We start from the raw sequence: 144179 nt of genomic DNA on the forward strand, positions 1-144179 counted from the left end.
GGCAGTGGGTGGTGATAACTAGCTGCCTTTCCTCTAGTCTTATACTGCTAAATTAGGAACAGATAGCCTTCGAGTAGCTTTGTGCGAAATTCCAAAAACCACACCAAACCTACTTCTGTTGATCACAAATTTCCTGAGGTTTCATGAATCGAAAATTTAAAAAATAGCTAATTCAAAATCATGGTTTTGAAGTGATCTTTCAACAAGCCATTATTCTTTATAATTCTAAATATTAATGTTTAATTTTGTGTATAATCAAAACCATGATAATTTTTTATGTTTTTGTCCTTCTCTCTGAAGTGACCCAGCCCAGAGCAAGTTTGTATACTTATGATTCTAAAAATTGTGTGTCGATACCCGTGGCAGGCATACGACAGATAGCCAATTGTGTAACCTTGCGCTTAACAACAAATAAACATTTGATGTTTTTTATTAACAAGTAAAGAAAAACTTTTAATACTAAGGAAGTAAATATATGTATGAATAAAATTAATTCTTAAAAAAAAAAGCAAGCCAAAGCAGGGGGAAAAGGAGCGCTTACCTTCGTGGAAAATGATTTTGTTTTGTTTTTTGTTATGTGTTTTTAATTTCGCGCAAAGCTACACGAGAGCTATCTGCGCTAGCCGTCCCTAATTTAGCAGTATAAGACTAGAGGGAAGGCAGCTAGTTATCACCACCCACTGCCAACTCTTGGGCTACTCTTTTACCAACGCATAGTGGGATTGACCGTAAAATTTTAACGCCCCCACGGCTGAAAGGGCAGGCATGTTTGGTATGATGGGGGTTCGAATCCGCGACCCTCAGATTGTGAGTCGAACGCTTTAACCGACCTGGCCATGGCGGCCCGTGGAAAATGAAAAGCATAATTCTTTCTTTATTCAGCAAATCTACATGAATTTTTATAACTTCATAACTTCACACAATTTTGCCCTCCTGTGAAAAGCTCTGCGGACACCCATGCGTAGAGGATTTATAAGGTTATGGCCATTTCAACTATTCGTTGGTAAAAGAGTATCCCAAGAGTTGGCGGTGAATGATGTTGGCTAGCTGTTTCCTTTCAGTCTCTTAGAATTAAATTAGGGCAGACTAATGCCGATAGTCCTGTGTAACTTTGCGCGAATTTTAGAATAAAACAAACCATAACTCAGGTTTTCAAAACCTTATTTCCGATTATGATTATTTGTTAATGGTTTAGAAAATAGACATAAAGCCTTGTGAGGCTATAGATGTCTGGTCCAATTGAAGACAATTGTTAAGCTGAATCAAAAGCTTTTTTAACATTAAGAAATACTACAAATGAAGAATCGTCATAGTAAAATTCTGCTAAATTGTGTCAACTAATCAGATTAGGTGATCCACTCTTTTTTTTTTTTAATATTAGACAGAATATATGATCATAGAATTAAAGAAGTCAGGTGTAAATATGTTCTAAATGTTTCTAATACAGTTTAAAAGAGTTACAAGTTCATAACTATTTTGATCGGTTAATTTAGTTGTTGTTTGGTTCTTTTTTGTTTGTGTGTGTGTGTGGAAGTAAATATGACTATTTCTGTTTTCTAGGCGCAGCAGTAGTGTCCGGTTTTTTAGATAGTAGGTAAATAAATACCCTTTGTGAAGAATGGATGAAATAAGACACGGTAATTATAGAGAAGTAAGTCAGAAGCACTTTTGTTGATGTGATGATAAATGCCATGTTTATCTGGAGCATATCCCTCGCTGTTACAGCGGTAAATCTACGGATTTACAACACTAAGAAGAGGGGGATTCGATTCCTCTCGGTGGACTCAGCAGATAGCCTGATGTGGCTTTGCTATGAGAAAAAAAACACACACACACACATTATCTAAAGCCAAAATTTTAAATTTATTTCTTATGGAATTTGATTGCAGTTTTGATGCCGAAATCAGAAGTTAGGGAAACAAGTTCAGTATGTAGAGTGATTAGCTTGATATTTAGACTCGGTATGGCCAGGTGGTCAAGGCACTCGGCTCGTAAACCGCCGGTTCGAATCTTCGTCACAAGAAACATGCTCGCCGTTTCAGCCGTGGGGGCGTTATTATGTTACGGTCAATCTCACTATTCGTTGGTAAAAGAGTAGCCGAAGAGTTGGCGGTGGGTAGTGATGACTAGCTGCCTTCCATCTAGTCTTACACTGCTAAATTATGGATGGCTAACACAGATAGCCCTCGTGTAGGTTTGCGTGAACTTCAAAACAAAGTAGTGTAATTGTATTATGATCAGTTTCCGGATTTCATTACTTTTACTATTTATTTTTCTGACTTCATAGAAGTAAGTATAAAGAAACGCCATTTTTGTTGGATGTGAATTGCCGAGATGAATTTAGAGGAACTTAAATTATGCTTAATAGGGCAAGAAGGTATATATATTTGAATTCCATAAAAAAAAAGTGGATTCGATGATTTAAGGACTTCTGAAATGTGAACCATGGTATGGAGCAGGGGTCACCAAACTACGGCCCTCGAGGTCATTTTGTCCGGCCTGCCAGCAGCTAGCCGTTTGGAAATAAAAAGTGACATTTCATGAAATGTCCGACTGTGATGACAAAATAAATCACACCGATGATCGCTTTAAGCTGGCAAACACAAGACGTTATGATGAAAAGAAACAAGGCTGTCACGCGCATTTTTAACCAATAGGAAAATTCTTTCTTCGTCCCTGCTGCGTGTTTATTCATATCGAAGCACGTATCTATTTAGGCATTAGGATTTCGAAAACAAGTACACACTTAACCCTCGTCCTATCGACTCGTTATGTAAATTCCCCGGCCTAGGGTTACCGCTTCAGCAAGCTCATTTCTCTTAGTAGTCGGGTTATGCGCTTTTCGTAACTCGTTCTTAGGTAAGTGTTGTGGCAAACGTACGTTTCAATATATTTTGTTTGCGCATTCTTGGACCAGTACAATACTATTCAAACAGCGTTCTGTGTTTTTCATTTTCAGATCCTGTATTTTTTTCACCCATCGTTATGGCTGCATTTAAAAGAAGAAAAGTGGACTCTGAGTGTCGTGAAGAATGGGGAGAAAAGTACTTCTTTGTGGAAACCAGAAAGTTACTTGTGTGATATGAAAGTGTTGCCGTTTTGAAAGAGTACAATCTTCGGCGTCACTATGAAACAAAACATACAGTGTATTTGAAATTTTCAAGAAAGTTCCATTCTGAGAAATTTGAATCCATGAAACGTGTTTTTGAATCTCAAAAGAATCTCTTCACGAGAAAGTTTGCTGAAAATGAATCTGTCACTCATACAAGTTACAAAATAGTGCATAGGATGGCAGAGCGAGGAAAACCTTTAACTGACGGCAACTTCATCAAAGAGTGTATGATGGAAGCAGCAAATGAGCTGTGTCCTGAAAAAGCCAATTTCTTTGAAAGTATCAGCCTTTGAGCAACTTTGGTTGTACGGTGAGCAGAAGAACTTGGAGAGAACATCGCATTACAGATATGCCAAAAAGCTAGAAACTTCCCATGGTATTTTCTGGCACTGGATGAGTCTACTGATTTCTCGAGTACGTCACAACTTTTCGTGTTCATTCGTGGAGTTAATTTGGACTTTCAGATCACGGAAGAGTTAGCATCAGTTTGCAGCATGCACGGAAGAACAACTGGAGAAGATATTTGCATGGAAGTGCATAAAACTTTGCAAGACTATAACCTTCAGTTGAACCAGCTTAGAGGTGTAACAGTTGATGGAGGAAAAAAACATGGCTGGAGTAAAGAATGGTCTGGTGGAGCTGATCAGGAAACAGTTGGAAGATCTTCAACTCCCAAGCGCTCTGTTCATACACTGCATCATACACCAGCAAGCACTCTGTGGAAAAGACTTAGATATTTCTTGTGTACTGACACCTATCATTTCTGCAGTGAACTTCATTCGAGGTCATGCACTTAATCATTGCCAGTTCAAAGCGTTTCTTGAAGAAATTGATTCGGATTTCTGTGACTTGCCTTATCACACGGCAGTGAGGTGGCTCAGCTGCGGTAAAGTCTTGTCTCGTTTATATAAGCTGAGAAGAGAAATAGATATATTTCTTGTCGAGAAATATAGAGCCGATCCACTTCTGTCGGATCCAACCTGGTTGTCAAAGTTATTATTTTTGGTTGACATCACATCCTACATGAATGAATTGAACTTGAAACTTCAGGGGAAGAATAAACTTGTCTGTGATCTCTATAGAATCATTAAAGAATTTCGGAGAAAGCTGTCATTGTTTGAAGCACATTTGGAATGAGGAAATCTCTCTCATTTTCAGTGTTTCGATGAGTTTCATGCTGGAATCACAGAAGATGTCAATCTGGAGTTTCAGAAAAAGATTATTGGTGATTTAAATAAGCATTTTTAGAGATACTTTCGGATCTCGACAGAATCGAAAGTGACACTCTCCTTTTTCAGAATCTTTTGATTGTGTCATTTCTTTTACAGAGAGCTTCCGTTCTAGCTTATGAGTGTTGAACATAATGATCACGTGGCACGCGCTTCTCATTCCCCAAGTTATCTGGCCTCCTGTGAAAAAAGTTTGGTGACCCCTGGTATGTAATGATATCACATTTCAGTAAAGTTGTAAATTGAGGAAATGAATTTCTATTAATATTGGTACCAGAACTTTTGTATATAATAAATTACAATCAATGTCTCCTGAAATATATTTTGGTAGCTGTTAAGAACACGCTGTTTATTATTTACTCTGGATGAATGTAGGCTGGTTCTTTTTAAATTTCTGTGAAAACTAATCTAGGATTTAGCTAACAACTGATTGAATGAAGAAGAATGGCCTAATTGTAGCTTTTGCCGTGATGAAAAAGAGTCATTTGTTTGTATGTGAGGTCCTCGTGCACTAGCTGATATGTAGAAGAGTAAGATACGTGAGTCTCGTACCCAGTAGTTGTAACGGTGGAGAGTCATGTGTACAAGGTTCACATGCAATAACAGTGATGGAAAAACAGTCATGTGTATTAAGTATACGTACAATAGTCATGGTGGAGAAGAATCGGGTATATGAGACCCACTTGAGTAGCCTTGTCTTTTCGCCAATATGTACTTTACACAGAAATTGTAACTCCAAATGACTCTGTTGTACATACGTAAAGCGTACCTTTTCTGTAGTTATATTTTAATCATCGTTGTTTTACAGATGACTTCATGAGTTTTTGTTTTACCTACCAAACAAGGAGGCATAAGTTTGTAGAATTAACTGTGAAAGTACATTAGGAACGAATATTTATTGTTTGCAGATATCGCCACATGGAGGTGCTACATATGCTATATGTTGTTAGGCCGAGCCTTTCAAGTCAAATAAGTGTGGAAAAACAAGCCAGAAGAATAGGGTTAACATTGCAATGTAAAACAATGTAGAAACATCTACTTTTATACATCAACATTTTATTTGTGATATAAAGCAAACATCTATAAATACATCTGAATAATAAATTACATTATAATATATAATAATAATGATCTTTTCTAGATGCAAACAAGGAAATAAAAACATATATTTATATATATTCCGTAATTAATATCAAAGTTTCAAAAACATCCTTAGATGTGAGACAAACTATGATTATAACCGATATCACAGACGAAACAACGGCACTGTTACAAAGCCTGTCTAGACTCAGTGGTTAGAATACAAGGTACCAGATAATATAATGACGCTGTTACAAAGGCTGGCTACAGTCAAAGACTGAAATACAAGGTACCAGATGATATAATGACACTGTTACAAAGCCTGGTAATGTACAAAATTATCATTACTAGACAACGATAACATTATCATTAGCTCTGATAAGGCATTATTATTATAAATGCAATCTATTACTGTAATCAGAGGCAAAGTAACAACAAAATTAAACTCTGAAATCATAATAACTAATATACATAATACGGTAACAATAACTAATATACACAATACGGTAACAATAACTAATATATACAAAACAATAGAATAAATATAATATAAAGAATAATGCTATACAAAAATATTGCCTGTCATTAAAACAAATACTATACAAAATCCAAACATCAATTTAAAGTAACTTAAACTTGAGTGGATTAGATAGAAAAGAGAAAACAATTTAAAGAAAGCAGCTGTTAATTATTACAATATTAAATACATTTTTAAAACAGTTATCAAGATGTTATGGTTTAACTTCTATGGGTGAACTAGGTTTTTGTTAACTAACGACAGCATAACGTTATTTTATACACAAGTATTCGTTTCTGCTTCAGTAACAAGAAATAGAGACAAAACAAACATTAACAAAAATCTCTTCTAAACGTGCTGAAGAATCACTAGTGTTCAGCTTTGCCAAGTATATAAACTGTTTACCTTAAGATTAAGCAGCTATTTTTCCAATACCTGTTACTGACAGCTTGAAAAACATTGACTACTAGATTTGAAATTGAATCTTGAGAGGCTTACGTTAACGACATGGCACAAGAACAGAGTTGTAACAGTAGATAAACCACAATTAAAAACACAATAATACAAGACTTTCTGAAAATGAGTGAGCAAACATGTATAACTGAAACATTAAAATACAATAGTACCGTGTACACTTTCACAACCTCAACAGAATCACTTCTGAAACAACTGTATGATAGGGGTTCCCAATTTGGGGACCATAGGTAAGTGTCGGAAGGAGGAGGGGGCAAACAACTAAACAAAATACATAATACTATTCAGTATGCGGATTCATTGGGTGTGAGGCCTGAGTCAGGATGAGAACGTTCTTAGAGGTTCTTGTGCTGAGAAAATTTGGAAACCCAGTGAAACTTCTGGGGATGGGAGTTTGTGGTGGAATTAGAATAATTAATGAAAACTGATGAACTGAAAAGCTACCACATAATCGTACTTCCAGATAATATGAAATTGTAATGTCGAATTACAGAAGACAGAATGAGGACTTCAGTTTTACAAGTGGTAAAATTGCCTTTCTGGAATTTTTTGTACACTACTTGTACATCAACAACAGTATTTTATGCTACCTTAATAATTAACATACAAATTTATTATCCACCTCACTTGTGAAGCTGTTTCGTGAAACCGAACAGTGGTGGCGCTCCGGCACAAGCTATTATGTAGAGAATCCCAAGAAACAAGTTTAACTGGGCAGTTTGTGATGGTAGCTTTTTAATTTGTTTGTTTCGTAGTTGTCGCTGGAGCTTCAAAGCATAAGGAACAGTTATCAACGGAAGAAGCATCCACGTGCTGGACTGAATACCGAGAACAAACAAAATTGTATAAGGTAAGAACAAGAGACAGCTATATAACAATTCAGAACCAGCATATCCAAGAAAAATGGCTACAGTAATTATACCGGCCCTACTGTCGTTTTCTATGTCCCGAATGTTGTTGCTATGTAAGATTGCTTCAGTAGAAAAACCAAGGGGAAGAGAATACCACAAAAGGCTAAGGTCAAGAAATTTGGCTTGAGACAGAAATGTGAAGAATGTTATTAATGGACTAAACGTAACTAGAATTAATGCATCGCCCAGGGCTCTGTATTTCAGACAAACACCGCCAGTATAAATATAAGAACTAACCACGCCAAGTGCATAAAATACAAGAAGACCCACTTTAGCTGGGCACAAATATATTAAAATTACAACCCAAATACAGCTAAAAACATATGAAATGATAGCTAAATAGTAGACTTCATTCGCAGTTACCTTGTTGTCAACCAGTGTCCTGTCATCACTATACTTATTGTCAACTCCATTTATATAGTCGAAATAGGTGTTTAGGAGATTCCCTGAAAAATGTACAGAAAGACAGATCATGGTTGTGGCCAACAATACCATCACATTAAAACTCGTTGTAAGTTTATAGGCCAAAACGGTTCCAAGTGCAACGGATGTTAGAGATGCACTAAAGGACCATGGCCGTGAAGCCAAAACATAATCCCAAAACTTGGAGCGTGCTTGAGCCGCTTTTTTCGATATTTCTGCTGGTGACGTTTCGTTCTTACAGTCTTCACTGGTAAGACGCTTCAAATCAAAGGAGTCAGAAGTCTTCATACTGCAGAATTAGTCCTCTGTGACAACAAAAAAGACAAAATTAAGTACACTACTCAAATAAATTTTTAAGTTGCCATGTGCATAGCAATTAGTTTTAAGATATTTTATTTTCAACAGTTCGTATAATCATTAACTTAGACATCAACCAATTATTCTGTCCATTTAAATTATTATACGTTTTTGTTTCCTTAAATCTTGAAGTGGCGAAATATCGTCTCATTTTTATTTAACTGACAATTGCAATACATTAATTTTCTCAAATGTTTTTACATCTTAAAAACTAAATATTTAAATAGATAAACTGTATTTTATACGTTTAACTAAAATTTAATTTTTTTCTTATGTTACTTCACTTCAAACTAACAACTATACAATCTTAGGTTCATCCATATGGACAAATTACCTTTTTAAACTACGATTTTAAATGGCAAATAGTATGATTGAGAAGTTAGCTAATGATAAAATAAGTCACTAAAGGAATAACAGATAATTAAAATTGTATCTTTTTTAAGTTAAAGGGCTATTTCTTTCAAGATCTATTTAATACATATCCCCGAGTAACTCTATTTAGAAGTACACACGCGGACTCGTGTACACGAACTGCTTACACTGTAGTCAGGGTAACAAAAATATTACATAACACCTAGTTACTCCTACGCTTTTCGTAACTAACGCCACTATGTTACAATTCACTTACTTTTATAGCTCAAGATATAAGCGCCATCTATGATGTTAAAATGTCTTATGTTTTATGAAAAGGTTAAAAGAAATTACATCTTTTTTAAGGCAAAAAATTTCACAGCGTCCAAATTGTTACTTACATATATATACATCTAAAAATTGTCCTAGTAATCATTCTAATAATATTTCAATCATTGTTGTAACAATTAGATTTATTTTTGTTGGGGAGGCAGGATTTAGGCTTATTGTGTAATCGCTTTTAGGTTTAATACATTAAAAACTAAGAATAATATATAATTGTGGAAGACCTTAATATATATTAATAATGGAAGTACCATATTTGGTTTTTTATCATATACATATGGTAATAAATTAGAGTTTCGAGGTACATTTTATGTCAAATGTAATTAATACAAACAATATCGATATATAACATAGTCAACATAGAGACCAACCAATTGGTTTACCGAGCCTATGTTTGGACATTCATCCTTGTGAAAAGCATATACTAAAACATAATTTTCGTTCCTCGTGAAATAAATGACTTCCATATTAAATTAATATAATTGTCCTTTACTACTGCAGAGGCAACTCATTCCATAAGTTAACCATCCTCGTTAATAAAAAGCAAAACAATTAGTCTGTCTTTTTCCAAATGTTAAATTTGTGTCTTCTTGTCTTATCTTCAGAATGTAGCACAGATACATTAGAGACTTTTTCCTGTTTATATTCCATATGATCTTGTCATTTATATATAGATAAGCGAAACTGTATGATTGTTTGTTCGCTCCTTGCACACTATTTGACCAATTACCATCAAACTTGGCATAGTGAGCCCTACTGTTTTCCATAGATAACATGAAGGGACACAATTCCCACCAGGTTTGTTACAAAATAGTTTCTTCAGTAACCTAAAACTAATCTTCAGTTTATGTCTGTGTTACGCTCTTTTTAATAATACTCAACAAGATACACCGTCGTTTGGCAACAAAACTATCACGATATTGTTGTTAGGCCAATAATGTTACTTACGTCGACCGGGTAACGTGCATGTTAATTTGTGGTTTACTTTTATTTTCTTTCTTTTTAATAATTTCTTGTGATATAACAACAAACGGTTTAATTCAGAAATTTCTTCTTAAGTTAATTGTCAGTGTTCTTGTTACAACTGATGCTGTAAATCACCCAAACTGAATTCAGCGGCAGATTTAAGGTTCTGTGGGCCCAGGGGCTAATAACCTTCGTGGGCCCTACATCCCATGTAATTTTTCATAAAATAAGATAATCAATGGGCCTCCATTAAAACCACTGTCACTGGGGCTCAGTCTTCTCTAGCCCTGCCTAAATATGCCACTGACTTGAATTCCTAAGTTCTCTTAAACTACTAGAAATGCCAGAACACACTATGAAATTAAAGGTTGATTCACCAGTAATACTAGAAATAAATAATCTTATAATACCAAAATATTGTTATTTAATTAGATACTCAACGTTTCGCTTTACAGCTCTTTCAGGAGCGTCCATTAAAACATAAACCGAAATTCGGGAATGTTGTAAAGCCGTTAACCAAAAAAATAAGAAAATAATTCGAATAATTCCTGTATTTTAAGATAAACCATAACAATTTAGTAGCCCAAATGTTATTAAAAACATTTTAAATTTATCGCTATATACAGTAACCTCACACACGTGAAGTAAGAATGGATGACATAAACAGAATTTTTCCAACCTTCAATATTCTCAATCCAGTGTCAATGCACGTATTGAGTATTAGAAAAAGTAATGAAGTTGTTCCATGATGAATGCCCTTTTAACAGATTGTTCCCTTTTATAGTTCCTCACGTTTAGGTGATGATTTAATCCAAGTAACTATTCCTTTAATTTGATCAATAAAATTTCGTATTGGTGGAACTGAACATGAATCTATTATAGCAAGATTAAGTGAGTGACCGCGCAATGAGTGTACAAGGCCTTGTTTTGCATATCTCGAATTTGGTTTTGGACTCCATATCTTTTGCCAGCCATAGTGGATGATCCATCATTTCCTTGACCACGCAGTTAATTTACAAATAATCCAATATCAGTCAATATATTTATGATTGTACATACACTTGTTGTCCTCGCTCTCTGTAGCTTAACAAAGCTAATAAATTCATACTTAATTTCACACTTGTCATATACAAAGCAAAGACATATTGTTAAATGTTTCACATTGTGAGAAGACACTTCATCAGTAAGAACAGAGTAGAATCCAGTCGTTTTTACTTCACAGATAATTAGTATTTGAATTATACAATATCTATAATGTTGATGATGTCATTTTGTGACGGGAAGATAAATATGTATTTTATTTTATTTTGAAATGATACAAAAAATCTCTCAGTATTTCATTAGAAACAAGTCTTGTTTTCCTAAAAATAAAATGCTACTAACAATTTTATGGATAATATGTTTATTCTGAGTTATACGTAATTGAAGGGCACTGTCGGTAACAACATCAATTATACTGGATGGTGGATGTTCAATGCAAGCATTCAAAGCATCAGCAGTCTGCATAGTATCATGATTATAAACAAGCTTAGATTAGTTGCTTAAAGTATCATTAATGTTTTACCGAGTTGTTGTGAAAGTATTTGTTGACAAGTAATACTTTATCACGTCGACTATGCAACGGAAGAAAGGTAGCACAAGGACCACAAATAATGATATCCAACTTTGGGCTGTGTAATCACAGTCGGTACTTTTCAGGGCAAACGATTTAAAACTTGTGGTACACTCATGAGAAAGGGTAGTAGGAAATACACTGGGTGGAACCACATGATTATAAAGATAGGAATACTTTTCAGCATTTTATAGATTAGTAATAACGTGGCATATTTCACCAAGTAATTTTGTTTGTTTAAATAAGTTGCCAACATCAATGAATAGCTCAGTGACTACAGAAATACCATGACAAATCTCTGATGAATCAATGATCACTGTAATACAGTGCGATGGTTATGATCCGGGAAGAACGAGCTGTCAGTGTTTGAGACTGAAGCAAACCAGTTTGTGTATCCTCACTGTCACTACCATAATAATATAGCTGAATAGTAACAACCTCACAAGCTTCACATTTATCGCCAGTATTAGAGAAAGACTGAGATGACAACTAGGTTGTGTCGACAGTGGTGTCTGAAAACAAAAATATGTAGCAATTTTAAAGAGGTGACCAGTACGTTGCTTTAACATAATATTGTAGTTTATATGATACACAAAATGTATGGTGCAATTGTTGTTTTATTCATTAATATATGCATATAGACTAGTTATAATATCATGCATAGATATTCATGGAATATTAACCACAAACTTTGTAATGTAAAATATCAGACTCATATTACTTTTAAACAAGTGTGCTATGTACTGTTTATTTATTGTTGAAATTTATCGCCAACAAACCACGGGTACCTATTGTAATGAATCTGTACTACAAAACCAGAGAGTAGCAATACGCCTTTGAACTTCCAATTACAAAGTGCCAAAAGTAACCACAGCTTGCAACTATTTCTCGCCAAAAAACACTACTGCATTATCAGAAGAGTGTAGACTATGGAGAAAACGTTAAGTAATCTAAACAGGTACGCTATAACTATATAAGTGTTTAGAAATTTTAAAAAATAAGGAACATGTAGGGATGACAATTTTAAAAAAGTAAAGTAACAAGCTAGGGATGGATACATACACAGAGAGAAAGAAATCCCTTCTTAAGTAGTCAGATCTTTCCAAGAAAAACTTTTATTTAGAACTAAATATTGAATTCCTTTAAGTCGTGGCCCGGCATCGCCAGATGGTTCAGGCACTCGACTCGTAATTAAAGGGTCGCGGGTTCGAATCCCCGTCGCACCAAACATGCATGCCCTTCAGCCGTGGGGGCGCTATAATGTGTGGTTAATCCCACTATTCGTTGGTAAAAAGAGTAGCCCAAGATTTGGCGATTGGTGGTGATGACATCTACACACGCCCTCTACATTTCTACACTCAGTTACACAACCCCCTTCAAACATGTGATCAGCTATCGGTCAGTTACCTCTTTCTTTCTTTGTGAACCTGACAATGACCGAAGAAGGTCGAAACGTTGTTCTCTCCTCTAAATAAAAAATGTTCTCAGCCCAAACCAGCCGTTTTTACATATATAGTAATAGAATATTGTTTAGTTTGCTACGATCAGTATACTGTAAGCTTCGGAAGCTATAACTGTGATAAACGCTTATTTATCGAAAAATCTACAAATATTTGACCAGGAAAGTTTACAGATTTCGAACATTACAAACCGTTCAACTAAAGTGAATTACGCCTGTCAAGGCCAGGTGGTTATAGCGCTAGATTCGTAATCTGAAGGTTGCGGGTTCGAATCGCCATCGCACCAAACATGTTCGCCCTTTCAGCTGTGGGAACGTTAAAATGTGACGGACAATCCCACTATTCGTTGGTAAAATAGTAGCCCAAGAGTTGGCGGTGGGTGGTGATGACTAGTTGCCTTACCTCTAGTCTTACACTGCTAAATTAGGGACGGCTAGCGCAGATAGCACTCATATAGCTTTACGCGAAATTTAAAAACAAATAATCGAAGAATTAACTTCAGACATTAGTATTTCTACGAGGACATTAAACATTTTCATCAGTAAAAAGTCAGCTTGGAAGCGGTATGAGACCAGTGAAGAAAAAAAAAGAGCTAGCTTGCTCAAGCGAGATGTAACAATGTGAACTCAAAATTAATTTGTTCATCGTGAACCTGGAACATTGATAAAATATTCGGTTCTAGACCAGCATAGTTTGTAATTTTGTAAAACTCGTGTATATAAACCAATATTTGTAATAATAGTTTTTATAAATTGTATTGTTTGTGTTTTAAAATATATTTATGTAAGGAAAGAAGATTATGTGTATAAATCTTCTTGACAAATATCATAAATATCGAAATTCAATTATCTTTTAAATTAAAATTAAAATTTCCGACTAATTGAAATATTAATACCTAGTGTACGTAGCATAATAAATCGGAGACTCGTCCGAGATAAATTATAATACGTAACATTATCAGAAAGAATTGAGACTATAATGACCAGACATAGTATGCATCTTCCATTTTTCCTGTCCTGTGCTTACATATGATGCATTACTTGGTTTGTGGTAATCTCAATATTTTTACATTACAAAAATAGGTGAAAAATAAAACTGAAGTTGGGCTGGAACGCTGACTGAAAACTCGCTTAAAATAAACCACTTAACCATATTTTCATACGTTACTTCTAAATATACTAAATATTAATGCCAAAATAAAATTCAAGTTTCATAAAGCTTTTAAACTCGGTAATGCCTCTTTAAAATTAACAGTTTAAATAAAACTAGTAGTCTGTATAAATTCAAGCCTGAAAGTCTCTTAAAATCTATTTCTGTTGTGTTCACCAACGGTGAATAGTCATCGAAAATAAAAGCAAAGTTAATTAATCCTCACAAAAGCACTTAAAAGATCCCTACAGGAAGTCTCTTATTTAAAACAAAACGACATTCATCCATATCTAAATTTGTTAAAACGTAGTCTGCATAAAACGTATGGCTATTTTTAGCTGTTATCAAATTTCTGGCAAGAAAACAATCGTTTCTTAAACCGTGTTAAATTACTTTTATTATATTTGCAAGAGAACGCAGGTAAAAGCCAATTACGAATATACTTATAGCACATTCCAGTCGAGGAGGGAGTTGGCTAATTTATATTTGAAGACTTCATTGCGTTCAGACTAAAAAACGTTGAAAAATACAAAACATACAGTAACAAAGGAGGTAGTTTGTTTGTTTTTGAATTTCGTGAAAAGCAACTCGAGGGCTACCTTTGCTAGCCGTCCCTAATTTAGCAGTGTAAGACTAGAGGGAAGGCAGCTAGTCATCACCACCCACCGCCAACTCTTGGGCTACTCTTTTATCAACGAATAGTGGGATTGACCGTGACATTATAACGACCACCTGGCTGAAAGGGCGAACATGTTTGGCGCAACGGGGATTCGAACCCGCGACTCTCAGATTACGAATCGCACGCCATAACCAATCATGCCATGCCGGGCCGAAAGAGGGGTAGACGATATATAGTAGTATACACGTCATACCTTTAGTAAGTGGAGAGATTATTATGGTAAAAGCTGGTGTTGTTGTTGTTGTCTTGAATTAAGCTACCCAATGGGCTATCTGTGCTCTGCCCACCACGGGTATCGAAACCCGGGTTTTAGCGTCGTAAGTCCGCAGACATACCGCTTAGCCACTGGAGAGCGTGATAAAAAGCAACATAGAATCTAGACTGAACCTCGTGAAGACAATATGTACTCATGAGATCGAAATTTTGGTATAAATTATGAAATCGTAGAAAGTAGGATAAGCAGAAACATACAGACAGCTAAAAGGTAAGCAAGAAAAACAAAATTAAAAGATTGAGAAGAAAACAGGGGTTCGATTCCCTTCAGTGGACTCAGCAGATAGCCCGGTGTGGCTTTGCTATAAGAAAACACACACACACGCACTCTAGAAGAAACCTAAAGGCAAAGCAATATGAAATTAGTAAGAAATTAAAAGTGGAAGAAATAAGACTGAAGATAAAACAAACAAAAAACAACAAAAGTTACGCACGAATTTATTACATAAGCTACAAGACATAGATATAAAATTTAAAGAAGTGAAAAGAAGAAAATTTGATTGAGTCAAAATCAAAGAAGCTATTTGGAAATGTTTAAAGAAATAAAGGGGTTTGAGTATGCTCTATTAAAATTATTTTGAACATCACGTAACTTAGAAAAAATCATGTTAAAATCACAGTCGATGTATATTCATGGTGGAATAGGTTATAATAGAACTATATTTTAAAGCTGCTTGGCATTTTGTAGGTTCTATGATGCCAGCTAAAATTGATCATATTTTGGTGGCGCCTGTGTTGGGAGCTGTAAATAATGATAACATAAGGTTGTCTTGAGTTCATTATTTTATTTCGTTTACCAATCATGAGCTAACAACAAAGAAGTGGGTTTGATAATATTGTGATCTACAATGTGAAAATGTACACGTGACTAATGTTTTAATTATACAGTTTTGTCCATTTTTTTCCTGAAGGTGGTAGGCTCGGCATGGCCAGATGGTTAAGGCACTCGATTTGTAATCTGAGGTTTGCAGGTTCGAATTCTAGTTACACTAAACATGCTCGCCCTTTCATCCAGGGGCCGTTAAGGCGTTACGGTTAATCCCGCTATTTGGTGGTAAAAGAGTAGCCCAAGAGTTGGCGGTGGGAGTTGATGACTAGATGCCTTCCCTCTAGTTTTATACTGCTAAATTAGTGACGGCTAGTGCAGACAGCCCTCGTACAGCTTTAGGCGAAATTAAAAAAAAAGCAAACCAGCTGTAGATTTGGTTTGTTTTGAATTTCGCGCAAAGCTACACGAGGGCTATCTGCGCTAGCTGTCCCTAATGTAGTAGTATAAGACTAGCGGGAAGGCATCTAGTCCTCATCACCCACCGCCAGCTCTTTGGCTAATCGTTTACCAACGAACAGTGGGATTGACTGTCACGCTATAACGCCCCCATGGTTGAAAAGGCGAGCATATTTGGCGTGAGGGGAATTCGAATCCGCGACCCTCGGATTACGAGTCGAGTGCTTTAACCATCTGGCCATGCCAGGCTGTTTCTGAAGGTGGAGTTTCGAGAATGTATTAGATTACTGCCTTTAATCGTGGTCTACAACACTACTCACATGTCAAGTGACTTAGCGATGTAGTAAACATGACGAGCAACGTCTCTCTCAAGTAAGCTGTATGTTGCTCTTGAACTGTAGTCCAGCAGCGAATGCTATTGCAGCTGTCAATAACAGGTTTTGGCAAAGTAATTACCCAACGCTGAAATAAACAGTGTATATACTGAGCAAAGCTGAATATAATTACGACACTGATTCTTGAATAAACAAAGAACATTTAGAAGACATTTTGTTAATATTCGTTTCTCCTTAATCTCTGGTAATGAAACAGAAAAACAATACTTGTGTATAAAATAATATCGTGTCTTTCGTAAGAAACAACAAAACGCTCTCTTCCATATAACTTGAAAACTACAACACTTGGATAAGAAATTTATTTTAGAAAATGTATATAATATTATAAACAATTTTTATTTCTCATTACTTTCTATATAATCCAATCAAGTTCTAGTTTCTTATCGTGGATACATCGACCTTCTGTGATATTTGTTGTTATTACTGACAATATTTTTACATATATCGTTAACATTTATGTTATATCCATTACACCCTTCTTTATGTACATACTTGGGTATACGTTCTTGTTGCGTTGGTATATTACTATTGTAATTCTTGTCGATACTTCATTTCTTATTATGACAATATATACACCACATGGCCATAAGTATGTGGACACTCCTTGTAATTAGTGGGTTTCGGGTATTTCAGACCCACCCATTGCTAACAGGTGCATAAACTCAAACATACAGCCATGCAATCTCCATAGAAAAACACTGCCAGTAGAATGGGTCGTACTGAAGAGCTCAGTGGCATTCGACGTGGCACTGCCATAGGATGCCAACTTTCCAACACGTCAGTTCGTCAAATTTCTGCCCTGCTGGAGCTGCTCAAGCCAACTGTAAGTGCTGTTATTGTGAAGTGTAAACGTTTAGGAGCAACAACAGCTCATCCACGAAGCGGTAGGCCACACAATCTCACAGAACGAGACTGCCGAATGCTGAAGCACGTAAAAATCGCCTATCCACAGTTACAAAACCCACTACCGAGTTCCAAACCGCCTCTAAAGCAACGTCAGCACAAGAACTGTTTGTCGGGAGCTTCATGAAATGGGTTTCCATGGCCAAGAAGCCACACACAAGCCTAAGATCACCATGCGCAATGCCAAGTGTCAGCTGCAGTGGTGTAAAGCACATCACCATTGAACTCTGGAGCAGTAGAAACACATTCTCTGGAGTGGTGAATCATGCTTCACTATCTGGCAGTCTGATGGATGAATCTGGGTTTGGTAAATGCCAGGAGAATGCTACCTGCCTGAATGCATAGTGCCAACTGTAAAGTTTTGTGAAGGAGGAATAATGGTCTGGGGCTGTTTTTCATGTTTTGGGCTTGGCTCTTTAGTTCCAGTGAAAGGGAAATCTTAATGTTACAGTATACAATGACATTCTAGAAAATTGTGTGCTTCCAACTTTGTGGCAACAGTTTGGAAAAGACCCTTTTTGTTTCAGCATGACAATTCTTCCGTGCACAAAACGAGGTCCATAAAGACATGGTCTGTCGAGGTGGATGTGGAAGAACTTAACTAGCTTGCGCAGTGCCTTGACCTGAACCACAATGAACACCTTTGGGATGAACTGAAACGCCGACTGCAAGCCAGTCCTCCTCGCCCAACCTCATTAATGCTCTTGTGGCTGAATAGGAGCGAATCCCTGCAGCCATATTCCAAAATCTTGTGAAAAGCCTTCCCAAAAGAGTGGAGACTGTTATAGCAGCAAAGGGGGACCAACTCCATATTAATGCCAATGGTTTTGGAACGAGATGTTCAACAAGCACATAGTGGTGTGATGGTTGACTGTTCACATACTTTTGGCCATGTAATGTAGTAATTATAACAGCAGTACCTTTTCAGTGTTTACAAGTTTTAATGTTGTTTATTAGTCTTATTTTTTAACTTTATCAGGCTTTTGTAACGGTACCATTATATTACCTGGTGCTTTGTATTGTAGTCTTTGGATGTAGCCAAGCTTTGTAACAGTGCTATTGTTTCATCTGGTATATTATATTATAGTCTTTGACTGTAGTCAGGCTTAAAAACAGTGCCATTTTATTACACAGTAACTGGTATTACACTTTTTCGGGCCCAGCATGGTCAAGTGGGTTAAGGCGTTCTACTCGTAATCTGAGGGTTGCGGGTTAGCATCCCCATCGCACCAAACATGCTCTCCTTTCAGCTGTAGGAGTCTTATAATATGATGTTCAATCCCACTATTCGTTGGTAAAAGAGTAGCCTAAGAGTTGGTGATGACTAGCTGCCTCCCCTCTTGTCTTACACTGCTAAATTAGGAACAACTAGCGCAGATAGTCCTCGGGTAGCTTTGCGAGAAATTCAAAAACAAAACACTCTTTCGACATAGCCAGGCTTTGTAAAGGTGCCATTATTTTATCTGGTACTTTCTGTATAGTTCTAGACAAACAGTATGTTGTGTACGTTAAGTGGTATAGTTCTAGACAAACAGTATGTTGTGCATATGTTAATTGGTATAGTTCTAGACAAACAGTATGTTGTGTACGTTAAGTGGTATAGTTCTAGACAAACAGTATGTTGTGTATATGTTAAGTGGTATAGTTCTAGACAAACAGTATGCTGTGTATATGTTAAGTGGTATAGTTCTAGACAAACAGTATGTTGTGCATATGTTAATTGGTATAGTTCCTAGACAAACAGTATGTTGTGCATATGTTAATTGGTATAGTTCTAGACAAACAGTATGTTGTGGTATAGTTCCAGACAAACAGTTGTGTATATGTATAGTTCCAGACAAACATATGTTGGTACGTTTGGTATAGTTCCAGACAAACAGTATGTTGTGTATATGTTAATTGGTATAGTTCTAGACAAACAGTATGTTGTGCATATGTTAATTGGTATAGTTCCAGACAAACAGTATGTTGTGTATACGTTATGGTATAGTTCCAGACAAACAGTATGTTGTGTATATGTTAACTGGTATAGTTCCAGACAAACACAGTATGGTATAGTTCCAGACAAACAGTATGTTGTGTACGTTAATGGTATAGTTCCAGACAAACAGTATGTTGTGCATATGTTAATTGGTATAGTTCCTGACAAACAGTATGTTGTGCATATGTTAACTGGTATAGTTCCAGACAAACAGTATGTCAGGTACGTTATGGTATAGTTCCAGACAAACAGTATGTTGTGTATATGTTAATTGGTATAGTTCCAGACAAACAGTATGTTGTGCACGTTAAGTGGTATAGTTCCAGACAAACAGTATGTTGTGTATATGTTAATTGGTATAGTTCTAGACAAACAGTATGTTGTGCATATGTTAATTGGTATAGTTCTAGACAAACAGTATGTTGTGTACGTTAAGTGGTATAGTTCTAGACAAACAGTATGCTGTGTATATGTTAAGTGGTATAGTTCTAGACAAACAGTATGTTGTGTATATGTTAAGTGGTATAGTTCTAGACAAACAGTATGTTGTGTACGTTAAGTGGTATAGTTCTAGACAAACAGTATATTAAGTGGTATAATTCCAGACAAACAGTTTGTTGTGTATGTTAAATAGTACAGTTCCAGAAAAACAGTATAGTAAACAGTACAGTTTCAAAGAAACAATGTTGTGTATGTTAAATGATATAGTTTCAGACAAACAGTATGTTATGTGTATGTTAAGTGGTATAGTTTCAGACAACTAGTACAGCTCCAGACAAACAATATGTTCTTTGATAGATTGTTTAGGCAGAGTATTCATGATGATACTTTGTAGAATGGACGGCAACTGCCTGTTGTGGAGACACAAGTGTAGAGAACGACGTTTTGAAAGTCTTCCGCCTTTCATCTTCAGGTTAGTGTGTGTGTAGGTGCTGACGGTCTTTTACAGTATCCTGGTGGATTGTGGAGAATGTGTTGTGATTGGTTAGATTATCACTGTTTCTTATTGGAGGAGAGATTTTCTGTAGATTCACCAATGGCAGCCACAGGTTACTCACCTTTAATCTGGAATCTCTGTTAAGTGAAGGTTTAATGTTAATGTAAAATGATTCTTTGATTTTTCTTGTCTTCCAGAATTTGTCTGTGTCGGTGATTCTAGTTTTCTCCCAGTTTATACTGTGTCCAGTTGACGTGGCATGCTCTGCAATGGCTGAATTTTGTGTTTTCAAGAGCCTTGTATTATTGTTATGTTCTTTTTTTCTTGTCGCGAGTTTTCTTGCCGTTTCTCCAATGTATGTATTGGGAACAGGGAATTTCATAGATGACGTAGTTTGAGATTATCTTTGGTAGGTTAGTGTTTGTTTGCTACCAGGATGCACCTTAAGGTATTGCAGAATTTCCACTGGACTTCTGTGTTGAATAATTTGGCTATGCGTCTGAGTTTTTCACTGAAATGTTGTAGGTATGATAGATAAATGGTGGTGAGATCTTTTCTTTCTGTCATGGTCTTCAAGGAGTTCTTGATGAAGCAGGAGGTGTTGCTATTCTGTTTTAAATCAGAAACAGTGATAATCCAACCAATCACAACACATTCTCCACAGTCCACCAGGATACTATAAAAGACCATCAGCACCTACACACACACTGACTTGAAGATGAAAGGTGGAAGACTTTCGAAATGTTGTCCTCTACACTTGTATCTCCACAACAGGCAGTTGTCACCCAATTTGCAAAGTTTCATCAAAGAGTATGTTGTATACGTTAGGTAATACACTTTTGTGAACCAAAAAAGTAAAAAAGATTCAATAGGAGTTATGTTTTTTTCCAGATAATAAATGGTTAGTTAACACATTATTCTAACTATGACAATGTTCAATATTATATCACATATGCTTATTTTTCTAATATGAGGTTTATTTCTTAACAAAAATATAAAACTCTATAACTCAGTGCATTTAAAAAACTAACCTTTCTTCTTTTGGGCCAAACTGATGAATAGAGATCCACCTTTTGAAAAGGCTTGGGATATAAGAGTTTGTATTTGTGTCTTAATTTGTTTTTTTTAAGCTACTTGTTTTCCTAACACGAAGATAAGTTTTTTGCTCATGGAAATACTTCATGAGAATGAGACACATTCAGGTACAATAATTTAGAACACAAAGTATATTTTTGGTTTAAAAGTGACTACTAATTATAATTTTCTTAAAATTCCCTATACTTTCACTCTTGCCTTTTCAATGATACACATGTTCAATTGTTTGTTGAACAAATTAGAAACAATAATTTTTCCCACACATTCAAAGTTGAGCTATATATTTATTTTAATGTAAACTTGAACCTGTGGAACCTAATGAATTGTATTCAAAATACACTTATGAAAGTAAAAAAGTATATTTGACCAGGTGAGTTCATAAAATTTATAACACTGACCTGGATAAAATAAACTAGATAAAAATAATGAAAACAAACCTACAATTAATTAATTGTCCAATTAGGTCGTATTTCTAATAAATGTTACAGACTCTATTATTATATAAATTACTTGGGCTGTTTACAGTATTAGGGTGATGTTTGGGTTTGACCTGCTAAATATACCTACAATCATGTTTCTTATGAGAAAGTCAAACTAGGTCTCCACATTATAGTGAAGTTATGTTTGTATGGACAGTACGAAATTCACAATGTCCCATGGTCAGGATCTATGTATTACTTCCAGAGACTTCATTCACAGATACTGTTATTCACTGAAGCCATAACTGTGTGTTCCAGTCTTTTTTTCTTGTCTTGTTTTTATAAGTGTGTAATGTTAGTTGTATTTAACACTGGTAGGATTTATTAAAATCCTACAATGAAATGTAGTCATGATTTTCTGAGGACTGATTTACTAAGACCTCATAATGTTAGTCATACGTTTTTGTAAATGTAATGTACTAAGACTACACAGTGTAACAGTAATTTGTTGTACGTGTAATGTGTTGAATTCATACAGTGTAAGTCATTTGTACTGCTACACTTTATTTACTGCACAGCATTACAGAATCAGACTAGTCAACAGAATTTTTTTAGATTGATAAACTAAATTACAAGAAGTGTTACACATAGATTCTTGCGTGTAGCTAACATTAACAATATTTTAAATTTCAAATTCATACTAACATGTTGTAGTATAACACTTCACAGAATTAATACTAAAAGTATTTGTAAGCTCTATCACAAGTTGAAATTTCAAAAGAATGATATTTAACAAATTGTACCTAGTTTCAGTCAACAATTTTAAAATTTGACTTGCAGCTGAAGCACTGTTCTAAACATGAGTCATACCAGTAGAATACTTCTGTGTTTGAACACAAAAATTTTGTCTTCAAGCCAATTCATTAGCATCTTTAATATCACTAGATTTAATTAGGCATCAAAATATTTATAGTATTTATTTTACACTTTAATGTGAACTTGACCATTTCTACTTATAATACAACATTGAATTAGCTTTTACAAATGACAGACACTTTCAAAGAGGTTTCATTTATTATTCACAATTTGTCAGTTCTATAAAACAAAAATCTTTTAGGCTGTTGTAATAACATTACATAATACAATAAAAACCTTTTTTAAAAATAAAGTAAAATGGAAGGATTATTGTAATTTATTATAAATAAAATTATGTCATAACAAAACAAGAAGCTTGCAAGTAAAACACCATCATCCAAGCCTGTTTGTTGAAGGCATGATTCATCATGTGACGTGATAAATCTGTTACCTTACTCCACTTTTCATTAGTTCCTCTCAACTTAAGTCGTTCTACAAGAATCGTGACCAACTCTATGTTGTTCAACAGACACTTCTGCTTTAAGTTTCTTCATGTTGTGGCTTGTCTACAGGACTTCACAACTCTAGTCTGTATCCTCTAATGAAAGGAAGGCCAGTACCAACTCTTTTCTGGTACAAAACATAATCTTCTCCAAAGAAGTTCAGTAGAGTAATCTCTTCTTCAGTAATCCGAGTCTTAAAAAACTTCCAAGAAGCAACAGTATAGCCAATCAAACATACTGGATTACAGAGTAGGAGCTGTTAAAAAAAATAAATTATGTAATTTATTTCTTAAGTTGACTTTAGCATATTATTGTCTAAAATGATAAAAAAATTTTTTTTTTCAGGTACAACTGTGCACAAAAACTTACAAAACTAAAAACATTTGAAAATAAATTAAGTCTCAGTAGTGAATGTAACTTATTAGAAACTGCAGTCTTTAAAAAGAACCTACAATAAGAAAGGGTATTACCTTTATTTCTAACCACAAAATATGATTATTTAAATTATAACCCCACAGGAAAAAATAAAAAATTCCTTCAATTTATAAAGAAAGGAAAAAAACAGAGAAAAAAAAATCTAAAGAATGTTAGAACACCATACAACATGTACAACATGTCTAAAAATCTAAAGAATGTTAGAACACCATACAACATGTACACATGTCTAAAGAAAAATAATATAAACAGACCATTTAACACACTGAGTTATATTATGATAAATCAGAAAATATTACCTCAATTTGTGGGTGCAATATATTCTAAAACAAAAAAAGTCTAATTCACTGAAGACCAACCTATACAAAGAATCTTTCTTACACATAGTGGAAGATAAAACATTTATAAGAGGTTAAAATATAACAATGACCAGATCGTTAAAGTTACCTAAGACAGGTATTATAAATTGAAATCTGATGGAGAAAAAATTTAATATATCTATTTCTATAACAAAGATTATTCTGCACTTGTAGACTAATATATGGATTTAAGACTAAGTCAACCCAACTAACTTGGAGTAATTTACATTTCTATATAGATTGCTTACTTTGATCAGAGTCCAATTATTTGTCAACAAAATATATTAGAACTAAATTGCAAACAAGTCAATAGAAACTGGAAGATTACCTGTGTCCCAACTGACCACCAAAACCAACCAACATATGCTGGGTGACGAGTCAAGCAATAGACACCATGGGTGACCAAGATATGACCTTCTTCTCTGTGACTCTGTATAATATGGTTAAAATTGCTTCCAGCAGTCAGCATGGCCATTTTTCTCATTGTTTCACCACCAACACAGAGTAAGAATCCTGGTATACTTAGCCACCATACCTCTTTCATTTCTGAATAAAATAAGAACATTGGTATGGTTAATTACCAAATTGTTTTTGTATGTATCATTAAACCTTAAACCTCAAAAGCTTGCGGTAACAAACTATTAGAACATTTTACCAGAAAGTAAAAATGTAAGTATAGTTAGTTACTATCCTTTTTTGATAACATCTTAGCCACTAGTACAAAATAGAAATTCTGGGGTGTTTAGATTAAACCCCAGTTTTCCCATAATAACAAGATCCCATAGGATTAACAGAGATGGTTAAGTACTTTGTGTAAGAACTCCTGCTCCTTAGAACAATATGTTGTGAAGAGTAAGAGAAAACTAAATATAAAACTATTTGTGTATAACAAACAAAATATGGAAACATTTTCTGTGAAGTGTTTTTAGTATGTAACAACCAATTTGAAATATATTAACATATTCTCATACTAAATGGAATAAAAACTTTCTGAGTTTCCAATCTAATGTGATGTGCAGTTCACAATCCAAAAATCTGTAAATATAACCATCTTTACCCTGGCTATCCTCTTTGCTACAAGTCATATTTTTAAAGCATGATGATTTTCAAATGTGGATGGTGCCTATATTTGACTTCTTCTGGGACCTTCCAGTGTAAAGTTCTCCTATCTTATTATTGTAAAAGCATGAAAGTTTACTGTTTCAAAGAAGGGAATGTGTGTAGTTAATGGAAGTTGTAATTTCAGCAGAAACAAAAAGAAGATATTTTATAATCAGATACCTATTGTACTTGAGAGATACTTTCTGGAAGTAACCTTGGAACCTCCCTGAAACAGAACAAAAAAAGACACCTTGTATTTGAAAGTAGCCTACAAACACAGCAATCTATTTTAACTGAAGGAGGAACCTTTCTTGAAACAGTGTACAAGATAATTATCATAGATTTAGTTTACAAAAGTGACAAAACTTCATGACCTCATACACATGCACAGAACTATCTGTAGTTGTACTGTGCAAAAGTTTCCCAAAGTATTAACTGTGGTATAGAACAACATATACCAAGGATCAACACACAGAACATCATCCAAAAGGAATCTTGAAGTAAAGCTTCTGCACTTATCTTTGTATTTTCTTATTGTTCATATCCAATAGGTCCTCATCCTTGTATTTGTTTCCCACAGCTCATCATATGTTGTCATATTTTAGTGAAATTATTATTGCTTGCTAATTTTTATTGTCTATTATTTTTCATGTTTCATAATAAAAATTTGTGAAATCTCACTAAAATTATTTTTTAGAGCTATGATTTTACTCATTTCAATATTGTAAATATATATTAGAGATTTTAATACAATAATGAAGAAGTAAAAACTTACCTGGATAAAGATATCTCTCTATAAGAAACTCCATCCAACTCCCAACTGCTGCAATACCATATTCCCTGCTATGGTTGATAAGAAAAGAGTCAAGACTCAGAGATTTAGGGTTAATGACTGCAGTTGTCAAATATTCAGAATAGTGAAAGACACAAAGAATACTGATGTAAATTCCAAACACTTTCCAAGATGAATCTGATAAAACTGCACAAACCAAACCTATTCCCAAACCTTGTCCTAGCATGCCAGCTCTCCATGCAACCTGAATGTAAACAAAACACATTTACCTGTAAAAACTTTGGATTAAAAAAACAAGAAGAAAAATTAGCATATAATTGTATGAAACTTTTCATAACCTTCAAAAAAATGTTTCTCTTACAAACATGTTTAAAGAATCACTTCTGTAAGTTCATCTTTTAAAACATGAGATCTGTCATTCTTCTCCATGTAAAGACTACAAAGTACACCATGGGCCAAATGCCTACATCTGACTGCATACAATTTTAACTGAAAATAAGTGGATTAGAATGGGCTTTATATAGGGAATATGCTTTGCTGGTGCGTGTCTTAACTGGGATTTTTTTGCATGTAATAGAGAAACATTTTACTTGTTAACCCAAAGTTGTACAGTCCATGTTGACAAGCATAAAAATATCATGAACTAGGTAACTGTGTTCTAGCTGCAAAATAATGGAAGTTTTATTTTCAGGTGTATAGAAAACAATCAGTCTTTCATGTTTGAAGAGTTATTGATAGTTTCCTTCAAACATTTAACAGGAAGTTGTTAATCAACTGATACATATCAATTCCCTGTTTACAGAATTACATAATAAATGTTCATTTGTATACAATCAACAGCTGATAGAAGGTCAATGTAATGATAAATAGTGGCAGTATCTGAATGCATTTATTTCTTAGTAAAAATAAAAGGACCACTACTTTACTTGAAACAAAAGGGATCATAACTAACATTACAGGGGGTCCTTACAAGACCTCACAAAACTCATTTTACATGTAGTACTTTCAAACATCAGTGTGATGGTTTCCATCAAAGTAGAGAAAAAGGTAGGGATTTGGCAAAGAAAGAAATTAAGATACTGAAAAATGGTTATGGAGAACAGCTGGTTAATCATGTTACAACTAAGTGCAAGGATTTTTTACTTCCACCACTGAAGGTGGATAAAAATTATGTTTTTGTCACTATGTGTATTTTGTCAGCAAGGTTTTCAAAACAGATGAATGGACAACAGTTGGTATACATTTGGAATAAGACCCAACTTTTTTTTTTTATTTTTGAGAGTCAAGGTAATAAAAATCCAAAAACTCCCAATGATAAGCAAGGTGAACAATTTGGTATTTGTGTGTCCAAAGGAAAAGGTCCATTGTTCAAAAACAAAGAGATCTGGAGTCAGGGCTCCCTTGCTTTGAAAAGTATGAGAGTACTGTGGAATTGTCCAAGTGAAGCATTAGCACCTTCCTTTGCAATAATTTGAGACCTTGAGTCATAATTCATTGAACTGTAAAAGTTCTAACAGATTGATGTAAAGGTAGGCTTCCTATATCGCCCAAAGTTCCTTGAATTCCATATTTTCAACACAAACATCCCAGTTCTGAAGAGAAAAATCTGTAAACAGATGTATTTCTGGCAGTGGAGGAGGTAGAGGCAAACCTACTGTTGTGTTGTCCCTTTTCAACTACCAGCTGAGATCCAGCAAACTAGAATCAAATGGTCTCACTGGACAACCCAATGCATCCGTGTAAATGTTTCACTGGTTCTGTAACTACTACTGAAGAGCCCTTGTGTGACTCTGACCTAAAGGCATGAATGATTCTAAGAATGTCAACAACCCTAAAAAAAATAGAACTGAAGGTGCTGGTGGAGAAGGAGACAACTGTATTTGAAGAACTGCCCATCGCTTGGCCTGAAGAAATAAAGGAGAAGGTTGGGCTCAACTTTGTTTGGAATTGAAAACCACCTCTAAATGACTGATCCTTTTTGATAAGAAAACCAGCTTTTATGGTTTCTGAAATGAGTACAAGTATGCAGTTCTGCAATATGGTGGAAAGTGGTGAGAAGAAGTCAGATGTCCATGTAAAGGTGTGTTTGTCTGCTGAGGGAGTGATGTGTGAAAAACTATCTGGCAAAAAACATATGGAACAGATGTGAAGCCAAATGGTAGAGCACAAAACTCAAAAACCTGAATTACTCAGATCAAGTTCAATCACTTTTCAAGGACTTTCTAAACACTCTTATAATACTTTTGAGCCCTTTTTAAAGTTAAAATCTACATCTAAATAAAGTGAATTCCAATGATATTTTATACAATTCCTATTTACTTCTTCAGCATATGAATGTAGACTGAGAAGAAAAGAATAACTTTTTATTCTACTCAATTCCACAACATACATAAAAGTTACATATATTGATATACTCTGCTAATATATTTTCAAATACATTTGCAAAAATGGCCCCTTTACAAGCATTTTCAAGACCTTGAAATTGAGAATGGAATTTATTTCACCTTTTGTGGACTCAGCAATCAGAATATAAAAGTAGGCATCTACGATGTCAAATTTTGGCATCCATATAAACAGTAAAATATGACACTTCATTGTAAACTAAAGAGGCTAGAAGAAGCAACTGAGATGAGAAAGGCTGATAACCAGTTGGCAATCAACCATCTTTCTCAGCACAACATAGAGATGAGAATGAAAATCTTTGAGAAAGGAGGTGATGTACTCTTTGACCTCTTTGTGCTGATGAACCTGGATGACTTTGCTCGATGGTTGGAAGTAAGACAGTCTTTATGGAGTGGAAAGTCAACCAGTATGAGAGACAGAAGAGGAGGAGACAAATTGAATAACCTATTGATCAGTGGTGAATGTCTCCCATACTGACACAAACCATCTAAAACAAGACCTATGAGATCTGGCCACATAAAGCAGTCCTAGATGTTGAAATCTGTTTCACCTTGAAGGAAGATCCCCACTGGTAAGATCAAAATTGTCCTTGTGTTCCAATGGATCATCACATTGAAGCAGGAGGTCTGATATATGAAGTAAACCATCCTGAAGTAAACCAAGATACCAGTGTAAAAGTTGAAAAGAGAGAGAAGACAAAAGTGGAAATCAGTATCAATAACTGAATAAAATACTCTGAAATTTGAACAGGGAATATGTGATAGGCCTCAGATAACAGCTGCAGAAGATGATTAAAAAATGCAAGAACTTTGTAAGTGACAGATGAATTCTGGAAAACAAGACTGATTAAGATAAACAGTAGCATCCTGTCTAGAGTTTAAATAGGGGTTTTCCAGGTGATGGAAAGTCAAGGCATGCTGATCCAATAAATGAGGAGGACATGGCATGACAGCACCCTCCCTCATTGATCTGCAAACCTTGCATGACCAGCAATGTCTGACAAAGGTGGAAGAAGCAGGTAATCTGATGAACTTGTTTATTCCAATATAAGAGGTAAAGATTAATAAGCCACAGAAGAAGTACTCAAAACATTAAAAACATGGTAAACTAGTTGTAAAAAAGGATATGTGGGAGACAGAATGTCCATCCAAAGATCATGAGTAGCTGACTGAGTAAAAGAAAATGCTGGACAAATAATCTAACTTCTCAGCAGTCCACTCTTAATCTCCTACACACTCAGCCTCAGAGCCATCAGAAACAAAAACATCAGAACACGTGCAAGATTCTACCTCTCTATGTATGAGGAACTGCATGTCCTCCACAAAAGGTGGTACCCCATGCCTGGGTAACTTTACATCTGTGAAGTGACAGAGGAGAGGCATCAAGTGACTTTGTGTGTGAGACATGAATGTGAACATACCAATGCTTTAATCATATTTTATTTTGGCCAAACAGAAACAGAAAATAAAACTTTTACCAAGAAAACTAGTCCACTGTAGGTTCTGAAAACTTTCTTCAAACGTTAACTCGGCTATTTATTCAAAACCATATAATTAAGCGATGGTCAATAGTAGGTAGTGTGAAATAAAGTTAAGCATATATTTTCAGTGTACTTTACAGGTTCTTTGTTGTCCTTAAAATGTTATGTTATGGACAAGCCACCATGAATGGCTTGGTTCATTACATAGTGGAGTGGGACTAGCTACTGTGAATGGCTTGGTGCATTACATAGTGGAGTGGGACTAGCCACCACGAATGGCTTGGTTCATTACATAGTGGAGTGGGACTAGCCACCATGAATGGCTTGGTTCATTACATAGTGGAGTGGGACTAGCTACTGTGAATGGCTTGGTGCATTACATAGTGGAGTGGGACTAGCCACCATGAATGGCTTGGTTCATTACATAGTGGAGTGGGACTAGCCACCATGAATGGCTTGGTTCATTACATAGTGGAGTGGGACTAGCCACCACGAATGGCTTGGTTCATTACATAGTGGAGTGGGATTAGGCACCATGAATGGCTTGGTTCATTACATAGTGAAGTGGAGTGCTTGGTTCATTACATAGTGGAGTGGGACAAGGCACCATGAATGGCTTGGTTCATTACATAGTGGAGTGGGACATTATGGCTTGGTTCATAGTGGAGTGGGACTAGCCACCACCTAATGGCTTGGTTCATTACATAGTGGAGTGGGACTAGCAACCACGAATGGCTTGGTTCATTACATAGTGGAGTGGGACTAGCCACCATGAATGGCTTGGTTCATTACATAGTGAAGTGGGACTAGCCACCACGAATGGCTTGGTTCATTACATAGTGGAGTTGGACTAGCCACCATGAATGGCTTGGTTCATTACATAGTGGAGTGGAACTAGCTACTGTGAATGGCTTGGTTCATTACATAGTGGAGTGGGACTAGCCACCATGAATGGCTTGGTTCATTACATAGTGGAGTGCTCTTTGCTATACTTCCAGTAATTCCTCAGTCCTACTTCCCATAAAGGGCAGCATCCTCTCAGTCTTATACCAGTGAGATTACACCATCCCAACTGGAAAGTCTTCAAATCAACCTCCAGTCTGGGACAGGGAGACAAAGGTTCCCTCTATGCTCTATTAAAAAAAAAATGGTAGAGAGGAATTAGCATGGGAGAGAATGCCAGTGAAGTGCTTGGACCACATGAAAAACATTACTTCTGCATAAGGTTCCACACTACAATGGATTACCATGACTACAGACAGCAGGCACTCTCTAGGTGCAGAATGGCCTGGAAGGGAAATATATAGATAATGTGGAAGCAGTCAATCAGAAATGCCATACAGTGGGCTGGCATATTCTTAGCTCTGTCTGTTATCACCTCATTGAGAGGTTTCCTGAGGCAACACTGGCAATTTAATGGGTTGCATTGTCTCCAATACACACACACACACACACATATATATGTATAAATTTAGAATAAAATGTGTATGATATTGGAAAGAACAAAAAGAAGCAGAAAATAAACAAGTTTCTATCACTAAAAGTCAGAGAATGACAAATGGAGGGAGACAAAACCTACAGCAGTGAAAGTTCCTTGTGGCAGATGGTACAAATGTGTTGGGGATTATTCATATCTCCACCTGAAAGTTCGTATACAAGGAACATCAACACCTAGAGACAAGAGAAGCTGTGAGATGACAGAATGTGATAGGAGGAGACATGTAAAATAAGAAAAGAGTCAATGCTCAGAGAAGAACAGACTAGCCAGATGAGGTTTATAACTCAAGTGGAAAAAGTGGAAGGATATAAGTTAAGAAAGGAAAAGAATTCTATGACAAGAAAACAATAAATGACATTGGCAAGTACTCTGAAAAGGGGCAAAGAAAATTTGTGATGATGAGAAAACCCACTTGTAGAGAAAATTATATATTTAAAAACAGGTGGTATGGGTGGAGGACCTCTTCTCATACCAGCCATTTTTAAATATTTGGAGCAATGGAAGTGGAATATCAATGAATAGACAGTATAAACCATAGATGATGATCTGAGTTAGATTTATCATATGGGGAAAAAAAGGGAAGGATGAATGAAAAAACATTCAATTTTGGGGAAGAAAAGTGGTCAGGGAAAGATTAGCTAGACTCTGTGGTAAATAATTTGATAGGATGCCAAGACAAAAATAAAAGTGACAACTTTTGCAAGCAAGAGGGAGGGAAATATGACTGAAGTATAGAAAAGGAGGATAAATCACATCAGACAAAGAACTTTCTCTGCCAGAACTATAAATCCTGGAATTTGATAGCAAAAGAGTTGAAGCAAGAATGGAAATGTAGTAGAAAAGATTTTAATGATAGAACTCCCATAGTGAGAGCAAATCTAATGAAAACACTAGAGGATGAAGGAACCACTCAGTGGGATGGACCAAGCCTAGACAAGCTAGGCAATCCATCAACAGGGTCAAAGCTTCCAAAATATAACAGACTGACAACTGAATGTTGTGGTCATTGGACCAACAGATAGTCTAGAGCCAGAAAAACAAAGGTCCCATAAGTGAGTGAATCATTTTCCATAAATGGAAGAAACAACAGAGAAGATATCTGAATAGATCATGGTAAGAAGACTAAACAGATGAAATAAAAGCTGTAGGTAAGCTTATGGAGCAGCCATTATCTCTTAAATATAAAGAAACCTCTGCTTTAGAGACTAAATGTTGGAAATGAATTAGAAATGCTCCCCAACAAGATGTGTTCAGTTGCATAAAGTAATACAATATGCCATCCATGTTCTGACCATAATGAGCCCACAGACTGACTCCTTACCTCATAGGGCTTCAATCAGACACAAGATTGGATAAGGTAGGGGAAGAGAGATGTCAAGGGTTGTGTGATCAAATCAGTACCAAATGCTTAAGGGGAAAGAAGTCAGCAGATCTCTGGATTAGCAGACCAAACAAATTACTTAATGCATTATAGAGGGGTACATTTAAGAGGAATGAGAGATTGATGAGAATCTCCAAAAGAGATAAATTTGCTCATACAGTAAATTAAGGATACATGAAAGCCTTGGTATTAAAATATTCATATCTCAATAGCATAAAGAAGTAGGCTAAACCTGTTTCATGAATGAAGTGAAAAAGATTCCCAAGTGAATGAGATACATGGTAAAGGTTGGGATTGACTTAAAGAGAACTGAACTAGCAACCTCAAATGAGACAACTCCCAAAGAAGAGGATTTCAACAAAGGAAGCCAAGTGGAGATAAAATGTTCAGCATATTGAAAAATTGTTTGAGAATGTAACCTCCAAATAAAATTCCACTGACCTAATGAAAATAGATTAGGCCACAGCCAACTTGAAGGGAAAACTAAAATCAAAAGTTTCCACTATTGCAGATATATCAAACGAAATGAAGCAGACCAATTGAGAATTGGAAAAAGTGCCTTAGATCTTGAACTGAGTCATCCACCATCATGGAGAGTATATGCCAAATGTCAAGAAATTCATCCAATGGGAACTGAGAAAGACCAACATGTGATCAAGTGGGGACAGACTGAAGTCTAGCAACAACCTCGCCCTTTGGAAATGACAGAAAGACACCCCAAAAGTGGGGTTGAGTAATTATCCCATGGCATTTGAAACAGATGAGGCAGAAAGTAGAAGAATGAGATAAAACCCCAACAAAATACCCGTGGAACTCAATTGGCTGCAGCAAAAGAAGTTCAGCAGTGAATAAAGCAGAGCTCTCATAGGATCTAAACCAAGGGATAGCTACAAAATCAAACTGCTTCCAATGCACATGATGGCCAGCCCACAAAGAGAATAAAGAATAGGCAAGAGGAGGAACCCCACAAGGCCATACATCAAGAAAAATGTGGTAAGGACTCCTGGTTAGAAAAGTAAGAAACTTACATGAGTGAAGATGTTTGCTGATGAGCTGCATTAGCTTAAGATGCAAAAGCATAAGATATGTGCAAGTTATCCTAATAAGGCTGATACAGTTGTGAATGTAATGCCTATAAAAGAAAGTAAACATGACAATTAATGAATATGTTGAGAAAGAGAGAAAACAAGTAAATGAAAAGACATAGCAAGAGAATCAACTGACAGAGACTCAAGACATCCAAAGATGCAGCATAATATAACTGGAGAAGGAGAAACTGAAAGATGCAATTCAAACAGTGAAGGACAAAGGTGGGACTACCTGATCCTCATTGGGAAGAGGGAACTAAACTAAAAAGCACACATGAAAACAACAGTGGTGAAATATGCTACTGAATAGGGTAGGCTCAGTTGAAGCAACAGAAGCAAAAGGTTAGGAATCCTGGAGTTGAGACTAGACCAGAACCAAACACGTACTGCACAATGGGGATAATAACACTGTCTGTCAATTCTCCAGTTACTGTGGTTATATTTAATGGCTCCTGTGAAGGAGTGTTAAAAAATCTCAAGAGATGTCAGAAATGTGGGTCCATGAATGTACAATTCAGTTGATCCATGTAACTGATGTTGTGTTGGTTTTTCTTTATTATGGTTAGAAATACTATGAGCAATGGTGCATGAGATTAATAAAAACAAGGAGGAGTACTGGACAAAACCAGTATGTTAAACATTGGGAACTAGTGTCCCAAAATTACAAATTTTGTTGAAAGGAAATCAAAGTGAAGATAATTTGAAACAAGGTTCTAACTGGAAAATTACAAATTTGGTATTGTTCTTTCATATAAATAAGAGAATTAGGGAAAGAAAAAACACTAAAAGTTTAAAATGATAAACATAAAAATTCCAGAAATTCCTATGAAAAACATGTCTTAAGACAAGCAATACAGAGGAAAGAATGAGCCTTTGTTCAAATTCTAGTACTTGTGGGGATTACTACACATGTAGGATGTGTCACCCTCAATTTGTGGAGGGCTGCAGTCCAGTGATGATTACATCACAAACTAGTGCAATACACGCCAAGATGTCTAGGGTGGATGCATTGCACAAGGCTTGTGGCACGTGCTGAAAATCTTTGTAGCAGTGTGCAAGGTAATAGCTGTTTGTTATACAGAGTGATGAGTAGTGTTTTTGTGGGGAAAAAAAACAACAGAAGTTGAAAGGGATCTCAGTGAAATATTTAAGGCTGTTAAGGAAATTGAGAGTGCACAATCTTTTTCATACTTAATGGTGAGGAAGGCAAGATAAAAATATAAATTTTTGGGGTGGATGTAATCCTTAGCTAAAAGAGTTCAATTTTTCTTGCAGCTCAAAATTGAAAACTATAAGGTACTTGAATGTTGTCCCAGTACACATCATTCAGTCATGATGTAATGCTTATAAAAAACTATGAAGCATGATAATAAATAAAGCTGCCTCTGGAATGGGATGTCTTTGGATGTGGTAGAAGCAGTACATGAGAGGAAAGGCTTGTTAAATATTTGAATGGCTGGCCTTGAGTTTTGTATAAACAGTTAAGTTGATGGGACATCTTAGATGGATGAACAATCTCTTGTGCTTAAATGCTAAATTAAACCATAAAACAAAACAATATATTTTTCATATAACTTTCAATAAGTACAATACTTGAAGATACTGATAACTGCAAAATAGAGGTACAGACAATTCACATTTTTAATTTGATCATATTATCTTTACCCATATCATACTAATTATCCATCATAAAATTTAATTTACACATTTCTAAATACTTGACAGCTTAATGGGTAACATAGGGCTTCCTTAAATTCTGACTAATACAACTTTGAAGTCTGAGACCACTGGTTTAGTACCATGTTCATTTATAATTCTTTTTGTAAGTTACTTCTGACTTTCACCATTTTTAATTTTAATTACAAATATCCAGACAGAACTTTTTTATTTAATAATAAACATGAACATTAACAGGATCATACACGTGGTCAGTCATATGTACAATTTTGTTTTTAAAGCATATTTTTATAAATGCAAAATGAAATCTTTATGTCAGTAAAGAATTAAAAAGTTCATCCTATCCCAAGAAATTATAATCTACCCTTCAAGAAACATGAAACTATTTAAATGTAACATATTACACTCATTCAGGCTCTAACAACTCACATTATATTAATAGGATAAATACTGTTATCAAATAACAAAGGTCTAGATCTAGTTTTTTTGTTACCTTTTACTTAATGTATTACACTGTTTTCCTCTAATGTTTAATTTACTGTTACCAACCTAGTTAGACATCAGAAAGACTTCCAACAGATAGCTCTTGATACTGTCTAACAGATAAAATTTATTCACAATAACAAGCAAGAAAACTGAAGATTATTAGCTTACAGACATCACTCCTTCACTCAACAAAACCAACCAATCAACCAATGCATCAAAAACAAACTAAGTCTTAAAAATTAAAGAACAAACAAGTAAAAACTACAAGGTGCCACATGAGAGGCTTGTTAAGAAAAGGTTTTACAATTGTTTACTTTTGCTGATGATATTAAAGTCTTAAGTACTGCTAGCTTTGGGGATGGCAATGCTGCTTTACAAAAGGTTTAGTTGTTGAACAGGTAACAGATAGGATCTAACCTGTATAAAAGACATTATGTGTCACATCATGCTTGATTTCTCAAAAAAGGAAGAATCATAAGCCAAAATACATTTATCCAGATAGAATAGTTTGGTTACTGCCTTCCAATTATGATTTTAGTGATAAAGGTGCAAGAGGATCATGAGAGGGAAGTTTGCCATGCAACCTTGTAAGTGTTGTGAATGTTGATATAATAAGCCTAAAGTAAAGATGTAGTGTGGGATCTCCTAGTCTAGAGCTAAATGCATAAAATTTATCATGAAATTAAACATATTGATTCAATTTTAAACTTAAATTGTTTCTGTATTAAGCTATTTTCTGTTTTATCACCAATGTTTTTAATCAAAACAAACCTATTTAATCAACAGAGACTCTAAGAAATTAACGATTATTTTTTCCAGTTTTGCTGTTTATATATTTCACTTTGTATTTTGAGTACATAGACTAACAATATTAGGTTATTGTTTTATTGCTAAGCAACATGACATAAAACCATTATTGGAACACAGTGTTACAAAAACACACTGGCTTTTCTATGTATTAGAAGTTGTTAATCTAATTGATTTTTACCAATAATTATTCTATGAATACACCATGAATTCATTTCATGAAAGATCTTAATTTTGATTGACTCACAAAGGAATTTACCAAAGTGTGACTGCTACTAGAATGATACTTGGGATTGAAAGGTTATAATAAGAGGGGAGATTAAGATCTTTGAAGTTGTTTTCACTTAAAAAAAAAAAAAAAGATACAGATAGGATGTGATTACAGTATTTAGGATTATTAAGGAATTCAACACTGTTGATACATTGTCTTTTTTCATATTTAATGGTATAACTAGAGGATTGAAATATTTTGGTAGGGTAGGTGTTATTTTCTGCTAAGACAGCTTTATTTTTCTAACATGGTGATTTGCTTTTGAATGGGTTGTCTTCAGATGTGGTGGATGTGGTTTATGAGATGGCTTGATAAATATTTAAATGATAACAGCTGGTCTTACTTATTAGTTGTTGTTTTTTTAAGATAAGTTTAACAGACGAACTAGCCTTGATAAGCCAACAAGCTATGTTATGCAACATAAAATATTATCATTCAATCAGTTTCATAATTTAAAAGCTACACTTTGTAGTTTTCTTTGATTAGGTACCACATGTGAAATTTATTTGTGTGTTGGGTACTCAGCAAATTCTTGAAAATGCTAAGTAGTGGACAAAAACTGGCTTAATGGTAGACAACAGAGCAAGAACAACATAAAAGGCCATATTTCAAATTTAGAAGAATGAGGTTACTAAAGCCATCTGATTTGTGTTGAGAAAATCAGATTATTAAGGCTGTCAGAGATCAGAGTTCTTTCTTGTTGGTTACATATTTAAAATTAGTTTCTTGGACAAAATTATTTTTAATTTTTTATAATGATACTAAGAATACATATATTTTTTTCTAATCAAAGTTCTTTCAGTGCTAAAACATTTTTCTTGATGTTAACTTTCCTTAGAAACCTGGGTATCACATGCAAATTAAATAACAGCTCATGCAACATCATAATTAACATATACTACATACGTCGTAAGATGTAAACAAAAAAATGCAATAGTTATCTATACGTAATAAAATTAAAGATAACCTTGTGATAGTAGTGTGAAACTAGGATAGCGGGAGCCAGCATCTCCGTTTGTCCCCATGCTTTACATTTACAGAGAAATTACGCTATAGTATTAATTTTCCAATTAAATGGAATTACCTAAAATAATTATTTCATTTCTTTCTGTCATTTCACTGTACTATATGTCATCAAGTTCAAAAATAAATAATCAAACTTAAATTCACTTTCAAAATGAACTTTGACGGTAATCATTTTTATATTATAAATACCTTGTAAGCATATCCACGTGGTTTATAAATTGAGTAAAGGAAAATCTGAACACAGACTGAATGAATAAGTAAGAGCAAAAGCCAGTAATCTTCTATGATATATTTAAACGTTTGTCCAAAAATTCTAGTAAGAGGTATAAAAATTAAGGATAACGAAACACAAAAACAGTAGAGACTAATTCTTCCGTTCGTGGTCAGCGCCATCTTAGATGTTAGTAAACTATACTCTCGATGGAAAAATTTTAATTTATACGTAGGATTTATTATTTTGTTTAAAAATTATCATATATAAACCCAAATTATTATTGTATAGTCAATTAGTGAAACCTCAAGTTTTATTTTTTAACATTTGGTTTTAAAGTTTTTCCAACTGAAGCTTAAGGATCTTTCTTGCTTCCAGAGTACAAATTAAATCTGTAGATGGGTCTAAACGTCACAAGCGGGTGAAAAGATTGAGTCGGTGACTAAAAGTGTGGAGGATAGTGATTGAATTCCGGTACGTAAGAAAGGAAGAAATCGACAAGTTACCGTGGACTTCGTTATGACTGTTTGTGTTAATTGGTAAGATTATAGTAGCTAGGCCATGTCATTACTATCGCAAATGGTAATAGATATAACTTTTTATGTTTCCTGCCAACATCGTAGACACGAAATGAAGGAAGGGAAAGCACATGTATGTATGTGCCACCGACTCTAAAGCTCTAAGTAAAGGCTAAAAGTGTGAAGTTGGTATTTAAGATGAAATTTATTCTGAGTGCTTACGAAAAACAATATAAACTAAATGCGTTATTTTATAATGTGAGATATTTATAAATTCTAACTTGTATATAGGCACTAATGTAACATAACGTCATAAGTTTATGTCGTAAAGTGCGTTGCTGAGATACTAAGTAATTTGTAAATAAAAGTTAAAAGTAGTTTGGAAAGAAAAAGTTAAAATCACTTAAGAAATCCATAAAATACTCAAGGTCTGAAATATAGAGTTCACTTACAATGGATATAAGCAGAAAAGTAATAAATGTAAACACACAAACATTGACGATATAATTTTTGTGAAATACATATGAACATAAATAAAACGCACAACTTCTGATGGTTATATATTATTATTTTTTTAATATTAAACGAAATGCAGTAATGTATTTAAACCATAATACAGTTGTATATTATAAGACTTGAAAAGAAAATTAATTCATCATCGATTACATATTGGAAATGTCAGTCAAGTGTAAGATAAAGTAACTTGTTCTGATTTAAACTTTAGCATGTGAATGTATGCTGTATTTTTCTGTGTGATTTTTGTATCTTCTGAAATAACATAAGCTATTGTGATAAGCTTAGTTGCACATGGATTCTTTTTGCTTAAATATCTTAGTTCTGAAGTTTTATTTAGTCCAAAAGTAATCAGAACACTGCCAGGTTTTCCTGTTTGTTGTAGAGAGAACAAGAAGAAACATTACGATAAATGTTAAGATACTAGGGAAGTAGTAAAAATGGTATTTATTTTCTTCACTTTTGTTTCTTAGCTCAAAGATGTAGGTGTAAATATGTAAAAAATGCTTTATAGTTTTGAATATTATTTAAATGACTGCAAATTCTAATACATCGTGGAATGACTTATAATTATTATGTTAGACTGGTCACTTCACAGTTTTCTAGTAATTTACTTTTTCTTTTCTGATAGACTGAAAGATAATTAATACTATTAAGTGATTCATTAAAATCATAGCCAAGTGAGAAGAAACAGAAGGCTGTTGTTAATGGACTGGTGTTACAAATGGTGTGGTTCAGGTATGAGAGTTGCTCTTCCTACTTATTTTAATAACGTAATGGGGAGGTAGTTGAGAAACTATATTAGCTAAGGTCTGGTTGGCCTAATGTGCATACTTTGGCTTTACAGAGAGACTTGAATTTGCTGGTTGTTTTTGAACAAATATGCCAGGTTATTTTAAACTAGCTGGAGCACCCATCACTTGGGTGTAAATTGTGTAAATTCAAGAAAGGTTTTTTTATAAATTACATGCACAGTTTAGATGGGAGTGTTCTTGGTGATGTAGTAGACCTTAGAAGTTTTGGTTGATAAAACTCAGTGCCCATTCAAGTGATGCAACTGACAGAACTTTAGACTTAGAAATATTGATTACAGGTCTGCAAAACCATGACTTTATTGTGCAAGCCACTAGTTAACCCTCATTTGGAATATTAAATACAGTTTTGTTCTTATTTTAGAAAATTATTAGAGAGAACTTGGGTTAATAAGATGATTCTGTGGATGAATGATTTGTTTTATGAGGATAGGTGAGATCTTTCAACTTGTTTTCTCTTGAGAAGGAATAGGAATGATCTGATTTTAATGAAAATCAGTAAAGATTGGTACATAATTTATTTTATGCTGGATTCTGAAACAATAAGATATATTTAAGATTTATGAAGACACGATTGTCTGAAGCAACTTGCAATAACATGGTAAAAATCTAACACAAATTGAACTCAAGAGTGATATAACATATAATTGAAGGACAACAAAGGACTGTTGGTCCATCTAGATTATCCTATCTAATAAAATAAAACACTCAAAATGAGTGCCTAGTACTTAAATGTTTATCAAACATTTCTTTAAACCTCCTAAAATTTATTGCAAACACCACATGTGAAGATAATCCATTCCAAAAGCCTACTACTCTGTTGAAAGAATAAAGATGTTTTAGCTGAAAATGACTCCAACCTCACCAAAATTTGTATACCTCTTGTAATACCATTCTTACTATTAAGCATGGTAAACGATGATGTTATTGGCACTGTAGGACCTCCAAATAATCTGAAACACCTCAGTAAAATCACATATAACATTTCTTTTTCAAGAGAAAACTATTTCAAATATTCTTACTTGTCCTTATGACAACCTTTCTATCCTAGCTATCATCCTAGCAGTCCACGTTTGAACTCTTTTCAAAAGTTTGATGTTCTTTTTGAGGAAAGAAGCCTTGGATTAAACACAGTACTTTAAATGTGGTCCAATTGGTGACCAAAACAATGACATTATAACCATATAATTAACAATCGTTTTAATAGCATATGCTAGACAACGTTTAGTTTAAACACAAAAGGTCAGTAACCCTATTGTCACAGGTTAAAGGCCATGTCATTGCATTTGATGACATGCATTCAAAATTAATTTGAATAACTATTAATGAATCTGTGTTTATAAACGTGGTATCAAATTGTAGTATTATACACTAGTTAATTTCTTAATTTAAAAGTAAGTATTAAAAAATAACCTAAACATTAATTTTTGTATGTTTTGGTATTTTGAATACAGCAGTGATTCATATTAGATGTTTGTGATGTCAAAGTGTAAAATCTATAGTTTTATGCAAATTAGGAACTCAAACTACGAATACTGATAAGCTTGAATATAAAATAATAACCTTCTGTCTTTTCTATTTGCTGAGATATTGCTCGTGTACTGAAACGAACACAGTGGCCTTGCTCACATCTTACCATTTTTAGAAATGCTCCCTTTTATACACTTCTGTCTGTGATGTGAATAACCAATCGAAAGATCAATGTCCCCTTACTGGCTTTTTCAGCCATTTTCAAGCATCTTGTCAATATTTTCTTCTTTCAAAACAAGACTTCAAAAACGTTGGTTGTGTCTTTAGTCTATTCTAAAATTCATATATTTTTTAAGACTCAATTACAACTTAGTTACTAAGCTTGATAAGTATAGTGGAATTAGTATAGTGGAATTCTGTGGTGTGTATATATATAGTTTTGGTTATTTGTAATGTAAATATAAAACCTAAAAATCTTATTTCATATTTTCCAATTTTAAATGGTTTGGCAACTTGCAGTGAGGAGCAAATAATTACAAAGTTTTTCATAACTAGAAAATATTATTGTTTGCTATACTTGTTTATTTACTGTGCTATGTCTTAATAAAAATAAGTTTAATAACTTGTTTATAAATAGTAACTCCTATGAATATATAATGTATCATAACTGGAAAGTGACTGTATTTTACTGGAAAGGTCAGTTTTATATTCTTGGATACAGTAAGTAACATGAGTGCACAAGTGCCCTCTCATTGTAACTTCTGTGATGTTAGCTAGCAGTGTCCAAAAGGTTAATGTATACACATGTATAAATGTGTAATGTTATGACATTTAAGTTACATTTAAGACTAAGCATTTGTGTTTTTGAGTTATAGTATGTAGTCATTATTTTCTAATTTGCTATGGTGGTTATGAAATCAGTGAAATACATACAGATATTTTGATTCAGTAGTGGAAATAACAGATAAAATATAAAGTTTTTTCTTTAAAAACATTTGATAATTATCTGCATGTTATAAAGATTTCACATGTGAAATTTCAAAATTTCTGGTGCATAAGTGTATTGTTTAATCTTAAAATGAAAATTATATATTGGACAGTCAGTCAACATCCTGAAATAAACTATTTATGAAAAAAAATCTTTAATCAAAAAATCTAATAATAATCCAAAATTTGATATTTTGTGTCAGTAAACCTTGTAATGTTTACTTATAACCTGCAAAATTTTGTAAACATATGTTTATATTATCCAAAATCTTAGTACAATAACTTTCATGGTTATGAACTGGGTGGATTCAACCCAACTTGTAATAGAAGGGTTAGTGTTATTTATTTAGGCTTTTCAGCTCATTCTTTTTACTGTTGTCCTCCTTAGATCTGTATTTAATATTGTAGATACAACCTAAAATCTCATTTGTCCTGTCACTAGTAACAACACACTACTTGGATGGCACAAGAAACTGATCAACCATTATGCCAGATCCTTTTTGTAATATTGTTAAGTACTCCCAACAAAACTATACTTATAATTGAAATTATAACATCACACATGCATTACCTTGCCATCTGCCATTTATTCATTTAACTTGCCAAGTAATCCAAATCCTTTTATAAAGGAGCAATTTCATGAGGGTTCATGAAATGCATTTACTAGTGGAAATTTTTCCCTTACTGATTACTTATGTGTTTTATGTTGCATGTTATTGGTTGATTAAAAGGGGTGTAGAATTGGTGTACTTGGGTTTTCAAAAAGCTTTTGATGATATGCTATACATAAGATTAGGTATGAAAAGCCTATTGAGGAGGGTTGCTGAAAGACAAATTTGATTAGGCACTGACTGGATGAGAGAAAGGAAAACTTTGTTATTAATGGAGAATAGTGAAACTGTATCCTTGTTACTTGCAAAATGTCTTAAGAGTTAGTGCTGAGGGCTTTGATTTTTCGTATTCATGTCGATATTCGTGGAAACCTAATTAACCCTTTCATGTTGCATCATGGGTCAAAGGCCACGTGTTTGTTGATTTGCATTCACAATTTTATTGAACTACTATTTTCCGAATTTATATCAATAAATTTGTAATCAAATTGTAGATTGTAATTCAAACTTTAATATTATACATGATTTAATTTCTTACTTTAAAAGTAAATATTAAAAGAACACAGCTGAATATATATTTTAGTGAGCTGTGGTATGTTGAATGCAGCACTGTTTAAAATTTAGATGTTTGCATTTTGAAAATAATTTTATATTATTGTACAAATTATGAACTCGAATTACCAATATTGAAAAGCTGGAATATAAAATCAGAACTTCAGATATGTGAAAAACAATCAACAGCTTAGAATGTTCCCTTAGTGGTTTTTCTCAGCCATTTTAATCTGTGAAAAGGCTATCACATTTCTTTGAACCAAGATTTCAAGAAGGTAGGTTGTGTTTTTCATGTGCTGGACGTTTCATGTTTTTTAAACCTAAGTACAGCTTAGTTTTGAAGCTTAATAAAATTATAGTGGAATTCTGTGGTATCATTATAGTTATTTGAGTTTTTGGTTATTAAACTGTATAAAACTTAAAAAAAATTTGTTTGATATCCTTCACGTGCAAAATTATAAAAGGCTTAGCAACCTATGTCCAGCAGCAACTGAGTTCAAAGGTCGTAGCTAGAAGAGATAATTATTTGTTTTACTTTTTATTTATTGTTCTATATTTTAAGAGAAATGAGTTTCATAACTTATTTCTAAATAGTAATAATCTATACACATATATAATGTTTAATAACTGAAATGTTATTGAATATTACAAAATACTGTAACACAGCTAAGGCAGGGAAGACTAAACGTCAGTTTTATACTATTGGATACAGTAACACTGTGTCAGTGCAAATTATGATAGCTAGGCAAGACTGGAAGGTTAATAAAATAAATAAATAAATGAATATATAACATTATGAGGCTTAAGCTACTTAGACTAAACATTTAAAATTTTCATATTATAATATGTAGTCCTTCTAGGACAAAAAAAGCATAATTTATATTTATTTTCTAATTTTTTTATGATGGTTACAAAGTTGGTAAATTGACAGACCTTGTGTAATTAGGGTACAGAAAATAACAAAATTTAAAGTTTTACTTAAAAAGAAATATTTGAAATGTAATTAGGAGGTTTTTGAGATTACACAAATATTTGAGATTTTTGGGACAAAGAAGAGTTTTTTCTCAGTGTGAAATCACTTTGCATTTGGACTGGTGACCAAACAGATACTATTTTCACAAACAAGTCTATGGGAAAATAGTTCATCAAAGTATCTAATTTTTTGTGCACAAAAAAACTTTACTATAAGTCTACTAAATTTTGTGAAAATGCACATGCTGTACCAAAAGTTTTATAGTGCAGATACTTAATGTGTGCAGATGTGTAGATGAACTTGTGTATGATATACTGAGCCTGTTGCAAAAGGGTTAATTAACTATTAATGTATACTGATATTAAACTCTTAGGTTTATGGCTACATAAACAATGTTGGTATGTGACAGAATGACTTCAAGCAGCAATTAAATTTGAAAATATATTTGGCAATTGATCATTAATTCTAGGAAGTGAAAGAAAATGCATTTGGTTTATTTGGTGGATAAATTGCTCAATCCATTGAAGCAGTGCTATATTTCTAGTTTTAAAGCTAACAGAATTTTAATGTATTTATAGATGTTAATCTTAAGACAAAAGAAATAATTATCTATCTCTAGAGATACAACTTATGCTTCACTTGGAATACTATGTACAGTTTTAGTCTTATCTCTGGAAGAATATTAACTTATTGTAAGTGGTTTGGAAGAAGATTACTAAAATGATACCTGGGATGGAAGGGTTGTCTACAGGAACAAATGAAAAACTTTTAGCTTATTTTATCTTGGGGAAAAGAAAGGTGATGTTATTGAAGAAAATTATGTTTGTTTTTTTAAGGTGAGGGACATCTTTGATGGACATTCATCATTATGTAAATGTTTTACATATCGTAGCTAAATATACTGATTAATTTTCTGTTTGTTTATGGTTATATATTGGCAGTTTTCGAGAATGAAAGAACATTCCACAACTCACCAGAACATTTTGACTTATCTGTGTAGGATCTTTTTTTCTGTATTTGTGATTTTATTGTCAAAACTTTACAATGATCTGTTTAAGCGATGTATATTTTGTTTCATTTTCAAAGATAACAAAGGTCCACTTAAGTACTCATTTATTCCATCCCATTTTTGACTGTCAACCAACCTGTTCCAAGCTGCATGTAAACTACTTTTTTTATCCATCTCTCATCTATAAAATATTCATCCAATATAGCAATTTTTCCACATCTAAATAAGAACTAATTTCCTGTGCCAACCACCATTTGAAAGTAAGTGCTACCTCAGTTAAAATTATGATATTTTATATTCCAAACTTATTTGTCTTGGTGTTGAATATTTGTTGTATGAAAATTTATCTTTCTTTAGGAATCCAAAACACTGGAAATCTGAAACCTCAATCATGTCCCTCCAAAACACCTCTCTCTCTTCCCATATGCAAACTCTTGCAAATGTAGAATAATTATGATAGTTCTCTCCTGAACTATTTCTACAATTCCACACCCTTTTTTAAGTAAGATGTCCAGAATAGAACACAGAAATCTAGATTAGGTTTAACCAGCAAATGAACTGATAACCCTAGTTAGTGTAATGTTCTGTGTGTTGTATTACTTGCAAATGTATATTGTTGCAGGATTATATTGAAAACACAAAATAGATGTAGAGGTATCCTAGGTGTAGACAAACAGATTTAGTGATGCCTGTGGCTATGGATGTAGTGGTGCCCTTGGTGTGTATAAAGTATGGATGTAGTAATGCCCTTGGTGTAGATAAAGTGGCTGTAATGATGCCTGTGGTTATGGATGTAGTGATGCCCTTGGTGTGGATAAAGAGTGGCTGTAGTGATGCCTGTGGTTATGGATGTAGTGATGCCCTTGGTGTGGATAAAGAGTGGCTGTAGTGATGCCTGTGGTTATGGATGTAGTGATGTCTGTGGTTATGGATGTAGTGATGCCCTTGGTGTGGATAAAGAGTGGCTGTAGTGATGCCCGTGGTTATGGATGTAGTGACGTCCTTGGTGTGGATAAAGAGTGGCTGTAGTGATGTCCGTGGTTATGGATGTAGTGACGTCCCTGGTGTGGATAAAGAGTGGCTGTAGTGATGTCCGTGGTTATGGATGTGGTGGCGTCCCTGGTGTGGATAAAGAGTGGCTGCAGTGATGCCCGTGGTTATGGATGTAGTGGTGTCCCTGGTGTGGATAAAGAGTGGCTGTAGTGATGCCCTGTTGTTATGGATGTAGTGATGCCCGTTGTTATGGATGTAGTGACGTCCCTGGTGTGGATAAAGAGTGGCTGTAGTGATGCCCGTGGTTATGGATGTAGTGATGCCCTTGGTGTGGATAAAGAGTGGCTGTAGTGATGCCCTGTGGTTATGGATGTAGTGATGTCCGTGGTTATGGATGTAGTGACGCCCCTGGTGTGGATAAAGAGTGGCTGTAGTGACGCCCTGTGGTTATGGATGTAGTGGTGCCCTTGGTGTGGATAAAGAGTGGCTGTAGTGATGTCTGTGGTTATGGATGTAGTGATGCCCTTGGTGTGGATAAAGAGTGGCTGTAGTGATGTCTGTGGTTATGGATGTGGTGGTGCCCTTGGTGTGGATAAAGAGTGGCTGTAGTGATGCCTGTGGTTATGGATGTAGTGGTGCCCTTGGTGTGGATAAAGAGTGGCTGTAGTGATGCCTGTTGTTATGGATGTAGTGATGTCCCTGGTGTGGATAAAGAGTGGCTGTAGTGATGCCTGTTGTTATGGATGTAGTGACGCCCTGGTGTGGATAAAGAGTGGCTGTAGTGATGCCCGTGGTTATGGATGTAGTGGTGCCCTTGGTGTGGATAAAGAGTGGCTGTAATGATGCCCTTGGTGTGGATAAAGAGTGGCTGTAGTGATGCCCTTGGTGTGGATAAAGAGTGGCTGTAGTGATGCCTGTGGTTATGGATGTAGTGGCGTCCTTGGTGTGGATAAAGTGGCTGTAGTGATGTCCGTGGTTATGGATGTAGTGATGTCCCTTGGTGTGGATAAAGAGTGGCTGTAGTGACGTCCCTGGTGTGGATAAAAGTGGAGTGATGCTTGTGGTTATGGATGTAGTGATGCCCTTGGTGTGGATAAAGAGTGGCTGTAGTGATGCCTGTGGTTATGGATGTAGTGATGCCCTTGGTGTGGATAAAGAGTGGCTGTAGTGATGCCTGTGGTTATGGATGTAGTGGTGCCCTTGGTGTGGATAAAGAGTGGCTGTAGTGATGCCTGTGGTTATGGATGTAGTGATGCCCTTGGTGTGGATAAAGAGTGGCTGTAGTGATGCCTGTGGTTATGGATGTAGTGGGTCCCTGGTGTGGATAAAGAGTGGCTGTAGTGATGCCTGTGGTTATGGATGTAGTGATGCCCTTGGTGTGGATAAAGAGTGGCTGTAGTGATGCCCTTGGTGTGGATAAAGAGTGGCTGTAGTGATGCCTGTGGTTATGGATGTAGTGATGCCCTTGGTGTGGATAAAGATGGCTGTAGTGATGCCTGTGGTTATGGATGTAGTGGTGCCCTTGGTGTGGATAAAGAGTGGCTGTAGTGATGCCTGTGGTTATGGATGTAGTGATGCCCTTGGTGTGGATAAAGAGTGGCTGTAGTGATGCCTGTTGTTATGGATGTAGTGATGCCCTTGGTGTGGATAAAGAGTGGCTGTAGTGATGCCTGTTGTTATGGATGTAGTGATGCCCTTGGTGTGGATAAAGAGTGGCTGTAGTAATGCCCTTGGTGTGGATAAAGAGTGGCTGTAGAGATGCCTGTGGTTATGGATGTTGTGGTGCACTTAGTGTGAATAAAGAGTGGCTGTAGAGATGCCTGTGGTTATGGATGTTGTGGTGCACTTAGTGTGGATATAGGAAGTGACTGAAGTGATATTAAGAACAAGAAACAAATTATATTTTTGGATGAGTTCTGAAAATTCTAATTATTTTGGAATGAAAGATTGGGTGAAAGATAAAACAATTACAGGGAAATTCTTACATGTATAGTGAAGTTAGTATGGACATTACAACCAAAGTCTTAATGAAAATCTGTAAATAATACATTTTTAGAACAGCTTAAGCTTTCTATACTGGGAAAACTGAAGGTGTTTTTTAAACATTAAAACTTGTTAGAACCATTATTTTGGAATTTTCTATTTTCCTGACTGCTAAGATGACTTGAATATTAGAGGTAATAATTGTAAACTATAGAAACACAAACCAAGGATTGTTCTTTGTTGGTTATTTCCTCCTTTAAAATTGTTAACTAGTAAAATGCTTTACTTACAGATGTGGCTTTAGTTGGATAATATTTGTTTGAATTTGTTAAGATTAGCTGAGTTAGTACTGTCTCATGAGCCTTTTCATACAGTTTCATATCTCCTTGTTTATGTTTGTTTGAATAACTAAAATCTGTTGAGTAAACAGAATGAAAATAACTTAAAATGTTATGAATTTCTATATGAAAGTCATTTAGGCCAAGATCCAAATACTGAAAACTGTATAATAACTATTGATTCTACAACTACAATACAATATTCAACAAGTAACAGAAGACCATTTGGCTGCTAAGATTATCCCATCTATCCAATGTCCATATGTAAACAAGAAATTTGAAGTAGGGTGCAGTGATTAAACAATTGGATTATCAGCTTTGTGAGATTGGTTTGAAACTGAGGGGAGAGAGATTTATGCACACCTGGAAACTGTGTTTTGGAAATTTTTATGAATATTTGTAATTATAAAAAGTTTGAGATGGCAACTAAGCAAAGTCTTTGAAATTGAGTTTATTTTGGTTTTTTATATCAAATAAAATGAATCATATTGCTACATCTCATTTGTATTACTAAGTCAGAAAGTTTTAATGTGGCTCTTAGGGAGTGCATTAATAAGAAACATGAAGAGCTAATTCTGTTTGCATGCCAATAGAAACAGGTTTGTTAATGCTGTATAATTCAGGCTTAATTCCATGATATTGAAGTTTCTTTATTAAGTAGATGTTTTAACACTTGATATATGGAAAACCAGGTATGAAAGATTTGTTAGATCTTGTTTGCATAGTTGTGGAAATGCTTCAAGACTTCAAAAGCATTATGGTCATTAGTGAAATGTTACTACCATTTTTAACTATAGCTAAGTAGCTTACAGAACTTTTTTGTTTCCTTCAAGTACAAATGTTTAGCTCATAGTTCTATCACTTCTTGAACAATTTGAGATCTAATTACAGTATTGGACTTGGGAGGTCTAACCCATTTGATGTGTTTGACCACACCCAAGGTCTCGTAAATTAATTTTTTCTAATTCTTGTTTGCATAGTTGTGGAAATGCTTCAAGACTTCAAAAGCATTATGGTCATTAGTGAAATGTTACTACCATTTTTAACAACAGCTAAGTAGCTTACAGAACTTTTTTGTTTTCCTTCAAGTACAAATGTTTAGCTCATAGTTCTATCACTTCTTGAACAATTTGAGATCTAATTACAGTATTGGACTTGGGAGGTCTAACCCATTTGATGTGTTTGACCACACCCAAGGTCTCGTAAATTAATTTTTTCTAATTCTGCTTGAAAGAGTTTCAGTTTGAGGGTAAGTTGGTAGAGAACCTGATAAATAATGAAATTGAATTGGTGTACTTGTCACCACCTTTGTTATTTCTGGCACATGGAAATATAGTTAAAATGGGGAACAAATGTTTCATAGATTAAATTACTCTAATCATGCCTAAAGATAATTCAAGTGCCATAGTTATTAATTCTCCTCTTATTTTTTTTACATAGTCAGTATCAATCACACAGTACTGTACCTTTGGTATTCAAATGCCTCATCGCATGTCGTCAAATAATATTTTTCTTTCTCAGAAGAAATTTTCTAAAAGAACCATGAATTAATGAATTAAATAAGTTATACATTGAACATTGATACCTGTCATGTATGCTTTGCTTTATCAATGTCTTTACGGACTTAATTTTATTAGCTTTGATACAAATATGCTTGGGTAGAATACGTGTATGCATTTGTGCCGACTGTAGTATTTGTGTAGTACCGGTGATATGCCACGTGTTCCCTTGAAAACATTAAAAATTTGATTAACAAGAAAGTTCTGTTCATGTTGTCTTTTTTTGGACGTGTGCCATGTCCTTCAGTGGAAGTTTGGAACTTGAAACAAATGTCCTGTTTCAGTTACTACACTGGTGTAAATGTTCAACTTGATATGGTAGCTGTATTCTACACATTTTATACAATTGGTAAATTGTTTTAAACTTAAATATTTAAAACAGAACTGTATTATTTTAGTGAGGTCTGATATTGTTGAATTGTGGTTTCTAAAGTACTTGAGTGGTAATTATTGACAAATGAATGATGTAGGTAAGCTATAAACTTTAGATATAGTTGTTTTCAGATATCTTTAATTGTAGAAAACCAGTTCATTGTTATGACTAAATAAACAAAATTTGTAATTGTTTATGAATTAATGTTCTGTTTTCAGTATCAAACTAGATATTATTGATATATTATCATGCTACATTTAAGCTTTTGTTTTAAATAGGAAGCTTAGAATTTTATTGAATAAAATGGTATATGGTATTGATTTTTTGTTTTTTTCAGGGGAAATAACTTGCTTTATTAATAACTTTGCTGTATAATAACAGCTGCATAATTCTTTCTTTGTAAATTGATTGAAGATACAATACTGACTTGTTAACTTGAATAGCCTTCTAAGTAATATGATACTTTCACAAACACTCTTCTAGCTTTTTTATTAAGGAGAAATTTTTAATTATAAATTAAAGATATCCAGATAATATTGATAACACTACATAAAAACCTTGAGACATGATGACAACATGAACATCTAGCACATGACAACACACTGAAACAAAACAGGGACACTTCGTTAACATGATGCGTGTGTTTTTGAAGAATGCTTTGTTCAGTCTTGCTCGTATAATTGTATGCATGTCCATCTGATTAAACAAGTGTTATTTTTAATACCATATCTTGTCATTTACTGCATAGAAATACCATTATAGTATAATATTTTGATACTAAAATTAATGATCATGAAACTATCAACAAGCAATTAAACTGTAAAAAACTTTTATATGAAAAAGGTTTAGGGAAATGAGAAGGAATAGAAACTAGCCAAACACGTACATATGAATATTGATCTGTAGTTTTCTCATTTAGATTTTTCTATCAGTTATAATCTCTCAGTAGAGATATTACTATCTTTAACAGGCCTGGTCCTTAAAGCACTCAACTTGCAATTTGTGGGTTGCAGAACCAAACCTTTCTTCCCCAAACATGTTTACTCTTTCAACTATGAAAGTATTTTAATGTAATGGTCAATACCACTGTTCATTGGCAGAAGAGTGGACCAAGAGTTGACAGTGGGTGGTGTTGACTAGCTGCCTTCCCTATAGTGGATCACTACTTAGTTAGGACAGCTAAGCAGATAGCCTCTTGTAGCATTGCACAAAATTCAAAACAAACACAAGAAAAAGTAAAAATGTAAGACTAAAAATATGCATCAGTAGTTTATTATTTAACACTAAAATATCATAAACCAACTTTCTCAGGACTTTATTCACATTTTCAAGTTTCATTCCAAGTTATGCAGAACCTTTAAGATACCAGGAAATGAAATTGAAGCAGAAGTAGGGAGAACGTGAGATAAGTGCTAGGAAGAAATTCTGTTGTTCATGTGTACAGGGTGTTCAAAAAGTCACTGTGCACTTATATATTTATTAGCATACAAAACTGCACGGTGACTTTCCAAACACCCTGTAGAATAAGCGTTAGAAAAATTGACAAAATGAAATACCTCACTTCTGATGTTCCAAAGAAAATCTCCAGAAAATCTTTTATAAGTTTGTTCAAAGGTTAGTGATTATTTATCATTGTGCAGTTAGTTTGCAAAGTTTGGTTAGAATGTCACCAACTGGCAGTAAGTATGGTGTGGTTATAATTCCACTGTATGTCCATGTTAGTATGGCGTGGTTCAAATTCCACGTGTGGTGTGTATTCTACGAGTGTTTGGTTGTTACCACCACTTAGCAGTTTTAGTTATTAAACATAACTTGAAATTTTGGTTATGTTATTTACCTGTAAAATACTTATTAAAGTTTTTATCATGCCGGTTTATATATTAGTTAAATAACATAGATGTGTATACTGAACGCTACTGGGTTCATTGTTAGATCTCACTTGCGTGATATATTGTTGTAAAATCCTGATTGTGTGTTTGCGAGAGTCGTATCCTTAAGTGAAACCATGTGTTTATAACTAATTACTGAGCCATGTGTTGACGGATTGCCGTTTCCAAACCGAAGTTACTAGATCTTTATCAACAGTGCTATGAAACATGTACCTGTAAACACGCTACTTTGACGTTTCTTGATTGTAATGGTATGTAAAGTGAAACGATATTTCTATTCCATGGCACAATGTTATAACCAGCCAACCATAAAATTGATTTTAAATAATCGCACTCGGCAAAAAACAACTCATCTACTCTGCCCATACTTGGAACACGGGAATTTGCTTGTACAATAATTTTAAAGTACTGCCTGTGCTGGTGCATGTCTCACGCGCTGCTCTCGAAGTGTACGTATTTATGTCTTGCATCCCTTACAAACACATCAAAGTGTAGACCGTTTTTTCTCTGGATATATTTAATATAACAATTCCAACAAATTAAAACAATTGTTGTGAAAACGAAGAAATAAATGTTTTTAAAGTATTCATAACATAAATTGAGATTGACTTGTAGATAATTTATTCGATTTTGAACTTAAATTTATTATTGGTTAAAAGTATTATAGATTGTTTTCAATCTAAACCGTTTAACTCTGTTAAGTTAGTTATACTAAAGTGAAGATGTTTTTTTCAACTTTGCCCCATGTTATGCAGTATTTCTCTGACTGTTTAGCTAGGATAAAATGTGTGTCAAGTTTTTAGTTACAATAACCTCGAAGCCCTTGGCCTGTGCTAGATATTTGTTTGCCTTAGGTTGTGACGTCAGCTTGTAATTTATTTCATGTAAACACTTAACTTTCAGTGTACGACTCATGTGATGTCGAGAGGGTATTTGCTAATTTATACATGGAAACTGAGACCAAAACTAAAAAATTGTGCATGGGTAGTGTTTTATCAAAATTCATTGCCACCAACTCTCCTAGGATTTTTATTTTTTATTTTTCCGACGTGGAAATTAGTTTGAAATAAGTGTTTACTGCCAGTGTATAAATTGTGTTTTGTTTATAAGTGTTGTTTTTTCGAGTGTATACAAAGATCGTTCTAACGTTTGTGGTCAACGTTACTTTTGTGGAAACCAGTTAGTTCTGTCTGTGTAAAACTAGGCCAAATGTATAGAAAAGACAGAAGGTTATGATATGAATGCATATAAAAAAGTTGATTCTGACAAAAATGGAATAAACCTTTTTGTATACATTAAACTTTAACAACACCATCATCGGTTTTAAAGCACTTTGCTGGTTTGCTACTCATAATGAGGCTATCTTGTCGTTGTGATGAACCCTTGTTTAACAAATGAGCAGATAAAATGTAGAAATAGTTGATTATGAACTTTGAGGTCAGTAGAGTATTGTATACTGTTCGGTAAGTTTGTATGGTTGGAACTACAACGTTTCAGAACTTGTAATAATATTTTCGGGTTTCTTTTAAGCGTTAATAATTTTTGTATATGTTTATGCTCGTTAGTAAGACTTTCGAATTAACGAGTGTTTATTAATAGTATTTTATTTTTGATAATGGAGTTCTATCAACATAAGACAAGTATTCGTCTTTTGGCCTATTTTATATGAAATAAGTATCGAGAATTACAATGTAGGCTTTGTGAATGACCTAGGGGATGTTTTAGAACATTGACAGGTCAACCATTGTTTTTATTGTGATAACGTCGTTAACACTGGTACCAAACAATAATGTTAGCACACTGTACCAGATTGTTTGTGTGTAATATTGATGAGTGGATTTTATAGTCCTGTAAATAGTTTTTTCACCGAACTGTTAAACTAGCGAACGCCCTTTGGAACAACTCAAAGTAAATTTCCAACAAATGGTGATGGTATAAATAAAGCAAGTGTAGTCGACTCTTGCCAATCCCTTGGATCATGCAGTGTAACTGTCCAGTTGGCCGTTTACGGCCTTATTTTGTCACTTCGTGTGTTATTTCGATAAAGAAAAGTGCATTGTGTTTGTTTTTAAGCAAAGAAGACTGCTTGCAGTGCAATGTTGGGGAAAATTCGATGCAGTGGGTGGCACCCAGGACAACAGAAATCTAAGGTGCGTTAAGTAGTTGCGGAAATGTTTTTCCCGCTGGATGCCACCGTTCCTGCTCGTATTTCTCAGTGCAAGAAAAGATCGCTACCGAAATGGGCGCTTTTTGACAATTGTCGTTTCTATAGGAAGTGTCAAGGTGGAGACATTTAAATGAGTTTATTCGACATGATACAATAAAATCATGCATGTGTATAATACCAAAACGAATAAAAAATAAACATCCGAGGTCTGTTCAAAAAATACGCGGACTGTTTGAATTGCGCGGCTCCAGTTGGTTCCAGTGGAATCCGCTTGGTGTCGCTATGTTCGCACAGATCAACTGAATACGACGCCATTTTCCGATTGCAGATATCTTCATTTGTGTATTAGCCACGCGGTTTTAAGTGAAGTGCGATTTTTTCATTTGGCGGATTTCAAAATGAATGAGTTGAAGGAGCAACGACTTGCTGTGAAATTTTGTGTTAAACTTGGAAAATTTGCGACTGAAACTTTTGCTATGCTTAACGGCTTACGGTGATGTTGCTATGAATCATACGGCATGTTTCAAGTGGCATGAACGTTTTAAGGATGGTCGACAGTCCATTGAAGATGATGAGCGTCCTGGACGTCCTTCCACGTCAACTGACGACCCACACGTCGACAAAATCAACACTCTGGTGCGGGCAAATCGACGTCTGATTGTCAGGGAGCTTGCTGAAGAGTGTGGGATATCAGTTTGATCTTGTTACGAGATTTTGACCGAAAAAATGAAAATGCACCGCGTTGCTGCGAAATTTGCGCCTCAGAACTCGTGAGTTTTTAGCCAAACACTCGATCACTGTTCTTCCCCACCCCCCTACTCACCTGACCTTGTTCCTTACGATTTTTTCTTGTTCCCCAAACTCAAAAGACCCTTGAAAGGAAGAAGATTTGAGACGATTCCCGAGATTAAGGCAAATGCGACGAAGGAGCTGGAGGACATTACAAAAGAAGCGTACCAGGACTGTTTCAACAAGTGGAAACACCGTTGGGATAAGTGTGTGCGTTGGGGAGGAGAGTACCTTGAAGGGGTCCCAGACCTGTAACTTCTAAATAGAGTACATTTTGTTTTATGACGTCAGTCCGCGTATTTTTTGAACAACCCTCGTATACTCAAACATGTTCCTCTTCTTACGCCTTTTCCCCGTTCATGCTTCTATCTTCAAAATATCTTTTCAATCAATCTAAGGAGGGAAATCTATCTTTTTGTGTGATATTATCTCACAAAAAAAATAAATAAATTTTGTTCTTAAGCTTTTTCCTTCTCAGATTGGTAGCTCAGCACGTACGAAGACTATCGTTATCGATATTGAATTAGATATGAAAGTTTAGGAAATGCAAATAAATGAATAATTTTCCTTTAAGGTACTGTTGAAAATAATTATTTTTTACACGTACACACGCGAAACTGCTGTATGTATAAATGAAATTAACTGGTAAAAATGATTTCTGTTAAATATAATTTGTATAGTTTATATTATAGTAAACGCAATGAATGTTAAGAAATGGTCTTGTTTGTTAACCTACCCCACAATAGTAGTCGTTACAAACTTAGTCTTAAAATATGTACACCAATGGGGCATATACTAGAAATATTACAAATATTAGAAAGAACTATATACGCGCGTGTGTGTGTGTGTTTATTTAAATTCACATACGCTTTTTTCGTTTGTACGTAGTAAATATTTTATTTCATACACATTTCACCAGGGTTAACTGGTATCATTATGTGAGATAAAAGAACTGAGGCTAATTTGCAGAATTTCTTATATCCTGGTGGCTGGTCCAGTCGGCAAACATATAGGACGAGCACGGCCTGTGATGGGAATTCGAACACGCGACACATTGCCAGTCTAGCATCTTAACCGCCAGGCCATAATAAATTCATAATGAATAAAAATAATGTTCGTTAGTTTAACCACTTTTAGCGGCAAACAAACTTGAATTTAGTTAATAAAGTGATGTAAATAGCTGAACATTTTTTCTGGACCAACGAAACACTGGTTGGTTTAAAGCTAATAAAAACGGTCTTCCTTACCAGGGGTATCGTGTAATTACCAACAATCAACTAAATTGTATAAAATTAGCTTTTGAAAAGTAATTTTGTTTTTATATATTTAATTAAATTTTAGTATAAACAGGTAGTATAACCCACAATTGTAAAGTATATATCGAACGTTCATGTTCGTCGTTTAAATGAAAATAGGTTTACAGGTAGGGTTTTGGATGATTCCATTTTTCTAAATACCCTCTCATGAGGCCGTGGGTGGGTTTAGGGTTGACATGTTTCTTTACCAGGTTATTGCTTATGATAGTTATATATATATAGTTTTATATGTCGTGAAGTTTGGTTATTTTTTTCAATTAAACTAATATTTTGTCACTTTTAAAAATATTTTTCTAATAAAATGTGCGATTAACATAATTTGAAAAATCTTTGAATTCTCCTTAAAAATGACAGTTTCGGAAACATCTACGCATGCGCCAATTCGGTGCTGATTCAAGGTAAACGTGTGTTTGTGTTTTTATAAAATATTGTTCATGAACTAGCACGTGCTCTATATGTAAATAAGTCTTCAATATAGTTAAAATTTATAACCGTTTATAGAATTCACTTAAACGTACTGATATTTCATAACTTTTTTAAAAATTCAGAAACGTAAATTTCGAAGAGTAGTGAGTAGATGAACTGTTTATGATTATTGAGTGTAGTCTCTGATATTTACGTTTGGGAAACTTCGGTGTTTGAGAGCGTGCATCACGTGCAGTGGGAAGGAGGCAGGATACATCGCTGTTTTAAATGTACAACAGTAATCTGAACAATGTTGCACATAAACGTAGTTCAACGTGTTTAAGGAACACAAGGTAAATGTTGGTTACTTTTAAATGTACAAGCTAATTGTGTATGTACATGGGAAGGGAGATTTTAGAAGTTAAGAGACTAGACCATACACACCGTAGTAGACAAATATGTGGTACTGTAAGACGTGACAGACCGGCACTAAAACCTGTATGGTACATGTATAGTAGGCATGTTGTCTGACAATTTCTATAGCTTATGTACCGTGGGAACCCGTAGAGAGACCAGTGTGAGAACACGTCACGAGTCGGTTGTGTCAGTATTTTCTGTCTTCTCAGGATGGTACAAAGTTGCAAGGAGAGTCACGTGGGATGAAACTCGTGAATTGTTTATTACTCTAGAATGTGTAGAAACCTCGTGCCTTGAGCTTTTATATAACTGTCCACGTTATTAAAAGTTTCTTCGTGTTGATTATTACATAAAAGTAAAGTAACTTAAAATATTTGGAAACAAACATCAAAGTTTGTTGGAGAACTAAGTTTGGCGTGAGGTATTTATATTGTAATGTGTGTCGTGGTACGGCCTAATTTCCATGTGTGTTCTATTTGAAGATTGCCCTAATATTTGGCCTATACTAAAGAAAACTAAAGCACAGTACGTTAAGAACAATGCATCATGTGTATACAGCGAAATTTAAATACACTGGCAGTTTAATAACGTATATTATAAAACAATACTGGTGAAACAAAAGTAGAGAAACCAATGTTACACTAATTCAATAGTGTTTAGTGTATTGAATTGTGGATGCTAAGTATCGTGGTTAGCACTCTTTACCTCGGTTTTATTTTTATTGCATTCCACACGTTCGACTGTGAGTGTGTTACAAGAGTGACATTCAAAGTTCACTATTTGATTAGAATAGTCCACAAGTTGGCGGTCCATCACTTACAAATTAGGGACTGCTGTCGTAGGCATTCTTCAAGTAACTTTGGTTGAAATTCAATAAACAGTTGTAATAAAAGATGAATAATAATAAGGCATAGCCCACAAATATAACAATATTACTAAACAAAGAAAAATATATAATGGTGGTACGATACATTAAAGCGTCAGGAACATTAAACTGGTATGGTGTAGTAACACCAGCGTAGTGCATGAATATGTGAACAACGTTATAATATGATTGATTTATTAGCCAGTAGTATTTTCTAGGACATAAAATCATGTACTAGTATTTAGGGTATTTTCGTGCGATAGTCAATGTAATGAGGCGATGAGAGAATGTTACCCTCTGCGCTCATCAGCAGAGGTGATCGGATGTTGCCATCACAATAGCCACACAGTTTAGATAATCGATTTCCGTTTATTGTGTGTTGGAATTGTGTAGTTAGAGAAAAACAAATAGGAACTGGAATTGTCGTCTCTTTGTATAATGAGTCAAATATTATTATTGTGTTGAATCAGTGGAGTGTGTAAGTAATAAAGTTATACCGTATTGATTGAAACAAGCTTTGAAAATACATAAAATATTCTCGCACAGTAATGAATAGAAATCTAACTCTAAAATGCTTTGCATTACCTGCAATGTTCAATATCAGATATAATAAAATACTACATATATAAGGCTTGAAATTAGTTGTTTTTGTTTTTATAGAATGAAAAACGCAGACTTTTCCCACTTAATTTAGTGACTAATAACGATTGTTACCCTTCATGGTTTGCGCTTTCTTTTTCTTATTTCGATCTAAAATTAAAAAAAAAACAAAAAAAAGACCGAACACGGCGCTTTAATACGAAATTTCTTAATTACAAAATCCTTCGCCGTCCACTGTCATGTTTAATACAAAAACTACACAGTGTTGTGTTTGGTGAGTCTGAAACATGTAGAACAAGTTGAAAATTTAACGATAAAAAATATAGTGAGTCATACATTACTTTGGTCATAACGTGGCTGGCAGAACTAGGGTACAGAGCCGTTGGTGTAACGGTTCCGATGGCGTCTATCACGTTCTGTTCCTGCGAGCTATTGGCTCGGCAGTTGCTCGTATGAGTCACTTAGCAGACGAACTTTTCGAGCTGGGATTGTCCTGTGGTTAAAGTGGGAACACCTTTGCCACCTGAAGGTTTATACGGTAAATAATAATCTTAATAAGAGCATTGTTATTAACAACTCTTGCATCTGAACAAAGAACTAAATATTTTAACACGCTTCCCATGTTGCAGGGATAAGTTTTTTTTTTAATGTAATTAAAAGTGTTTATTACAATTTCGTAATTTGATATATTTATTCTTTGTGGTATCTGTTGTATTAGGAGGACTTGGTAGGAACTATATCATTAAGTAAACAACAGCAAAACTAGATGGCGAAATCAAAGTTGATATGACATGCGACGTTTAACACAGTCATCAGGCGACAAAAATGCTAGATGGTGAAACTGTTATTGATATGAGAAGACGTTTCGCTTGTGTTATCCTGTCGTCTTCAGACGACAGAAATACTAAGTAGCGAAGTTACCTATTATTGATATTGCACAAGACGTTTCGCCTGTGTTAAATTGTCTTCATGTGACAAAAGTACTAGGTGATGAAGATGTTATTGTTCTGATACACAACGTTTCGCCAGGGTTAAGATGTCGTTACCAGGCAACAAAAGTGTAAGAAAAACGCTGAAGTGTTTGTTGCATGTTTCATAAACGATTGATATGGATAACGTTTCAACTCGGTGCGCGTGCTGAATGTTACGACCCCGCCCACGTAGTGAGTGGGGCGACGACTAAAGATTGACATTTGATACTTTCACCAGTAAAACGATTGATGATCTGTACTTTGTGTGTATATATACATACACACCATTCTACATATGTAGAATGTAACTTAGAACAGGCTAAGTGAGCGTTTTTATACTCAGTGGTAAGTTATGCAGGGTTATGTAAATAACTCATGAGAAAGTTTTCAAGGGGAACATACCAGTTTGTTACACTTGATAACATGCTAATAACTGGGCAGAGTAATAAATAATTTATGATTATAGAAGTTGATGTCTACAGTTTATTCTTTAAAGTTCGCACTACTGCTAGTGGTTTTAAGTTAGCGGATAGATTCAGTGAAACCCCGTTACGCGTACTGAAGCGAATAACTAGCTATATTCCTTAAGTCAGAGATGAACCATGTCACGTGCTAGGAGTGAAAGACCGCTCCTCATGAAAGTAAAATATCTAAATATTGATAAGGTAAACTATTTCTGGCTCTATTTAACTTTGATCCAAATATTAATTGACTTCAACAAGATTTTTAACTGAATTAATATTAAACAGTGTAGGCCTAACGAGGCCTAGTAATTAACGTGCGGACTGTTCGCCACTAATTACAACTTCATAACAAAAAAAGAAATCACACTTCACATTGTTTTTAAGGCATTATTTAACATAAAAAACGTTGCTATATTTAAATAACGGAGCAGTCAGTGTGCTCATGGTACTTCTAGTAAAACATTATCTACCTTCTTGGAGAGATTCTGTGAATGAGGTCATCGCCTGTATATGTGGACTCATTTACTCTTTGCTCATGTTTAATAATATGTTTAGAAATAAGCCATATTTTACAAATATTTATTTGTAAAATTCACATAATCGCGGAGGGCATTCAAGTATTCTTGGTTGTAGAATGAAGTATTCATAGAATATTGTCTCCAGGTTTTACTTCTTGTTTATTATTTCCGGGAGGGAAGCAATATTTGTTTTATATTAATTTATTGTTCCAACAGCGACATTGTGGAGTTATTATGTTCAGTCTTGGGATCCTTACCTTTTGAAAGGACATTTGAATTGTTGGAAAGGGTTCAGAGGGCTTTTAGGATGATATGTGGATGAAAAGGTTGTCATAAAAATAGGTTAATATATCTCAATTATTTTCTCTCTTGACCAAACTCAGGACCTGACTGAGGTGGTTAATTGGATTAAGGAAATGATTATATTAATTCCCCAGGTCCTTTCATATTTAATTTTAAGAACAGTAAGATTAATGGTCACAAATATAAATGTTGTCAGGGTGTGAGTCGTCCCAGCTAAGTAATCTTTGTTTTTCTAACAGAATGGTTGACCTTAAGAACAGTTTGCTTTCAGATCTGGTAGATACAGTTAATTTAAGGGAAGCTTAAAAATTATTTGATTGGTAAGGTCTCACTTTGACTTCAGTGTTTAATTTAGTCCATGGGGCAATATAGATAGATCAAAGGTCCCTTGTTGTTCTTTAGTGTTATAAGTGTGATATAAAACGTCATGTTTTAAGTACAAACAAGTTAATATTATTGACCATATGAACTGTAATTGTACAACTAACGAGTTTTTTCAAGATACTTTTGAAACATTGACCACAACAAAATTACTTGTAATTTACGTTTATCAGCAAACATACTTAAATATTGTCCTTTAATTATTCACTGAAGGTTCTTCATTAAACTCGAATGTATATTCCTTTGGGTATAAACATCTAAATACATTAGATCGTTTCATAAGTTGATATTTCGTATTTTGTTCAGAGACAGAAAAGAAAATATTGTTTGGTGTCCCACAAAAGTTCCATCTTCCCCATTATGACTTTGCAAACTACGTACAACAATGAATATTTCTACATGACAGAAAATGTGATTTGCGATAAAGAGCGAACTAGAAAAATACTTCATTTACAATTTTTTGCCGATTTGTGAATTAGGATGTTGACAGTAAGCTATTATGGAGGAAGTGCTGGGAGTCACGCGCACAACAGAACGTAAGAAACTAAAGATTTGTATACACATAATTAGACTTCAAGGTTGGATCACAACTAAATTTGATTGGTGTGAGTTGTGCGGTGTGTAACTACACTTCAAAATACGAAGATATAATGATCATCATAGTTTGTTGTTTTACGGGAGAATGCTACTTGCCCTGAAGGTTTTGTGTTGACTTTCGCGCAAAGCTACACGAGAACTATCTGCGCTAGCCATCCCAAATTTTGCAGTGTAAAACTAGAGGGAAGGCAGCTAGTCATCACCACCCACCGCCAACTCTTGGGCTACTCTTTTATCAACGAATAGTGGGATTGATCACCATTTATAACGTCCCTACAGCTGAAAGGGGAGCATGTTTGGTATGACGGGGATTCGAACCCACGACCCTCAGATTACGACTCGAGTGCCTTAACTACCTGGCCATTACGGGCATTGCCATGAAATGTATACATAATTTATAGAAATGTTTTTTGTAATTATCACGTCATGTATTTATGTACTAATGACATTTTCAGGCATTACTAAATTATCACGTTGTCGGTTTATCTGATGTTGGAACCAAAACGTTAGGGAAGGCAACTGTTCCCCCTTGCTGCCACGCCAAATCCCGATTATTGTAGGATCAGTAAGATGGCTAATTACATAACTGTCGAGAAAACGAAATTGCGGAAAGAAAAATTTTATAAAATGGTAAATTAAATCATTACAGGACTAGCCTGAAGGCTTATAACGTTAAAATCGGGTTTAGATACCTGAGGTGAGCACAACACAGATAGCCCATTGTGTAGCTTTGTTATTAAGCACAAACAAATAAATGTGGAGGTTGTATGTATGTTACATTAAATTGATTTTGGAGTATCTGTACGTCGTTATAGTCCATGTAGCGACATCCGGTCGTGCATCGTAACATAGTCCAGCAGCGTTGTTTCCTTTATAAAAGGCTCTATAGGTAAGCTGTTATATTTAAATGCATCTCTTTTGTTCTGCTTGGTTTCCATGATCCATTTAGTGTTAAAGGACGATAGTTTCCCATAGCAACAGTGCGAACGCAGTGAAATCCGAGAACTTGACCAGTACGTCTTCGTGATTAGCATGAATACTTGTTTTATTTTACAGCTGCTCGAGGTATGCGATAGATGAACCGATATGCCGTGGAGACTGCGTGTGTAAACGTGACTCGTCGCTTTTCTAAACGACGATCCTTTGTTATTAGGTTAGTACTATTGTATGAGGCATGTTGTAAGTTTTTTCAGCCGATCTTTATGCTCGTGAAATCTCGCATTTTACAAAACGCCGCATACCGTGGCTGGAGTACGACTTGTTACAAGTCTTGTTATAAGCAGTATTAGTATCTAAAGATGATTCACATTCCTTTGTTTCCCAATGGCACCAAGTGTAAGGGATATATCCGTCTTAGAAATTCTAAAGTCTTTATGATCTGAGGATATGAATATTTTACATTCGAAAGGATTGTTGTACACCTTTCCTTAAAGGGATCAGTTCTATTATTAAAACAAATGATAATGTACTAGTCATTCTGTTTTGCCTCTAATGTAAAATTTCGGGGGTCGATCCCTCTAGTGGACGAAACACATACAGGCGAGTGGGCCCGGCATGGCTAGAAGGGTTAAGGTGTTCGACTCGTAATTTGAGGGTCGCGGGTTCGAATCCCTCTCGCACCAAACATTCTCGTCCTTTCAGTCGTGGGAGCGTTATAATGTGTCGGTCAATCCCACTATTCGTTTGTAAAAGAGTAGCCCAAGAGTCGGAGTGAGTGTTAATGATTAGTCGCCTTCCCTCTAGTCTTACACTGCTAAATTAGGGACGGCTAGCGCAGATAGCCCTTGAGTAGCTTTGTGCGAAATTCAAAACAAACCAAATCATACAGACGAGTGTTTAGTAAACCACACACATGTAACATAATGTGAAGTTAATTAATTACACAGTTCTACATTTGTAACAATCCTTTTATAACGAATTAGCAACGCTGTTTTGTAATATTTTAGTTGCATATCTTGTTCTCCTGTCAACTGTTTGAGTCACAACCAGTCTCTACCAATAGTAGATGTCTATATATTAGCTGTATCCTAGTCAGATATAGAGTGGGTACCACTGACCAGAGTTTATTTTTATTATATTCTTAAGATTGCAGGGTTATCTTTAGATTAGTGTTTTCGTTGTTATACTAAGGTTTTTCAGGGTTTTTGTACAAAATTAGAATACTCAATAATGTACGATTTACTTTTGTGATGTTTGTAGGCTTATTAAGATATACGGGTTATAAATTGAATTTCTGTAGAAAATTACGTTTCCTTGTATAAATAATTTATCAGTATCGCGAAGCCTTTCAACGCCTTACCCTCGGGGGCTTTATAAAGCCCCCATGTTCCTACGTCATTGAACTTGTTTAGAAATAAGAAACAAAAAGCCAATGCACTCTCTCAGAATGTCTCAAGCACAACAGAGCTTTTTGCTGAAGTTGTGGGTACCATTTTTCGCTTATCCTAAATTTCTTTATGATTTCATGATGTAAAAGCCCTGAAAAGAGTATTTATTGCCTTTTCTTAAAACCTTGCATGTGGTTTCGTGTGGGAGACGACAGTATCAAATCGTTGTCTTATTTCTTCAGACTAACATATCAGCATCTTTGAAAACAGATGTCGTGGAGGCCTGATCTATTTTTTGATTCATAACTTCCGCTGCGTCAGGGGAGTTAAGGTGTGAATTCTAGTCTCTTGCAGGGAAACTAATGAATCAAAAATAGACTAGGTCTCTAAGCTGTCTTCATATAAATTCGCAAATAAATAACTAGTTAGTTTACCGAATAATAAGGAATAATTAATTGTCTCATATTTTCCAAACATCTAAGGTAACCTTAGATAATGATGAATTACAAAAATTTCTGTTTGCAGCTAACTGTTATTAAAACAACGTATCCATAAAATAACCAATTGCTCTCAAAAGCTGGTAGTTTGTCGGATGATGTACATTCTGGTTAACAAACAGACATATGAAAAGGGCAGTGGGAGTGTTTAGCTAATTTATTTATGTGTTATACTAATTCATTTTCCCTTAAATAACAACTGCTTTAACCGATTTAAACCTGAATTTAACTTTAATTATTCTTTATCTTTCTGATGTAGTACTCTTTTTAGCCGATAGGAGTTCTTGTTTACAGAAAAAATGTGCGCTTTTTGTTTGTTAAAAATGATTGAATCATATACACACAGAATGACTAAGAGATGTTTAATGTAATTAAAAATGTTAAATACATTTCAGCCAATTTTTTTAATAACTTCAACCTAAATTTTAATTTTAACTTTAATAGTGTTGATGGTAAAAGTTATAATAGTGTTAAATATTAATACCCTTGTTCTCGTTGGTTTTCAAGTGCCTAGAATCACTCAAGATAAATACAAGAGAAATTTTGAATAACAATATAGACAGGAAATATAGATTCCTTGGTTTATTTTACGATTTTATTGGAATTAAATGTAAAAGCACAAAAACAACCACGTGGTAAAGAAGCAAAACAAAGGGACCTCCTACACATTAGTAGTTAGTGTGCTTTTTGAGATTGTTGGTGTGTTACAAGAGTGAGAGTCAAATCATCCTTTTAATCAAAGAAGCTAAAGAGTTGGTAGCTGTACGTGTTCTAAGGTATCAGTTGAAAATTACTGAGTACTAGTACATATATCTATTGTGCAGCTTTACACAGTATCCTCTCCTTCCAGAATAAAACTAACAATAACAAAAGTAACAAATTAAATTCAAACGTATTCTAGGAAGCCATTGATATATCAAACCTATTTAATATTGATAGCCTTGTATAAATGTCTAGGAGCTCATTTCTGCAGTGCTTAGTAGTCAAAAAAGTCGTAGAGCACACACTGAAGTCAGTTTTGTCATTACAGTTGACGTCATAACGATATTCAGCTATGATGACATTGCGATAGCATCTACAAACTACGGTGTAAGGGTCTGTAAAGACAAATCTTGAACAAATCTGCGAAGGTAACTTGGTCCATGTTAGTCTACAATAACGTTGCGATAGCAGTTCCAAGATTTGGTACAACGGTTTTTAAAAACGAGAAAAATCCTGACCTCTTCCTTAATCATAAATTAGCCGTCATGAGTATAGTATGGACAATTTGTATCACTGCCGTAACTCTAGCTGCAAAGGGTCTTGATGGGCTTGTGTAGTCAGCAAGAAGTCTTGTATTTGGTTTGTTGTTCTCTTTTGGAATCCCCATATCTTCATGTTGTCCCAGTCTCACTTTCAAGCATGAAAAACATTTTGGTTCACAATTATGTGTTGATACTCCAGTTTGTAGCATACTGAAGCTGGATTGCAGTTGCATTCTAATTGCTGAGAATATGGAACACAAGATCTAAAAGCGAAGCAAAAAAAATGTATAGCTCATTTTATTCGACAAATATCCATTTAACTGGAAACGTTTTGTAATTCACGTGACAAACAGCGATAAATCACCAGAAAAGAACACTCAAATCATTACTTGAAACTCAAGCCTCCTGCTTCTTACATACCTCATAGTTTGGGATAGAAAACCGTACTGAGTATGTCTAGAAAATGGTGACTTCTAGCAAAGTTTGAATATGAGAGGCCGATAATATACCATTAAAATAATGTTGGAAACTCGTCACATTATTACTGTTCATGTTATATGCTTTTACAGTGTAATGTACCAGAAGATTATCGAGTGTTAAAATATAATTTAATGATGCACTCTGATCGTTGTGTATTTTATTCTTGGACGAGAAAGATGTGAATGCCTTGATGTTTTAAACCAAAACTTTGTTCAACTCCATATCTTAAGGCACGTTTGTAACTGAATTGCTCAGTACAATCCCCACGTTGTTTCGTATAGTATGTTTAACATTTCTCAGGAGATAAGGTTTCATTTTGTTTTATTTTGACACGTGATGGTGTCCAGCTTCAACGCGGTGTCGTTGATAACGGCCTTTTTTTTTTGTAAATTTTTACTATCTAAGAAGAAATGCTGTCTTTTAAAACTCTCTGACTCCAAACGGATGGCAAACAGCCAATTTTGTCAGTTAGTTACTGAAGCTACATGTATTATTTATTTATAAAAACACTGGAGAACCAACAATACTGCTGTGATCTAATCAACAACGCATAGGCGTGAGGTTGCGGACAGACATATACGTTCCAAACTGAGAAGGTGTCGGAATATAAAATAAATAAGCAAATTTAATTGTGGTAAATAAATTAACATAGTGATTAAAAACAACAACAAGATCTTTGCTCGACCTTTAAATTGTAGACATGAATATTCCTTTCGTGTTTATGTGTTTGGTTTGGGTGAATTTTAGTGGTCACGTCATTTAGGGTATGACTATTATCAGTGTGACTTGTTTTCCTTACTGCCTTGTTAGTTAACTTCAAATTGTAACAGATAAGGAGACTTCGATCCTCGGAGAGCAAAGCTGTAAAATGCAGATGTGTTTTTTATCTGGCTTATTGGGGAACAGAGACCTTATTATAAAATATCATAACCTCATTCATTACATAAATTTTAAATGGTCGCTTTCAGTACACTACTGTAATAAAGTGCTTGGAGTTGCACAGGCTTTAGCGCAGATATCTCTTGTGCAGCTTTGCACGAAATTCAAAACAAACCAATACACAGGTTTAAGGTTTGTGTGGGTAGGAAATGTGTGTGTTTTTTTTTTTTGGCAAAGATGCATCAGGCTATCTGCTGTGTCCACCAAGGAGAATTGAACCCCTGATTTTAGCATTGTAAATCCAAAGACTTACTGCTGTCCCATTTGGGGGTGATAGGAAATAACTTATTCAATTCGTACATCTACTTTCTTTGGGCCCGTAAAGTTTATGAAATGAAAACTGTAGCTGTAAAAGAGTAGCAAAATCTATCGTTTGCATGAAATCGTGTATGGTAACTTGATAAAATAATATTTTGTATTTTTATATAAATAAACATGAAACGGCTTGGTGATTGTGTGTGATGTTTTTAAAAATCATCTCGGACTTTGTCAAAAATGTTAACACGGGAAATTACACAAACCTCGTGTAACTAGAAACCGAAAAACTGTTAACAGCCTAGTCCTTGCCCGTAATTTGAAATTTAACTTTTTATTTGCTTTAAATCTGTTGAACTGTTCTATAACATTTGTAAACATATTGACATAGATATTGTTTTAGAACTAATTTCATCTACTATTTTTGGTGATAGACGTAAAACAAAATAGCAAAAATAAAATTATACATCCAATAAATCTTTAATCATTCACTTCATCAAATTTATTATACAATAGACTACTTCATACCTGGATTTATATAAGAATCCATAACATTTTAATACCTACTAGTTTTAGGTTTTAGTATTACTTTAAAAATTTTCGACTCGTTTTTCAAGAATGAATGGAACATAGAACGTCTGTTCAGATCTGTGCAGACCATATACTTTTGAGATTTTTGTGGCAGGATAGCATGTGTTACAAGAATGAGGAAGTCTAGCAGTCCTATTACATTTGTCATTTGAGGTTACTGACACTGTGGTATTTGATGTCTGTATCATAAAACAATGTCTGGGATAAGTTCTTGGGCCTCTGGTACAAACAACCACAAAATGGGACGTCTGTTTATCATACATAAATCATGAAACTTTTCAAGTGATGTGATCAAATTGCAAATTTACAAATTGATGAAGCTTTAAAATAATACATTGTGACAGGTGCGTAATTTTTTCATGGGGGAGCACTAAAAGCAACTAATTATCAGCTAAAGTTTTGATTCATTAAAATTTACTGAAATTTAATCTGTATTATATTAAAGTAACTTTACCAACAGTGTTGTTTGTTTTTTATTTATATACATTCCTTGCCAGAAGAAATTCACTGAACTACCAATGTTTTTTAAGTTATGATAATATTCCATGTGCAGTTTAAATTTTGTAAAAATACAGACACGTTTTGATTTTTTTATTATCATAGTTTGTAAAGGAAGAGCCATGATGTTTTTAACTAATTTAAATGGTTAGACACATCATGGTAACCCATGATGTAACCTGTGAATCAGGTTTAAGATGCATCTGTGAGTCTGGAGTTTTTAGGTTTGAGGTGCATCTGAAGATTTAGCCTTCAGCTTTAAGGTGCTTCTGTGGAGGCCTGGCATGGCCAGGTGGTTGGGGAGCTTGACTTGTAATCTAAGGGTTGTGAGTCTGAATCCTTACCACACTGAATATACTTGCTATTTCAGCTATAGGGGCCATTATAATGTGATGGTCATTCTCACTATTTGTTGGTGAGAGAGTAGTGTTGACTAGCTACTTTCCCTCTAGTCTTACACTGCTAATTTAGAGATGGCTTAGTGCAGATATCCCTCATGCAGCTTTGCATGAAATTCAAAAACAAACAAACAGGATCTGTGGACCTGGAACCATCAGATTTATATTTAGCACTGAAGAACTATAAAGTTGGGTGATAATTTCATGTTATGCAGTTGTTATTGGCTGTCACGTCACAGTTGTTTTAACAGGGAATATAAAAGAGCACCACACACTTGTAATACAAATAATGAAAGCATTAATATATTAGAATTTGAAGCTTTATTTGTTATTTTGTTGCTGATTGTTGGTTAGTTGAAGGTTAAGTTAGTGTGCCATTACAAGTTTATAAGATCTGTAATCCTTTGTGAAAAGTAAGAGTGAATCTCAATATCTTTGACAAATGGTATATTATAGCTTAGCAAAAATGTACAGTATTTTTTCACTGTTCACTGTTATGTTTGATGTACTGCTGATTTATGGTCAGTGTTATGAAGTAGTATTTATTTCCATCACCACAAGTTCATTATGGTTGGTACAATAGTCTTGTGAACATTTGTAAGGAGAAACCCACATCACCACAAGTTCATTATGGTTGGTACAATAGTCTTGTGAACATTTGTAAGGAGAAACCCATGGAACACAAAATTATCTAAACTATTTGACAGATTAGTATACACTATTATTATCAAGTGTAGAAACCAGGTGTCAAAAGTACATAAATGTTTAGTCCAAATAGCTAAAGGTTTAACATTAGTCGGTAATCTTTCAAAATTTACAAAGAAATTGGTATATTTGATTTTATCAGGAGTGATAGTTAAACTATGTGACAGTTTTTCTCAGGTTTAATTAAAATATGATGAGAGGTTATATTTGATTTCATATGGGTTCTCGGTAAATATGGTTGTGGGGTACATGTCGCTTTTTAGTTTATGTATTTTCTTTAATTGAATTAGTTTACACTGTAATAATTGTTTCTTGTTCAGAGTCTCAGTGGTTTGTTTTAAATATAGGTAACCCAAGTGACTAATATGTTTTAATACTGAGAGAGATTGAAGACAAATGACTCGAATAATTCTATTTTTAAAAATTATTTTAGGGTAACATGGTAGTGCTTGCTGAACGTTAGGTTGATAATCAAATGCAAAAAATAAATGAAAAGCTTAGCATTCTTTTAGAAATTCATTGTATAATAAATTCTATTACAGTTATATATATGTTTTTTTAACATTCCTGTATAGTTTTAATGTGTAGGAAGATTGAAGAATAATATTGGAACTTTATTATGTAAAAAAAAGAACAAAGCTTCAAGTTGTCAATGTGTAGAATGAAGAATAATAATGGAACGTTATTATGTAAGAAAAGAACAGAGTTTCAAGCAGTCATTGTGTACTTTTACAGATGAATAAGAGATTTATAATATGACAAATGTTTTCAAAAGTTGTGGTGGAACTTCAATTTTAAATGGGGGCTAGGATTTAGACAGGAATGTAATAACAAATATATTACTGTCTCTTTCTGCATTGTAGTAAATGTTAAAGGTACTTACTTCATTAGTTACATCTGGTTTCAGTAAGGTTAAATCTATACTTTCACTGATGTAATTAAAACCTGTATCTTTTACATGAGATTAATCTAATTTTTATCTCCAAAGCTTTACATACTGTGACAGAAAAAACTTTGACTTATCACAGATTCAAATGAAACACCACTCTAAGAAACAACAAATAAAGGAAGCATCAGGTTTTAAATAAAATTTATGATTTTAAACCCTGACAAAATGTTTTAGATGTTAAGTGTGTAGCATTCAAAGGTAACTAACTCATTTGTTCAAAACCTGTGTTAGTAACAAATAGTATGAGGAAACTAACTCATTTGTTCAAAACATGTATTAGTAACAAATAGTATGAGGTAACTAACTCATTTGTTCAAAACATGTATTAGTAACAAATAGTATGAGGTAACTAACTCATTTGTTCAAAACATGTTTTAGTAACAAATAGTATGAGGTAACTAACTCATTTGTTCAAAACATGTATTAGTAACAAATAGTATGAGGTAACTAACTCATTTGTTCAAAACCTGTGTTAGTAACAAATAGTATGAGGTAACTAACTCATTTGTTCAAAACCTGTGTTAGTAACAAATAGTATGAGGTAACTAACTCATTTGTTCAAAACCTGTGTTAGTAACAAATAGTATGAGGTAACTAACTCATTTGTTCAAAACTTGTGTTAGTAACAAATAGTATGAGGTAACTAACTCATTTGTTCAAAACCTGTGTTGGTAACAAATAGTATGAGGTAACTAACTCATTTGTTCAAAACCTGTGTTAGTAACAAATAGTATGAGGTAACTAACTCATTTGTTCAAAACCTGTATTAGTAACAAATAGTATGAGGTAACTAACTCATTTGTTCAAAACCTGTGTTAGTAACAAATAGTATGAGGTAACTAACTCATTTGTTCAAAACCTGTATTAGTAACAAATAGTATGAGGTAACTAACTCATTTGTTCAAAACCTGTATTAGTAACAAATAGTATGAGGTAACTAACTCATTTGTTCAAAACCTGTATTAGTAACAAATAGTATGAGGTAACTAACTCATTTGTTCAAAACCTGTATTAGTAACAAATAGTATGAGGTAACTAACTCATTTGTTCAAAACCTGTATTAGTAACAAATAGTATGAGGTAACTAACTCATTTGTTCAAAACCTGTGTTGGTAACAAATAGTATGAGGTAACTAACTCATTTGTTCAAAACATGTATTAGTAACAAATAGTATGAGGTAACTAACTCATTTGTTCAAAACATGTATTAGTAACAAATAGTATGAGGTAACTAACTCATTTGTTCAAAACCTGTGTTGGTAACAAATAGTATGAGGTAACTAACTCATTTGTTCAAAACATGTATTAGTAACAAATAGTATGAGGTAACTAACTCATTTGTTCAAAACATGTATTAGTAACAAATAGTATGAGGTAACTAACTCATTTGTTCAAAACCTGTATTAGTAACAAATAGTATGAGGCAACTAACTCATTTGTTCAAAACCTGTATTAGTAACAAATAGTATGAGACACAATTAAACAAAAACTTGTCACTATTATTCACAATACCCTACTAATTAAGCTATTACGTTTGTTTAAAGTTTAATCATTAAAATATATGATAATTTAGGATATTTTTACGGTATATTAGTAATCATGTTAGAAAGTTTGACTTTGTTTTTTGTACAACCACCTCTAAAATATACGAGTACTTAACGTGAAATACAGACTTACATTTGTATGTATAATATGATAGGAACATTAGCATCCTTAAAAGATAGGTTATTCAGTACAAAATGTGTAATGGCTCTAAGAGCTCAGTGTAGTTTTAGACTGAGATAAAACATAGTTATAACAATGTGAAAACTGTATTGTGGTTTGTCTGACATATTTCTTGTAGTCTTAATGTCTAAGTTAGATTGTCAAGAATAAATATAAGTTGTGATGAATAGAACTTTTTATAGGAGATAAAATCAGACTAGAACACTGATATGAAATATTTTCTATACAAGATAGGATTAGTTTAGAAAATGTATTTAAACAGTATAATATACATGGAACAAGTTCAGAGTAGGTGCATAGTCTGAATATAATTTTCAGTAGAATAATTCTATATAGTGAGCTGTCATTACTTTTTGATTCCAGTTTAATGTTAACATATTATCAAGTCATATGACTGGACTCTGACCATGGCCATACCTACACCAGCCTTGAGCCTGTATGAGTTCCTTTCTGAAGCAGAGCTGTCACAGTATTACAGTCTTCTCAAGAATGACCTGAAAGTGACCACTGTAGCTCAGCTAAAGTATGTGGAGGACGGCGATCTCACACAGTTGGGAATGAGTAAACCTGAGCAGCGACGACTACGCAAGTATTTCCAGAAGGTTTACCCTCAGACCTACCTCAGAAAGTTTAAAAATGTGTGTATTTACTGTCTGATAATTGTTCTTATGCTGAGCTTCAGGTTAAAGGTTGTTACTTTTATAGATTAATTTTTTAGGAGAACTTTTTTTTCCAGTTGGCATCTTTGTAGAAATAAATACTTTAACAAAATATTAGGGTTTAAAGTTTCTTGTATGTATGAGAGAAATATTTCCAGAATCTGAAGCCTTGAGAAATACAGTATGTTAGCTTGGCTTAGTAAACACTTTCACATAGTAGGACTTTTTTTGTAAGAAAGCATTTTTGATAGCTAGGTATGTTAAACTGCAGATGTGGTAAATTATAGTTTATTTAGTGTTATTTAAAACTAGCTGTAGTACCTGTCCTGGATGGAAGCTATGTAAATTCATAATTAATGAAAGGTTATCTCAGGATATGAAAATTTGCTTCTTTTAGATGTAATTGTAGAAAATGCACACAAAACTGCAAAACTCAAAATGTGAAACTGTAAATTTGTCTGTTCTCTGCATGGACCCAACAAACTTTCATGCCAGATTTGGTGAAGTCCATAAAAAGGGACAAAGTAGTGGTAAAAAGTACCCATAACAATTACAAATTGCAAAATTGAAAATTTGTATGCATCTCCCACGTGGACCTAACGAATCTCAATACCAAATATTGGGGAAGATCCATCCACGTTTTGCAGAGTAATTACATGGACAGGCAATAGACAGTGCTATTATATTTATATAGATTAGGATATGGGTTTTGCACTGTGTGTTAAGTGTTTATTTTTAGAACACATAAACACCAATGTGGATGTTTACATTTCAAATTTTTACTTCCAAAATTAAACTAATTCACAGCTTAGCAATGTAATGGTGAATAATCTTTATTATAAAGTCTTTAATTAAGAGGGTCTCAACTTACTTTGATTAAATAATTCTTTACAGTATAACATTTCTTGAAATATTGCTTTTCTTGGTTTTTTTCCAGATGATCCTTCCAAAGTCAAAAGATAACATAGATCGCAGCTCAATTGTATTTTTAGACTCTGTTGCAGACAGGAACCCTGTTCGTGTACCCAGCAAACATATTATCCCTGCAGACAGTATTATAATAAACAAAGAACTAGGGATTGGTGAATTTGGTGTTGTTCAGCAAGGTGTTTGGACCAATGAGGATGGAGAAAGGGTTAGTGCTAATCTTACAAAGTATTAATTTACAGATTCCCATGTGGTTGAATAAAGTAATGAACTGAATTTAGTGAATGTGATAACTAATTTTATATGTAAGTGTTTTATATAAACATACTGTTTAATTCCATATTTTATGTAGTTATAAATAAAATTCACAAGTGCTATGTTTAAGTAAAAAATTTTTAACCTCAATCATTTTTCTTTATGACAGATTCAAGTGGCAATTAAGTGCCTCAGTAAAGACAGGATGCAGAACAATCCAATGGAGTTTCTAAAGGAGGCTGCAATCATGCACACTATTGACAATGAACACATTGTACGGTTGTATGGAGTTGTCTTGGACACAACTTCGTTAATGTTGGTCAGTTGCATTATTATAATAGCCATTAATCCAGTGATGGTACTCTGTTACAGAGATTATTAAGCTCTTATTCACTAAGTTTATAACAAACATAAACAAAATAAAGATTTCTTAGTCAAAGTTTAATCTGGTAGAGGTTAAACCTTTCACTTTTATCCAAATATCGAAACAATGTTTGTGATTTCCATTAACCATTTTTGAAATTTCTATAAATAGAATACATGTGTTTAACTTCTGATAATAATAATAATAAATTTAAAAACCAAATATCATTTAACAAACTGGAAAGAAATTAATTAAAAATTAAATTTGGACTAAATAAGTACAGCATACCAGGTTAATTATTCAGTTTAAAGGTAATGACACTGAAAATCTATTTTAAGGATATTGGAATGGACATCTGTTTTAAAGGTAACAGGACTGGACATGTAGTTTCAAGTTAACAGAACTAAATATCTGGTTTAAATATAATGAGGCGGTAGTTTAAAGTTTAAGGGGGTCTGGACATGCAGTTTGAAGATAATGGGACTGGACATGTATTTTATAGGTAGGTGGACTAGACATCTAGCTTATCAAACTATTTGTTGTAACTGGTAATAGGTAAAACCAGCATTGTGAGTTTTACTTGGGAACTCGAGACTGGCATGTACATTTGAGGAAGCCAATACTATTAATAAAGATGTACAATTTGTATCTAGTGTTTGTAGGTTGGAGGCTATCATAAGTAAAGTAGAGGCAATAGATAAAGAGAAGGATAGACTGTGGGAAATGGTAGCAGGATGAGCTAAACTTTTACATGTAAGGGATACATCAGTTAACAATGACTTTCAGGTAGTTAGAAAGAATAATATTAGAGTAAGAAGTAGTGAATTTAGTTATAATGATCCTATTATGCTGAACAACTTGTTTCAGCCTTTGGCTTGTATAGTTGAAGAACTGTTAGAGAGAAGGAAAACAACAGGATTAGAGATGGATGTGAATAATAGGGAGGTTATATTTATAGGTGGCTCCTTAATAAGACATGGATAGAATAGTCTGTGGGGTAAATAGGGAGAAAAGAATTAGATTATGCTACCTGGATGTATGGGTGGAAGATATAACTTCTGATGTGCATATAAGGGGCTAATGATGTAGGAAAAGTTGGTCAGAATAGCTAATTCATACCTACAGGGGGCTGATAAAGGCTTTTAAAGAAAAAGGCTCTTACTTAATTGTGTCAGGGATACTGTTGAGAATTAATTGTGGGAATGAAATTATGAGTAGGTCACTAGGATTAAATGCTAGGCTTAGGTTAATATGTAAGAATAAGTAGATAAGGGCTATTAACTCAGCTGTAAGATAAGGTTTAAACTAGTACTAGCTAATGGTGAGGGTGTGAATAAACTAAATGCAAAAAATTATATATGATGTAGAGAAGTTTATCGTAGGAAATGAGTACAGAAGTAATTCTAAGAATAGGCTTAATTGTTACTATTTAATGTTAGAACTATAAGGAATAAAATGACTATGGTACTGGCAGAAATGAATGATTTTGATATAATGGGAATAGCCAAAACATGGTTAAATGTAGATGATTTTGATGACAGAAATTTTGTTGAAATACATGGTTATAGGTTATTTAATAGAGAGAGAGTAGTAAAGAGAGAGGGAGAAGTGGCTTTATATGTAAAGTGTAAGTTACATCATGTTGAAGTTGAGGATATTAAAGATAATAACAAGGACATTAAATTCATTTGAATTTCTTTTAGCAGGTATAAAAGATTCATAAAAAAGCAAGAGCAATTTAAAACCTTCCCCAGAGGGGAAGGAAAAAGTTGTTATTCTCATGTTTTCTGTTGAACTCTTAGGCTGGATAAATTGGCCCACCTTTTTTGTTTAATATCTTTAAAATAGCTGGTCAAATAACATTTAAAATATTTAACAAAGTTTACTTAAGGAATCTTGTATCTTTATTGTATCTATGGTCATGAATTAATACGTTGGAACCTTGTTAATTTGTATATAGTTTATCCATATCTCAGTTTCATGGACAAACCTTCCATGAAAGATGTCATATTTTTTCTCACTCATAATTTTTTTGTCAACACCAAATTTAATTGAATCATAAAAAAAAAAAAGGGAACAAAAGTGGTGAATATGCACAAGTTTTGGACAAAGACAAACTTGTAGAAGATGGTTACTTGTCCTGGTCTACCTGTCACGCATCTGTCTAGTCACCACTTCCAAGGTTTCCAGCCATTGCAGTACCACTTGTACTGTTTCATGATTATACATCCTCTGAAAATCATCATAAAATCTATCTAATAACTAAATCCTGGCCCTGGCACCTATCATAGTATTGGACCAGACACTATTTGCTGTAGGTAAGCATATTCATTGGGAACCAATCATATCTGTGTGGAAAGGACACCTTCCTTGTTTTGATGGGTACAGACTGAAGTCACAATTCTAGGGAAAGCACCCACTTTTGCTTTCTTCTGTGGGGGGAGTGTGGGTTGAGAAGAAATCAACTCTTCCTGTGTCTGCAGACAAATGCTCAGGTACAAGTTAATAATTCAGGACTGAATATGAAGGTATTGAATGGAGCTCCTATAGTGAATGTGCTCACACCTAGAAAATCTAGAACATTTGAATAGTATACTAAATATGTAATATTGGCTTATTTGGTGAACTAAGCCCATAATGTTAAGAAAGTTGATCCTGTTTATGGGGTGGAAATATCAAGAACAGTCTCAAACAGTGCACCAGAAAAGCATGTGGGAAAGAAGTCTGCAGGTTGGTTCATCAAGGGATAGCAGTTCCAGGACACTGGCAGAGTTTTCTTTATTTAGACAAAAATAAGACATAACTATTTATGTATGTGGGAGATGAGATTGCAACCTTGGATGTAGCTGGTGTGGAGTTTGTGTCTGCGTACAATGAAGATAATTTTTGTTAAACAACTACACATAAACTAGGCCTTGCACCATTCAGTCATGAGGGTGCTGCTCCATGGTACAGGTAAAGGACATAGAAATAGTGATGATCAGAACTGTTGACATAGATTTTGTGTTCTAGCCATATCCTTCATCCCCAAACTGAATGTTGAACTTTTGATAGACTTTGGTGTTGGGAAATATTTCATGTACATGTCAGCTGATTTACTGGGGTTGGTGTAATGTCAAGCATTACTCCTGTTTAATGGTCTGAGATACAGCACCAGTATTTTACAGAAAGGGAAAGAAAACTGCCTTTGACAAGTGAAGTTTACCCAGTGGTGACAATTTATTTTTGTAAGTTATCTACAATATCTCAACAAATTGCATCTAAGGATACAGCATTGAGAGATGGATTTTGCTTCTGTGTAGCCAAACATGCCCTTTTACACAGGTGAATGTTTACTTGCATATCATGTTTGAAGAACTAACTGAAGTTCTTGTAGTCTATTAATTTTCATGCAATAAAAATATAAACATGTGTATGTATGTAAAGCTTCATACATCAATATTTTATGAGTGTAATAATGACATAATCTACCAAACAATAAATCATAAGTTCTTTTCCAGTAATACATAATATGTGAAGTTTTATTACAAGTGAATTCAAATAAGTGAAATTTTTACTAGTCAAGGTCCATTCTGTATAAGTTAGAAACTCAAATGCAATCTTAAGTCTGCTGAAGCGTCCAATACCTTGAATATATTGAATAAACTATTTTAAAAATTCCAACCTGAAATATTGATCTTATAAAGATGAGATGCATTCTATTGAACAGACAAATATATCATTAACAGTATGAAAATAAGGTCTTTATAGCAAGATCGTAAATATCTCTTGATTGCATGTGAATCTCTATACAGAAAAGTACCAGTGTACTAAATTTTATGTTTTTTTTATCTAGATTTGAACATTTCTGTGCTTATCTGCTGAACTGAAAGGTTTTATTGAGAATTTGTTAAGAGACCACCAGATGATACTGAAGAAATTAATAACAAACATTACAATAATATTAAGATTTTAGCTGTTAATGAAGTCATAATTATGGGTGGTTTTAGTTTCAGGCATATGAATTGGGAAATGCTAGAGTCAAATCATTAGGGAGAAAGGTTACTGCAAACTGTTCAAGATGGATTTCTTCACCAATTAGTCAAGCAACGTACTAGAAATAATGCTGTTTTAGATTTGTTCTCAACTTCTAATATAGAAATGGTTGAGAGGGTGGGTACTGGGGAAACATTTGAATGCAACTGATCATTGCTGTGTATTTTGTTTGATGTTTTACTGCATATGAAGATAAGGAATAATATTTTATTTTAATTTCAAAAAAACAAATTTTTAAGGGATGCAATAAGAATTGCTTGTTATGAATTGGGTTATTTGGAGACAATGAGCAAATGTGTAAACATTTTAAAGATATATTTTTAAATATTCAAGACAAACATATTTCTTAGAGAAAGAAAAGGGCAGCTGCAAGTATAAAACTGGGTTGACGCGGAGGGTGCAAGAAATAGTTAAATAAAAGCATTACAAATTTAAGAAATTTAAATTGACTGGTGTGAATTAGAACCTTAAGTGGGATGTATGGTTGAAAAATATAAAGATTAACAGTAAGGATTTTTTTAAGTACATTAAGGTTAAACATAATGTTAGGATAGGGATAGAACCCTCGAGGAATGTTAAGGGAAGGCTTGTATCTGATGATTATGAAATGGCTTGGATATTAAATTCTACCTTTTATTCAGTTTTTTGTAATTGAAGGTTTAAGCAATATTCTACATCTTCAACAGTTTATAGATTCAAAACAAGGTTAAGCATTTATAGATTGAAACAAGGTTAAACAATGCAACTGCATTAATTCTGAACTGGTTAAGAAAAACTCAAGTTTAAAGAATGACGAGGCTTCTGTGTCAGGTAATAATTTCCCAAGGATTTTGAAGGGAGGATAAAGCTTGGATATGTGAGCATTTTGCTACTGTTTTCATTAGTCCTTCAATAGTGGGTAGATATCAAAGATTGGAAGTCACTAGTTAACTGCTATTTTCAAGGAAGGTTATAAAAATTGTCCCAGTGATTATATGCCTGTTATTCGTACATGAGTTGTGGGAAAAGTTTTAGAAAGTCTGATAAAAGATACATTACAAAGTCATTTAACAAAGTTTATAATTTTATTGGATAGTCAACATGGTTTTACTGAGAGAAAGGTCATGCTATACAAATCTTTAAAAATGTTTTGAAAATGTTACTGCTCCATACGTAGATGAGGGTAAAGGTGTTGATTTAGTGTATCGGTATGTTTAGAAAGCATTTGTCAAAGTGGCATGTAAGACTTATTAAAAAATTATCTATAGAGATATTGGAGATAATTTAGTTAATCTGATAAAAGAATGAATGGATGAAGAAAGCAGAAGGACTTTATAAAAGGAATTTAGCCAAACTGGATGAATGTCACAAGTGGGGTACTTCAGGGCTCAGTGTTTGGACCATTGCTATTTTTGTTTACTTTAATGACATACGTGAAGGAATTTGTTCATGGCATCAAGATCTTTTGTGTTGCTATATGTGAAGAGGATGCTGCTGATTTACAAAAGGATTTAGATCATTTAGTGAGTTAGCAAATAAATGGTAGATGGGTTTTAATTACAATAAATGCAAGATAATTCATGTGGGTTATCATAATTTGAATTATAAATGTAACTTGGATGGGAATATCCTTAACAGTGTGCTGTTGCTCATGGTAAGGAAAATAGGATTTTAGGTTTTAGGAAATATTGAATACAAGTCTAAAAGTTATACTTTCATTGTATAGATCACTGGTTAGGCCACATTTGGAGTATTGTGTTTGGTATTTGGAAGGACATTGAACTGTTGGAAAGGGTTAAAAGAACAGTTACTAAAATGGTACCTGGGATTGAAAGGTTGTCATATTAAGAGGGATTAAGGTCCTTAAAATGGTTATCTCTTTAAAAAAAAAGTTAGAGGGGATATGATTGAAGCATTTAAAGTTGTATAGTGTTGATGCATTATCTTTTTTTATATTTAACAGTGAGAACAGTGTTATTATGGGACACAAATATAAATTTTGGTAGGGTAGAAGTCATCTTTTGCTAGGTTGTTTGTTTTTTTCTAACAGGTTGGTTGACTTTTTGAATAGGTTGTCTTTGGGTGTTGTGGGGAGGGCAATAAATAAAAGTGATTTTAAGAGAAAACTTTAGCTATTTTAGTTATAGGGCTGGACCTAAGACACTGTTGTTTTAGTTATAGGGCTGGACCTAAGATACTGTTATTTTAGTTATAGGGCTAGACCTAAGATAATGTTATTATAGTTATAGGGCTAGACCTAAGATAATGCTATTTTAGTTATAGGGCTGGACCTAAGATACTGTTATCTTAGTTATAGGGCTGGACCTAAGATACTGTTATCTTAGTTATAGGGCTGGACCTAAGATACTGTTATCTTAGTTATAGGGCTGGACCTAAGATACTGTTATCTTAGTTATAGGGCTGGACCTAAGATACTGTTATCTTAGTTATAGGGCTGGACCTAAGATACTGTTATCTTAGTTATAGGACTGGACCTAAGATAATGTTATCTTAGTTATAGGGCTGGACCTAAGATACTGTTATCTTAGTTATAGGGCTGGACCTAAGATACTGTTATCTTAGTTATAGGGCTGGACCTAAGATACTGTTATCTTAGTTATAGGGCTGGACCTAAGATAATGCTATTGTAGTTTATAGGGCTGGACCTAAGATAATGCTATTGTAGTTATAGGGCTGGACCTAAGATAATGTTATTTTAGTTATAGGGCTGGACCTAAGATAATGCAATTTTAGTTATAGGGCTGGATCTAAGATAATGTTATTTTAGTTATAGGGCTGGACCTAAGATAATGCAATTTTAGTTATAGGGCTGGTCCTAAGATACTGTTTTTGTTTGTGGTCTCTAAATATACGTCATGAATGTGTAGGAAGAAAAAAGTGTTGGAGTCCTTTTAATGTAGCCAGCATCAATGTGTGGGATCAAAAGGAAAGTATTGGGGTAGCGTGTATCGTTACTAGCATGAATGTGCAACTAGATAATTTAAATTATTGTGTTAGTATATAGTAAATCAAAGAATAGTTTGCAAAGAAATGATTGAAATAAAACTGTTTGAGGAAGAATTTTAGAAATTGTATATAACTGCTGATTTAAGCTTGTAAAATTGAATGTGATATATTTTTGGATTGTATTAGTATATATATTTTAGAATATTACTGAAAGGGGTAAAAGATGTTCAAAGTAGTAGTGAATCAAGGTAGGTTTAATAGTGTGTTGAAGAACTAGACTTTGGCTTGAACTTTAAAATCATGCAGAGATAGACTTGGATTGTTAATTACTGATGAAATTATAAATGTCATCTATTTAAAAACAAGTAGCAGTATAATATTTAGTATTAACTGTTAGAACAGGAACAAATAACTATAAAAGTGGAAGAATTACCTTAAAGATTTTTTTAAGATAAGGAAATTTTTAAGTATGAAGTTGATAAGTACAGTATATATATGTACATATATATTTTTTTACTTAGGTAACAGAACTTGCACCATTACGTTCCTTGCTGGAATGCCTAAAGGAGCCAGATTTGAGGTCTAATTTTCCAGTAATCTCATTATGTGATTTCACCTATCAGATCTGTGACGGTATGCAGTATTTGGAAAGCAAACGTCTTATTCACAGAGACTTAGCAGCACGGAACATTCTAGTTTTTGCTAAAAACAAAGTATGTTTTTTTATTATATCAGAGCTTAATAATAGAAAACTTGTTTAGAAGAGCTTACACAGAATCTTTCACAACTTTTTTAGCCTTAGTTTTTATACCAGGTAATTGCTTGCTTTTTTTATGATACTCATTAGATGTTAATTTATGTTCAGTTAACCTCTTTAATTGTATTTCAGTGAAATCTAAATTTTATGAATAATAAAATGAAAATTAAGACTTTGGCGTGTTTCAAAATCACAGTGTTACTTATGTGAGAACATACCAGTAAATTATTTGGATAAAGCATCTGAAGTCAAATATGTATATGTACTTCAGTATAGATAATATACAGCAGTTGTCAATTTGGTTTTTTGCTCTCTACTTGTTTTTAGAAGATCATTATGTGGAATATATTTGTGATGAACTGTATAGTATAAAATGTATAATTTAAACATTTTTGTTGACAGTTCTACACTAGGCTATAGAGAATGTACAAGTATGGAATCCTCTATGTATCTTCAGAGACTACATGTATTGGAATATATTCATTTTTAGCTGAATCCTTTATCAAATTCATATTTCTGAAGATCAGTGATCTTTGTTTTCTAATGAGAACCATAATCTAAGGAAACACATTTTTTTCTTTTTTTCTAAACCAAATCATATGTTTATGTATTAGTTTTTCTCATTTGTTTTTATGTTTTCAGGTTAAAATCAGTGACTTTGGTTTGTCTCGAGCTTTGGGGGTAGGAAAGGATTATTATCAAACAAATTTCAATGTCAACCTTAAGCTCCCAATTGCATGGTATGTGTGTGTGTGTGTGTGTGTGCACTTTCTTTGGGAAATAATAAAATAACAGTTTCATGATAAACTTTGTAAGAAGCCTCTTTTGTGTTGATTTAACAAAATATAATTAATTTGTACTTAAATTTTGTTGAATGGGGAGGGTATTAATAATATTATTTGTTCACAAAATTCTTTAATAAAATTGTGCACAATTTTAAAAATTGCATCTGTTATATTTTTATCTGAGCAGAAACTTCAAAATTAAGGCCCTACCATTATGATTAAAAAGTTTTATGTAAAAAAACAATGTCAAGTTGGAAAAGTAGTTTGCAGTAAGGCAATTATAAAAATTCTTGGAGTTAAAATTCTCATTAAGTTTAATACAGTGCTGTTTTTATGAGCAGTGCTTAAATTTTATACAGTAGCAGTTTATTTTTTTATCATTAATTATGCCATAAGATAAAATTAATTATTAGTTCTTTTTTAATTTTTTATATGAAATAATGTAAAGAGGTAAACCTTCAGATGGTGCACCAAATGCAGACTTTCAGGTGGCACAAAACAGTGACAAACACACAGATAGTGCACAACAGTGTTGAACTGCCAGGTAGCACATGCTACTAGTAGCATAATTTTGTTAATACATTCTTATTTCAGTGTCAAAAAGTAATGTGAAATGTTAATTAATGTGGCTAATTCTTAGACATGTCAGACACCCATTTAGTATATGAACATATTTTTTGGATAATGCTTGTTGGTATTTTTAACTTGGAATTGTTTTACTTAGAAAAAATTAAATTTTGTTTTTATTAGATATGAACTGTGCCACTTATTTCTTGCTTTTTAGCAAATGTGGTGCAACTGCACAGATTATTAATGCTTAGTGTTTGACTAGATACACCTGATTAGATGTATAAACTGTTTACAGTTTTTGTTTTCCTTTGTTAGGTGTGCACCTGAGTGTATAAACTACTTGAGGTTTACATCTGCAAGTGATGTCTGGGCATATGGTGTGACTTTGTGGGAAATATTTAGCTATGGTTTTCAACCCTGGGCTGCTTTAACTGGACAGCAGGTTGGCTATTTAAGTTACACTCAGTACCCAATAATTTATACATTCTACAATAGAACAGTTGGTATCTAAAATACAGAATGGATAACATAATCTTATTGAGTAAATTTTTAGTCTAATAGAGGACAAAATAATTTTCTCATGATAAATAATGTTGTGTTCTATCAGATTCTGGAGGCAATCGATGAGCCCAGCTATCAACGACTTGAACAACCTGATTGTTGTCCTAAAGAATATTACTCCTTGATGTTGAAATGTTGGCAACACGATGCCAACAAAAGACCAAAGTTTTCTGATATTCTTCAGTTGTTACCTGAGGTAAGTGGTATTAGTCTTTCATACTGAAACATGGGCAAAATAAAAAGTGTAAAATTGATATTAAATATCTATAACATCTGACAGTTACCACCTCAATAAACAGCAACAAAACACCGACTATTACTGCCTCGATAAACAGCAACAAAACACCGACTATTACCGCCTCGATAAACAGCAACAAAACACCGACTATTACCTACTCGATAAACAGCAACAAAACACCGACTATTACCGCCTCGATAAACAGCAACAAAACACCGACTATTACCGCTCGATAAACAGCAACAAAACACCGACTATTACCGCCTCGATAAACAGCAACAAAACACCGACTATTACCGCCTCGATAAACAGCAACAAAACACCGACTATTACCGCCTCGATAAACAGCAACAAAACACCGACTATTACCGCTCGATAAACAGCAACAAAACACCGACTATTACCGCTCGATAAACAGCAACAAAACACCGACTATTACCGCCTCGATAAACAGCAACAAAACACCGACTATTACCGTACTCGATAAACAGCAACAAAACACCGACTATTACCGCCTCGATAAACAGCAACAAAACACCGACTATTACCGCCTCGATAAACAGCAACAAAACACCGACTATTACCGCCTCGATAAACAGCAACAAAACACCGACTATTACCGCCTCGATAAACAGCAACAAAACACCGACTATTACCGCCTCGATAAACAGCAACAAAACACCGACTATTACCGCCTCGATAAACAGCAACAAAACACCGACTATTACCGCCTCGATAAACAGCAACAAAACACCGACTATTACCGCTCGATAAACAGCAACAAAACACCGACTATTACCGCCTCGATAAACAGCAACAAAACACCGACTATTACCGCTCGATAAACAGCAACAAAACACCGACTATTACCGCCTCGATAAACAGCAACAAAACACCGACTATTACCGCTTCGATAAACAGCAACAAAACACCGACTATTACCGCCTCGATAAACAGCAACAAAACACCGACTATTACCGCTTCGATAAACAGCAACAAAACACCGACTATTACTGTCTCGATAAACAGCAACAAAACACCCACTATTACTGCTTTGATAAACAGCAACAAAACACCGACTATTACCGCCTCGATAAACAGCAACAAAACACTGACCATTGCCATTTCTCAGAGTGGTACCGTAACATGTAGTCATTGTAATCTGTCTGGGCAGTGGTACTGTAACACATGAATCTGAAGTAGAACATCAAGTATTAGTAGTAATGCACAGTGTTAGAATAAAGAAGATAGCATGCAGTGCCAAAATCAAAATGAAAATTAAACACTTTTGTCTAAACAGCCAGTGGGGGGGGAAGCAAATCAATTAATGACGTATTTTTGTGTTGCAATGTGGGATACAAATAAAAAATTAAATAAATGAACTGTGTGTACACTTTATTCAGTTTGCATGGTATGTACAATGCTCACAGTGAGCATATCTTGGAGCCTCTGAAGTGAGCTAAAACTGCATTCACCTTCTTTCTGTGGCTGACCTAGCTGAAAGTATCTGTAACAAGTAAATGAAAATTGTACAAAGTAAAGTAGGACAAACTTGTTTCATGGAACAGTGAGTAACTTTTGTCAGATTGTGCAACAGTAAGCAACACACCAGGTTGAACTTAGAACATTATCTCAACCATATTAATAGTATGTTTCATATTGGAATTAAGAGAAAAAATTTTTTGTAGCTCTAAAATATGTCTGTATATGGATGGTTAAGATTTACAAACTACACCACAATTTATTTGGTGAAGCTTTTTAGCTGCGACTTACAATAAAAATATCTCTAGAAGTGTCAAGAATGTGTGCATGTGTGAGTAAGGATGAGAGACATTGATAAATTTGTTACTACAGGCTCGGCATGGCCAGGTGGTTAAGGCACTCGACTCGTAATTTGAGGGTCACGGGTTTGAATTCCCGTCACACCAAACATGCTCGTCCTTTCTGCCATGGGGACATTATATTATAATGTTATGGTTAATCCCTCTATTCACTTGTAAAAGAGTAGCCCAAGAGTTTGCAGTGAGTGGTAGTGATTGGCTGCCTTCACTCTAGTCTTACACTGCTAAATCAGGGACGACAAGTGCAGATAACCCTTGAATAGCTTTGCAGGAAATTCTAAAACAGACAAACAAACATTTTTACTCCATTTTGTTGGTTTGATAAAGGTTGTTAACAGTGACATCTGAGGGAAAGTTGAAGAAAGTGTGTAATATGTCAGTTGCACTATATCTGCCATATCCGATTCTAATGAGTGGGTCACTTGTTCTATAATATATACTTTATATAAACTGCTGTAGTTTTGATTTCTGTGGTTATTTTCATTCTAGATTTTTAGTTTTAAAGTAGAACTTTTAACATGTATAATTAACACTGTGTTAGTATAGTAGCTTGAATCCTGCCATCTACTGGTATATAGATAAAATGTTTTTAAGGATATGGATTTGAGTGAACTTTTATGTAGCATGGCTATTTCAGAAAAAAACTTTTATTGACTTACAGAATATGATTTGTTTTTATTTTAGTGCAAACCTGAGCAGCTGCAGACAGTGAAAGATTCCAGTGACACTTCTATAACACCTAAGCCTAAAAAAGATTGGCTTCATTATAAAGTTGGAGATGTAATTACTGTTTTAGACAAAAAGTAAGAACTATTTAATTATTCAAGCAATTTGGAAAAATATCCTATATAAAAAAGCTTCATCACAAATAAGTAAAACATAATTAAATTATATAATTACACACTTTGGAAATGCTGCAAAGGATTATCTCATAAAGTTATAATTAGATTGTTTAGCTACAGTAGTAACTAGCTGTTATCTTTGTTTTCTTGTACCTTATTCTTTTCAGAAACACTCCTCTCCAGTAAGAGCTTTAACTTCAAAAACTCCATGTATATATGTGGAACTAAAATATGTTTATACCAACAGGCCATTATCTGATTGTCCAAATCTCTGGAGAGGCGTTCTCAACAGTGGTAAAACTGGACTTTTCAATCCTGCTAACACTGTCACTTACCTGGGTCAGAACTTGCCTACTAACAGGCCAAATTTCTCACGTACAGGTAGCAAGGCTGGTCTTTATTCCAGTAAACGAAGGTAGGCATCAAATTTGCAATCTTTCTCTCAGTTAATGAGTGTCTTCAATGAACATTTAAATTTCTTCAATTTAAAATTTATTTTGTCAACTATGCTGTCCTACTATTACTGCCAGTAACTACTTAAAACTTGAGTTTCTGCCATTCTGTGGTGCTTATTTTTCTGGGGCTACTTGTGGTTGTTGTGTATTTTCATTTTTAACCTAATTGTTTTAATTGTTTGTTTAATTTCCCACCTGCATTGTTAGTATGATAGAACTGTTTAATTTTTCCACTTGCATTATTTCTTTCACAGGATTCAGTTTTCTATTGGCCTAACCTCAACATTGTTTCTTTCACAGAATTTAGTTTTCTATTGGTCTAACCTCAACATTGTTTCTTTCACAGGATTTAGTTTTCTATTGGCCTAACCTCAACATTGTTTCTTTCACAGGATTTAGTTTTCTATTGGCCTAACCTCAACATTGTTTCTTTCACAGGATTTAGTTTTCTATTGGCCTAACCTCAACATTGTTTCTTTCACAGAATTTAGTTTTCTATTGGCCTAACCTCAACATTGTTTCTTTCACAGGATTTAGTTTTCTATTGGCCTAACCTCAACATTGTTTCTTTCACAGGATTTAGTTTTCTATTGGCCTAACCTCAACACTGTTTCTTTCATAGGACTGTTTTAATTTTTCCACTTGACCTAACTTCTGTAGTGTTTTTATGACAGAAGGTTTTGATTTTCCAATTGGGCTAACCTCTTGTATGAAATGCTATACTTTTACAAAAATGGAAGTAATAAATTTTTGGATGCTTTAAAACATGAGTGGTTAATTTTTTGACATATAAGATAATAAATAAGCAATTGATAGTATGTAAGTTTACTAATTATTGTAAATAGAGGTTGAAAATAAAATTACAACAAAAGTGATGCCAGTACTTTCTTTAATATTCTGATTAAAAAAAAGATATATCCTATTATATGTAACATGAACCTATGTGGATGAAAACAAGTATCATTATACATCTTTTAGGAAAAGGTTTGGTGTCTGTTCTATTATTGTTTTGGTCATTTTACTATATTATTATAACGAATCAAATCTGTTCATTGTTCTTGCTGCAAGTGACAGTACCAGTTAGTCCCTCTGTTGTTTTGCAATGTGACAGGAATAGTTTCTGAAGGTGTTTTTTGTAAACAGATACCTGCAAGGTTAATAGGGTAACTGAATTTAACATAACATAGTAAGTTTTGTACAGTAACAAATACGACTTAAACTTTCCTGTTAGTAATTAATACACCAAGATTTTTTATGTATTCCTATTCACAAAAATCATTTGTAATTTTTGTAAATGCAGTGCTTGGCTCAACACAGGAATACAGTTTATCACTTCCTGGTGAGCTTAGCAGCGATAAAATAACACACACACATTAGGCCTATAAGGCATTATAAAATCTGTACCATATGATACATGTAGCTACATCTAAAATTTCAAGTAATACTGTTACAGGTAGTTTTGATACATAAAAAGTTAAACTACATGTAGAGACATTTAAAGACAACAGGAAGTACTTGCACTGGAAAAGCTAAGTGTCATTGCAACAAAGAACCCGAGTTGTGCCTCCTTCCCATCTTTTGCTGTAAAGCGTATGAGAAGTGTTTCCAAAATAGTACTACCATGGACCTCACAAGTAAAGCAGATAAGGTTTTTTTTCCTTACTGACCGTGATTCTTACAACCCAGGTCTTTCTGATTTTAAAAACAATGAAACACGTTGTCTTCAGTGGGTTTTTTCTCTTAGTGGAACATGGATGTCCTTGCCACATCCCCTCGAGGAGCCTACCAGAGAAGGCTCTGTACTTTCAGTTTATCTCCTTTTGGATGTAACCATCCCCACACATGTTTACTGTGTGTAGTGAACCATGAAGGGGAGGAAAAGATCCTGATGGTTGAGAGGTCCAACTCTAATGCACCACTTTATTCAAATGGGATTAAAGGGGCTTGCTGGCTCTCCCAGGTCAGTAAAGAAGATTCACTCTGGAAACACCTTCACCACAACTTGCCAAACTCATCTTGAAATCAAAGGCCATTGGAGATATACCCATTGAAGTTACTCTCCATGGAACTTTGAATTCTTTAAGAGGAGTTACAGTTGAGAGGGATTTATAGAATATTACTTTGCTGGAGACCCTTGCTGGTTTCTCCAGTCAAGGAATTTCTGTGGTGCACCAAATCTCCACTCACAAAGACAGAATTATGATACCAAGTAATGTTCTGTTACTGACATTTACATGCTTCTGCCACAGTCAAAGCATGGAGTGGTGGCACTGCTGGTTGATCAGCATGTGCACCTACCCTATCTTTGCCACTCTATACACCTATGGAGGCTGTAGACATGTGTTTCTTTGGTTTGTACCATCGCTATTTGTTCTCTCTATCTAGCTCCTAAAGAGACTTTTGATCAGTCAGACCTTGATGTTCTTATTGAGCAGTTACTGTCTCCCTTTTTAACCTGGGGGATTTTAATGGACATAATCTCCTCTGAAGTGGTCCTGATATTGATGGGAGGGGTTGTTCCATAGAGTGTATGCTCTAAGATTACAACCTTTCTCTCTTCGATACTGGTTCTAATACTTATTTTCATGCACCTAGTCAATCTCTTACTACTATTGATCTCTGTATCTGCTCCTCTTCATTTTTCTCTACTTTTCTTGCATGGTTGACAGTAACCCACACATCAGCTATCATTTTCTTATTTTGAGAGAGAATGGCCATGGTTGATGCCACCTACCCAATGGAAGTTGGACCAGGTCAGACATCAAAGCCAGAAGGAATCTTGGATTAAATACACTTATAGCATCTTTTCTACCACCAGTTCCAAAGTCATGTGGGACAAGATTTGAAAGGTCAGTGGATAGTATACTTCTGACCTCATTTGATCTTGCTCTCTGATGTCCAGAGCATTTCTGATACTCTTGATGAAAGCTTGCATATAGCACTTCTGCTTCATCTCCCACCTTCTTAGCCATATAGGCTAAGATATAGATATATCTTAGATATAGGCAGAGCGATCGTCTCTTTCCTTTCAGGCTAATCGTCCACATGACTATAATTGCCCATTTACTCTGGTAGAAATTAAGCTTGCTCTGTATCTCAGGATGGCTGGTATGGGTATTAACACTTACTAATAGAGCAGAAAACTTTTTTTTTTTTTTTTTTTTGTTACTGGGTAAAGAATATAACTGTTCCAGAAATAGTGCTATACCACACAGGTGGGCCTTGTATTTAATGTTGCACACCTACTATTTTCCATAGTGGTTGGTCTCCACATGATTATTTATTTTTGCACTTTCACCATCCCCCCTACCTTTCCAATGTGAGATTTTGGTTATATGAGAGTGTGGGTTATACCATTTGAGAAGTTTAACTTCTAACACATTAAATGTATTTCTGATAGGTACTTGTGTCCACTCACCTACTTTCCACTTTTCATCCCTACTGATTTGCCAGTGTTTGGGGGTTTGTTCATGGTAATGTTTGAAACTGAGGATTGTGCTGAAATGTCTGAGGGAACTATGTGCTAGTATAGAGGTCACAATGGGATTGGTGGAAGGTATCTATATGATTAACAAATGTGATACAGGAATATATGGGTATAAAAGACTGGTGCACTGTTTATAAGATTTACCAATGCCTAGAGCATAAATAAAGTTTGAGATTGCTATGGATGTTGAGGTAAGTACCTATTGGAAATGTTTTTATTGTTAAAAAATGTTACTTTTGGTAAAGAGTCCTTTTGATATATAGAGGGCCTAGGGCTATTTTTGGACTGCCCTTCATCTCTTATGATGATCTCTATTTCTTTTCATCTGCTCATATATTGACTTCAAGTCAATTTTTGACATCAGGAGGTTCCTTTCCTTTTGGTCAAGGGATCCAAAGAGGTTATTTTTGATTCTGTTAGAGGTTTATGTTCTCTTAATTTTGTATTTTAAAGATCTGCTTGTAGTTGTGTCTCCATAAACGTATGATAATAACCAGAGTGGCTTTACAGACCTTTTGACAATCCTGTGTTTGTAAGAATTAAGAATTTTTGTTTCCTAGTTGTCTTCCTTGTCCTTCACATAGCTGTAGATTTCCATCTTCACTTGACTTTCTGGCTGGTTCTGTATATCATGTATACAGTTGACACCATGATGAAAAGTAGGGTTTTTTATGAAGGAATCCAAACTGCATTCACAGTTACCTTGGGTCCATACACATTTAAAGAATGCTAATCAATTTGTTAAAGAACAGCTATGTGTGAGAACAGTTTGAAACCATAACTTTGAGAGTTCTGCATTTGGTGACTTTTCACACTCATTAGACTCTGAAACTGGGAGTTTGTTTGCAGCAATATCACATGTATGTCTGTGAAGGGTTCATCAGTTTCATCAGTGTGCCTTTATTGCAATGATATCACATACACGTTATCCATGGTTGCCATTTGGGATGATTGTTTAGGGTCTTTTTACTTCCTTGTTTCTGTGTAAGTTTCCTCTCTGGAGGTTGCTGTGTTGCTTCGATTTAAGTTCTGTGTTTCATCTTTGAAGGTCTTTTATCTACTAATTCTGTCTTGGAAATGAAAGGCTCCTCTCTAATCTTTTATTCCCATTTTACCTTAGGTAGGGGGTGATTGTAAAAGAAGGTAACAATAGAGAGGATATTGTATTTAAAATGAAAATTGTAGAAGTGAAAGTAAATCTTTAGAACACCTTTACTTTTTTTGTTCCTGCCCATCTCACTTAGATTTATGAATGAGAGTGATTGTGACCATTTTATACTAAACTGTGTGAGGTCAGTATGATGTTGGGGCCTGGCATGGCCAGATGGTTAAAGCACTTTGCTTGTAATATGAGGGTTGCAGGTTCGAATCCCCATCACACCAAACATGCTTGCCCTTTCAGCCATGGGGGCAATATAATGTGATGGTCACTCACACTATTTGTTGGTAAAAGAGTAGCCCAACAGTTGGCAGTGGGTAGTGATGACTAGCTGCCTTCCCTGTAGTCTCACACTGCTAAATTAGGGATGGCTAGCACAGATAGCCCTCAAGTAGCTTTACACGAAATTCAAAAACAAAGAAATACAATCAATATGATGTCAAAGATTCTAACAATAATGGGTTTGCAATATAGAATAATATACAATAATTTATAATAAAAATAAAATATAATATTACAACAAGGTTTTGGAGGTTAGAAATAGAAACAGTGGGGACAGAAATAAGTAAAGATCATGGTAGATTTGCTTGGTTTTTGTTTGAACAGTTATAAAATGTTTATTTTAACATGTCAAATTTTTTTCTGATTTTCTAATTACTAACTTTTGACAAATAATTTAAAGGATTTTCATTTTGTTTTAAAAGAAATATTTTTTTGGAGATATGTCACTAGCTTTTCTCACAACAGGATACGGCCAGAAATGATATCAGGACCTCAAGGAGATCTAAAACACACAGGGCATGTTGGATTAGATGGAGCATTTTTTGGAGATATTTCATTTCTTGGAGACAAATATAACCAACTACCAAGGCAGATTGTTACACCATGTTAGTAGTTTTATTTGTTGTTTTTATTTGTAGCAGAATTAATTGTAGTATGTTACAAATTAGAATCTCGGCATAACATATTTCACGTCAGCTCCTTCACACTTTGGACTTTGAGAGATTAGCCATTGAGAGAAGCATACACAATTTGTTATTTTGTTATACTTGCAACAGATAGTATTGGTTAATCTTCCTAAGAAATTTACATGAAACTACTTTGATTTTAAATCTATATTTATAGCTGTGACACTACATACATTTTGTGTGTTTGTATGTGTGATAAACATTTCAGTATCTAGCTTAAGTTGGGGTAGAAAATACAGCAAACTTGTGAATTACTGAGGTTGAAATTTCTTAACTTGTGTACAAAATCAGTAAGGGAATTTTGTAAGAAATCTGGTCCCAAAGGTATAACAAAACATTCTACAAAGACTGAGCATTTAAAGGAATGAAAGCCTACATATATCTCCAGGATGAACTATTTTCCAAGATCACTCCATTTTGTTGGAAAAGATCTAAGTGATTGGTGAAAACTGTTCGTATTCTGCAAAACAGACAAGTGAGAATTGGAATAACCACAGAGATGGACATTTATTTTTTCCAATATGATGCTTACACACAAGATCAGTTATTTTTGTTCAGTGCTGCCCTCTATATGCTAACGTTTTATTTTACACATGCCACAAACCTTGATATCCCTCTCTTTTGGAATTACTATATTCTAACATTTCTCTCATGCAAATTATCATACATTATCTTTTAACCAGTAGCAGCATGACATGCTCTCATGTGACTTCCTCTACATTCCTTATTGGACATTTACTTCTTGTTTAGCACCATTTGAGTTCAGACATCTTCTTTTGTGTGCTTATTGCTTTCTGTGTGACAAAGAATTCTTTTGTTTCCACATGAAGTGGTTCCTTTTTTAGTATTATCTTTTATACCAGTTCATTCTTGTCATTATATTTCTGTTGATTTATGAATTCCAAAGCTTTATTACCATTTTGATAATATAGTGGATCTTTCTGCTTTTAAATGTTGGGACACTGAATGCTATATGGTTCAACCTTTGTACATAGGCTTTTCTTGAGTTGGCTGAAATTGTTCAGACTGACAAGGATTTTAATCATCTTTTCCAACCTTCAAAGTTTGCCATTTTTCTTCCCACTTGCAGCTTGAGGAATCACCTAGAAGTACCTACATTGGTTTTCATGGATTTTGTGTCACAGCTTTGTGGTATATCTTTTCATCTATCTCCTGTTTACTTTTTCTTTCTTATATGAGCACCCTTCTCAACCCTTTTTGGTACTACCTTCCTCCCCTGATATTTGAGTACATACAGTTCTTGAATGTTAGGCCTACCATTGTCTAATATTCTCACCTTCATCTTACCATAACTAATACTCTACAGTATCTTTCTTCCACACATCTATTTCATGATGTCCTCCACAGATATCCTTGGGTTTTTTTTTTGCAGATGCCCTTACATTAGCCCACATTTCATTTTTGTTTCTGGCATTAAATACATGGTTTCTTTGTTAGGAACTTATAGGTAGGGATGCGATATTGGTTTGGGTCTTATCCTCCACATATCTCAGGGACTTGCATCTTGTACCTTTTCTCAAATGTTCTATATTTGGTACAGTCCCAGAAACCATCAAGCTTGGGGTAACATCAGCTCACCAATAATCAACACATATGGCTTTTGTAGCCAATTTATCTTGATCAGAACCTCATGTAGCACCTATTCTTAACCCTTACCCATTTCTTTTGATTTGGGTATTTCTTTTTGTTGATTTCCTTGGTGACCTAGGATCCATCACTACTAGTACTGATGACTACCTTGTGGGATTGGATCTGGTGGAACCAAGAGTGTAGTCTCCTTTTGTCGATGATCAATGAGTGATATGAATTTGGTCAAATTGATTTTGTTATTAATTTCTGTCTCCCTTCTGTTTCTCCTTCCTCATTTTCTTTCTTCCTTTACATTCAGTGACCTGTCAACATCTGTCAGAGGTGGTTCAAGATTTGCTTTTGCAGCAAGCAATTAAAACTGGTTTACCATGGGTTTTAATATCAAGTTGCCCTTCTTTTGGGTTCCTGTATTGCATACACATGCTTTGAGCTATCAATGCCTTCAGCTAGGATTGGTCCCACAACTGCCTTTATGTGTATCCCTCTCATCTGATTGCTGTAGGTCATGTATTCAAGGCTCAGCTCCATGCCAGTTGGCAGTTGACTTGGAGTGAGCAATGCGACTTTGGCCGTCTTGCTTCTGTAAGGATCAGAAAGAGGAAGCTGTTCTAACTAGACTATGCATTGGTCAGTTTCTTAATTCATCGTTTTCTTTTATCTGGGACTGATGCACCAATGTGTTGTCTGTGTAACACACAGGTCACAATAAGCCACATTTTAGTGTCTTGCCATCGTTAGGACTCTCAACAACGGCACCATTTTTAGCATGTTCTGTCCATAACATTAGACAGTGTTATTGGTGATGGTGACACTGTCCACCTTGGAAATGATTTTAGTTTTTTAAAGGCCATTAATCTTTTTAATGCTATTTAAGTTCTTTAATTTATACATTAGACCTTTTTCATGTGATTTCCTTTTGAGAATCAAAGTCCATCTAGTTTGATTTGAAATTTGAAAATGGCAGTAATGTCAAATAACTCAAAAGCAGGACAAGGCCAACTTCAGGTGACTAACGATGCTGTTTGAACTACCTGTTAGTCATCCTGGCAAGTTATGATAATTACAGTTATGCTACAGAAAGTCCTTTACAACTAGTATTACTGTAGCTTTTCTCTTACTGCTGTAGACTGGATATAAGCATTGGTTTTAATGCTGTTTATGTTTTTTTAAATTTTGTTTTGTTTTACCTTAATTTCCTTATGAATTTTACTAAATATACTTTAATTTTAACTTTTTACTGGATGTTCTGGCACAGATTGCCAAGCTGCTTTGTGCCATAAAGCACCAAACCAACCAAACAACTTATTGCTTTATTAGGTTATTTCTCTTGTTGAGTCCTCCCTATCATGCTTATTCGCACCTGGTGTTTGTGCAGTCCTTGATGAGATGCTTCTGTTTCACATTAAGTCTTCTCTTGTTAGTTACTTCCATATTGCCACCTTCCGTAGGAACTACATCGGCATGGTATGAGTGGAAAGTCTTTCACTATTAGTATGCAGATGGGGTATTTCCTGCTGACAGGCCTTTTGTGATTCTTATAGTGGGATTTTTCACCAAGCTATTTGAGTCTTTGGTCTCCTTGCTTTATAGATATCTATCAGCCCTATACCATACTTTCTGATTTTCTTGATACTGTATGGTTTCTATTTCCTTTGTTTCTACCATCTTTATGCATTCCTTCCAAATTTGGAGGTCTCCAAGGTGTCCTGCTCTTCTGGATTGGAACATTAATGTAGTCCTTTCTACCCTCACTTTATTTTCATTTGAACTGCTTTACTTGTGCTCCTTATTCCATTCTGTCCCTTAAAACATGTCTTCTCTTCAGTTGTGTGTGTCAATGGTCTGACTTATTTGTAAATTGACATTTTGTGTACCCTTTATCACCTTACCTATCTTCATTATCCTGATTTGTTCCTTTCTGTCAAAGACCTTTGCAACTCAGTAGGAGTTTTCATCCTTTTCTTTTGTTCCTCCTTTCTATATCCCATCTTCACCCTAGACCAGTAGGGCAGAGTCTTCTGCTGGTATAAATGTTTCATGGCCTCCAGTGGAAATGAGCTGTCACTTTGCTGGTTGACCTGGTCTCCTGATACCATTTACACAACTATGGGAGTTGAGCCATCATCTTTCTGGTCAGTGAGGCCTCTTGATACCATTTACACAATTATGGGAGTTGAGCCATCATCTTTCTGGTCAGTGAGGCCTCTTGATACCATTTACACAACTATGGGAGTTGAGCTATCATCTTTCTGGTCAGTGAGGCCTCTTGACACCATTTACACAACCATGGGAGTTGAGTCATCACTTCACTGGATAATGTGAACTCCTGATACACATTACATAAACACTGGGGTTGTGCCATTGCAATTGCAGTTCACCTCTTCAATTGGAAGACCTCATCCTACCTTACTGTGGAAATAGGGTTCCCAGTGTAGAAGTTTTGGATCAGAGTGAATTAATCAACATAAGTCCTAGCATGAGTTTGGGTTGCATCTTTCCCAATTTCTCCATCTTTGGTACAGTAGGAGTACGTGAGATTGTTCCAGTGATATCATTGCCCACCTCTTGTTCTATTCTTTTGGGGATGTTATTACTGTTGAATAGTGCTGACTTATGCCACAGCTGAGGGAGTTAATCATTTACAATAGACATCTTTTCAATACATGATGATCCTCGTGACATACCCAAAAATTGGTAGTCATAGTCCCTGATTTTTTGTTTTTAGTTGAAGATATGATCTTCATCCTGCCCTCGTATGAACAGCAGTGCTCGGCAAGTAGGTTTGAATGTAATTACCAAGTATGGTCTGCTTCACCTTAGCCACTCTGCACCTCACAGTTTCTGCCCTTATGTATTACACACTTTACACGTGGGTGAAGAGAATACTTGGCTCAGAAGAGATGTGGTTCCCCTTTTCTGATCTATATCTCTCCTTGTCAGGAGTATCCTGTGGACACATTTGGTGGTACTTCTTTTATTCTCTTGCATCAGTACCTTCTCCTGTTCAATATGGGATTCTGGCTAACCTTGTGAGTGGTGGTAAGTATTGTATTGGAAGATATACCTTTCCTATACTGAAAAAGTATTTCCAATAGGTACTTAACATAACACCACTTAAATCTTCCACTTTTTCTCCCAACTTTCTCCAGTGCTTATTTTTTCTGCTAAACTTCAAAGTGATAGTTTGGTAGAGGAAGCCACATGAGCATGTTACACTACTCTTGGTTAAGAGATGATGTGTGATAATTTGTATAAGAGACATGTCAGATAGCAGGGGGGAGCACAAGGTTTGTGGTATGCACAAAGAAGTTTGCATATAGAGGGCAGCACTGAATGAGAATAGCTGATTTTGTTACTGGAGGTAAGTAGCTATCAGAAATACATTTTCAGTATTGGAAAATTATAACTTTTCTACAAATCTTTAGTGAATTTTTGCATTAACACTACATGTAGTTAAATTTCTTTAGAGTTTTTGTATTTTGTGAATTTTATCTAAGGCTATAACTTTCTAACTAATATAAAATATAAAAACCAGGAAATTTAAGATCTGAAATAGTGAAAAGATGGCAACATTATGCCAAACAATTTTCTGACAAGCATGACCAAAATACAGTCAGTTTCGTTCATAAACTTTTATTTCAGATGAGGAAGGCCCAGCATGGCCAGGTGGTTAAGGCACTCAACTCGTAGTCTGAGGGTCACTCGTTCGAATCCCTCTCACACCAAACATGCTCACCCTTTCAGCCATGGGGGCATTATAATATGACAGTCAATCCCAACTATTCATTTGTAAAAGAGTAGCCCAAGAATTGGCAGTGGGTGGTGATTACTAGCTGCCTTCCTTCTAGTCTTACACTGCTAAATTAGGGACAGCTAGTGTAGATAGCCCTCGAGTAGCTTTGTACAAAATTCAAACCAAACCAGATGATGAAATGGCTACAGTCACATACCAAGTCTACTGTTTTCACTACAGGTTATAAAGTGTGAGATTTTTATGTTTGTGTCTGCTTATCTATTAAAGTTATTCAAGTTCATCTGGTTGCTGTTAGTTTATTTTAAAGGTTTTTAAATTCATGAAAGCAACATTTATCAGGTTTAGCACTATGAATGCACCAATGTATATCTGCTGTCTTGTAATTTATTAGTTTTGTCTGTTGAATTATTGTAATGGACTCGGACAATTTTTCTGCTGTAATATTAAGTTTTGTGTTGAAGTGCAAAATGTACTCTGTGTTGATTTAACTTGTGTTATAATTTTATCCATTGTTTTATATCTTAGCAAAGCCATTATGTTTTATTTTAGATTGGTTTGTGGCTTTTTCAATATCTTTCTTTAAATGTTAGATTTGCAATCTCACCCTCCAAACTACTTGTTCAAAATAGCACTATGTAACAAAATGTTTTACTTTTTCTTGTTCCTGGGCAGAAAGTGTTATTTCCCAATTGCTTATGCCTAAAGTAAATGGAAAATACCTTTTATTTTTTTCTCATCAAATTTTGCTTTTGTGACCTGAGAGAATATAACAAAAACATGATGGGAGACTACATTTGTGGGCTGATACGTGAAAGTGATTTATAGTCGCAAATCTCGAAAAACTACTCACTGCTAAACATTTTTGTATAACTTTAGTATAAATACATGTAAATCTTGATTCATATGTTGTTTTATTCAGACCACATGTAAATGAAAATGTGTAAATTTGCCTGTTTTTACATAGAAAATATTATCCAGGTCACAAAAGCAAAGTTTGAAGGGAATAATGGTCATTTTCTCTACTTTTACAACATAAACAATTAAGAAATAACACATACTATCCAGGAATAAAATTTGTGTTACATAATGTAGTTAGCTTGGTGAAACAAGTAAAATGCATCATTTGTTAAAAAACAATATTTTTGTAAAATGTTAATTGGTAATGTAACAAAGCTTATGTTGACCATTTTTCTTCCTGTTTTGTTTAGATAAACCTCAAGATGATGGAGAACCAAGTAATTTATTAGCCCGTGCTTCTTCTGACCTTTCTGACCGTACTCCTCTTTTGACCAAATCAAATTTTCTTAATGATGGCAAAAGTGGTCCTGCAGCAGGTTGGTTACTCCCTGACCTGTAAAGCTGTAATGGTCAATAAATTTGTTTTTGTTGACTTAAAGGATTAGACAGAACTCGAAACATTTTTTTTTTTGTGTGCAAGCATTTGGCACTTTTCCTTTTTCTATTCTGTGTGTTTTGTTACTTCCTTTATGCATTTTTAACATTCCAGCTTAACAGCTGTTTAAATGTGAAATAAAAATGTGTATGAATAATTCAAGTACATTTTACATCCTTTTTGTTTTACAAATTTATGCAGAGTAAGTGTCATTAATAGTTGACTCTCTTCATGCTTAACTTCAATGCTGACAGCAGAAATGGCACTATAGCAGGTTTATTTGCTAACATGTAAATATTGAGCGAGTCAGTTTGTAGTTAAGGTGTATTTTTCAAAAGAATTTCTTAATGAACATTTGTAGGAGGAATGATTACTTTGTTCACTTTAATATTGCAAATAAAAATTATGGATGAAATATAAGAGAATTGAAATTGTTAAAGTGAATTTTAAACATTTAAACCATAAAAATGACATTTGTTGGTAATTTTTCAAGAACATGTAAAGTAATCATAATCATAAAGTTGTGAATTTGGTTTTGAGGTCAATAATTTTTAAGGTTATCAAGTGACAAAATTAGAATACAAAACATGTTTTAAATATAATTAACAATAAGAAATTCTTTCCTTTGATATTAGAAACTTGGTCAGATGCTGGAAGTCTGTGTGAGAAGGATTACCAAGTAAACTTGGAAACTAACAAGATGGTCAAGTCCACAGAGGTCATTAAAACTAATACTGATGTACATAAACTGAATCTTGGACCTGACCATGAATACCACGAGATCAGTGATGAAGAGGATTTCCCATCTGTGGAAAGTCCACGTTTTGAGGTATTTTTCTTGAAAGATTTTAGTCTTGAGGATATGTTACATTTACTCATTTGATTCACATTTTAATGTTTGGTTGTCCCAGGACGTAAAAATAATTAAAGTAACTGTTGTCCTTTTTTTTTTTTTTTAAACAAGTTCTCTTGGTCACGCTAACAGTTTTTAAAACAATTACCATTGATAATAGAAAGTTTTTTGTTCCAGGTTGCTGCACTGATGTAACAAATTGCATACATTGTTGCCAGGGGCGTAGATTTTTTACACCCGATGGGGGGGGGGGTTTATTACAAATTGGTAATCTCTGATTACGTGAACCTGAAAGCTGTAAACATGCAGCCACAGAGTAATCTTGTTGCCACGATACTTCAAGGTTTCCATGTAAGTTTGTATAAGTGAGGTGTTGTGAACAGTTTTCAAAATGTTAACAGAATAAAGACAAATGTGTCACAAATTAACTGCCACATGAATTTATTCCTGCACACTGCACAGTATAAAAGATGGCCATCATACTTGACAAGGTTACTAATAACTTTCATTGCATGAATTACGTTTTCAAATATTAATAAAATTAGTAATTACCCTTGATAAGTTTATATCTACTGAAAAACTGTTCATGTTGTTTGATAAAAATAATTAAAATGTTTGCGAACTCTTGAAAATGACACATATATACAATCTAGGACATAATTATTCACACTTTTCATTGAAGTAAGATTCATTTAGTCCTCTAGTCTACATGTTCCCAAACGTAGACTTCCTTTGTGATGATCTGTTTATGAATTCTTTCATAATCTCTTCTATATTTATCTTGTTGTTCCCCAGTGGCTCAGCAGTATGTCTGCAGACTTCCAATGCTAAAAACTGGGTTTTGATACCCGTGGTGGGCAGAGCACAGATAGCCCATTGTGTAGCTTTGTGCATAATTCAAAATAACAATAACAATTTATCTGACTGTTGCTATATTATTATTTCATACAATAATCATTATTTTTTGAAGACTCTAGATTTTGGACCATCATTGATGGATGAAGTTTTTAAAGCTTTGGGATCAACTAATCCAGACCCAGAATTGGATGAGCAACAATCTAATGAGAACAACAATGTTAGGAATGAGATAAAAGAAATTACTTCGAAAGTTTGTAATCGAGAAGGTGGGAAAAAGAAGCAGGCCACTGTGAAACCAATTTCAGCAGCTGACCAGCATACACTAGACTGTGCTATTGCTATGGCTAAAGAGTTGGCCAGTCGTAGCATGCTGGAAGTGGAAAACAAATCAGGCTCTGATACAGCTCTAGAGAGCCCTAAAACACCAACTACCCCAACCAGAACTAAGTTTTCTTTCAAGTTAAAACCTAGCCCAAAGCCAGAACGACGAAACTTTAGTGCAGAGACTCAGGCTATCCCAAGTGTACAAGATATCCTCACAGAGGAAGCACGTGAAGCGTACAACGTTCTAGTGGACAAGGGCCAGCACAGTACCTCCCATTCTTCAAACAGTGATACGAGGCAGCATTCTAATGAATCTCACCATAGAAACCACAATAATAACTCACTTCACACTCACCATCATTCAACCATTCAAGAATCTCGCTCTCGTGCAAGAGATCCTGTTCAGAGTCAGCACGCATCATCTGCCACAGTCATTCAGCATACTTTAACTAAGCAAACACCAGTTACAGCAAGTACAAACCAACTTGGTTTACATACTGTGAAATCTATCACAAAATGTGGTAGTGGTATTACAAATGGTGGCATCCAACACAGTACTATTCATCAGTCATCACCTACTGATAACAGCAGTCAGAACACGAAGTCTCAACCCACCCTGCTTACAACAACAGACTCATCAGATACTGAAGACACAATGGACTCTAACCCACTACGCATGCTTCGTAAAAGTGGTCCTGTGAGGCCTAAAGTTAGAGGCAATAAACATGGGCTTCCAGCAAGCTCTCGAGCTTCTGCAATCCAAAATGCGGCAGTAACGAGACCAGCAGCAAATGTTCTTCCTCATACTGGAGTTGCAAGAGCAGGACTTGGAGCACCTCCTCCCCCTCCAGCTGCTGTTGTAAGGTCATCATCAGTCCCAGAAAATGCAAGATCCATAGGTGAAATTTGTCAGGCTGAAGATGAACAAACATTTTTGTCTAGTGTACATGTCACTGTGAACCCTGAGCTAGAGGTAATTGATGGTTCAGCTAATCTTCTTCCCTTGCCACCTCGAGACCGTTCCAAGCCGTTTCCCGTCCTAAAACAACATCAGCGTCGCCATCCATTGGTTTTACCTGGGGTACGTCAAGTTCCAGGTTCTGGATCCACTCTTTTGAAGCAGGTATCATGCCCTGAAGTTCCACTTGGATCTGATGGAAGCTCGATAGACTCAGACTTGTTCAGTCCCACCATGCTTAGTTCACCACAAGACGGGGTTGGTGGTCAATCCAAAGTTCCTCCTCCAAAACCAGCACGATCAACTAGGTATGGATTTATGGTAAAGTTGTTGTAATCATTCATCTGGAATTGTCACATTTAGTAATTTATGCTTAAGTTTGATTAGTTTGTATCTAAATTGTATTTCTCTGTACTGACTGTCCAGAACATGCTATAATACAAAAATTTGAATGAAATCTGATACTTACTTGGGTGAAAACAAGCAGTTTTGACAGGGTATTGTTTCATGTTAGACCATCATTATGTTGAGATTTCAGCAAAGGTTTGGAAATGAGTGGGTTAAAGTTCACAAAAAAAAAACTTATGTACAGTTTTAGTAAAGTTGTTTCTGGTTATTGGTTGCTGATAATGATTTTAAGAGTATATAGATGTTTCATTTTTGTACACAAGTGTGGGGGGTACCATTACAGTTGAGTATGTTGTTGCTTTTGGGGGGTTCTTCCTCTTGAAATTTAATTATTTGATTAGTTTATTTGGTTCTCTAGTCTCCCATGTTTCAATCTTGTATCTTTATTATAATGTTTATGAATTATACATTAATTACATTTTATCTTGTATTTCAATTGCTAACATTTTCAGGGAATTCCTAAACCAGACAGTTTTTGTGTTGGTTATGGTCAGGATTTAAACCTGTTAGAACTTGAATGGACTATTTGAATATTTTCAAAAAGGATATTCACATGTAATGGCTTCTTTGAATTGTTTGTAGAAAGTTTTATTTTATTTCTTCCACTCTCATAAGAAGTTTTTTTTATTTTATCACTTAGTTATCTTTTTTTATGATAGTCTATTTTAAATAGTTGAGTATTTCCATGACATCCTGTGTGTCTGTTATTACATGTGAATCCTAACTTTCATTTAATTTGTTTTTGTTTCTCCATCATGTCTGAGTTCATGTTCAAAATGGATTATGTAAATACATTTTTTCCTCCTAGTGGCACAGAAGTCTGCAGACTTACAATGGTAGTATTCAGGTTTTGATACCTGTGGTGGACAGACCACAGATAGCCCACTGTGTAGCTTTGTGATTAATTAAAAACAACAAAAACAGTTCTCTTTTTCATGTTTAAGTGCTTTATGTTGTAACTGCAGTCATATTATGTTGGGGCTTTTTGAATAATATACTGACATTTTGATTTTCATGTGTTCTCTACTTGTTTTAAGAGTGGCCTTTGACATATAGTTATATATCTGTAATTTTACTGTTTATTCTTGGGGTTAATTTACTTATCCAGTTTTTTTGGATATTGATTATTTAAAAAAAAAAAGAGTGGCCTCTATATGTTTTCACTTCTTAGCTTCTTTAGTATTACAAATCCTCTTCACTCTGGAAACTAGGCACTCTGGCCTTTGTTGGGACAGTTTGATTTATAATTGAGGTGTTTACTCATACTTGTATGATTTGTGTAAACTCTTGCATTATATGGATTATTTCTTTGTAACCATGCAGGTTTGGGAGTTTATCTTCTTTTATTTCTATTGTAAATTGTATTACAGGTGTTACATGCTACAATTTCAAATTGTCTGAAACTGATTTAAATTGTAACATAAGTTTAAAAGTTAATAAATGTCTGTGTTAAATTTATGGTATTTGCTAACAAGATTATGCATAGTTTTCTTACTTAACACAAATATATTTTAATATACAAGTAATAATACAACTCATAATAATGGTTATTACAAATAATGATTTATATACAAAAGATTTACAAACTTACAAACAATACTGAGTTTTCTGTCTGGTTTAGAACTGAATATTTTATCAACAACTCACAATGATAGATCTAATTTTGAGTTTACCAGTAATGTTCACTTAATGGGTAGTTAGCCATCTCTCGCTTATCCCATGTGATTTTTTTCACAGCTGAAGTTATACAATACCTTTGTAGAAATGCTGATGTCTAATGTTAATCCGTCGAAGTTAAACAGTTTGTAGTGTTCAAAAGCTATAAACTTGCATAGTTAAATATTTGCAGTTTTCAGATTATTAAGCATTAATCACAGTTATAGCTTCTGAGGTTTATAGTATTGTTAACTGTAGCAGGCCAACAATATACTCTGTCTCTTGGCACATCAATTTATAAAATTTAGGTTCTAGAAATTACAGCTGGCCAAACAATACTTGACAATATACTATTGCTTTCATAAAATATATTGTTGATTCTTACAACTGATAGTCTTCTACAGATTAGTGAACAGGTTTGAATTCAACAATACACTTAATTATATAAAATACATGAATTTCTAAATATATATTTGACTAAAACAAACATCAGTATAAAAATATATATACAATGGTACATATGTCGCATAAGATGTTTTCAGTTAGCTATTAACGAGTTTTGTAATTCTGTTATCAACATATCTGAACCAAATCTTGAGGCATGGAGTAGTATTTTAAGAGCATAAAATTCAAAATGTTCCATACAGAAGTAACTCACTCATTGTTAGGCCTCTTTTTGTTGGTAATATTTATCTACAAGTTGACAGTAGGTTGTACTGTTACAGAAGGTTGTCATGAAGACTGGGTATATTCTCTGAGTATTCCATCATTTTCAGAGTGTTGATGTAGTGCTTGTAGTGTCAGGAGTTAATAGATTAGTGAAAAAGTTGGATATGTCGCAGCTGATTAATGTGTAATGTGACATTTTCCTGGTACTTCTAGTAATCTTTGCAAAATGGGCTTCTTAATATGTAAAGATGCTTTATTTGTTGATGGTGATATTGTAGCTGAGGTGAATATCTGCAGTTACATATGGAATAGATAAACTTTTTCGATATAGGCCACTACCCATGAGAATGACCAATTAGTCCAGTAGTGTTTTCATTGTGCTTGATATAGTTTGCTGATTGTTGGAACTGTAATGTGTTATAAAGTGATGATTCAGGCTATTTACCATAAGTATCTGTCAAAAAAAAAAAAAAAAAAAAAAAAAATTGAGTACTATATTTCATTTGTACTTAAAAATGATAATGTAATTTTGCAGGTTGAATATTTTTATACAGAAAATTAAATTGTATGCTGTTATATATAACATTTTTTAAACTAGGAAGGATGATGTTGCATAGAAATATAATTATTAGCACACCTACATTTAATTTAATTTCACTGTATGATGGTAAGCATTTTGCAGAATGTAATTGTACAGCTTTGTTTAAGTTAGCATTTTGTTAGCTGGTGAGAATAATAATCATTTTAAATGTTTGATTCCTAAGGTGGAATAACTTTGAGGTTATTGGGTTTTTTGTAGTCTGGACGATTCTTTCGAAACTCAGATTCAGGTGGAAATAGATGGATTAGATGATATTCCAGAAGAACATGCACCGTCACCGCCAATTTACAAGAACAGTGATCATGTTAGCTGTGAGGATTTACTAGAATTTGCTCTCGACAAACCTAATGCTAAGAGGTAACTTATATATAAAAATAAATTGTTTACCTGTTTGTTTATCAGCTGTCTTTGGACCACTCTCAACCACACTTGGTAGAATGATACAATGAGACCAGGGGGAATGTTGTAGTCCAGTTATTATTCTGTATGTTTAATATGTATGTTTAGTTAATAATTCCACAGTCTGTCTTAAACCAATATTTGTTCCAAAATGTTTTGATTTTTAATGAAAAACGACAAATATTCCAAGAAAAACCAAAAGGCATGTTAAACATTTACATTTTTGCAAGATAAAATGACAATCAAAGCACAAGATAATCCTTAAAGTGGCAGGGATATATCTGAAAAATCCTTAATTTTACCTGGTAAGTTCTTTGTTGGTGTTTAAGATTAGAATTGTCAAGAAATCTATTTATTTTGGCCCAGGAAAAACTTCTAATATGATCCATCAAGAAGCACTCAACAAACTCTAAGACTGTAGAGACAGACCAGTAATAACGTAAACTAACTGTAACATCACTTCTGTAATTTGAAATAAATTCAATTGTGTGAAAACATTATGTACATAATATTTAATATATTAGTTCAAGTCCTACATTAAATAGCTTTTCTAGTCATTAGTAGTAAATGTTTCCTTTTAACAACAGTAACCATTTCTATTTTTACCCTGCAGTAACTGTAGCTGCTTGAATAATGAGTGAAATCTGTTTTTACTCCATAATAACTGTAGCTACTTGAATAGTGAATGAAGGTTTTTTTCCCTTTTGTTATAATGTTTTCCTGAATAGTGATGGATAAGTTAAAAGTTTGCATTTTTGTTATTTCTTAAAACAGTTGAGTAAAATGTGACTTTTTTTTAAGTGTGTGCTTGTGTCAATCTAATATATTATTTAGATGTTTTCAGAATTAAAATCAATTTATTCTCACATTAACTTTTTTTTTTAAAATTTGTTATACAAAAGTTTAGAGAAATTTTGAGGGAATTAACTCATAATACTAAGTGAAGATTTATCTAATTATAAACTGCTTGCTAGAAACTACATTTTTACTCTGGTTAGAACCTGCAAATGTTAAAGGAAGAATATTTTTTTTTTATATTCCTGACTTGCCCCAACTATGTAGATAAAGAAATCTTCTCTGCTTTGTAGGACACAAGGTCGAGCTAGGGGCACAGACTCGGATGAGGTCCGAATCATGCAAAAAGTTTTAGCCAAAGATGTAAGTGTTAAGTTTATGATCATAAAAGTTAACTGGTGGTAATACTTGATTTCATTTACAGTTTGTATATATTTCTTAAGAGAGACAGATTATTTTTCTCTAAAGGAGGTATTACAGAGAGTATTTATGATTCTAGCTACAGGGACGTGTCACAAAGAATAAACTTTTTGCATATAAAGTGTTTTAATAATTTTAGAAATATAAATCGTTTTTATAAAGTTGTTGCAAAAACAAATGTTCCTCTGTCTTAAGCTTGGATTTCAACTCTATCTATTGAAAATGACCAACTGCTTACATTGTAACTGTTGTAGCTGACCCAGTGTTTATGCCATAATTGTTGAAGACAACTTACTGTTGCCAGATGTTCTTCCTTTTGTCAGTTGTATTTCTTGATTTATTTTAAAACAGGAAGTCACTCCTGAGGAATGTTTGGTGGCTCTCAATGAAACTGAATGGGACATCCACAAGGCCATAAAGTACACAAGACTTCAGTGTCTTCTTAATTCTCACCTTGTTCATGTGGAGAACTTTAAACAAACCCTTATCCGTTGCAACTGGAACGTACAACAGGCTGCTAATTATCTTTTAGCAACTCATGGTATAGCTGAGGATACAACTGAAGTGTGAAACTACGTTTAATCATTCTGTGGTTTACAACAGATGCTCCATTCATAACTGGATATAATTAATGTGAAAAATAGGGTTTAAATAATGATTCATTTGTACAAAGTAAAATACCTTTTTTGTCATGCACCTCTGTACATTGTAAAACAAACCAAAAACTGAAAGTTGAGGTTTTTTATAAGATATGTAAGTTGTAAAGAACCAGAGAAACCACATGATTAGCACATATTTAACTCACCTACATGCTAATTAGAGCACTGAAACTCTAAAGCTGGTTTATCATGTTGTTTGCACAGTCAAAGAAGAAATTATAATTTAAAGACAGGAAAATTTAGTTTAATATTTCATAGAGATTGCTTTTGTCCCTATACTTTAAGATACTAGTATTTCCTTATTTTGTACCTGAAAGCTTTCCACAGAATCATCAGCTCCTGAAATTTCTGAAATATTAGCTTTACATAATACTGGAAATAAATTATTAATAATATTGACCTACTGAATGAATAATCTTATTTGGAACCATACATTAAGAAAACAAAAATGTTTCATGTCATTGCTAAAAACTTGGCTATCTGAATCAACGAAGATATAATATTATTTATTGGAACCTGTTCATACTCACACAATAAGGACAACAGTTCACATTTTAACTTTACTGATTGTAGAGTTGTAGAAAACAACACTGTTGTAAGAATCATAGTCGTTAATAACATGTAAAATATGATGTTATCCATTGGATTATAGAACGCTGTACCATATTTTCAATGTTAACCATTTTGCTATCCATAGAATGTTACACCTTATTCTCAATGTTGAAACTACCTAAAAAATGTGTTAGATTTTAGTTAGGTAAAGTTTCAATATTCTTCCAATTGTTTTTTGAACTTTTAAGTATTTAATATTATTATCTCGGATTTTACAATATAAATTTGTCCAGTTTCATATAAACTTTCCTCATTGAAACAGTAAGGATGTCAAGGCTTTTGAAATTATCCACAAACTGTAAACAAGTTATATTTTTTACACATATTAATGCTTCTAAAAAGTGTCATTGCATTTACTAGGAAAGATCTGATACTGGTGTTTCAGTGCAGAGATTGGTAAGCAGGCACAGATTTGTATACATGTGTTTGTTTCAGATACTAAAGATGTATGTGTAAGTGTGCCAGCTGATAAAGTTCTGTGTTCTTACATTTCTTTCACACTGACATTTCACATGTGTTTTATAGAGACTATTTAAATTGCCTCAATCAGATGCTGCTATTCAACAGTAATTGTTAGTAAGTTCTATATATCATCAACTAGAAACTAATATTTTGTGAACATTTTCCTTTAATAATAGTTCTCATGTTACTCCCTGAGTTTCAGCATTTACTTTGTTGCCTTGAGAGAGATGTCATGTATGTACACCATTTGTCATTAAAGAGAAAAAGTGAAATGGCTTCCAAGGTCATAAATATAGGAAAATGAATGAAGTAAGAGGTCTTAGAATTCCTCTGGTGCATACCTGAGAACCCCTGAAAGTTTCCTGATGATCAGAGGTTGGGAAACTGGAAACTTTTCATGTGATTGAGGTAGACATATCTGAGCCATTTTATATAATAGCTTTGTTTTTTTTAATCCCTGAAGGAAATGTTTGATCAGATTGTAAGCACTTGTTTAGGTCTGGTAATAAAGTTTTGTTTGCAAATGTTTGTGATGCACATTGAAATGAGTTTAGTTTATACATTTTTACATAATCTCAGATTGATATTTATGGATTTCAAAAGATGTTTTCATGTGTTTAGATTGTGATGTTCTTTGTTATTATGCAGAACCTCTGGTTTTGTCTTCCTTGAACGTTATTCGGCATTCAGAAAGAATGAGGAAAATCAGTGAGTTGGACTTCATGTTTTTCTGTTTGTTTGTTTTTTTGTCAGTTGATCACAGAAGTATTTTAAAAATAATAGCATCTTAGATGGGCTTTCTAATTAAGAACTGATTTGATTAACTGTTGGAATTGTGAGAGTAAGTGCCTGAATATTCAGCCTAATACTTCATGACTCTTGTTATATCTGAAATGCTAACATTAACTTGGGTGCTTAAATGTTTAATATGCCAAACTGTATGGTGTGATTTATCAGAATATTTTCAAAATTTGTTTTCTGTGAACACACTCATGTTTCATGATTGTAACATATCAAGGTATTTATTGACTGTTTTTGTCTTCCATTGCTGTATCATTTTAAATTGAAACATATTTCATACAGTAATATTTTTTGCACATATGTTACTTTTTTAAGTTGAAGTAGGTAAAATATGTGAGACATTTGCTATAGATATGTGCATATGATCCATTTGCATTTTTTGCCAATTCTAGTGAGGGATGGTGAACAACTTCTCAGAATCTCAAATTTATTTTCACTACAATTGTAGTAAAAAATAGACACTTGATTATCAATTTTTATTCTATCTTTATCCTTTGAAGTTTTCTCACCTTCTGAACTGATAAATATTTAAGTTATTTTTTGGCTGTTTTTTTTTTTAAAAGAAATGAATGTTTTTGGGGTCTTAAGTTTCCCACCTTTAATCCTTACACTTCAGTAAATGTAGTTTGAGCCCCTTTTCATTTGTTTTTATGAAAAACATTTAAAGTTTGTTACAAATTTTTATTGTTATAATTTTGTGATGTGGTTTAACAACAGCAGGAACATTTTGTATAAGAAAATGTCTGCTCTTATCAAGTAATATGTTGAAAGCATAATAGCTGCCACAGTTAAGGATGGCTTTGAAGGAAGTCAAGAATGTGAAATGTTAAGTACAACAGTAGTATCTCATATGATGGCCTGTGGCTAAAGTAACATAGAATAGTCATAAGTCCTGAAATTAAGCATGATTAATATAAATAACTGTAAGTCCTGATACCTAAATTTGCATATTAAAACTTGTCAATTGATTTTGTATTATACAATATTAAAATGCCTTAAAAGGAGTTTTTATTACATTGTTTTCAACAATGTAACCTCAGCATATATTATGTGGTCCATGTGATTTTCTGTTATTAAGAGTGAGACTATTTTTCGACATTTTATGTATTCTAAATAAGATATATATACCATGTAAAATTAATAGGAATGTATCAAGGTAAAAATCAAGTTATCTTGTAGCTGTATGGAGTTGAATTGTCGTACAGTAGCAATAATTATTAGTATTACAGATTAAGAGCACTATTAGCTTGACTATTTTTGTTTTTGGCAAAATATGATAATTACTTTTTTGCTAGTACTGTTGTTATTGTACTTTAATAAATTTTTACTATTGTTAGTAGTAGTATGGGCTAGAATTAATGAGCTGCATTTATGCTAGATTTTTTACATTTTATGTAACCTATGACTTGTGTGAACTATGATAATATGTTTATAACCATTGAGTGGACGTATATATCACCAATCGTAATCTACTAATCTAACACTAAACCAATGATAGCATTTTTAGTTCTGTTGTTGTAAAGTATTCTTTTACTCAGCTAGTTGGAAAAACAAACATGCACTTGCTTTCATACATAAAAAGACAATATTTTCATCAGCCATGTAATAGTTCCTACACATACCATATCAAGAATAATGTGGAAAACAACTGAACCTTTTTTTTTCTATGCTAAAGTTGAAGCTTGTGAAGGCGTGTTTGATGTATGCATATTGCATTTCCATCTGTTTGTTACTTGGAAGTACTGACAGTACACTATCATGTATTCTGAACACCTCTTTCTCACTTATTAAAGGAAATACTGAAGGTGCATTTGATCTAACTATAACTTACTTTTCTTTTACTTGTTGAAGGAGGTAATGAAAAAATTGAAATAAGTTAATTGTTAATGTCGAGGCAACACACAGATTGTGCTGTTTTGTCAGCTGTAAACACCCTGTTTGTTATAATGGAGAAGTTGAATCTTATCTAAACATTTACTTTAATGTTGAGAATTTAGTAATTCTTCATTCTGAACAAGGAGAGATTAGAACATAGGGCTTTACTTGATATATTTTACAGATTTCAGGAATGTTGTACAATATGATTCATGTCATTTGTGTTTGTACATTTCAGAAATGGTTTAGTATCAGTTATCTTGGTCTAATTTAGTTTTACTTAATTATGATAAATTGTTAGTAAAGGACAGTAAAGTAATTTGATCAATTAATAATGTTACTTATAAAAATTATGCATGATATGTTATTTACTAAAATGTATCAGCTTTGCTAAAATAACTTTGAGGTGTATTTTAAAAGAGGAAAAGAATCTCTAGAATTTGATATTCCTGTGTGTTTTTTTGTGTGTCATTTAAGATATGTTCAAAAGTCTGTTTTGAAATATAGTGCTTTGTTTCATTTACTTAGATTTGCCTTCTATTTCTGATCACAATATTGTGTATCTATTTATTGTAGTTTATTTTTTATGCTTTCGTGCCTGTTTTCTGCATCTTTATTTTCCTGATAAAGTTATTTCATAGTAAATCTTGGTATAAGGTGAAAATAAAACAAACAAAACTGAGTGTTAAAATTACACAAAATAATTGTATTATTGTACTTCTATGTTAAAGTCTTCAATATTTTTGCTGTGCCATTTGTTGAATCAAAACAACTAACGACCATTTAAGCTTCATAATAGCATCAAAAATATATTGTTTTATAAAACATTTTTGTAGGAAACAAACGTTTTTTCAGATAATAAAAAAAATCCAACAAAAACAAAATGTATTTGACCTGAGTATTTCAGTGTTTGTTCATTAGTTTTTAATTTACGATGTATAAAATTTCCCAGAGAGCAAGTCTCCACTTAAGATGTTGATATTGACTCTTCCCATCAGAGGGACATGACATCTTTAGCAGCTTTCCATCTAACTAAAACAGTTTAGTTCTTCATAAATTTGAATATTTAATATGCTAAACATCTGATTTTGGTATATGTGAGGCAGTTGATTACAGGTAGCCCACTGTCTAGCTTTGTGCTTAACTACATAAAAAGTTGTTTAAATGCTTATCTAATGTACCATTTTTAAAAATTTGTCATGTAACTGACAAAGATGATTTTAAATAAGTCTCTTGTATGCACGCACACACACACACACACACACACACACACACACACTGTATTAATGAACACCTACAACCAACATAATCATTGATCTAAATTAAATTGGTTTATTATTATTACTCAGTTCAATAAAGCCGGGTTTAACATGTTTTACTAGAGCAAGGTGAGCAAAAAAACAGATCCTTGGAGCAAGATGAACATTGAAATTTGTGCTGATTTACTTAGCATTAGAATAGTGTGTTAAGTTCAACTACCTTATTTCTAAACTACCATAATGGATCAAGTGTGGACTTCATCAGAAGTTGGTTTACAAAAGGCAGCAGAATGAATAAGTGATAGATACAGGGAAGTAGATTGATTAACTGTGAAAATGGAGTCCAAAATACAAAGGTTGATTATATTATATTAATGATTTTTTTGGACTTTAGTATGACTCCACATCTTATTCTCTCTCTCTGTCAACTGTGCATTTTGACAATAGCCCTGCAGTATAGCTCCCTTTACAAAAGGCAATGTTATAAGTCTTTCAAGTTCAAAACACATCACTCCTCCCAGCATTCTTTCCATAATACATGTATTGTACAAGGACACCAGTTTCCCAATGCCTGCCTCAATAATCTGGTCTAGCATAAATTCACACATTTCATAGCTGCTTGAGATTAAAAAGTATAATTGGTGAACTCGTACAATGTTGGTCTTGTTTTCAGATGGAGATCTTTCATGATTATGTCGCTTATTGTTGCCAGGGTTAAGTGAACAGCTTTTGCTATTTACCTTTGTGAAGTCTCACCTGCTATAAGATGCCACACTTTGACTGTCATGGCTGGAATACAACTTATTACAGCTCTGTTTCTGAACAGTACTGATACCCAAGTTGATCAGTTGTTTTTTTTCACAATACCTCTATAAAAGACTCCCATCTTGGAAATTTTAAATTCCTGATCTGAACATATCTATAGAATCTGGTTGTATGAATATTTTGTGTCAGATAGGGCTGTTAGATACCCATTCCAAAAAGGATCAGTTTTCAGTGTCACCAAACTACCTACGAGATGATAAACAATATTAAAATGTAGTTGTTGATAAATGCCATTTTGCTATGATATTATAGTGCTGTTGTCATCATGCAACTTGCTGGTTTGTATACTCAAAATCATTTTAATGTATGAGCATGCTCAGTCTTCTGCAGAATAGTTTACTGTTCCATTGTATTTGTTAGGACAATTAATTGATTCAATGGATGATGTTGATCTGTAACTGTCCCCCTGCTGCCTACAGAATTGTTTTTCTTTCTGGGCACACTGTTGGTCTTCTGTCTATGGCTGTATTCAACCAGGATTCTTGGTCATTGTGAAATTACCTGTTTTAATTTAAGATTGGCAAGAAAAATCATTTAGTTTGAAATAGCACCAACTTTTAGCTTGGTAACTTAATTTCTAATGTTCTGAGGTACATTTACACAACACATAAGTTACAAGAACACAGTAATTAGAGGTTCTAGAGTTTCTTACCAAAAGGATAATTGATTTTTGTTTGACTAGAAGGGACTGAAACAAGGTTGATTCTAAATAAAGCAACACTTTTCTTATTGGAAAGGTATGTGAATGGCAACAGAAATCCCTTTAATGACAACTTTACTTACACGTCTGTTTATTTGTTTTTTAAGTTTGTGCAAAGCTGCTCTAGAGCTATCTGCGTTAGCTATTTCTAATTTTGAAATGACATTAGAATGAAGGCAACTAGTCAACACTACAGACCACTAACTCTTGGGCTACTCTCTTACAAATTGGATTGACCATTACATTATAATGTACCTACAGTTGAAGGGAAAATCATGTTCTGTAATAGGATTTGATCACATAATCCACAGAGTATAAGTTGACTCTTATATTAACCAGATCAACACAATATAGACTATTTGTTTTCTGACTGTGCTATGCCAATTGTAGGCATTAAAACTTGTTTACTTCCCAGACTCGTCTTTAAGCCACCAGAGAGAAAATACTTCATTGTGTTGTGTTTAATATGTTTATTTTGAGGTTTTAGTTCCAAGCTGTTCATTTGGCTATACCTATCACAAGGAATTGAACTGGTTATAGCATTACAAGTTTTACTGCTGACCCACCAGGGAACTATAGGTCAGTTATTCATGTTTGCAACTATTAGATGATAAAGTGAAACATTCACACAAAGATTAGACAAAATAATCAAAGGGTTAAGAGTTGTTTTGATTTTTGTCAATAAATCACGTTAACTGAAAATAGTTCAGTTTTGAGCTATGCTAGGATTTCCCAGAATGTTGTATAAGGAAGCAATCCCTATTAACAGAAAATAAAGACAAGAGTTTCATCTTTGCACATAACCTGCTTGCTATGTCTTGAAAATTTTACTCATCAACCTATTGTAAACTGTGGAGGGACTTCCCAAAATGTCATAAATATGAAGTATAGACGGTAAATTATAATAATGTAAATACTCAGGTACATTTCAGAAAGGTGTGTTATTTTGAACTGCATTTTCAATGCAGTTTTCATTGGAAACTCATACTCTGATTAATAATTCATTATTACAAATTAGAAATAATCTGTTTATGAAAATATGCGTATATGTACGCAGAGCGTACACCATGGTCAATGGCTTGGTGATCATACACTTAAGGCATTCGAGGCAGGGATCGCGCGCTCAAACAAAGCAAACCTGCGGGCTGGATATTGAATGGTCATAGTAGCACCAAAACAAAATGTCTAAATTGCAGTTGACTTTCACAGAAAGGCTGGTTTCTTCACATTATTCATACAGGCCAAACTGTGATTGTGATATTGTTCTTATTATCATAAGTGTGACAAGCACCTGTTACAATAATGTAACTACTACATTACATTAAATTAGACACTTCTAAATAGCCCAATGACAATTTCAAAATTCATTCTAGAATTGTTTAGAAATATTATTTGGTCAGTTAACATGTAAGGTTATTATCTAATCATAAGTATAACATTAACTGGATTGTAAGTCATAATTTTAAGTGTATGCCACAATCATCAGTACAATTTTGGATGGCTGATACACAATGCAAAATGATCTCACAGAAGACACAACACCAGCTAAATGCTTCATAGTTTTGACCTATACACAATACACTTATACATGCATGCTATGTTTTACTTTTCAATACAAGATAAATGAAATTAATGGGTAAATACCTGTGAAACCTTTGGTTTATCAAGTAAAATTCCTGATGATCTGTTGTAACTTGAAATCGACGTGGTTGTCTAATCTTCGTCAAAGCTCAAGATAGAATGGCATTACACAGCGAGCGGCAATACAGCGCATGAGTTTCAGTGCATTCAGTACGTTGCTATGGGACGCATGACACATACTTCCGTCTTGATGAAGACGTTGAGTTCTACAGATCTATGTCTCTTTGATGTTAATTGTTAAGCAACAACGACGATTGTGTTTTCCATATTTTATGATTATACGTAGGTAACAATATAGAGGGGCTGAGAGGGGCTTGGCGCCGTCACTGTGCACATCGTGCAAGAATGTAGATAGCTGTGTCCTCTAATGAAAGGTCAAGTGATACCTGAAGATTACAGCCTCTATTATATTTGAATGGGATTGAACAAGAGTAATAAAGGTGATTAATATAATGGCTAGGTTCTGATAACATAATTATTTTAAAATGTGGTATACAATGCTATAATTCTTTCATTAGTTCTCTCTCTCAAGCCTTCAGTTTAATACTGGAATCTTTAAACTCTTTATTTGTAAATAGTAACACTACTAACTATACTGCAGAGGCACTGTACTTTGTCCTACACACACATTTTTATTGTGTTTGTGAGCTTGAATAAATAGTTTCATTATGTTTTGTCGATCAAAGTCATGAACTTCAGAGTTACATTTCAGAAATATCTTGTTGAACCTCTCGTTATTAAGTAGAACTTTTCCATTGCTCTAATATTAACTCAGTTTTACCTGAATATACCACAACAGTGGCAATAATAAAACTGCACCTCTACTGATGCATGGTTACAAAAATATATTTAATTAAGTAAAAATAACAATATACAAAATGTGGCTATTTTCACAAAGAATACAGAGTATTAGTTTCCCCACCTAGCATTATTACTGCTATTACACTGACTGTTGCTACTATCACTCTGATATTCAACGATTTGACAATGAATCAAACGTATGGTTAACTTTCATGTCAACGGGAGGTTCACAATACAATATTTTAAGGACAAGTGTACTGTTTGTTTGCTTGTTTTGAAATTCGAACAAGGTCTATCTTTGCTAGCCGTTCCTAATTTATTAGTGTAAGACTAGAGGAAAGACAGCCAGTCATCACCACTCACTGCTAACTCTTGGGCTACTCTTTTACCAATGAACAGTGGGATTAACCGTATAATTATAACGCCCCATGGGTGTGACGGGGATTCAAACCCGCGACCCTCGGATTACGAGTCGAGCGCCTTAATTACCTGGCCTAAAGTATACTGATTCGTTGCTTGATGAACGAAGGAAACGAGATTGTTGTGAATATTGGGGAAAAAAATAAACTTTTATTGCGACAAAAATTACGTTTGGAACAAATGCTTTTCATCAAAGTTGAACGAAAATGTTACAGAAATAATTTGATGTAAAGAAAACTGTAACTAAATAAAAATACAGTCTCCTAAAATATGCTGTAAATTGTTGAATTTGTTAAACATACAAAAAAAAAACGTGAACCGCCAATATTTATCTTTAAAGTCCATTCTGTCCTCGTGACACAGCGGAATATCTGCGGATTTACAACGCTAAAAACCGAGTATTGATAACCATGGTGGGCAGAGCACAGTTAGCTCTTTGTTTAATTAAAAACAACAACAAAACCCATTCTCATCTAAAAGTGAGTCGACTGAGCGTGGATTATTATCACTAACTTGCTGGACCGTGAAACAAAGAGTTCATGATTCGGACCTGGCATGACCAGGTGGTTCGAGCAATCGACTAGCAATCTGAGGTTCGCGGGTTCGATTCTACGTTACACTGAACATTCTCGCCTTTTTAGTAGCGGGGACGTCACAATGTTACTAAAGATCTCACTATTCGTTGGTAAAAGAGTCGCCCAAGAGTTGGTGGTGGGTGGTGATGACTAGCTGCCTTCCCTCTAGTCTTACACTGCTAAATTAGGAACGGCTAGCGCAGATAGCCTTTGAGTAGCTTTGCGCGAAATTCAAAATAAATAATAATCCATGTTTGGATAAAAGAGGGCTTACATTTTTTATTATTTATATGTCATTATTTTATTTGATCTAGGTTCTATACTTGTTCAGGATAATATTTTTTGAAGGATATAATACTTAATTTCATAAATCAAAATGTTCCTATATACCTTAAATATAAATGTATAAGATTTAAACACAACACAGTTGTCCTTGGTGTCCAACAGAAGTATAGCGTTTATTGTCTCAGAACTGCTATTCTATAGTGTAAAGTGCCTCAAATCTTATAGCGAAGATTACTAGAGTGGCGTATCAGTCAAGGTGTAACATACTGCTACACTTTGGTTTTCTGTTGTTTAATATTTATTTTATATGCTTGCTGTTTTTTTAATATTTTAAATTTGCGACAAATACACGTCTAAAGATCGCATTTTCTGTTCTAAAATCCAGGTTTCGTTAATCATGGTGTGTAGCTTTGTGCTTAACTACAAATAAAATCTCTTTTCCATTAAAGAAGGGAGAAGATAATAAAGGTGATGTATTTTGCTGTTGGTTTTATGTCAAAATATATTGTCAAAAGGTAAAAAAAACGTTTGGAATCTCAACTAAATAGGTTTGCTTCAGCCATATCTTTCGTTCTGCCTGTGTTTACTCACAAGAATCAGCTATAAGATTACTTTACAAAACCATTGGTTATTATCATATTTTTCTTTATGTTGTGTTATGACAAATAGAGAATACACTGGTTCTTCAATAATTGAAACGAAAGTAATTCAAAATTCGATGCAAACGACAGTTGACAACACAGCACAAACATTATTTAGGTAGGAAATTTTGTTTTGGTAACTTAGAAAGTAAAGCAAGAACCAATAGTAATGTTCTCCGAATTACTTTCAACAAAATAGCGTTAGCAAACTGTTATTTTTCGTACTTTGTTATTTTTATGGATTTCAATAAAAATATTTAATTACGTAAGGAAGTCATTTTGCTTTTTTTATACAAAAAAAAAGCACGATAAACAAGGTTGATTTAATCAGAACTGCTCAGGATATTTAAAGCCATTTTCATCCGATTAGCGCTGGGTACTATACGAGTTCAGAATGTAACTAATTACGATGGTATTTCTCACCTCAATTGAATTTTATGATACGTGAATAGTTACTACAAGGCCTAACTGTTATACAACACGTTACGTTATTTGAAAATATAAGGATGTTTCAAATATTCTTGCAAATAATAATATTTAGACACTTTTCAGCACACGAGATGTTCAAGTTCGGACATAGTTTAATGTATTCCCATTATAATTGTATGTATAAAATTATTAACTTACCCCTTTAGAAACACTTGTCAATCATTTCAGATAGTATAACTTACCCCTTTAGAAACACTTGTCAATCATTTCAGATAGTGTAACTTACCCCTTTAGAAACACTTGTCAATCATTTCAGATAGTATAACCTACCCCTTTAGAAACACATGTCAATCATTTCAGATAGTGTAACTTACCCCTTTAGAAACACTTGTCAATCATTTCAGATAGTGTAACTTACCCCTTTAGAAACACTTGTCAATCATTTCAGATAGTATAACCTACCCCTTAAGAAACACATGTCAATCATTTCAGATAGTGTAATTTTCTGGATCCTGCAAATCTATCAACGATACATTGTTTCATACCCTGCAGGCACAGATAAACAACACTTAATGTTATGTAAGATATTACAAGATTGTAAGTTTCTGTGAACATATAATGTATTTGAAAGTTTCAGAGCTGAATTATATACTGTATGATATCACACATAATACCGTCCTCTTGTAACCTGACTAAACTATAAAGTTGTCTCGATATCACACATAATACCGTCCTCTTGTAACCTGACTAAACTATAAAGTTGTCTCGATATCACACATAATACCGTTCTCTTGTAACCTGACTAAACTATAAAGTTGTCTCGATATCACACATAATACCGTCCTCTTGTAACCAGACTAAACTATAAAATTGTCTCGATATCACACATAATACCTTCCTCTTAAAACCTGACTAAACTATAAAGTTGTCTCGATATCACACATAATTCCTTCCTCTTGTAACCTGACTAAACTATAAAGTTGTCTCGATATCACACATAATACCGTCCTCTTGTAACCTGACTAAACTATAAAGTTGTCTCGATATCACACATAATACCGTCCTCTTGTAACCTGACTAAACTATAAAGTTGTCTCGATATCACACATAATACCGTCCTCTTGTAACCAGACTAAACTATAAAGTTGTCTCGATATCACACATAATACCGTCCTCTTGTAACCTGACTAAACTATAAAGTTGTCTCGATATCACACATAATTCCTTCCTCTTGTAACTTGACTAAACTATAAAGTTGTCTCGATATCACACATAATACCGTCCTCTTGTAACCTGACTAAACTATAAAGTTGACTCGATATCACAAATAATACCGTCCTCTTGTAACCAGATTAAACTATAAAGTTGTCTCGATATCACACATAATACCGTCCTCTTGTAACCAGACTAAACTATAAAGTTGTCTCGATATCACACATAATACCGTCCTCTTGTAACCTGACTAAACTATAAAGTTGTCTCGATATCACAAATAATACCGTCCTCTTGTAACCAGACTAAACTATAAAGTTGTCTCGATATCACACATAATACCGTCCTCTTGTAACCAGACTAAACTATAAAGTTGTCTCGATATCACACATAATACCGTCCTCTTGTAACCTGACTAAACTATAAAGTTGTCTCGATATCACACATAATACCGTCCTCTTGTAACCAGACTAAACTATAAAGTTGTCTCGATATCACACATAATACCGTCCTCTTGTAACCTGACTAAACTATAAAGTTGTCTCGATATCACACATAATACCGTCCTCTTGTAACCAGACTAAACTATAAAGTTGTCTCGATATCACACATAATACCGTCCTCTTGTAACCAGACTAAACTATAAAGTTGTCTCGATATCACACATAATACCGTCCTCTTGTAACCAGACTAAACTATAAAGTTGTCTCGATATCACACATAATACCGTCCTCTTGTAACCAGACTAAACTATAAAGTTGTCTCGATATCACACATAATACCGTCCTCTTGTAACCTGACTAAACTATAAAGTTGTCTCGATATCACACATAATACCGTCCTCTTGTAACCAGACTAAACTATAAAGTTGTCTCGATATCACACATAATACCGTCCTCTTGTAACCTGACTAAACTATAAAGTTGTCTCGATATCACACATAATACCGTCCTCTTGTAACCTGACTAAACTATAAAGTTGTCTCGATATCACACATAATACCGTCCTCTTGTAACCGGACTAAACTATAAAGTTGTCTCGATATCACACATAATACCGTCCTCTTGTAACCAGACTAAACTATAAAGTTGTCTCGATATCACACATAATACCGTCCTCTTGTAACCAGACTAAACTATAAAGTTGTCTCGATATTGCACATAATACCGTCCTCTCCCAACCAGAATAAACTATAAAGTTGTCTCGATATCACACATAATACCGTCCTCTTGTAACCTGACTAAACTATAAAGTTGTCTCGATATCACACATAATACCGTCCTCTTGTAACCTGACTAAACTATAAAGTTGTCTCGATATCACACATAATACCGTCCTCTTGTAACCAGACTAAACTATAAAGTTGTCTCGATATCACACATAATACCGTCCTCTTGTAACCAGACTAAACTATAAAGTTGTCTCGATATCACACATAATACCGTCCTCTTGTAACCTGACTAAACTATAAAGTTGTCTCGATATCACACATAATACCGTCCTCTTGTAACCTGACTAAACTATAAAGTTGTCTCGATATCACACATAATACCGTCCTCTTGTAACCTGACTAAACTATAAAGTTGTCTCGATATCACACATAATACCGTCCTCTTGTAACCAGACTAAACTATAAAGTTGTCTCGATATCACACATAATACCGTCCTCTTGTAACCAGACTAAACTATAAAGTTGTCTCGATATCACACATAATACCGTCCTCTTGTAACCAGACTAAACTATAAAGTTGTCTCGATATCACACATAATACCGTCCTCTTGTAACCAGACTAAACTATAAAGTTGTCTCGATATCACACATAATACCGTCCTCTTGTAACCTGACTAAACTATAAAGTTGTCTCGATATCACACATAATACCGTCCTCTTGTAACCTGACTAAACTATAAAGTTGTCTCGATATCACACATAATACCGTCCTCTTGTAACCAGACTAAACTATAAAGTTGTCTCGATATCACACATAATACCGTCCTCTTGTAACCAGACTAAACTATAAAGTTGTCTCGATATCACACATAATACCGTCCTCTTGTAACCTGACTAAACTATAAAGTTGTCTCGATATCACACATAATACCGTCCTCTTGTAACCAGACTAAACTATAAAGTTGTCTCGATATCACACATAATACCGTCCTCTTGTAACCAGACTAAACTATAAAGTTGTCTCGATATCACACATAATACCGTCCTCTTGTAACCTGACTAAACTATAAAGTTGTCTCGATATCACACATAATACCGTCCTCTTGTAACCAGACTAAACTATAAAGTTGTCTCGATATCACACATAATACCGTCCTCTTGTAACCAGACTAAACTATAAAGTTGTCTCGATATCACACATAATACCGTCCTCTTGTAACCTGACTAAACTATAAAGTTGTCTCGATATCACACATAATACCGTCCTCTTGTAACCTGACTAAACTATAAAGTTGTCTCGATATCACACATAATACCGTCCTCTTGTAACCAGACTAAACTATAAAGTTGTCTCGATATCACACATAATACCGTCCTCTTGTAACCAGACTAAACTATAAAGTTGTCTCGATATCACACATAATACCGTCCTCTTGTAACCTGACTAAACTATAAAGTTGTCTCGATATCACACATAATACCGTCCTCTTGTAACCTGACTAAACTATAAAGTTGTCTCGATATCACACATAATACCGTCCTCTTGTAACCAGACTAAACTATAAAGTTGTCTCGATATCACACATAATACCGTCCTCTTGTAACCAGACTAAACTATAAAGTTGTCTCGATATCACACATAATACCGTCCTCTTGTAACCTGACTAAACTATAAAGTTGTCTCGATATCACACATAATACCGTCCTCTTGTAACCTGACTAAACTATAAAGTTGTCTCGATATCACACATAATACCGTCCTCTTGTAACCTGACTAAACTATAAAGTTGTCTCGATATCACACATAATACCGTCCTCTTGTAACCTGACTAAACTATAAAGTTGTCTCGATATCACACATAATACCGTCCTCTTGTAACCAGACTAAACTATAAAGTTGTCTCGATATCACACATAATACCGTCCTCTTGTAACCAGACTAAACTATAAAGTTGTCTCGATATCACACATAATACCGTCCTCTTGTAACCAGACTAAACTATAAAGTTGTCTCGATATCACACATAATACCGTCCTCTTGTAACCAGACTAAACTATAAAGTTGTCTCGATATCACACATAATACCGTCCTCTTGTAACCTGACTAAACTATAAAGTTGTCTCGATATCACACATAATACCGTCCTCTTGTAACCTGACTAAACTATAAAGTTGTCTCGATATCACACATAATACCGTCCTCTTGTAACCAGACTAAACTATAAAGTTGTCTCGATATCACACATAATACCGTCCTCTTGTAACCAGACTAAACTATAAAGTTGTCTCGATATCACACATAATACCGTCCTCTTGTAACCTGACTAAACTATAAAGTTGTCTCGATATCACACATAATACCGTCCTCTTGTAACCTGACTAAACTATAAAGTTGTCTCGATATCACACATAATACCGTCCTCTTGTAACCTGACTAAACTATAAAGTTGTCTCGATATCACACATAATACCGTCCTCTTGTAACCAGACTAAACTATAAAGTTGTCTCGATATCACACATAATACCGTCCTCTTGTAACCAGACTAAACTATAAAGTTGTCTCGATATCACACATAATACCGTCCTCTTGTAACCAGACTAAACTATAAAGTTGTCTCGATATCACACATAATACCGTCCTCTTGTAACCAGACTAAACTATAAAGTTGTCTCGATATCACACATAATACCGTCCTCTTGTAACCTGACTAAACTATAAAGTTGTCTCGATATCACACATAATACCGTCCTCTTGTAACCTGACTAAACTATAAAGTTGTCTCGATATCACACATAATACCGTCCTCTTGTAACCAGACTAAACTATAAAGTTGTCTCGATATCACACATAATACCGTCCTCTTGTAACCAGACTAAACTATAAAGTTGTCTCGATATCACACATAATACCGTCCTCTTGTAACCTGACTAAACTATAAAGTTGTCTCGATATCACACATAATACCGTCCTCTTGTAACCAGACTAAACTATAAAGTTGTCTCGATATCACACATAATACCGTCCTCTTGTAACCAGACTAAACTATAAAGTTGTCTCGATATCACACATAATACCGTCCTCTTGTAACCTGACTAAACTATAAAGTTGTCTCGATATCACACATAATACCGTCCTCTTGTAACCAGACTAAACTATAAAGTTGTCTCGATATCACACATAATACCGTCCTCTTGTAACCAGACTAAACTATAAAGTTGTCTCGATATCACACATAATACCGTCCTCTTGTAACCTGACTAAACTATAAAGTTGTCTCGATATCACACATAATACCGTCCTCTTGTAACCTGACTAAACTATAAAGTTGTCTCGATATCACACATAATACCGTCCTCTTGTAACCAGACTAAACTATAAAGTTGTCTGATATCACACATAATACCGTCCTCTTGTAACCAGACTAAACTATAAAGTTGTCTCGATATCACACATAATACCGTCCTCTTGTAACCTGACTAAACTATAAAGTTGTCTCGATATCACACATAATACCGTCCTCTTGTAACCTGACTAAACTATAAAGTTGTCTCGATATCACACATAATACCGTCCTCTTGTAACCAGACTAAACTATAAAGTTGTCTCGATATCACACATAATACCGTCCTCTTGTAACCAGACTAAACTATAAAGTTGTCTCGATATCACACATAATACCGTCCTCTTGTAACCTGACTAAACTATAAAGTTGTCTCGATATCACACATAATACCGTCCTCTTGTAACCTGACTAAACTATAAAGTTGTCTCGATATCACACATAATACCGTCCTCTTGTAACCTGACTAAACTATAAAGTTGTCTCGATATCACACATAATACCGTCCTCTTGTAACCTGACTAAACTATAAAGTTGTCTCGATATCACACATAATACCGTCCTCTTGTAACCTGACTAAACTATAAAGTTGTCTCGATATCACACATAATACCGTCCTCTTGTAACCTGACTAAACTATAAAGTTGTCTCGATATCACACATAATACCGTCCTCTTGTAACCAGACTAAACTATAAAGTTGTCTCGATATCACACATAATACCGTCCTCTTGTAACCTGACTAAACTATAAAGTTGTCTCGATATCACACATAATACCGTCCTCTTGTAACCTGACTAAACTATAAAGTTGTCTCGATATCACACATAATACCGTCCTCTTGTAACCAGACTAAACTATAAAGTTGTCTCGATATCACACATAATACCGTCCTCTTGTAACCTGACTAAACTATAAAGTTGTCTCGATATCACACATAATACCGTCCTCTTGTAACCTGACTAAACTATAAAGTTGTCTCGATATCACACATAATACCGTCCTCTTGTAACCAGACTAAACTATAAAGTTGTCTCGATATCACACATAATACCGTCCTCTTGTAACCAGACTAAACTATAAAGTTGTCTCGATATCACACATAATACCGTCCTCTTGTAACCTGACTAAACTATAAAGTTGTCTCGATATCACACATAATACCGTCCTCTTGTAACCAGACTAAACTATAAAGTTGTCTCGATATCACACATAATACCGTCCTCTTGTAACCAGACTAAACTATAAAGTTGTCTCGATATCACACATAATACCGTCCTCTTGTAACCAGACTAAACTATAAAGTTGTCTCGATATCACACATAATACCGTCCTCTTGTAACCTGACTAAACTATAAAGTTGTCTCGATATCACACATAATACCGTCCTCTTGTAACCAGACTAAACTATAAAGTTGTCTCGATATCACACATAATACCGTCCTCTTGTAACCAGACTAAACTATAAAGTTGTCTCGATATCACACATAATACCGTCCTCTTGTAACCAGACTAAACTATAAAGTTGTCTCGATATCACACATAATACCGTCCTCTTGTAACCTGACTAAACTATAAAGTTGTCTCGATATCACACATAATACCGTCCTCTTGTAACCAGACTAAACTATAAAGTTGTCTCGATATCACACATAATACCGTCCTCTTGTAACCTGACTAAACTATAAAGTTGTCTCGATATCACACATAATACCGTCCTCTTGTAACCAGACTAAACTATAAAGTTGTCTCGATATCACACATAATACCGTCCTCTTGTAACCAGACTAAACTATAAAGTTGTCTCGATATCACACATAATACCGTCCTCTTGTAACCAGACTAAACTATAAAGTTGTCTCGATATCACACATAATACCGTCCTCTTGTAACCTGACTAAACTATAAAGTTGTCTCGATATCACACATAATACCGTCCTCTTGTAACCTGACTAAACTATAAAGTTGTCTCGATATCACACATAATACCGTCCTCTTGTAACCTGACTAAACTATAAAGTTGTCTCGATATCACACATAATACCGTCCTCTTGTAACCTGACTAAACTATAAAGTTGTCTCGATATCACACATAATACCGTCCTCTTGTAACCTGACTAAACTATAAAGTTGTCTCGATATCACACATAATACCGTCCTCTTGTAACCAGACTAAACTATAAAGTTGTCTCGATATCACACATAATACCGTCCTCTTGTAACCAGACTAAACTATAAAGTTGTCTCGATATCACACATAATACCGTCCTCTTGTAACCAGACTAAACTATAAAGTTGTCTCGATATCACACATAATACCGTCCTCTTGTAACCAGACTAAACTATAAAGTTGTCTCGATATCACACATAATACCGTCCTCTTGTAACCTGACTAAACTATAAAGTTGTCTCGATATCACACATAATACCGTCCTCTTGTAACCTGACTAAACTATAAAGTTGTCTCGATATCACACATAATACCGTCCTCTTGTAACCAGACTAAACTATAAAGTTGTCTCGATATCACACATAATACCGTCCTCTTGTAACCAGACTAAACTATAAAGTTGTCTCGATATCACACATAATACCGTCCTCTTGTAACCTGACTAAACTATAAAGTTGTCTCGATATCACACATAATACCGTCCTCTTGTAACCAGACTAAACTATAAAGTTGTCTCGATATCACACATAATACCGTCCTCTTGTAACCAGACTAAACTATAAAGTTGTCTCGATATCACACATAATACCGTCCTCTTGTAACCTGACTAAACTATAAAGTTGTCTCGATATCACACATAATACCGTCCTCTTGTAACCTGACTAAACTATAAAGTTGTCTCGATATCACACATAATACCGTCCTCTTGTAACCAGACTAAACTATAAAGTTGTCTCGATATCACACATAATACCGTCCTCTTGTAACCAGACTAAACTATAAAGTTGTCTCGATATCACACATAATACCGTCCTCTTGTAACCTGACTAAACTATAAAGTTGTCTCGATATCACACATAATACCGTCCTCTTGTAACCAGACTAAACTATAAAGTTGTCTCGATATCACACATAATACCGTCCTCTTGTAACCTGACTAAACTATAAAGTTGTCTCGATATCACACATAATACCGTCCTCTTGTAACCTGACTAAACTATAAAGTTGTCTCGATATCACACATAATACCGTCCTCTTGTAACCAGACTAAACTATAAAGTTGTCTCGATATCACACATAATACCGTCCTCTTGTAACCTGACTAAACTATAAAGTTGTCTCGATATCACACATAATACCGTCCTCTTGTAACCTGACTAAACTATAAAGTTGTCTCGATATCACACATAATACCGTCCTCTTGTAACCTGACTAAACTATAAAGTTGTCTCGATATCACACATAATACCGTCCTCTTGTAACCTGACTAAACTATAAAGTTGTCTCGATATCACACATAATACCGTCCTCTTGTAACCTGACTAAACTATAAAGTTGTCTCGATATCACACATAATACCGTCCTCTTGTAACCAGACTAAACTATAAAGTTGTCTCGATATCACACATAATACCGTCCTCTTGTAACCAGACTAAACTATAAAGTTGTCTCGATATCACACATAATACCGTCCTCTTGTAACCAGACTAAACTATAAAGTTGTCTCGATATCACACATAATACCGTCCTCTTGTAACCAGACTAAACTATAAAGTTGTCTCGATATCACACATAATACCGTCCTCTTGTAACCTGACTAAACTATAAAGTTGTCTCGATATCACACATAATACCGTCCTCTTGTAACCTGACTAAACTATAAAGTTGTCTCGATATCACACATAATACCGTCCTCTTGTAACCAGACTAAACTATAAAGTTGTCTCGATATCACACATAATACCGTCCTCTTGTAACCAGACTAAACTATAAAGTTGTCTCGATATCACACATAATACCGTCCTCTTGTAACCTGACTAAACTATAAAGTTGTCTCGATATCACACATAATACCGTCCTCTTGTAACCAGACTAAACTATAAAGTTGTCTCGATATCACACATAATACCGTCCTCTTGTAACCAGACTAAACTATAAAGTTGTCTCGATATCACACATAATACCGTCCTCTTGTAACCAGACTAAACTATAAAGTTGTCTCGATATCACACATAATACCGTCCTCTTGTAACCTGACTAAACTATAAAGTTGTCTCGATATCACACATAATACCGTCCTCTTGTAACCAGACTAAACTATAAAGTTGTCTCGATATCACACATAATACCGTCCTCTTGTAACCAGACTAAACTATAAAGTTGTCTCGATATCACACATAATACCGTCCTCTTGTAACCTGACTAAACTATAAAGTTGTCTCGATATCACACATAATACCGTCCTCTTGTAACCAGACTAAACTATAAAGTTGTCTCGATATCACACATAATACCGTCCTCTTGTAACCTGACTAAACTATAAAGTTGTCTCGATATCACACATAATACCGTCCTCTTGTAACCTGACTAAACTATAAAGTTGTCTCGATATCACACATAATACCGTCCTCTTGTAACCAGACTAAACTATAAAGTTGTCTCGATATCACACATAATACCGTCCTCTTGTAACCAGACTAAACTATAAAGTTGTCTCGATATCACACATAATACCGTCCTCTTGTAACCAGACTAAACTATAAAGTTGTCTCGATATCACACATAATACCGTCCTCTTGTAACCTGACTAAACTATAAAGTTGTCTCGATATCACACATAATACCGTCCTCTTGTAACCAGACTAAACTATAAAGTTGTCTCGATATCACACATAATACCGTCCTCTTGTAACCTGACTAAACTATAAAGTTGTCTCGATATCACACATAATACCGTCCTCTTGTAACCTGACTAAACTATAAAGTTGTCTCGATATCACACATAATACCGTCCTCTTGTAACCTGACTAAACTATAAAGTTGTCTCGATATCACACATAATACCGTCCTCTTGTAACCTGACTAAACTATAAAGTTGTCTCGATATCACACATAATACCGTCCTCTTGTAACCTGACTAAACTATAAAGTTGTCTCGATATCACACATAATACCGTCCTCTTGTAACCTGACTAAACTATAAAGTTGTCTCGATATCACACATAATACCGTCCTCTTGTAACCTGACTAAACTATAAAGTTGTCTCGATATCACACATAATACCGTCCTCTTGTAACCAGACTAAACTATAAAGTTGTCTCGATATCACACATAATACCGTCCTCTTGTAACCAGACTAAACTATAAAGTTGTCTCGATATCACACATAATACCGTCCTCTTGTAACCAGACTAAACTATAAAGTTGTCTCGATATCACACATAATACCGTCCTCTTGTAACCAGACTAAACTATAAAGTTGTCTCGATATCACACATAATACCGTCCTCTTGTAACCTGACTAAACTATAAAGTTGTCTCGATATCACACATAATACCGTCCTCTTGTAACCTGACTAAACTATAAAGTTGTCTCGATATCACACATAATACCGTCCTCTTGTAACCAGACTAAACTATAAAGTTGTCTCGATATCACACATAATACCGTCCTCTTGTAACCAGACTAAACTATAAAGTTGTCTCGATATCACACATAATACCGTCCTCTTGTAACCTGACTAAACTATAAAGTTGTCTCGATATCACACATAATACCGTCCTCTTGTAACCAGACTAAACTATAAAGTTGTCTCGATATCACACATAATACCGTCCTCTTGTAACCAGACTAAACTATAAAGTTGTCTCGATATCACACATAATACCGTCCTCTTGTAACCTGACTAAACTATAAAGTTGTCTCGATATCACACATAATACCGTCCTCTTGTAACCTGACTAAACTATAAAGTTGTCTCGATATCACACATAATACCGTCCTCTTGTAACCAGACTAAACTATAAAGTTGTCTCGATATCACACATAATACCGTCCTCTTGTAACCAGACTAAACTATAAAGTTGTCTCGATATCACACATAATACCGTCCTCTTGTAACCTGACTAAACTATAAAGTTGTCTCGATATCACACATAATACCGTCCTCTTGTAACCAGACTAAACTATAAAGTTGTCTCGATATCACACATAATACCGTCCTCTTGTAACCTGACTAAACTATAAAGTTGTCTCGATATCACACATAATACCGTCCTCTTGTAACCTGACTAAACTATAAAGTTGTCTCGATATCACACATAATACCGTCCTCTTGTAACCAGACTAAACTATAAAGTTGTCTCGATATCACACATAATACCGTCCTCTTGTAACCTGACTAAACTATAAAGTTGTCTCGATATCACACATAATACCGTCCTCTTGTAACCTGACTAAACTATAAAGTTGTCTCGATATCACACATAATACCGTCCTCTTGTAACCTGACTAAACTATAAAGTTGTCTCGATATCACACATAATACCGTCCTCTTGTAACCTGACTAAACTATAAAGTTGTCTCGATATCACACATAATACCGTCCTCTTGTAACCTGACTAAACTATAAAGTTGTCTCGATATCACACATAATACCGTCCTCTTGTAACCAGACTAAACTATAAAGTTGTCTCGATATCACACATAATACCGTCCTCTTGTAACCAGACTAAACTATAAAGTTGTCTCGATATCACACATAATACCGTCCTCTTGTAACCAGACTAAACTATAAAGTTGTCTCGATATCACACATAATACCGTCCTCTTGTAACCAGACTAAACTATAAAGTTGTCTCGATATCACACATAATACCGTCCTCTTGTAACCTGACTAAACTATAAAGTTGTCTCGATATCACACATAATACCGTCCTCTTGTAACCTGACTAAACTATAAAGTTGTCTCGATATCACACATAATACCGTCCTCTTGTAACCAGACTAAACTATAAAGTTGTCTCGATATCACACATAATACCGTCCTCTTGTAACCAGACTAAACTATAAAGTTGTCTCGATATCACACATAATACCGTCCTCTTGTAACCTGACTAAACTATAAAGTTGTCTCGATATCACACATAATACCGTCCTCTTGTAACCAGACTAAACTATAAAGTTGTCTCGATATCACACATAATACCGTCCTCTTGTAACCAGACTAAACTATAAAGTTGTCTCGATATCACACATAATACCGTCCTCTTGTAACCTGACTAAACTATAAAGTTGTCTCGATATCACACATAATACCGTCCTCTTGTAACCTGACTAAACTATAAAGTTGTCTCGATATCACACATAATACCGTCCTCTTGTAACCAGACTAAACTATAAAGTTGTCTCGATATCACACATAATACCGTCCTCTTGTAACCAGACTAAACTATAAAGTTGTCTCGATATCACACATAATACCGTCCTCTTGTAACCTGACTAAACTATAAAGTTGTCTCGATATCACACATAATACCGTCCTCTTGTAACCAGACTAAACTATAAAGTTGTCTCGATATCACACATAATACCGTCCTCTTGTAACCTGACTAAACTATAAAGTTGTCTCGATATCACACATAATACCGTCCTCTTGTAACCTGACTAAACTATAAAGTTGTCTCGATATCACACATAATACCGTCCTCTTGTAACCAGACTAAACTATAAAGTTGTCTCGATATCACACATAATACCGTCCTCTTGTAACCTGACTAAACTATAAAGTTGTCTCGATATCACACATAATACCGTCCTCTTGTAACCAGACTAAACTATAAAGTTGTCTCGATATCACACATAATACCGTCCTCTTGTAACCAGACTAAACTATAAAGTTGTCTCGATATCACACATAATACCGTCCTCTTGTAACCAGACTAAACTATAAAGTTGTCTCGATATCACACATAATACCGTCCTCTTGTAACCTGACTAAACTATAAAGTTGTCTCGATATCACACATAATACCGTCCTCTTGTAACCTGACTAAACTATAAAGTTGTCTCGATATCACACATAATACCGTCCTCTTGTAACCAGACTAAACTATAAAGTTGTCTCGATATCACACATAATACCGTCCTCTTGTAACCTGACTAAACTATAAAGTTGTCTCGATATCACACATAATACCGTCCTCTTGTAACCTGACTAAACTATAAAGTTGTCTCGATATCACACATAATACCGTCCTCTTGTAACCTGACTAAACTATAAAGTTGTCTCGATATCACACATAATACCGTCCTCTTGTAACCTGACTAAACTATAAAGTTGTCTCGATATCACACATAATACCGTCCTCTTGTAACCAGACTAAACTATAAAGTTGTCTCGATATCACACATAATACCGTCCTCTTGTAACCAGACTAAACTATAAAGTTGTCTCGATATCACACATAATACCGTCCTCTTGTAACCAGACTAAACTATAAAGTTGTCTCGATATCACACATAATACCGTCCTCTTGTAACCAGACTAAACTATAAAGTTGTCTCGATATCACACATAATACCGTCCTCTTGTAACCTGACTAAACTATAAAGTTGTCTCGATATCACACATAATACCGTCCTCTTGTAACCTGACTAAACTATAAAGTTGTCTCGATATCACACATAATACCGTCCTCTTGTAACCAGACTAAACTATAAAGTTGTCTCGATATCACACATAATACCGTCCTCTTGTAACCAGACTAAACTATAAAGTTGTCTCGATATCACACATAATACCGTCCTCTTGTAACCTGACTAAACTATAAAGTTGTCTCGATATCACACATAATACCGTCCTCTTGTAACCAGACTAAACTATAAAGTTGTCTCGATATCACACATAATACCGTCCTCTTGTAACCAGACTAAACTATAAAGTTGTCTCGATATCACACATAATACCGTCCTCTTGTAACCTGACTAAACTATAAAGTTGTCTCGATATCACACATAATACCGTCCTCTTGTAACCTGACTAAACTATAAAGTTGTCTCGATATCACACATAATACCGTCCTCTTGTAACCAGACTAAACTATAAAGTTGTCTCGATATCACACATAATACCGTCCTCTTGTAACCAGACTAAACTATAAAGTTGTCTCGATATCACACATAATACCGTCCTCTTGTAACCTGACTAAACTATAAAGTTGTCTCGATATCACACATAATACCGTCCTCTTGTAACCAGACTAAACTATAAAGTTGTCTCGATATCACACATAATACCGTCCTCTTGTAACCTGACTAAACTATAAAGTTGTCTCGATATCACACATAATACCGTCCTCTTGTAACCAGACTAAACTATAAAGTTGTCTCGATATCACACATAATACCGTCCTCTTGTAACCAGACTAAACTATAAAGTTGTCTCGATATCACACATAATACCGTCCTCTTGTAACCTGACTAAACTATAAAGTTGTCTCGATATCACACATAATACCGTCCTCTTGTAACCAGACTAAACTATAAAGTTGTCTCGATATCACACATAATACCGTCTCTCTTGTAACCAGACTAAACTATAAAGTTGTCTCGATATCACACATAATACCGTCCTCTTGTAACCAGACTAAACTATAAAGTTGTCTCGATATCACACATAATACCGTCCTCTTGTAACCAGACTAAACTATAAAGTTGTCTCGATATCACACATAATACCGTCCTCTTGTAACCTGACTAAACTATAAAGTTGTCTCGATATCACACATAATACCGTCCTCTTGTAACCTGACTAAACTATAAAGTTGTCTCGATATCACACATAATACCGTCCTCTTGTAACCTGACTAAACTATAAAGTTGTCTCGATATCACACATAATACCGTCCTCTTGTAACCTGACTAAACTATAAAGTTGTCTGATATCACACATAATACCGTCCTCTTGTAACCAGACTAAACTATAAAGTTGTCTCGATATCACACATAATACCGTCCTCTTGTAACCTGACTAAACTATAAAGTTGTCTCGATATCACACATAATACCGTCCTCTTGTAACCAGACTAAACTATAAAGTTGTCTCGATATCACACATAATACCGTCCTCTTGTAACCAGACTAAACTATAAAGTTGTCTCGATATCACACATAATACCGTCCTCTTGTAACCAGACTAAACTATAAAGTTGTCTCGATATCACACATAATACCGTCCTCTTGTAACCTGACTAAACTATAAAGTTGTCTCGATATCACACATAATACCGTCCTCTTGTAACCAGACTAAACTATAAAGTTGTCTCGATATCACACATAATACCGTCCTCTTGTAACCAGACTAAACTATAAAGTTGTCTCGATATCACACATAATACCGTCCTCTTGTAACCTGACTAAACTATAAAGTTGTCTCGATATCACACATAATACCGTCCTCTTGTAACCAGACTAAACTATAAAGTTGTCTCGATATCACACATAATACCGTCCTCTTGTAACCAGACTAAACTATAAAGTTGTCTCGATATCACACATAATACCGTCCTCTTGTAACCTGACTAAACTATAAAGTTGTCTCGATATCACACATAATACCGTCCTCTTGTAACCTGACTAAACTATAAAGTTGTCTCGATATCACACATAATACCGTCCTCTTGTAACCAGACTAAACTATAAAGTTGTCTCGATATCACACATAATACCGTCCTCTTGTAACCAGACTAAACTATAAAGTTGTCTCGATATCACACATAATACCGTCCTCTTGTAACCAGACTAAACTATAAAGTTGTCTCGATATCACACATAATACCGTCCTCTTGTAACCTGACTAAACTATAAAGTTGTCTCGATATCACACATAATACCGTCCTCTTGTAACCAGACTAAACTATAAAGTTGTCTCGATATCACACATAATACCGTCCTCTTGTAACCAGACTAAACTATAAAGTTGTCTCGATATCACACATAATACCGTCCTCTTGTAACCTGACTAAACTATAAAGTTGTCTCGATATCACACATAATACCGTCCTCTTGTAACCTGACTAAACTATAAAGTTGTCTCGATATCACACATAATACCGTCCTCTTGTAACCAGACTAAACTATAAAGTTGTCTCGATATCACACATAATACCGTCCTCTTGTAACCTGACTAAACTATAAAGTTGTCTCGATATCACACATAATACCGTCCTCTTGTAACCTGACTAAACTATAAAGTTGTCTCGATATCACACATAATACCGTCCTCTTGTAACCAGACTAAACTATAAAGTTGTCTCGATATCACACATAATACCGTCCTCTTGTAACCAGACTAAACTATAAAGTTGTCTCGATATCACACATAATACCGTCCTCTTGTAACCAGACTAAACTATAAAGTTGTCTCGATATCACACATAATACCGTCCTCTTGTAACCAGACTAAACTATAAAGTTGTCTCGATATCACACATAATACCGTCCTCTTGTAACCAGACTAAACTATAAAGTTGTCTCGATATCACACATAATACCGTCCTCTTGTAACCTGACTAAACTATAAAGTTGTCTCGATATCACACATAATACCGTCCTCTTGTAACCAGACTAAACTATAAAGTTGTCTCGATATCACACATAATACCGTCCTCTTGTAACCAGACTAAACTATAAAGTTGTCTCGATATCACACATAATACCGTCCTCTTGTAACCAGACTAAACTATAAAGTTGTCTCGATATCACACATAATACCGTCCTCTTGTAACCTGACTAAACTATAAAGTTGTCTCGATATCACACATAATACCGTCCTCTTGTAACCAGACTAAACTATAAAGTTGTCTCTGATATCACACATAATACCGTCCTCTTGTAACCAGACTAAACTATAAAGTTGTCTCGATATCACACATAATACCGTCCTCTTGTAACCTGACTAAACTATAAAGTTGTCTCGATATCACACATAATACCGTCCTCTTGTAACCTGACTAAACTATAAAGTTGTCTCGATATCACACATAATACCGTCCTCTTGTAACCTGACTAAACTATAAAGTTGTCTCGATATCACACATAATACCGTCCTCTTGTAACCAGACTAAACTATAAAGTTGTCTCGATATCACACATAATACCGTCCTCTTGTTGACTAAACTATAAAGTTGTCTCGATATCACACATAATACCGTCCTCTTGTAACCTGACTAAACTATAAAGTTGTCTCGATATCACACATAATACCGTCCTCTTGTAACCAGACTAAACTATAAAGTTGTCTCGATATCACACATAATACCGTCCTCTTGTGACTAAACTATAAAGTTGTCTCGATATCACACATAATACCGTCCTCTTGTAACCTGACTAAACTATAAAGTTGTCTCGATATCACACATAATACCGTCCTCTTGTAACCAGACTAAACTATAAAGTTGTCTCGATATCACACATAATACCGTCCTCTTGTAACCAGACTAAACTATAAAGTTGTCTCGATATCACACATAATACCGTCCTCTTGTAACCTGACTAAACTATAAAGTTGTCTCGATATCACACATAATACCGTCCTCTTGTAACCTGACTAAACTATAAAGTTGTCTCGATATCACACATAATACCGTCCTCTTGTAACCAGACTAAACTATAAAGTTGTCTCGATATCACACATAATACCGTCCTCTTGTAACCAGACTAAACTATAAAGTTGTCTCGATATCACACATAATACCGTCCTCTTGTAACCAGACTAAACTATAAAGTTGTCTCGATATCACACATAATACCGTCCTCTTGTAACCAGACTAAACTATAAAGTTGTCTCGATATCACACATAATACCGTCCTCTTGTAACCTGACTAAACTATAAAGTTGTCTCGATATCACACATAATACCGTCCTCTTGTAACCAGACTAAACTATAAAGTTGTCTCGATATCACACATAATACCGTCCTCTTGTAACCAGACTAAACTATAAAGTTGTCTCGATATCACACATAATACCGTCCTCTTGTAACCAGACTAAACTATAAAGTTGTCTCGATATCACACATAATACCGTCCTCTTGTAACCTGACTAAACTATAAAGTTGTCTCGATATCACACATAATACCGTCCTCTTGTAACCAGACTAAACTATAAAGTTGTCTCGATATCACACATAATACCGTCCTCTTGTAACCAGACTAAACATAAAGTTGTAAACTCTCGATATCACACATAATACCGTCCTCTTGTAACCTGACTAAACTATAAAGTTGTCTCGATATCACACATAATACCGTCCTCTTGTAACCAGACTAAACTATAAAGTTGTCTCGATATCACACATAATACCGTCCTCTTGTAACCAGACTAAACTATAAAGTTGTCTCGATATCACACATAATACCGTCCTCTTGTAACCAGACTAAACTATAAAGTTGTCTCGATATCACACATAATACCGTCCTCTTGTAACCAGACTAAACTATAAAGTTGTCTCGATATCACACATAATACCGTCCTCTTGTAACCAGACTAAACTATAAAGTTGTCTCGATATCACACATAATACCGTCCTCTTGTAACCTGACTAAACTATAAAGTTGTCTCGATATCACACATAATACCGTCCTCTTGTAACCTGACTAAACTATAAAGTTGTCTCGATATCACACATAATACCGTCCTCTTGTAACCAGACTAAACTATAAAGTTGTCTCGATATCACACATAATACCGTCCTCTTGTAACCAGACTAAACTATAAAGTTGTCTCGATATCACACATAATACCGTCCTCTTGTAACCTGACTAAACTATAAAGTTGTCTCGATATCACACATAATACCGTCCTCTTGTAACCTGACTAAACTATAAAGTTGTCTCGATATCACACATAATACCGTCCTCTTGTAACCAGACTAAACTATAAAGTTGTCTCGATATCACACATAATACCGTCCTCTTGTAACCAGACTAAACTATAAAGTTGTCTCGATATCACACATAATACCGTCCTCTTGTAACCAGACTAAACTATAAAGTTGTCTCGATATCACACATAATACCGTCCTCTTGTAACCAGACTAAACTATAAAGTTGTCTCGATATCACACATAATACCGTCCTCTTGTAACCAGACTAAACTATAAAGTTGTCTCGATATCACACATAATACCGTCCTCTTGTAACCAGACTAAACTATAAAGTTGTCTCGATATCACACATAATACCGTCCTCTTGTAACCAGACTAAACTATAAAGTTGTCTCGATATCACACATAATACCGTCCTCTTGTAACCTGACTAAACTATAAAGTTGTCTCGATATCACACATAATACCGTCCTCTTGTAACCTGACTAAACTATAAAGTTGTCTCGATATCACACATAATACCGTCCTCTTGTAACCAGACTAAACTATAAAGTTGTCTCGATATCACACATAATACCGTCCTCTTGTAACCAGACTAAACTATAAAGTTGTCTCGATATCACACATAATACCGTCCTCTTGTAACCAGACTAAACTATAAAGTTGTCTCGATATCACACATAATACCGTCCTCTTGTAACCAGACTAAACTATAAAGTTGTCTCGATATCACACATAATACCGTCCTCTTGTAACCTGACTAAACTATAAAGTTGTCTCGATATCACACATAATACCGTCCTCTTGTAACCTGACTAAACTATAAAGTTGTCTCGATATCACACATAATACCGTCCTCTTGTAACCAGACTAAACTATAAAGTTGTCTCGATATCACACATAATACCGTCCTCTTGTAACCTGACTAAACTATAAAGTTGTCTCGATATCACACATAATACCGTCCTCTTGTAACCAGACTAAACTATAAAGTTGTCTCGATATCACACATAATACCGTCCTCTTGTAACCAGACTAAACTATAAAGTTGTCTCGATATCACACATAATACCGTCCTCTTGTAACCAGACTAAACTATAAAGTTGTCTCGATATCACACATAATACCGTCCTCTTGTAACCTGACTAAACTATAAAGTTGTCTCGATATCACACATAATACCGTCCTCTTGTAACCAGACTAAACTATAAAGTTGTCTCGATATCACACATAATACCGTCCTCTTGTAACCAGACTAAACTATAAAGTTGTCTCGATATCACACATAATACCGTCCTCTTGTAACCAGACTAAACTATAAAGTTGTCTCGATATCACACATAATACCGTCCTCTTGTAACCTGACTAAACTATAAAGTTGTCTCGATATCACACATAATACCGTCCTCTTGTAACCAGACTAAACTATAAAGTTGTCTCGATATCACACATAATACCGTCCTCTTGTAACCTGACTAAACTATAAAGTTGTCTCGATATCACACATAATACCGTCCTCTTGTAACCTGACTAAACTATAAAGTTGTCTCGATATCACACATAATACCGTCCTCTTGTAACCAGACTAAACTATAAAGTTGTCTCGATATCACACATAATACCGTCCTCTTGTAACCAGACTAAACTATAAAGTTGTCTCGATATCACACATAATACCGTCCTCTTGTAACCAGACTAAACTATAAAGTTGTCTCGATATCACACATAATACCGTCCTCTTGTAACCAGACTAAACTATAAAGTTGTCTCGATATCACACATAATACCGTCCTCTTGTAACCTGACTAAACTATAAAGTTGTCTCGATATCACACATAATACCGTCCTCTTGTAACCAGACTAAACTATAAAGTTGTCTCGATATCACACATAATACCGTCCTCTTGTAACCAGACTAAACTATAAAGTTGTCTCGATATCACACATAATACCGTCCTCTTGTAACCAGACTAAACTATAAAGTTGTCTCGATATCACACATAATACCGTCCTCTTGTAACCAGACTAAACTATAAAGTTGTCTCGATATCACACATAATACCGTCCTCTTGTAACCAGACTAAACTATAAAGTTGTCTCGATATCACACATAATACCGTCCTCTTGTAACCAGACTAAACTATAAAGTTGTCTCGATATCACACATAATACCGTCCTCTTGTAACCAGACTAAACTATAAAGTTGTCTCGATATCACACATAATACCGTCCTCTTGTAACCAGACTAAACTATAAAGTTGTCTCGATATCACACATAATACCGTCCTCTTGTAACCTGACTAAACTATAAAGTTGTCTCGATATCACACATAATACCGTCCTCTTGTAACCAGACTAAACTATAAAGTTGTCTCGATATCACACATAATACCGTCCTCTTGTAACCAGACTAAACTATAAAGTTGTCTCGATATCACACATAATACCGTCCTCTTGTAACCAGACTAAACTATAAAGTTGTCTCGATATCACACATAATACCGTCCTCTTGTAACCAGACTAAACTATAAAGTTGTCTCGATATCACACATAATACCGTCCTCTTGTAACCAGACTAAACTATAAAGTTGTCTCGATATCACACATAATACCGTCCTCTTGTAACCAGACTAAACTATAAAGTTGTCTCGATATCACACATAATACCGTCCTCTTGTAACCAGACTAAACTATAAAGTTGTCTCGATATCACACATAATACCGTCCTCTTGTAACCAGACTAAACTATAAAGTTGTCTCGATATCACACATAATACCGTCCTCTTGTAACCTGACTAAACTATAAAGTTGTCTCTGATATCACACATAATACCGTCCTCTTGTAACCTGACTAAACTATAAAGTTGTCTCGATATCACACATAATACCGTCCTCTTGTAACCAGACTAAACTATAAAGTTGTCTCGATATCACACATAATACCGTCCTCTTGTAACCTGACTAAACTATAAAGTTGTCTCGATATCACACATAATACCGTCCTCTTGTAACCAGACTAAACTATAAAGTTGTCTCGATATCACACATAATACCGTCCTCTTGTAACCAGACTAAACTATAAAGTTGTCTCGATATCACACATAATACCGTCCTCTTGTAACCAGACTAAACTATAAAGTTGTCTCGATATCACACATAATACCGTCCTCTTGTAACCAGACTAAACTATAAAGTTGTCTCGATATCACACATAATACCGTCCTCTTGTAACCTGACTAAACTATAAAGTTGTCTCGATATCACACATAATACCGTCCTCTTGTAACCAGACTAAACTATAAAGTTGTCTCGATATCACACATAATACCGTCCTCTTGTAACCTGACTAAACTATAAAGTTGTCTCGATATCACACATAATACCGTCCTCTTGTAACCTGACTAAACTATAAAGTTGTCTCGATATCACACATAATACCGTCCTCTTGTAACCAGACTAAACTATAAAGTTGTCTCGATATCACACATAATACCGTCCTCTTGTAACCTGACTAAACTATAAAGTTGTCTCGATATCACACATAATACCGTCCTCTTGTAACCTGACTAAACTATAAAGTTGTCTCGATATCACACATAATACCGTCCTCTTGTAACCAGACTAAACTATAAAGTTGTCTCGATATCACACATAATACCGTCCTCTTGTAACCAGACTAAACTATAAAGTTGTCTCGATATCACACATAATACCGTCCTCTTGTAACCAGACTAAACTATAAAGTTGTCTCGATATCACACATAATACCGTCCTCTTGTAACCAGACTAAACTATAAAGTTGTCTCGATATCACACATAATACCGTCCTCTTGTAA

General features: G+C 34.4%; 2 protein-coding genes and 1 pseudogene across 12 annotated transcripts; 1 reads left to right on the forward strand and 2 right to left on the reverse strand.

The window, feature by feature from the left end:
- Window positions 1-5484: 5484 nt before the first annotated feature.
- Window positions 5485-8681, reverse strand: LOC143228169 (ubiA prenyltransferase domain-containing protein 1 homolog pseudogene; annotated as a pseudogene). Its single transcript, XR_013015231.1, has 2 exons — window positions 8438-8681; window positions 5485-8051 (listed from the first exon to the last, which is right to left on the reverse strand). The product of XR_013015231.1 is annotated as a ubiA prenyltransferase domain-containing protein 1 homolog pseudogene (transcript).
- A 14267-nt stretch (window positions 8682-22948) lies between these two features.
- On the reverse strand, window positions 22949-38461 carry Icmt (isoprenylcysteine carboxylmethyltransferase ste14). Of its 2 annotated transcripts, none has more exons than XM_076462916.1 (4): window positions 38246-38461; window positions 25922-26183; window positions 24374-24591; window positions 22949-23507 (listed from the first exon to the last, which is right to left on the reverse strand). In XM_076462916.1, exons 1-4 carry the CDS (start codon window positions 38447-38449, stop codon window positions 23325-23327), a joined length of 867 nt encoding a protein of 288 aa, XP_076319031.1. In that variant the 5' UTR covers window positions 38450-38461; the 3' UTR covers window positions 22949-23324. The 2 variants fall into 2 exon arrangements, with proteins under 2 accessions (XP_076319031.1, XP_076319032.1); XM_076462917.1 differs by lacking the exon at window positions 38246-38461 and adding an exon at window positions 37998-38054.
- A 144-nt stretch (window positions 38462-38605) lies between these two features.
- Ack-like (activated Cdc42 kinase-like) lies at window positions 38606-114089 on the forward strand. Of its 9 annotated transcripts, none has more exons than XM_076462920.1 (17): window positions 38606-38741; window positions 73612-73886; window positions 74845-75042; window positions 75259-75408; window positions 82956-83147; window positions 83834-83931; window positions 84862-84988; window positions 85154-85303; window positions 87871-87989; window positions 88276-88443; window positions 93877-94016; window positions 100671-100796; window positions 101491-101684; window positions 102679-104156; window positions 107381-107539; window positions 108670-108739; window positions 109148-114089. In XM_076462920.1, the coding sequence occupies exons 2-17, from the start codon at window positions 73656-73658 to the stop codon at window positions 109364-109366; spliced, it is 3819 nt and encodes a 1272-aa protein (XP_076319035.1). In that variant the 5' UTR covers window positions 38606-38741; window positions 73612-73655; the 3' UTR covers window positions 109367-114089. The 9 variants fall into 9 exon arrangements, with proteins under 9 accessions (XP_076319035.1, XP_076319033.1, XP_076319041.1 ...); XM_076462918.1 differs by having other exon boundaries at window positions 38648-38806; XM_076462921.1 differs by lacking the exon at window positions 38606-38741 and adding an exon at window positions 38898-38918.
- Window positions 114090-144179: the final 30090 nt, after the last annotated feature.

This window comes from Tachypleus tridentatus, chromosome 10, assembly GCF_004210375.1.
Source record: "Tachypleus tridentatus isolate NWPU-2018 chromosome 10, ASM421037v1, whole genome shotgun sequence".
Taxonomy (NCBI): domain Eukaryota; kingdom Metazoa; phylum Arthropoda; class Merostomata; order Xiphosura; family Limulidae; genus Tachypleus; species Tachypleus tridentatus.

Bases quoted from the DNA above. Each gene is read 5' to 3' on its own strand.
- Icmt (XM_076462916.1), bottom strand. From the start codon at position 38,449: ATGGCGCTGACCACGAACGGAAGAATTAGTCTCTACTGTTTTTGTGTT. The intron at 26,184-38,245 runs GTATTTATAATA...GTTTACATTCAG, and splicing joins CACGTGGATATGCTTACAAG to GTTGCATGGAGAGCTGGCAT. The intron at 23,508-24,373 runs GTAATCTTCCAG...TTTTTTTAACAG, and splicing joins GGTGGTCAGTTGGGACACAG to CTCCTACTCTGTAATCCAGT.
- Ack-like (XM_076462920.1), top strand. From the start codon at position 73,656: ATGGCCATACCTACACCAGCCTTGAGCCTGTATGAGTTCCTTTCTGAA. The intron at 73,887-74,844 runs GTGTGTATTTAC...GTTTTTTTCCAG, and splicing joins ACCTCAGAAAGTTTAAAAAT to ATGATCCTTCCAAAGTCAAA. The intron at 108,740-109,147 runs GTAAGTGTTAAG...ATTTTAAAACAG, and splicing joins AAAAAGTTTTAGCCAAAGAT to GAAGTCACTCCTGAGGAATG.